Source organism: Erigeron canadensis, chromosome 1, assembly GCF_010389155.1.
Source record: "Erigeron canadensis isolate Cc75 chromosome 1, C_canadensis_v1, whole genome shotgun sequence".
NCBI classification, from domain to species: Eukaryota; Viridiplantae; Streptophyta; class Magnoliopsida; order Asterales; family Asteraceae; genus Erigeron; species Erigeron canadensis.
The window spans coordinates 18,782,698-18,926,876 of NC_057761.1; the positions used below are offsets into that span (position 1 = coordinate 18,782,698).

The 144,179-nt window shown below is 33.5% G+C and overlaps 6 protein-coding genes and 1 long non-coding RNA gene across 14 annotated transcripts in view; 1 reads left to right on the forward strand and 6 right to left on the reverse strand.

Moving 5' to 3' along the window:
* LOC122605878 overlaps nt 1-833 on the reverse strand; it is an 866-nt gene extending 33 nt beyond the window's left edge. Inside the window, exons 1-2 of the long non-coding RNA XR_006324741.1 lie at nt 572-833; nt 1-477 (exon numbers count right to left, since the gene is read on the reverse strand). The exon at nt 1-477 is cut by the window's left edge and continues 33 nt beyond it. This is a non-coding gene — a long non-coding RNA (uncharacterized LOC122605878). The remainder of the gene's footprint in view (nt 478-571) is intronic.
* Nucleotides 1-11,934, reverse strand: part of LOC122605858 — a 13,108-nt gene extending 1,174 nt beyond the window's left edge. Inside the window, exons 1-10 of one of the 3 annotated variants that reach the window (XR_006324738.1) lie at nt 11,633-11,934; nt 11,469-11,546; nt 6,375-6,669; nt 6,056-6,282; nt 5,841-5,943; nt 4,277-4,377; nt 3,686-3,860; nt 2,281-2,451; nt 1,447-2,017; nt 843-1,352 (exon numbers count right to left, since the gene is read on the reverse strand). Coding sequence is in view for 2 of the 3 variants with exons in the window: in XM_043778827.1 (XP_043634762.1) it covers nt 2,135-2,172; nt 2,281-2,451; nt 3,686-3,860; nt 4,277-4,377; nt 5,841-5,943; nt 6,056-6,282; nt 6,375-6,669; nt 11,469-11,546; nt 11,633-11,887 (1,443 nt within the window). In the remaining variant the exon portion in view is untranslated. The other 2 variants (XM_043778827.1, XM_043778820.1) reach the window with 2 other exon arrangements.
* A 5,199-nt stretch (nt 11,935-17,133) lies between these two features.
* LOC122610932 (UPF0235 protein Helmi_20270) lies at nt 17,134-22,480 on the reverse strand. 5 transcript variants are annotated; one of them, XM_043783909.1, is made up of 5 exons: nt 22,231-22,480; nt 21,351-21,431; nt 20,071-20,237; nt 19,894-19,982; nt 17,134-17,429 (listed from the first exon to the last, which is right to left on the reverse strand). In XM_043783909.1, exons 3-5 carry the CDS (start codon nt 20,231-20,233, stop codon nt 17,298-17,300), a joined length of 384 nt encoding a protein of 127 aa, XP_043639844.1. In that variant the 5' UTR covers nt 20,234-20,237; nt 21,351-21,431; nt 22,231-22,480; the 3' UTR covers nt 17,134-17,297. The 5 variants fall into 5 exon arrangements, with proteins under 5 accessions (XP_043639844.1, XP_043639819.1, XP_043639827.1 ...); XM_043783884.1 differs by having other exon boundaries at nt 20,071-20,245; XM_043783892.1 differs by lacking the exon at nt 21,351-21,431.
* A 9,183-nt stretch (nt 22,481-31,663) lies between these two features.
* On the reverse strand, nt 31,664-45,449 carry LOC122600609. The gene is made up of 36 exons (XM_043773357.1): nt 45,331-45,449; nt 44,854-44,991; nt 44,357-44,438; nt 44,095-44,173; nt 43,980-44,020; nt 43,679-43,873; nt 43,483-43,558; nt 43,021-43,101; nt 42,877-42,957; nt 42,478-42,554; nt 42,302-42,356; nt 42,174-42,222; nt 41,837-41,974; nt 41,424-41,505; nt 41,241-41,319; nt 39,703-39,749; nt 39,225-39,433; nt 38,742-38,829; nt 38,497-38,616; nt 38,096-38,214; nt 37,941-38,013; nt 37,741-37,860; nt 37,342-37,410; nt 37,085-37,255; nt 36,921-36,968; nt 36,237-36,378; nt 36,042-36,139; nt 35,195-35,339; nt 35,017-35,102; nt 34,826-34,936; nt 33,766-33,840; nt 33,502-33,567; nt 33,215-33,403; nt 33,007-33,117; nt 32,847-32,927; nt 31,664-32,086 (listed from the first exon to the last, which is right to left on the reverse strand). The coding sequence occupies exons 1-36, from the start codon at nt 45,375-45,377 to the stop codon at nt 31,904-31,906; spliced, it is 3,651 nt and encodes a 1,216-aa protein (XP_043629292.1). The 5' UTR covers nt 45,378-45,449; the 3' UTR covers nt 31,664-31,903.
* A 6,390-nt stretch (nt 45,450-51,839) lies between these two features.
* On the forward strand, nt 51,840-84,749 carry LOC122579274 (delta-aminolevulinic acid dehydratase, chloroplastic-like). Of its 2 annotated transcripts, none has more exons than XM_043752496.1 (13): nt 51,840-51,968; nt 52,061-52,359; nt 79,318-79,429; nt 79,515-79,588; nt 80,743-80,811; nt 80,882-80,965; nt 81,451-81,520; nt 81,615-81,670; nt 82,449-82,570; nt 82,997-83,068; nt 83,155-83,236; nt 83,607-83,684; nt 84,393-84,749. In XM_043752496.1, the coding sequence occupies exons 2-13, from the start codon at nt 52,066-52,068 to the stop codon at nt 84,555-84,557; spliced, it is 1,278 nt and encodes a 425-aa protein (XP_043608431.1). In that variant the 5' UTR covers nt 51,840-51,968; nt 52,061-52,065; the 3' UTR covers nt 84,558-84,749. The 2 variants fall into 2 exon arrangements, with proteins under 2 accessions (XP_043608431.1, XP_043607704.1); XM_043751769.1 differs by lacking the exons at nt 51,840-51,968; nt 52,061-52,359 and adding exons at nt 78,184-78,317; nt 78,412-78,710.
* An 8,248-nt stretch (nt 84,750-92,997) lies between these two features.
* On the reverse strand, nt 92,998-95,960 carry LOC122585935 (reticulon-like protein B9). Its single transcript, XM_043758054.1, has 5 exons — nt 95,855-95,960; nt 94,552-94,732; nt 94,148-94,280; nt 93,774-93,843; nt 92,998-93,164 (listed from the first exon to the last, which is right to left on the reverse strand). The coding sequence occupies exons 1-5, from the start codon at nt 95,958-95,960 to the stop codon at nt 92,998-93,000; spliced, it is 657 nt and encodes a 218-aa protein (XP_043613989.1).
* A 15,070-nt stretch (nt 95,961-111,030) lies between these two features.
* Nucleotides 111,031-111,644, reverse strand: LOC122584513 (non-specific lipid-transfer protein 2-like). The gene has a single exon (XM_043756642.1). It carries the CDS (start codon nt 111,541-111,543, stop codon nt 111,244-111,246), a length of 300 nt encoding a protein of 99 aa, XP_043612577.1. The 5' UTR covers nt 111,544-111,644; the 3' UTR covers nt 111,031-111,243.
* Nucleotides 111,645-144,179: the final 32,535 nt, after the last annotated feature.

The following is a 144,179-nucleotide window of genomic DNA, read 5'->3' on the forward strand; positions in this document are numbered from 1 at the left end:
TCAAATTGATTTATCAAAAATTGGAAAAACGTTGTAAATTGTAATAAATAAAGTTTATCAAATCATATCCAACACATAGATTATCTATAATAATCACACAAATTCTCTCTCCTCTATGCGGAGATTTTGCATCCTTGAAACTCGCTTTCATCTCGCTACCGAGCTACTTAGCAAATCTGTCTAAATCAAAGGATTTCGTTTGAAGTTGTTGATTCATAACAGAGTTTGTTAACAGGTCAAGATTCCAAATTATTGTGAAAAACGACCTTTGTTCTGCAGATGATCTTGCTAGGGGTGATAAGAACTCTACTAATGTACTAATGGAGGCTGTAAATGCTTTTGAGAACATGTTGGGTCTCAAGTTTTCCTAAACGTACAGTGTTCTTTTGTAACGTTTCGGAGCAGGTGAAATAGCTATCTTGGATATACTACCACTCGAAGAAGGTAAACTTCCTGTTTGTTAATATGGAGTTCCCTCTAATCATCCAAATTATCATACAGGGATTGCAAAGTATTAGTGGAAAGCATGGAAAAATAAATTTCATAATGGAAGAATAAATCAATATCTTACACAGGGAGACTCCAGCTTATCAACTCTATGCTGTTCTCTATGCATCACTAGTGGGCGTCAGCATTCTTTCTTCCAGCAAGTATCATTTATAGTCTTGAAAAGAAGATACATGGATTTCTTTGGTGACAAGGGAAGATGAAAAAAGGGAAGGCTAAAGCCTCATGGAAGATGACTTGCCTCTTTACGTTTGAAGGTGGTCAAGGTATTGGGTGGGTTTCTTAAGCAAATAAGGCGTTGATGAAAGTTCATATTTTGGAGTATCTTTACCAGGTAAAGTTTAAAACTTAGTGATGCATTTAACATATCAAATTGATTTATCAAAAATTGGAAAAACGTTGTAAATTGTAATAAATAAAGTTTATCAAATCATATCCAACACATAGATTATCTATAATAATCACACAAATTCTCTCTCCTCTATGCGGAGATTTTGCATCCTTGAAACTCGCTTTCATCTCGCTACCGAGCTACTTAGCAAATCTGTCTAAATCAAAGGATTTCGTTTGAAGTTGTTGATTCATAACAGAGTTTGTTAACAGGTCAAGATTCCAAATTATTGTGAAAAACGACCTTTGTTCTGCAGATGATCTTGCTAGGGGTGATAAGAACTCTACTAATGTACTAATGGAGGCTGTAAATGCTTTTGAGAACATGTTGGGTCTCAAGTTTTCCTAAACGTACAGTGTTCTTTTGTAACGTTTCGGAGCAGGTGAAATAGCTATCTTGGATATACTACCACTCGAAGAAGGTAAACTTCCTGTTTGTTAATATGGAGTTCCCTCTAATCATCCAAATTATCATACAGGGATTGCAAAGTATTAGTGGAAAGCATGGAAAAATAAATTTCATAATGGAAGAATAAATCAATATCTTACACAGGGAGACTCCAGCTTATCAACTCTATGCTGTTCTCTATGCATCACTAGTGGGCGTCAGCATTCTTTCTTCCAGCAAGTATCATTTATAGTCTTGAAAAGAAGATACATGGATTTCTTTGGTGACAAGGGAAGATGAAAAAAGGGAAGGCTAAAGCCTCATGGAAGATGACTTGCCTCTTTACGTTTGAAGGTGGTCAAGGTATTGGGTGGGTTTCTTAAGCAAATAAGGCGTTGATGAAAGTTCATATTTTGGAGTATCTTTACCAACCGTAACTCGCTTTGGGTACAATGGATTCACTCTTATAAACTTATAGGCCAGAGGAAGTTGTTGCAACTTAGAGAAACTATCCGACCTCATGTTCGATCTCTAATAGGGAATGGCCAACTGACCTCTGTTGGTTCGATTCTTGGAGCGATTATGGACCTATATGTTCTGTTACAACTCCAAGAGATATTAAAATGGCTGGCAACTCATAAACTGATACAGTTTCTGATCTAGAAGATGGAATCTGGAAGTGGCCAACAGCTTGGTATCACCCCTATCCTGTTCTTGTAGATATTTACCCTCCTAACAGTTTGGAATGAAAGGAAACTTCGGCCTCAGTTGTTTGGGATACGATACAATATAGGCAAGACGTTGTTCCGTGGGTATACATTGTGTGGTTCTCCAGTTTATTATATTTGTTTAGAACAATGGACACAGATCATACCAGGTCAATTTAACTGTCATGAAGAAAACAATACTCATTATTACCCAACCTTGTTTTGACCCTCCCCTTATGCTACCGCTACGAACTAGAAAAGAAATTTTTATGTATAAACGTAATATACCATATACAGCTTCAGGTGGACAAATGAGATCAAGGTCACCAGCAATGGCTAAGACAGGAACATCAATATTCTTGAGATGATCTTTGTAGAAGAAAGTTCCACTTCTGTCACGTAATCCACCTTCTTGAAAGGCTGTTGTTAGCTGCAAAAGTAGTTTAGCAGGCACGGTACCTACTCAGAGAAACAAGCAGATGGAAATAGAATGTAACTAGGGAAGTGATTTAAAAGGTTGGAAAAGACTTATCGAACACATAGCAAGAAGGAAGTGAGGAACATATACAATAAGTAGTAATTATTTAAGATAAGCCTGCCTATATCTCGAGGAATAACATTTGGGGGCTCACAAATTCTATGGAGACGAGCAGACATATGATCTACTACTCGTAACGTTAGTAATACGGCACTCTCAAGTGAGGGCCAAGTTGGTTATTGACCAGGATACCTTCACCAGGGATTGGGAGCTCAATCCTACGGTGTGGCCATTCCTTCTGAGGCGGCGCCAATTTCCAATAAACTTTTCCCAGATTGAGTTTGCGTAGTGAACTTAAACTCCATAAATTTAGTTGGTTAAAGGTCATACACTCATACACCACAATAACGAAAAACTACAAAATAAGGCTACTTATGCCATTCTCAATCTCGATTGAACGATTAGAGTTTCTTTCAAGATTACTACGTAATTGTCCTGCCAACTATTAAGCTACTTTTTTTTATAGTTATAGAGCTACAGTTTATCACATTTTAATCCCTCATATCCAACATACTTGCACACTTTACTTCCTTTGAAGCATCAAATAGTCAACTCTCATGATACTTCTATAAGTAGCACTGTACAATCTATTGATTGACTTTTGAAAATTTAATAAACAACAATCATATGTGCAAACTAAAAATTTCAGCTTATATCTTTTTCAAGTCTACTTTTTTAGCTTTTTATTGGAAAACTCAATACGTACTCACTACCATCTTCCTACAGATGTGGCTTTCTGGGAACTTATACCAGAATTCATCTCTCTTTTTGGCCTATTCCCATAGTTACAACAAGATAGAATTTCAAGGAACAACCTGGCCTGATCAAAACCTGGAAGAATATCCCTTTCCAATCACATCAGAAACAATCTCCAAATTTGATATCTAATTTTAAAGTGTCAATGGTTGATAAGTTAGCTCATCGGTAATCTACAAAATTAACCGGAGAGCAGTTCTAGTCAAGTAGTGCATCAGAACGACAGAGAAATATTAAGTACAGTAACAAATCACTGTAGCATTTTGTCAAAATATCAATCTAACAAACTAACAAAGCAGATATAGATAGAAAGGATGGAGAGCTGAAGATGATTCATGCCATTGGAAGATTAAAGGGCATATATCAAATTTTAATATGAAAAGAGAACTGCGAACTTACAGAAGTTGTTCATAATGAACTTCTCCATGAGATCCGGATGCACCATATCCTGTGCAGTGATGAGACGGTTTAACCAGGACATAACATATGGAGGGCGAGATGCAAGAGGGTAAGCTGCTGCAAGCAATGCACCTAGAGGAACAGCTGGAACACTTAAGGCGTGAGCCGGATCTGCCTGTGCCTCGCAAACAACATCACATCATACTTTGATTACAAGTGCAATGACAGAAACAAAAGTAAAAAATGTATCCATCTTAATTTGCGTAGCCAACTATTTTTACCCCCAAAAAAATCCATCAGACTTTCAAAAAGTTCCATTTAAGGCAATTTACAGCCTTGACGGCTGGTAACTGATATGTAATCGACTAGCTGCATCTAATTGCTCCATAAGCACAAAAGTTTAGAGGGTTGATGATATATAATTTTAAACGTTTGAAAGTTTTAACATAATTTTGAAAGTTTGAGGGGTTTTTTACAGGAAGAAAAAGTCTGGTCAGCATAAATAAAACTTTGACCCAAGTTTTGCTTTATGCAAGTAGTAGCTTGATCCAAAACTACCACATGGAATAAATCCAAAGTGTATGTGTTTACCAAGGGTGTAAGTAATTTCAGTGATGATTTTGATGTGGTGTAATCAAGTGAAGCCCCCAAAGTAACAATTGCAGCCAACCTGGAGTCTCTTCCATCACAAACTTGTAAAAGAATCATATATCAGAACCTAGATGTTGATGAAATATAACGTGACCCATTCCCAAATGCAAACCAACTGATTTTTCCAGATAATTGACAGTTTCATTATCCTCATATAAAACATTGCATATAATAATCGAAGCACCACTTAAGCAAACATTATAAATACATGGAACAAGAAAGATTTGTGTGCCGGGGTTGTTACGCCACGTCTCCATTTCTTTAACAATATAATCTATATTAATGAAAAAATGACTTGTCGTAGATCTTCTGTATTGTCTTCAGAACTTAAATTTTTTTATAAATAGATAGGTTATTTAGTTGTTACGCCACGTCTCCATTTCTTTAACAATATAATCTATATTAATGTAAAAGTGAACTTTTTTCTGCTCCCTATGCAAACGAAAGAGCTTTCCCTGTTCAGGCACTCCGGAGATGGCGAGCCATTTTTTACTCAAATGTAGAGGTCTAACTAGGTTTTTTGTTTCCTGTGGCCGGTTCAAGCCATTTCCCTATCCACCCCAAAGATATTCGCCTAGGACAGGATTCGAACCTAAGACCTTTTATAAGTAAACAGGAATCCTTGCCACTAGAGCACTTGGTGATAGTTTCTGCTCCCTATTTCAAGTATCTTTAAGGCATGCATGCATATATTACTACAGCGATTCCTAACAAGATGTAAAGTTGATCTTTTAAATTTGGTAGTAACCATCTACTAAAAAACGGAAGGTAGAGCCGTTAAGGTAGCCATTTCGAACATTTTATTCATGAAAAGGTTTGTGGGTTGTTTGATCTCTAACGAGTGAGATGGGACAACTAAACAAATTAGTTAAGAAGTAATGGGTCAAATCGGTCGAAAGTCCCCCGGGTATTTTAAAGCATGTTTCCTATGTCACTCCATGAAAGAATAACATTTATAATTGTAATTGTAGTTAATGTAATCATATCACATATATTAATAAACTGGTGTTTGGATCAATGCAGCCTGAATTAAAACTTACGCACTGTGACCCGTTACCCAACTTACCAACTTTTCCAAATTTGAACACATTCAGCTCCCCGCTAATGCAAGTAGATAGAACTATAATTAAAATTAGGGTTGATAGTTTTCAATTATATCAATTAAAAAAATTTACTTTTATGCCCTAGTTCACAGATCACTCACATGTCCCATCTTGTACATTCTGTATTCAGAGCATTTCTTTAGCAAAATTCATTATTCTTAACCTTAAAATAACTACATGGTATGATTTTGATTGAATACTAAGTTTGCATGTTTTATATGTTCAATTCCATTCCGTCTGCTTAGTTCTGCTAGTGGCCAGTTAAGTAATCCAGTTACTTCAATTTATCTAGTTTACACTTCCATACTACACTCCATTGAAAAAAGCCATAACTTCAATGAAGGAGATGAGAGTAACTCTGACACCCAGAGAAGCAAATGAAAACTATGTATATATCATACCATTTCGAGCGAGCATTGAGTAGAGCAAGATACCACCCATAGAATGGCCAATTGCAAGTAACTTGCCATCTTTTGGATTGCATTGTCTTTGTATGTATTCCATCTGTTTTACAGAGAACAATATAAGAAGATTTATCTTCTCCATTTAGCTGTTCGCAATAGATGAATAGATTTCACAGTAAAAATAGTGTAAAAAAACTAGTTTGTGACATCACCGCAGCAGGAACATCCTCTTCAAGGTAGTGGTCAAAGTCCCAATTATACTTCCCAAGGAGGTTAATCTGGGTTTGGAGGCTTTCAATTGTGGAAGAAAAGCGATCTAACAAATCAGTGAATGGTGGAGACACTGATCGTTGACCTTCTTCGATAATATCTGCAAGACTTTGACTTATATCTCTTATTTGGATAGCAAGAGTGGAATTTTGTAAATTTTCCGGAGAACCTGAAAAATATGCAGAAAAATAGTATAAGTTTATTGGAAGTAATACTTGTTAAAAACTTCACAACCAAATATAATAATTATCTTTTATCAACCTTCCTTAATCAGGTTCGATAATCTCTCTGAAAAACGCTTAAAAGTTTCGCTGAATGTCATCAATAACTGTGATTGATCAGATTCAACAGTCTTTTTATCTTCTTTAGTAGAAGAAACTTTACTTTGTGCAGAAGAATCAGAATTGAGGCTGTTTGGTGAATTCATCCGCTCAGAAGGAAGGCTTATTGGCTCCTTGACATCCTTAGAGGCCACCTCTGAACTCAATCCGGCTCCTCGAAATTCTAGGATCCATGTATCGAATCCTTGGCTAGCCATGTGACGTGCGAATGAAGACTGCAAAAAATTCAATGTCAAAAATAGAAACTAAATACTGCAGGTGACAAAAAAACAGAAAATTAATTCAAAAGCCTTATAAGCAAGTAAGCAACACATTGTGGTAATTAGAAACTAAATGCTAGTTACAGATGCAGCATATCCTTCCCTTTTTATAAACACTAATATACCATATTTACCATAATGACTAATGTACTCTCTAGGTCTGAGTGTTATGAAGTGGGACCACAGCTAACTGATCATAGATTTTACAACCAGCCCGGGGAAATCTGAATTTCATTCTTAGAATCCCCCTTTTTTGCTTCTATAGTGCCGTTTAGAGTTACTTGATTTTAAAGTGACTATTTGCTTTGAAAATAATCATGTATGACCCTGCTTGTTTACTCCAGATTCTAGAATAAGCATGTATCTTATGAGCATTAAGAACTACTTATCTGCTTTTGAAAAGCACAATAAGCAAGTGAATAAGCAAGGGCACCCTCATATAATATCAACCAAACACAACACCATACTTCACTTCTTATACAAACATATAATGCACTCTTTCTTCAGACTCATTTACATTGTGATCAACCACTAAACCAACCTGACATAATATGTTTTTTCTTAAACTGAGATTTGGAGGTTTGATTTAATGGCAGGTGCTGTTAAGACATTTTAAAATGCAAGTAAAACTATCAGTCTACAATGACAGATTAAGGTTGTGGATAGTTTAGAGACCATCCATGTAGTTCACTACACAGTTAAATTTGGCAAATTACATCACGATAAGGAGCATTCAGAATTTGTAAACTAAATTTTACAATGTATCGCACATAAAATTTCTTTTAATTGTACTGCATCTATTAACAAACCTCCATATGGAACAAATATATTAGAAATTATATATGCACACACACACAATAATGAGAGTATTGAAGAGAATGAACACGAAGTATTAACGTGGAATCTCACACTTAACTGTGTGAACTAATCCACGGGGGGGCAAAGAGGTTTTCTTATTGATTTTCCACACAAAACATGTACAAGATATGATAGAATATATACGCTACAATTAGGGTTTAGCAAAACTAGCTCTCCAAGTTTAGACAGAACAGAACCGAGTCTAAGTAATGAGGCCGGCTGCCCAGCCTAAATAAATAAGGCCTTCTGCATTTAGATTATGCTAAAAGTCTGTAGCATTTTAGTGGGTCGTAGACAACAATACGCCAACAATCTCCCCCTTGGTATCTTCAAACCTCAAACTGCACCATCTTTAATATCTTCTGTACATCTGTATTAACAACCCATCAATTCTTCAATGCGCCTAATTTACCCCCGTATCTTCTCATCAGTTCACCTAGAGATGAGAAAAAAAACCGAAACCCGTGACCCAACCCGGAACCGGCCCCAACCGACCCGCCTGAAGGGCTAACGGGTCACGGGTCAAGCTTTTGTTGCATTTTTGGGTCACGGGTTGCGGATCGGGCTAACGAGCTGGGGTCGGGCCGGGCCGTGTTTTCGCGGGTCGGGCCATTTGCACATCCCTAAGTTCACCTGTGTTGGAGTCAATCAGTTCATAAAGAAGATTTGAAAATGACAAACAGATTCAGAAATACTTAAGTCTTTGGTTCTGGAGTTGAGTCAACTTGGGCTAATCGAAGCTGAGTCAGCATGAAGATCTTCAGTGTATTTTATAAGATGGTATCATTCAAGTTGCATCAATTAAAATATTTGCACTTGGTCTGAAGTCGAAGATAAAGATCAACGATAGAAGGCCAAGCTCATAGGTGGAAATCAGCTTGGTTCTTAAAGTCAGCTTGGATGGTATGGATACAACTTAGAATATTGCAAGTGCTTTAATGTTGTTATACAACTTTGGATAACTATCACTTGACTGGATAAGCATCGGGAAGGACAATCTAGAGTGCCAATTGGTGATTGTAATCATTCCATGAGGTGTCTATTATCATTTGGCTGTACGATCGTATTGGAAAGCATCTGGGGAACAAAAAGGACAATGTCACTATCATCCGGTACTGATCTTGCAGAAGCCATTGGATCAAAACGCATGGAAGACAATGGACGATATCTAAGGCATGGTTGATGCCTATATAAACCAGCCTTAGAGTCTCAAAGATGTGTGCATCCATTACGTATTAACTCTCATAACGATTAGAGCAATCAACTTTGGATCTGTGTTGTGCTGATATACTCAAGTTAGGCTAGTAGAGTTAATATACAGAGTTGTAACTTGCTATTCAACCATGTAGTTAGATTTCAAAGGTATTTATGTTCCACAACTACTTGTAAATCTTTTATTCATCAATAAAAGAATTAGTTGAAAATAATTTATACTTTGTTCTTGGACTGCATTTTACTTTATTGTCTTTTATATTTAATTTATATTTTCATTGGTGCATCTTTAATGAACTCAGATTGATTATTAACAAAGATTGTTAAAAGACTTAATATTCCGTACTAAAGTTTAAAAGTTGTATTCAACCCCCCCCCCCCTTTTTTTCTACAACTCATCCTGTTATCCCCCTTTCGGGACCTATCAACCTGAAGGCCTGTTAAATCTTGAGATTCAACTCATCAATCACAGCTATCTCTGCCCCTGACTCGTCCTCTGTCTCTACTATGCCACTGAAACGAATTACCAGAAATCTTGAGAAGAAACACTCTCCTTTATAAGCAATTAATAATCTGTCAGTTGAGTTCCTAGTTTTCAAAACCCACTGTCGTCCGGAAGCTGTAATTGAAGCTTTGACCAATCTTCCCACTGAAACGATGTCCCCTGACTGGTATAACCTTTCAAACTTGTTCATCTTGAATCTTTACATTAGCTCTAGGTTTCTTTCTTGCAAAGCGCACCTTCTGACGAGATTCTATGAACCAGGCGTCCTTCTTCTTCAAAATAATCTATGATGATCTTCTAATGCCAAGGTAACAAAATATAAAAAGCCTTTCTTGTGTCCTCGTGCTACCACGAGATTACCTTTAACAACTTTCAACTGTTTATTCTTCAACTTAACCTCGTGCCCCGGGTCATAACGCAGAACTGAACTGAAATTAAACTCTTCTTCAAGGATTAACCCTCCCTCGCGTATTTCAAAGACAAGTAATATAAAAATTGTCTATTCTTCAACTTAACCTCGTGCCCCAGGTCATACCGCAGAACTGAACTGAAATTAAACTCTTCTTCAAGGATTAACCCTCCCTCACGTATTTCAAAGACCAAGTAGTACCTGCTAAAGTTGTCAAATCAACATCTCCTATGCCCGTAACATCAAGTATATCATTATTCGCCAGCTTAACTTTTCCAAAGTCCCATACTTTAAGCTTCTTCAACGTCTAACTGTCGTGGGTAGCATGAAACGAAGCACCAAAATCCATTACCCACCGAAATTTTTCCGTCTATTGCCATTACAGTGACTAAGCGAACAATCTGATCACGAAAGAAACGTCTAACAACGGAAAAATCGTAATTCTACTGCTGATTAATGCCGAATACCCAAGTCTACTGCTGATTAAAACTGTATACCCAAGAAGCGACTGCTGATTACTGCAACATACCCAAAATCAAAGCTTACTGACCTTGTATCCCAAAATCAGCTGCTAATCATGAACTAAAAAAATCCTAATTTGCCAAATCCAGCTCTAATCTACCCCATTTGAACCCTAATCTCCAAAATCATACCTAATTGAGGCTGTTCTGGCTTATGATGGCGGCTGTGGTGGCTGGTTAAGTTGTTTGAACTTTAAAGAAAGGGGGACCTTTTTTCTTAACATCCACATGAATTTCACGTTACTTGTGGATAAATGGATGAATAAGTGCAAAATTTGCCACATGAATTTGCCACGTTACTTGTTTGAACTTTAAAGAAAGGGGGACCTTTTATCTAATATATCCTTTTGTTTTACCTTAAAGACTCCTCCCAATTCTAGTAGTAAATTGTATTAGTCAAATGAAACAACAACAGCAACAACCGTACCAACTCCCACTATAAGTGAGGTATCGACGAGATGTAGACAGTTTTATCCCTACCTGGAGGTAGAGAGACTGCTATCAAAAGGTGCCAACGAAAGCATGTGAGGGCAAATGATGTGTATGTGCAGAGGTGGTCGTGTGGGTGGGTAAGAAAGGGAGGGTGTCGTGTTTAGTGTAATTATTAAGAGCAAAGTCAAGTATCTATCCAAGGAGACCCAAGTCTCCAAGGAAGTCTACTAGGAAACTACCCTACCTAAGGAGAAATAGTGCACCCATCCTATTTATCTACCCTATTTCTAATCCTTTAAGTATTCTATCAGTGGTCACATCCCCGGATAGGCCGATCTTAAGTCTATCATCCCACCTAAGCTTAGACCTACCCAGACTCCTCAAGCCGTCAACGGCAACTGATTCCACTCTCCTAACTGGAGGTGTTTAATCTCTCTGCTTGACATGCCTAAACATAGTCAAAGAAACCCATACTAGAGACATAAGAAAAACTCCAAAACTGATGGTTAGAATTTACAACTTGATCTGTTAGGGAAAATAGTTTGGTCCATCTTATTTTAGGTTAGTGAAACATGCAGAATAATTCCTTGGTTATGGAGACGGAGAGTCTTCCGGAAAATATTTTGGGGCTAACCCAAATATATTACGATCTCGCTGCATTGATGAGGTAATGTGACCCAAAAGGGTGATCCTAGATTAGGCCGTTGTGTGAGTTCATTGATATATTGTTAAGTTGCCAACAATAATACACTTGGTAAGGTAGAAATATCAACTAATGTTATGTATTTCAAAGCTGAAACATAAAGTTTAGACTCACCCCAGGAGCAAGATCATATCCAATTGCATTTGTGCCAACTCCACTCAAAAGCAGTAACGGATGATTCCTTGGAGGTGCCTAAATTCATTCAATCGTTCATGATATATATACATACATATATTATATATATGAAGAAAAAGTCAAAAAGGGAGGGGAGTGCTGACCTGAGGAGGAGGTTTGTAACGCCAAAGTGCGAGACGCCAATCGGAATTATGAATGGAAACGTAATGAAGTTCATCGGCAGTACATATCGGAGGCTTATCAGATACTTCTATTTTCAACGCCGCCGTACGCACCGGTGTACGCACAGAAACACGTCTATACGGTGGCGTTTCGTAACGATTTGGACGAGGATTGATATAGCAAAACGTGGCTGCAATTTGAATAGCAGAACGAAGATCTGACTGTAGCATCATCATTTTCTTTTCTTGTTCCTTCTTTTTAATCTGTCAGATTATTACTTATCTATAACATACTGATTTTTAACCTAAGCAACATGGTTTGGATGGTAAACATCCCTGGCGACGGAGGTCAATCTTCGTCCAATGCAAAGGTTGGAGGGCTTAGCTACCCTTTAGACAGAAAGCTACATCTTAACTTCCTCATATACCGTCGAGGTATTAAGGCTCAAAAACCGTAAAAGACGGCAGTTACTTTATACTCTCATTTTTAACCTCGTTTTGATTGTTATCTTTTTCTTTTTTTTTAAGAAAATGAGACCTCGGCTCCAAACCCGTAAATGAAAACATCGTTTTTTTTTTACCATCGTAGAAAAAAACAAGGTTAAAAGAGCAATTTTGCCACTTAAAATATGTTAAAAGAGCAAATTTGCCATTAATTTTTTGAAAGGCCTAAATTTGCCACTAAATAGCTATAATAAGACCAAATTTGTCACTTTCTACAAGAATTTTTTTTTTATTTAGATTTCCTACATTGACAATAAACATTGCAATTATTCTCTTATGTTCTAAATGACGTTTTAAAATATAGTTTAAAGAACGTGGAACTTTGAACTCTTTTATAAAAATACATACACATACACACACAAAAACTCTAAATGAATACACCTTAGATTCATGTTTGATTAATATGAACAATATTTCAAGTAACCAACTTTATCTTTTTAGTTGGTCATGTTGATAACTGAATATTTTATTAAATCGTGGGCATAATATGTATTGTTTCATATGAGTCTCACGTATTAGAGAAAGTGTACATACATGTATGTACGAGATTTCAAATATGCGATAATAGTTTGAAATAATTGGAGCATTAGGTGAAAAATTGTTGGTGACAAATTTACCTATTGTTATATATATTTTTTTATAGCAATTTACATTTGTAACTTTGTTTAGTGGTAAATAAGGGTATTTCAAAAAAACCAATGGTAAATTATAGTCATTCATATATTTTGAGTATCAAATTTAATCTTTTTAAGGTTATGCAGTGGCAAATTTGAGCCTTTTAAAAAGTTAGTGGCAAATTTGCTCCTTTCACATATTTTAAATGGCAAATTTGGTCTTTTATCAAAAAACAAAAACAAAAAGTATGGTTTTCTTTTGACTTTTTGTTCTTGACCATCCACAACCGAAAAAGATGGCAAGCATTTTTGATTTTTTTTATTTTTTATTTAAAAACAAAAAAGTTAATTGCAAGATTGGTTATATGGTTTGTACAGTTTAAAGGGTCCATATTTTGAGAGGTTGTTTCCATTGTCTATTTAAATAGTAAAAAAGCTCTCCAACCTTTGCATGGAATAAGGATCGGACCTATAACATCTGTCTCCAAAGGTTAAGGTTTTTACCACTGATCCAATCATGCTACTTATTTTTCTTAATTTTTATCTATAAGTTAATTAATTATTTTACATTGTATTCTCGAGTTTATCTTATAACAAGAATAATAATAAGATTAAATAGGGGAGGAGAATAAAAGAAGCTATATACATATAATGCATTCTCAAGTTTAAAAAAAAAAAAAGTATAAGAAATGATAAGAAAAGAAATAATTGATTACATTCTTGATTTTAAATGAAAGGAAAGAAAAAGAAACTTTTTTTTTTAAATAGTTTTACACATATAGCCTTTATAAAATGAGTATTAGATATAGCTTGAAGGGTGGAGTGGTAATTTCATACTTTCATACATTTATCTTTTTTAGGCCAAACCCATAAGTTTTCATATCATTTCCTATCTTTTCTTTTATAAAAAAAAAAAAATAGGTCAATGAGTGAAAATTTAAAAAAAAAAATTATCATTTTTTTTCTTATCTTATAAAAAAAAAATAACTCAAAAATAGTTTTTAGATTGCTCCATTTTTCATAATTTTAATCTATAAGCTAACATTGTTGGATGAAGCTCAACCATGTAATTAAAGATGTTTTTATTTGTTGCCTACATCAAAAGCTATAATGAATTATTAGGTATGTATTACTGTATTGTTTAGTTAACTTAAAATGAATTATTAGTTATGTATATATTGTTTAGTTAACTTAAGGATGAAAAGGAAATGAAGTGAGAGAGGAAGTTTTCCTCTCAATGAGAGGAAAAGTTTTGAAACAAAATAACCCCAACTTTTTCCACTTATCCTCTCTTCCCATTTCTATGCCATTTTTTACTTCTCAATAATTTCCTCCGTTTCTTAAAAAAAACTTAACAATAGAGTTTATTTTTTTCCTCTCTTGTACTTTCCTTTCCCTTTAATAAAAATTTTAACAATACAACTTAGTGTTTTGAGTTTATTCATTTTATTTCAAGAATCATTTCTTATGGTCGTGAAAATGCAAGTTATATCAAGTTTATTTGAAAATTTTAAATTCAATCTTAAGCATTCAGAATAGTTAATAAATAATTTTGGATAGTTTTATATATATATATATATATATAAAAAGATTGTATAAAAATTTTTTATTTAATTGTTTTGACGGTCTCACATTTGTAGAGCATACATTATAAGCATTAGTGTATACTTTACTTGATTATACTTTGACATACTTATCCTAAATATTAATAATATATTGTACATAACTACATATATCATTGGATAACACGTTACCAAATAAATGTCTATCCAGGTGTAGGTTGGTGCCTTAATAAATGTCTTAATTCGAATCAATTGAACATAAAGGACCACCCATCCGACCTTATTCAAACTGTAAATGAGATTCTCAATCTCAACAATGTTGCTATTGAAGCTCATACATGTAGAAAAGTTACTTATAATAAGTTGTATAATGGATTATTGGTAAGGTCTTACTGCTTTTTTTTCTCCGTAATTTGGTTTGAAAATCATTCTCTATAATTGTGGACGTAAGGTTGTTTAAAGTTTATTTGAAAGTTTTGGTTTCAGCCTTAAAAATTGAGGGTAGTTTAGAATCAAGTATGAGATAGTTTCCGTGTTAAATATTGTTTAATTTGAATGGCGCTTCGATTGTGATCATTTTTATTTCATTTTTTAAGGAAATGAAACCTCCAAATAAATCGACAAATGATATACAAGGCGTCATTGTAGAAAGCGTAAAATTTGCACATCCAAAACCTCTTCCTTTTGAAAAGACCATTATTAAGGGTAAAATTTGCACATTTTGGACCTATTAAGATTTATATTCATCATTGTATGTCCAATATATATAATCTTACCTATGAAAAATTATTCTTCGTCTTCAGCTTCTCAAGTAGTTTTAATTCATGGACTCATAGTGTTCAAATGCATTTCTAAACGAAACTCTACCACATTTCTTGTTTCAGTACTTGTCGCATGTGTTTGTACAATCTAAGGGGGTGTTTGGCCTAGCTTTTTTTTTTTGATGCTTTTAGCTTATTTCGCTTAACAAAAGCCGATTTAATGTTTGGTTCTTATGACTTTTGGGCTTATATAAGCCATATTATAGAAGCGAATACGACAATGGTTTTAAAACAAAAGTCAAAAGTCTTTTTTTTACAAAAACTTTATACAAAAGCTATAATACTCATTTATCCTTCCTTTTTTTACAAATCTTGTTTACAGTCTATCTTATCATCTTCTTAACACCACCCACTGCACTATCCTCTCAGCATCTATATCTCTTTGCCTCCAATGGTGGTTTGAAACTCCACCTCAATAGTCAAGTCCATAGGCTAGGTTATTAATATTCAATTCAACTACAAGATGATTATTATTAGTCTATAAATCTAGATTTATATATGTACTCACAACAAACAAATATCTGTTTTATATATACACACTGTATTATATACACACTGCACATGTTAATTAATGGTCTCCCTCAAGAAGCTAAAACTTACATCTTGTTCATATGACTTAACCCTTTTCTACTAATACCTACTTTATTAATAATCAACTTGTTTTCCAACTCTATCTGGAATTTGAACAATATTCATCATATGATATGATTATAATTATTATTAGGCACAGTAGTTAAAACTTAAAAAAAACATATATACATATAAAGTAGGAATAACTGCAGAAAATAAAAAGTACTTTTCGACCAATTCACGAAAATAACAGTGACCTTTAAAAGTTTAACATTTTAGAAATGAACTTTCATTTATTCCCAAAAATAGTAACATTTGACACACGTACATGATGACATGGACATTTTTCGATTACGTGGCATTTTCTGATGACGTGGCATACGTTATAACTACAGAATATAGAAAGGACATTTCGACCAATTTACGAAAATAGCAGTGACCTTTAAAAGTTTTACTTTCTAGTAATAAACTCATTTATTGTCGGATTACTCCAACACCGACGACAGCAATGTTGGAGGTCGTTTCTTCTCGATTTTTTCAACTAATTTTAGAAGTCGTTAGCCATCTGTTTGAGTTCGAGCTAACCACTGGATCTGCGCTATTTGGATCTATGTCATCTGTCGACGAACTATTCTTAAACGGTCCAGATCCGGCTTATGAAACTCTCGTTTCACCTTGAACATCCTCAGGATCTTCCTCTGGCTAAAACGATGACGTTTTGGCATCTAATTTCAAAGATTTTTAATCTCGAGATAGATGAAGTAGAACCAGATCTATGTCTTCTTTAAAATCTTCATACACAGCTTTTCAGCTTTTGATTGCTTGAAATAGGAAGAGACTCAACGAAAATCTATAAAATCAAAATTTAGGTTCAGGAGAAAATGACGAGAAGAAATACCTTGCTAAAACCGAAACTGAAACAGAGCCATGTCATTTTTGGGGGGAAATGACACGGCTAATAAAAGTTACATAGCAGTGACCAATTCATGAAATTCCAGAAAATAGAAAGTAAAAAATGCCACCTAATCGAAAAATGTCCATGTCATCATGTACATGTGTCAAATGTTACTATTTTCGAGAATAAATGAAAGTTCATTTCTAAAAAGTAAAACTTTTAAAGGTTACTGCTATTTTCATGAATTGATCGAAAGGTATTTTCTATTTTCTACAGTTATCTCTATAAAGTAAGACTACAAGTTATGTAATAATATATAATCATTGTCCTTTTAGGTCATTTTGCCAACATATATATATATATATATATATAACGCTAACATAAACACTTGAAAAAGCTTATTAACTTATAAAATATAAGCCAAGCCAAACACTAAAAAATAGCTTATAAACTTATAGAAGATAAGCAATAAGCTAATAAGCACAAGCCAAAAGAAAAAAGCTAGGCCAACACCCCCTAAATGAAAATGTACACACGTGCATATTTCAAGCAATATATCCTAATTAAATTCGGCAAACGTTATCCAGCACCAGCTTTTTTTATCTTAGAACTGGGAATAACAATCATAATTCAGGAAGTTGATAAGCATCCTAAGATACATTCCAAAGCAGCCTGCATTCATCAGGAATTGTGTAATCTTGTATCCAAAGCATTGTATACGGTCTCTAGTGATACACCCTCGACTATGAGAACCTTGTCCCTTGATTTTGAGCCAGAACCCAATGAAACTTGTCTCTTTTTGACCCCTATAACCTATATTTTGGAGGGAAAAAAACACATTGAGAACTGGATGAGAAACAAGAAATATAGTAAAAAGAAAAGAATTTTCTCAAAGCAAACTTCAACTTTTCAATGTCACAAAGTAAGGTAATATCAAGAAAGTTGCTAAAGTAAATGCAATTTATATATTTTTAAATAAACCATCTTTCAGTAATTTTCTATTGGGAAAATTTCATAAAAAGAGAACCTATTTACTCTAAATTCCTAATAAGAGGAATCTATTTACTTTCCGTCTATTAAAAGGATTTCGTTTTTAAAATTTTCTCAATAAAGGTAATATCGTTAATTTTTAACACTAGACTTCCGTTAATTAATAACGGGGCATCATCACCTTCACCAATTTTTTTGCCGCGAACATTCCCGTTACGGACCATGTTTAGAAAATTTTTGCAGGACATTGCAATACATATGACACATAATGAAACCAATACACAAATCAAAAATCAAAATCCCACCTATGCCAACCATGTCATCACCGCCAGACTCCTAAATCGTCGTAACCATAAGTGTGGCCTTCACCCGTTCACCAACATATCATCACATATATTTGTATATACATATGAAAATAAATCTATATCTATGTTTAAAGCATAAGCACCTTCATCGATGTAATCTCAACTCAAAATCACCGATCTTTGACATTTTTCTCTTAGAAATTGTTTTTACAGAAAAACACAAATCCTTATACTCAAACAACAAAACCCACAAATTCATCATTTTTCCCGTCGATTAAGAATCAATCAAAATTGAATTACAAGTGATGATGACTTACACTCACCGAAACTATGTAGATCTTCACTGTTTTCGGGTCTACAGTGGCTGTAAACGACTTTAAGCAGTGGTGGTGACGATCGTTCAGTGGAGAGAGAAAGACGGTGTTTTGGGGTTTTTAAAAGATGGTTACTGATGGTGGTGACTGGTGGCGGGGCTGAGATAATTCAGGTGGTGCAATGAGAGGGCAACGGCAGCGGCGGTGGAGAAAGGGTGTTGTTCTTTAGGGTTTTCAGAGGGAGGGAGGGAGGGTCGCTGTGGTGGTGGGTCGCCCGAGGAAAAGACTGCCATGGTGGTGGCAGGTGGTGGCTAAGGTGTAGGAGGGTTGGTTGTTGCTTTCTAGTCAGAGCAAAGGTGATAGAGTGGAATAAGGTGGAGATGGTGATAGAGTGGTGGCTGCCGGCAATTTTCCGGTGATGATCTGACGACAGCAGGCGGCGGCCGACAGGCATCGGTGGTGACCGGGTTCTTCAAAGGGAGAGAGAGGTAATGTGTCTTGTTTGTATTGAGAAGGGTAGTGAAAAAGAAATAAGGGGACATCATTTAGTCAGAGGTACATGTGGTTTTTTTTAATGACATGGCATGGTTATGTGATATTTTAACGTGACTAACGATGAAAATTAACGATATTACCTTTATTGAGAAAATTTTAGAAATTAAATCCTTTTAATAGACGAAACCTAAACAGTGTTGTAAATAACGGCCTTAACGGCCGTTATAACGGTAACGGAGGTCCAGCGTTACGTTAAGGTGGTTGGAGGGTAAATTTAAAGGTCTGAGGATTTAACGGCCGTTATAACGGATTTAACGGCCTTTATAACGGGATTTAAAGGTCAAATAACGGAATTTAACGGTCAAATAACGGATTTAACGGAGCTTAACGGTCAAAAGACATTTTTTTGACTAATTTTGTTAGGATATTGCTAATATATATTTTTTTTTATATAAATTCCTTTATATTTTATAGTCTCCGTTATAACGCCGTTATAACTCCCCGAAATGAGATTTAACCTTAAAGGTGGTCGACCGCCGCGAGCGTTATTTACAACCTTGAACCTAAATAGGTTCCCCTTATTAGGAATTTTGAGTAAAAAGATTACCTTTTATGTATTTTTCCCTTTTCTATTAGTGACATATCGTATTCATCACTACATGATTTTGGGTCTATAAGACGAAGTCTTTAGATGCGACGGGTTGTCACCTCATATACCCCACAACAGGACAAAAAGTATCACTATTTGACTTTGATTTTTAATTTGACAGCCAAAGTCTCGAAAGAAATTTGATAATATCTAACTCAGATGTATGGGGCCTTACAAGGGTATCATTGTGTCCTTTTCCAAACACTTTCTTAGCCACCACCTAGATGTTACCTACAATGGTTCAAACCTAAGACCTCTTTTGAGGACATTAGAGAAAAATACTGTAATGAAGCCTATTCATGTTACATAAACAGCAAAGAGAAGCGTACCAAAAATCTAAACTTGAGTGTTTTATGGGTTCCTTTATAAATCACTTTCCTAAAGTCATTAGCCAGAGCAAATTTCAAGGCTCTTTAAATCCAAAGACCAATAACAAGTTCATGGCTTTCCTTACTTCTTCAAAACAGACACGGTTTTAGCAGTGCTGCAGTATCTAAATTCCAGATTTGAGGCAAAAGGCTTACCGAGCTTATGTAATCAAGAAGTGCAGCGTTAGCTTCACCGTCCTTTGCTGGAGCATCAATTTGCACTCCTAAAGCATCGTCGTCGAAATCTAACTTTGCAATAGAATTTGAACTCAGGTAAAAATAACAGTGGACAGGGAAATGAACAGTTTGTTTAGCAATGGAAAAAAAAGTTACTTGTGATGGTGGCAACTTTTGAACCAGGCTTGGCATGTATGGTGACAGCGACAGATGATGGAGGAATGAAGCGCATACATGCAGGAAACTTGGTATTACTAGGTGCAGGAGATTGTAAATCTGTTGATTTGGTTTTAGCTTTGCCTTTTTTTGCTGGAGCCATTTTCCTGAAGAACTAGAAAAATGCTTCACCTGTGTTCGATTTATAGCAACAGATTATTTAACCTCACCTTTTTCAGATTAGCACACATTTTGGAGCCATGTTATTCATTTTACATATGAATTTTTTTATTAAAATAGATAATACCCAATAAAGATCCCATGTTATCATTTTTTTTATCCTGAAAAAGAGTAGGTTAAAAATTCACAAGACTATGAATGAGTTGTTTCTAAGTCCATGCCCCCAACTATTTTCACATATAAATGAGGATTCATTTGATTAACTAGCTCTTAAAGCAAAATAGCTAAAAATGAAAGACTATGTTTCTTCTAGATAGTAAACTGTATTTTTACGTGGACATGGAGACTGAAGACCAATTGTAAATTTAGGATTTCAGGTGGTTTGGTACAAAATTGTAATTATGGTGTGCCACTCACTTCGCTACCAATTCTGTCAGTTAGCAAGACAAGTGCATAACTAGATTTCAAACATAAAGTCAAGAGTTACTTGCAGAAGAGAAATCCTTCCAACATAATGTTCCTTGTACAGATTTTTGATTATAACTAGACAATCAGTAGTCAGTATACTCATACGAATATAATCACCTATGCAAGTCAATATTTTTAAATGGAAGTTTCTACATTTAGCAATTATAACAATTAGAAATCATATATGTGCATATATAAATGATAACAATGGAGGATTCAACATACTGCATACCTTATATGAATGTGAATGTAGAAGAACTTTTTCTGAAGAGTAAAAAGGGTGGAGATCCTAACTTGAGGGGTCAAGTTAGAGGTATCTTGGCCATTAGATTAAAATCAAGGGCCAAAATTCAAAGATGAGCTTTGAATCTTGACCCTTGATTTTCATCTAAGGGCCAAGATTTCCCCAACTTGACTCAAGTTGGGGAATTAACTTGAGGGAATCCTCACCCAAGTAAAAAACCCTTCTAAGAATAGACCAACATTAGAGCCCATGAAGATATAATTGCTAAAACTTATTTGTTAGATCTTGCAATACAAGAAAAGCATCTATTGTGTTGGATGGGGAAACTAGTCAAATAAGAAAGTGATAATGTGCAAAGTTCCTATACAGCATATAATATTTCTAATACCATTGTGGCACTGTGTGCAGTATCCCTGGCTCATGGATATCTCTATGCTTCCTCTTTCTATTTTCATTGATTGTGGTCAACCTTCAATTAGGATTAAATATTAAGTTTCATCCATGGCTGTGTTGCTATCTGATGTTTAATAATTTGCAATAAGATAATTACAAGAATGTCATCCCATCAAAATATTAACACTTTTCAAAAGTTTCGACCATTAGGTACAAAGAGGACCAAATTTCTTTTTCATACAGTATAAGCTGCCAAAAACTGCCAGTTATAAAGAACAAATTGCAACGACGCAACAAAGTGAACAGCTTCAAGTACGAACCATTTAATACCATATCCCAAACGGCCTAAAATACTTGCACCAAAGGACTGTAAGTTTGCAGCTATCAACGGATATCAACAATGACATACATACCACAGATCAAACTGCAGTCATATATATCGATTGCTTCTAAGTTATAACCAAATGTATCACAATCAATATATAATTCCTTCCATTGAACTAATTCAATTAATAATGTATGCAACACACATCAATAGTTACAATATTTCGGCAATTATATAATAATATGAAACATATGACTTTCTATCTTCATTATTAAAATTCTAAGAACGGCGATTTCACTAAAGTATCCAACTTGATCAATAATTTCCATCTTTAACAATCAACCAACAAAAAACAAACACAATTCTTATATACCCTCGTGTTAGACAATCCGAAACCGGCAGTAAACTTAGAGTTTATTTTAAAATTTTGATTTACACCAGAATTTAATAATGTTTCTGAAAATACGATTCCAGTGATAATTATATAACTAAAATAACGGAGATATATAATGGAAAATATATAAATAGAATGAAAGAGCTAGTTAGTTACCAGGGGAAGTGTAGAGCTTCGATTTCAGTTGAATAAATTTTTTTTGATAATCCTAATTTTGGATCCTTCTTTTTATTATTATATTATTGTGAAGGGTTACTTGGTATATTGGGGTTTGGTTGGAGAATCAGATTAATTTGATATCTGTTATCAGATATTTAATTTATATGAGAATGATCCCAGCTCCGTCACCTACCAGGTGGTAATGTGGTATGCGTTATGCCCATTAACTTTACGAAGGAATTTCTTTGGAGGCTTATTAAGAGTGCTATTTATTTGTATACAACTCTACTATACAGTTATAAAAACTTGACAGAATGACGCAATACGGTTTTGGTTTGATGACGGGTTGCTCATACCTAAAGGTACAAGAACACAAGAATAAAATTTAAAAAAAAAGAACACAAGAATAAAAAAAAAAAAAAAACTGTAAACTTTACTTAAGTTTAGGTACTGTCACTTTAAAAAAAAGTTACAAATTAAACCATTGAATTTGATAAACATACATAGCCCCCTGCATTTCACATAACCTCCCCTTGAATTTTAGATAATCCCACCAGCTTTACCTAAGATAGGTACTGCATGTTTTACCTAACATTTCCCCATAAAAAAATATATAATTTTTTGAAAAAACTACGAATAAAACTATACCAATAATTGAAAAATAGAGGGTGCCCGGGCCCCTTAAAAGATCCGTCCTTGTGAGTGACCGGGAATGTATATTTCTCCTAAAGGACCTAAACATCATAGTAAACTTTGTATAAAAATTTGATTTACCGGGTCTTTCGACTTCATGACACAATTCGGTATATATTTGTATATGTGTATGAGTTATGGAAGTTTTGCACGTATTGATCTGTTTTTGCCAATTTATATATACAAACAAAATTGCTAGAAACTCTTTCATACAAAAATGATATTGCAAATATGTCTTGTGTCTTGTCTTGGCAATTTCTCCATGAATAATTCTTTGTTCGTGACACACCGCTACCAACAATGTCGTGACACAACCGTTGGGAGTAATAATTTTGACTTTTTTTTGTCTTTTTACAAACTAGTTCTTTTAATTAATACAATCTTAGACCATTGTTAAGAAAGGGTGAATTGGATAGGTGAAAAGAAGTGATGAGAAAATGAATTGATTAAGGTAGGTGAAAGAAAATGGTGAAAGGTAAGTGAAAGGCAGGAGGGGATTCTTTCAAGTTAAGGTAACCTGCCTAGCCATGTTAGGGTAATCTTGACTCTTAGATGAAAAGTAAGGGCCAAGATTCAAAGATGATCTTTAAATCTTGGCCCTTGATCATCATTTAAGAGTCAAGCTATCACTAACTCTCACTCAAGTTGGGAAATTAACTTGTGGAAATTCTCTCCCAAAAAGGAGATAGGATAAACGGTTTACCTAAAGTGAAAGAATAAGTATGAGTCCATTTTGGTTTGTTTTATCTTTTATGTTTTATTTTGATTGATATGTTGTGGGTATTATGGTGTATAGTTATTAAATTTGAATGTGAAAGGTTAAGGTGGAAAATAAATAATAATGTGAGAAAGTGACAAGAAAAAATATAGGTAAAATAGGTTAACATTTACGAATGGGATTCTAAAAACAATTTCTTAAATTCTAAAATTTTATGAAAGTGAAGTTATGATAAGTTTCATCAATGTACAACTAATGAACATTATTTTATTAACAAAAAATATATTAATTAGTCAAATTTGTAGTTACGAAGTTCTTTCATATCAAATCCAGGGCACTTTCAATGTTAGTCATCTTAATTCATTGAAATCTATATTTATTCTCATATAAAATCAAAATACTTATATTCTATTATGTTAGACGACTCAATAACAACGGCGGGTAAAGCCCTTCATCGACTACACCACTTATTTTATGTACTAATTATACTTTCATAAAATTTTAGAATCTGAAAGTGAAGTTATGATAAGTTCATCAATGTACAACTAATTAACATTAAATATTTTATTAACAAAAATTATAATAATTAGTCAAATTTGTAGTTACGAAGTTCTTTGATATCAAAACCAAGGCACTTTCAATGTTAGTCGTCCTAATCCATTGAAATCTATATTTATTCTCGTATAAAATCATAACCTATATTCTAGTATGCTAGACGACCCAATAACAACGGCGGGTGAAACCCTCCATTGACCACACCAACTTGTTAGAAAGTCACCCTAAAGACAGCTACTCTCGCCACTTATTTCATGTACTAATTATACTTTTCAACTTTATTATTGACTTTGATGTTGAAAGTTTTAACAAATTTAAAATTTCATCCCCATCTCACAATATGCGATGTGCGGGTATGCTTCAAGTATTCTCGAGCAAATGAGAAACAAGCGGTTAAAGTGATGATACAATAAAAGTTTAGTATAGATAAAAAAGGGTTAAGTGCACGGAAATGTAATCAACTAAGGCCGAAAAGTTACTATGTGCATGAACTTACAGAACGTTTATTGTATACATGAACCCTGCTATTTTTTTATTGTATAACGAAACCGGCTAAAGGCTTGATGTGGGCCGGTTAAGTGCATGAAAATGTAATAAACTATGCCCAAAAAGTTATTGTGTGCATGAACTTACAAAACCTTTATTATATGTAAGGAACTATGATAAATATTTATTGTATCAAGATTTTTACCATTTCCACTTTTTTCTTTTTTATAATCTCCCACATATAGATAAGATAAATAAAATCGAAGAGAAGAAGAAAAAGCAAAAGATAGTAACAGTGGGCGACCAACATCTCCCACAACATCTTTCGGCGGCGGGGTGTAAAAGGAATTACTTGTTTGTCGGTTTCATGATGAAATACAGAAAAAGGAATATGTGCGGTGGTTTGACATCGTTTTTCATTAGTGATTGTGTTTGTTATTCATTTATTTGACATCATCATCAAGATACAGAGATCCGATTTTTTTAAAAAATTCTTATGGTTCTAAATTCGGATGAATGTGTGTAGTTAGAACTAGTTTTTTGACCCCAGGGGGACATTGCCCGGGATCGACACTGTGCAAGCATTTATACATACAACGGTACCTAAAAGTTTGGACACTTAAAAATTAACTATAGTTTAGTTAGAAATCTTAAAATAAGAGATAGAAAGTAAAGAAAAAAAAAAGATTTGATGATTAAAGTTAGAAACCCAAAGTTAACTGATAAAAATTAAAAACTTTAAAACTAAACTATAATTAAGTTTGTATACAAAAAGTTAGACTAAAGTTAAAAAAACCAATAAGTTAAGTGGTACAAATAAGTTAAAAGCGTTAAAATAAGAGAAAGAAAGTAGAAAAAAAATCGATGATTAAAGTTAAAATCCAAAGTTAATTGATAAAAATTAAAAACTTTAAAAGTAAATTATACTTATATATAAAAAATTAGACCAAGGTGATAAAACCTAAAAGTTAAGGGGTAAAAAAATAAGAAACTATAAAAATATACAATCGTAAAAAAAAATGCAGAAAATGACAAAATAAGAATGAGACAAAATTGCTGACATCAGCAGGTAGCTAAGGGTTACTGGCTAAGGGAATAGCAGGTCAATCGTGTATTATATAACGTTTCCGATTTTGTTCATGCATACAATAAACGTTCTGTAAGTTCATGCACACTATAACTTTTCGACCTTAGTTGGTTACATTTCTGTGCACTTAACCTGATAAAAAAAAAGTTTTTTTTATCTAGACTTAAAAAAAAAGTTTTAATTGGTATTGTATCTCTCGTCGATGATATTGGCCGTTATTTACTAAGGCGAGGCAATGGAAATTAGAAAGAATGACCGTTTTTGGCTTGTCCTAGGTCCATGGTTCATTTCAATCAAACCATATTTTGGTATTATTGAATAAAAAATCACAAACTTAGACGGAATTGTTACACTTTGATACCCTCTATTATAAAATACTTACAACAACAACAACAACAGGACCCAATCCTTGCGCGGGGTATGGGGGAGGTAAGCTGTAGACAGTCTTACCTCTACACAAAGTTAGAGAGACGACTTCCATAGGGACCTCCGGCCACAAAGGAGTGCAAGACGGAAAATGAGAAATTTTTAGAAAATCATACCTGTCTGCCGAGAATTTGAAAAGAAGAAATACCTGTCTGCTGTGTCCGGCTACTATGCGGGTCGAACGTTTATCAATCATGTGTCCTACCGATATCTTAGAAACATGTTTGACAATACAAATACAAATACAAATACGAAAGCAACCATATTGGGCATATTTAACAACATAAAAGTAGCAAATTAATACGTAACTCGAACAAGTAGTGGGAAACAACCAAGACAAACATACATATAAATAAGAAATGACAAAACCTGAAACGATCCCGATTGAGCCAAGACAGTAACTACTTCTAAACAACCTATGTAAAAAAAGGACCTTACGCCGCCTAGCTATCCTAATCCTAATCCTCTCACTTGCTCTTCCAAACCAACAAACTAGTCCTAAACCCCTAGTCCTCTAGATAAACTCTCATTGGTCATGTCCTCCGACAGCCATTTTGGGGGAAACAAACACAAGAGTAACCTCCCCCCTCGGTTTAGGCCTCTCGAGACTCAAGGCCAAAAACCCCTACGAAAGGTCACAGAGAACCAAAGTCTAAATAAAAAGTCTACTTAATCTAAGACCCATATGCCTTACCCTCGCATTCCACTACCTCTACCTGGAAGCTCCTCTAACGCATTCGGAATTCCGTACTTCCACCTCCATCTACCTACCACTCTTCCTGTCACGTCAAAGTCCTCTGTAGCGTAGCTAAGCCACTTCTCTAGGCCAAACCCTCACAAACCTCCTTTGACAAGGCAATATAGGAAAAGAAGACTATCTAGGTCGCCCAAAAGTCCTACCCTAACCTACTATTTTACTCTAATCCTAGTTCTCCATGCCGTCCTATTCGACGTCATGTCCTCTGACAGGCCAAGTTCTATTAGATCCTTCGCTAATCGATCCTCCCACCTCATCTTTGGTCGTCCCCTTCTTCGTATGCCGTCCACGTGAATAGACTCCGCTCTCCTTAGTGGTGCAGTTTCATCCCTTCTCCTAACATGGCCAAACCATCTCAAGCGCTCTTCCCTTAGCTTGTTAATGATGGTCCCTACTTCAAGTTCTGCTCTAAAAACTCCCGTCGGGATCCTGTCTGCTAAGGTCTTCCCGCAAGTTCACCTTAACATCCTCATCTTAGCCACCTCTACTCGAGCCACTCGGGCTTTCGTCATCGCCCAACATTCTGACCCGTATAGCATAGCCGGTCTAATAGCCACTTTATAGAACTTCCCTTTCAGCTTTAGCGGGATCCTAGTCACACCCCGTTGTAGCGTAAATACAGGGTTAACAAATAATTGCGTACTAACCATAGGCTAATAGAAATTACATCCATTTAATACTAAATACAAGTTTAATACAAGTACAATCGTTCAAATGTGGACCCCAGAATACGGATACAAGTCATTCGTATATGGAAATGGGCCCACTTAATACAAGATAAATATTTGGACCGTCTAGTACAATTAGAACTAAGAACATAATAGTCCTCCAATGTCTAACGATAATTATACGTCCAAAGTCAAAAGAATGGCCCTATAATGCCAAGATGATCTAAGACTTACTGTTGGTTACCTGAAAAGCATGAAATTTGAGAGGATCAACTATCGAAATAGTTGGTGAGTTTACAGTGTGTTTGACCAAAGTTTAGTCGTCATTGAGAATACACAATGACATGTAGTTATTTAAGACAAGACTGTACAGACCGAAGTCCGACAAGGATATAATGACGGTACAGACCGAGGTCTGACAAAGATATAATGACTGTACAGACCGAAGTCTGACAAATGTATAATGACTGTACAGACCGAAGTCTGACAATATGACTAATATGCCTCGCACAGGATTTCCCGTCTAAAGTGGGGTGCGGACAAGAACTATGACAGTCAGATACAAAAGCTGACAAGACAATCATTAGGATCTCATAATGGTAATAACTACATAAGGAGAACATTTTAGTCTGTCAAACACATAAACATTTAGTCAGCCGACAACATGGCAAGTCTAAGTTACATAGAACAAAATTTCATAAGACATGTATACACATTTTCAGACAGCCGTCAACATGGCAAACATAAGGCAAATGATTTAAGTAGCCAAATCACATGACATAGACAAAGACAAATCATTTATAGAGTAGTCGTGTATACAACAATACATGCTTTTCAGGCCCAAAGTAAAAAGGAAAAATGGGCGCCATAAACTCACCTTAGCGATCAAAGAGCTAAAAGTATGAGTAGTCCGAGAAAATGAGCAGTCTAGTCTCCATGTCTATCCAAAACCTAGGATATGAGTACTAATGGCGAGGATCAAATCTCACGACGACAAATATCCTAAGTACAACTACTTAACTATAGACCCTAGAATGCCATGACCAAGAATGTGATTTAATGTTCAATATATATTTGACTCAAGTTACTAACGTCATTGACATTGTCATTACCAAATGTCCATAATATACACCTTACTAGTTAGTCTATATCATAACTCAAGTTCATCTTTTGTCACTAGATTTGGATGGAAAATCAAAGTGTTCAAATGTGTGTTTTAACAAGTTTGATACTCTTTTTATGATGATATAAGACTAGTAAATAAGTTTTGGATCATTAGAAGTCGACGGCTAAGCAAACGGAAAATTTACAAAAATTCCAGGAGGTGGACGGCCTTTGCTGATGAGGACGGCTCTTGTCAAAGGTCGTGCTCCCAACAAGGGCCGTATACAAGGGCCGTGCTCTGAAAAAGGACGGCCTCTATAAAAGGCCGTGCTTTGGCACAAAGGTCGTGCTCTTGCTGTTCGTGAAAATGGGTTTTAAGTGCAGTGTTTGACCATTTTCCGTAACCAAATCGTTTTCAACTCAATTCCTTTCATTATAACAAGTATAAACATGTTCAATAGACCTGGGAACAACCCATATCGCTAACCATTTCAGCCATTCAACCATTTTGATTTCAAGACCCATTTCAAACCAAATTTCCATTTATCATCAAAACCCTAAATTTACATTTAATTTAATGGCTTCTAATTCCATTAACAAAACTGAAACAAACCCTTAATCGAATTTAAATCAAATCAAAAGTTTGAAGAAATAAGTCAACTTACCAAAAATTGAAGTTCTTGAAGATATAAATGAAGAAAATGAAGAAGAAGATGATGATGATGATGCCAAAACCTTAATTATTATTGAAAGATGATTATTTCCTTTGAATTTCTGTTTTGATTTCCTTGTCAAAGACTGAATTTAGTGTCAACAGTGTTTTGTGTGTGTGTTTTCTTGTGGGTGTGATCGACCAGACAAAAGGAAGAAAAGGGGGAAAGTGTTTGGTGTCTCTTTTCTCTCCACATAGTCTAAGACTGACCCAAGTGGCTATTTTTGAGATATTTTGTACCCTTTATTCGGTAAAATGCTTACGATTAATTACCGTATGACTAAATGGTTATAATTTAAAGTAAAGGTATTTTCCCCCATCTCATTTAGTTAAGACAAGCCAATAAAACTTCATCAAACTAAACTAAAAAAATATTAAGTCTAGACAGTCTATTTATTTTGTATAAGGCATAACCTTTAAATATTTATTTAAAGTTATATTTAAGACTCGGCATTCGTCTAGATAGCTAATAGTCTACGTCATCAGGATACGTCTAATTTGACTAAGTCTAAAGTCCAAAAGTCTAATAATTTTCACGTCAAAGACCGTCTAAATTAGACGAGATTATGATAAGGACTAATCTTAAACAAGATTAAGACTAACTCGTTGCTAATTAATTACGAGTTGTCACAGCCCTCTTATCGCACATGACTCCAGTAGCTGCTCTCCACTTCATCCATCCGGCTTGGATTCGATGTGTCACGTCTTCGTCTATCCCCCCCCCCCCCCCGATTTGTGTATCACTGATCCCAGGTATCTAAAAGACTTCTCCGGACGCAATATGCTGCCCCCAATGCTAATAACCTCATCCCCCATTTTGTCTTATCTTCTGGTTATGGAAGTCACATCTAAGGTATTCTGTCTTCTCCCGGCTCACGCACAAACCATGGTCTTCAAGGGCTTCTCTCCATTTCTCTAGCCTCTGGTTTAGTTCCTCCGTCGATCTCGCTATCAGCGGAATGTCATCGGCAAAAATCATACACCACGGTAGTTCCTCCTGTAGTCCCCTGGACAGTTCGTCTAGGATCAACGTGAAAAGGTATGGGCTAAGTGTCGAACCCTGGTGTAGGCCCATATCTACCGAGAAAAGTTCCGTGTTCCCCACAGGGGTTCGAACACCGGTCCTCGCCCTATCGTACATATCCCTAAAAACCCTAATGTATCTCCCGGTACCCCCTTTCGCTTGTAGCGTCCTCCAGATCAGCTGTCGTGGTACACTATCGTATGCCTTTTCCAAATCTAGGAAGGCACAGTGTAGCGCTTTTTGTCTTTCCCTATACTTCTCCATAAGGCTTCTGGTGATATGAATAGCCTCCATTGTCGACCTACCTGGCATAAAACCGAATTGGTTCTTTTCCACCTTTGTACTTGTCTAACATAAATATTGTCTAACTAAGTCCATAAGATTACTTCTCAAGAGTCTCTTAACCTGCAAATTCAATCAATATTTTGAACTCAAGGATTGTTGAAGGCTTATGGATGGTCTATATTGGGTGTGCCAATCAGCTCCAAGAGGGTGGCTTTGGCAAATCCACTTATCTTATACATTAATGATATGCAATGTTTATCACTCGCCAAAATTGGTTTATATGGAAGAAACCTTTAGGCTCTTTAATCTGGGACAATTGCTTTACCAACTCTCAGTGTATCACATAGCAGTCCAGGTTCTTGGCTGTGCCATTTGTGGAGTGTGACTTTACTTTTCTTTGGTGATAAATGTATTGTTCCCGGCAGCTCCCCACACAGATTTGATTTACACGGATCAGATCATGTATGCTGCAAGTAATATGCTACATCCTCATGAAGACCATTTGGAGTCTCAGGGGCAAGGCAGTTCATGGGTGTTTAACGGGTAAAGCTTTAACGTTTTTGTATTGCACAGATTCATAGCAGTTCTGGGACAGGTGTTATCTGGCGGAAAGGATCTTGGAATTTTTAATTTTGATGTACCTTTGCTTGTCGGTATATTGCTTCCCTCTTATTTGCATATCCCAGATCTTTTAAATCTAGCAGGTTTCCTTCTTGGAGATGCCTGGTTTGTTTTAAAGTTATTTGGCTTTCTAACTGGGAGTAATGAGTAATGCTGATAGCTAAAAAGATAGAAATTTCCTGCAATGATCACACCTATGACCACTTGTCCAATATCTGCATTGTTGTACATGATAGACAGCAATCTAATTCCAGTATAAACTCATACAGAGTTTTATTAGTGGCGAACAAAACATATGAAATACTTTTCCTATCATTCCAGAAGAGGGCAAACACATAACATCTAAAACTCAAGGATAGATCGGTACATTATTGGAATTCCATGTTCAACCTCCAACCCTTATTCATTATGTTTCGGGTTTTCATATTGCTATTTAAATATACTATAATTTCCTAATATTATTGAATCATAACGAATAAATGTTGATCCGCAGAACAATTGGTAGTAGTTGTGTAAAGACTAAAGATGCTTTAATTAGCTTGCTTTTCCTGATGAGCCAAATAAAAGCATCTTCTCTGCAACTACAGCTTTCATGGCTTCCCTAGCAGCAGCCATGACGTGGACTAGGTCTGTCTGAGGGGTTTTCAAGGTGTCCATGTAAGCCTTTCGTACTTCCGTGTTCACATTAAATTTCCTAACTCCTCGATTTATGCATTCCTGTAAATCATGATGACATAATTGCATAATGCCAATAGGTTTGATGTAAATAAATCAAAACAGTAAACTATTATCAACTCTCTATGGCATCCTTAATTACACCTAATAAGGAATCTTGTGCATCCTTAATGTCAAATGGGTTGAACAAATCAAAAGTTTCTTGAAATGTATTGTAAGCATAAATCCTTTTATAATTTTATTCAAAAACCCGTATTTGTTTTGAAGAACTGGATACAAAAGGGTTTCTGACCGGCCCGGCTCTTAAGTCCCCATTGTCCTGTACCCAACCTTCCCAGTCCACCCATTTTGCCACCTCCGTTAAATATGCATTTTTAGCTGAGAATTTGGATTCTAATCAGAAAAACGATTGGTTGCAACTGACATGCTACATCCAAATATAAGTGCATTACATTGTGAGAATGACAATGGTCAACTAGGCATTTGTACCAAATTTTGACCAGCCAATTAAACTTTTACTCCCTCCATCCCAAAATAGTGTTCGTTCCAATTTGGCTTGTCCCAAACTGATGTCAACTTCCAAAATATAAAAGTAAACTTTACCATTTTTCCTTGACACATCTTTTCAAAAAAACCGACTTTCAGGAGCCTGGGCAAAAACTAAGTGCATTATTGTAATTGTGCCACTACACTACACTGCAATGGTTTTGTGTTTTTTTTCGAGCGCACAATTATATTGAGGTGGGGGAAGTAATTAAAAAGCTACATTTGAAACTAAGCATTGTTTTGCAATGATGTGTACCTGTACGAGTTCTTTAGGCAATCCCGAGGCGCCATGAAGAACGATAAACACTCCATTCCTTGAAGCCAAGTTATAAAGGCTCTGATAAAGAAAAAAAAGAAACAATGTCAAGAAAATAGAAAGCTGGGATCATCAAGCTGCTTGAAGATTGACACCCAACCTTAAGCAACTCGAGCCGAAGCTTTGGCCCATTTGGAGGGTACTTCCCGTGAACGTTACCAATACACACGGCCAGAGCATCAACACCAGTCTCATCAATGAATTCTTGAGCCTGAAATTCATATGGATCAGAGTTAAAGATCATACTTTGGCTCCTATTATATTGCACCAAAATTAACCAACAAAAAAGAGCAATTGGACAGAATTACCTGGTTTACATCAGTCAACTTGGCTTCGTAGTCTTCTACAGTCAAATCATCTTCTGTTCCTGATAGTCTACCTAATTCAGCTTCCACCATCATACTTTTTGCATGCGCCAATGTTGAAATGTATTTTGTGTAAGAGATATTCTCCTTAAAGGGTAGGTGTGAACCATCTACCATGACCGAGTTAACTCCCTGTGTATGAATTCAGAATTCAAATAAATAAACAGAAAGTCTTTATATAACGATTATATTATATCTCTAACAAACTAGTGGTTAAGGATCAGACTTACTAGCTCAAGAACTTCCATTAGTTCTTGCTTGGAACTACCATGATCAAAATGCACAGTAATTGGCACCTGCAATATATATGATAATATTTATTGGCAACCAGTGTATACACAACTTGACGCTTAAGGAAAAGTGAGTAGTGTTTACACTATTTCAAACAAGGTACAGTTCGAAGTATCACGTTTATCTTTTCTTACTTAAATCAAATCCCCTCCCTCTCCCACTGGGATAGTCGGAGAGGAAACATTTTCATTCAGAACACTTACAGTTGCTTGTTCAGCAGCAGAGATGCAACATGCCACCAATGGTGTTCCCCCTTGCTTCAAAGCACCAGGATGGATCTGTAGAAAATCAATGCCATAGTTTTATGCATGGTATCAATACCAAAAACAAAGAGAATATGAAAATCTGCAATAATGCAACTCTTACATGATTTTTCAACTAAGCTTTCATATATTTTTGTATTAAAAACAGATATAGCAAGTAGAAGCTTATACAGTATCTGCTTTTGTACAGTTGATTCTTGTGTTCTAAATGCTCGGGCAGCTTAGGGCGTTTTAAGACAAAAATGAGAAATCCAATACTTGGAACCTTACATATTCAGTTATATAGAGCACTACACTACTTAGGTATATTTGTGCTAAGAGATGTTAGACAAAATATGTGTTATATTGAAAATCAGAGGCAGAAAAAGGGATTGGGTGCAAGAAGTCAAAACAGGTAAATATTGTACATTTCCAATAAGTCTGGCTGAGTTGACCCCAATGTGTACAACATTTTAACTACATAGAAATTTTCTTCCAAGAATTATCATTCTTCAGTCAAATGATTTGGAGTTGTAAGCATTAAAAAAATGAAAGAAAATATAAGCTACAACTTTTTTTTTGTAGCTATGGTGGTTACCAATCCATATAAAAAAGATTAAAAAGGTAATTAATTGGATTTTCTGATTAGAGAAAAGAGAATTTAAAAATAAAAATAAAAATTTGTCAGAGGGATAGTAGCTACCTACAATGGGTTAGTAACCAAATTATGCCCCAAAAAAATACCCTTTAAAATTTCAGCCCACTTGCTATCAACCTAATCTTATAAATCTTACCCATTAAAGATTAAAAAAAAAAAAATTTAACATAGCCCAGATCAACCAATTCTAAAAACTAGGTTGAACCTTACACCTATATATACAATACAATGTATGACATTGATGAACACTGATGGGAGAAACCAAAGATATATCGGAAGTATTTGCTCAGTTTAAATAAATCAACTTCCCTGAAAGTTATCTACATTGAAGTAAGTAAAGCTGTGAGAAAGATTATCCAAAACCTGCAAAATAGCAGGACTCTTTTGCTCTTCAGCAGCAGCAATTACTGCTTCAACCCCTTCAAGGTTATACACATTGAATGCTCCAACAGCATATCCTCTCCTTTCTGCATCCTACACATCAAATACAGACACGCCCAAATGAAGAAAAGTCACTAACATAGAACCTTGTGCTGATGCGTAAAAAGTCTTACAGTAAGCAACTCCTTAGTTGAAAGTCTGACGGGACGAGCCCAACATCTGACCACTTCAGCTAGAGCCTTGTTGTCACCAACGTTTCCTAAGTAGCATCCATTTGAGTAGTATGATATCCAAGTCAAGACTCAATATTCCAACAAAGTTGATGCAGAAGATCTAAAAGATTTAGCATACCTGGAAAGACAATGTAGGGAACTCCTGGGTGCCTACTTTCAGGGCCCAACTGCCACAAAGGAACACCAGCCAATGCTTGCCCAAGTATTTTGGCACGTTTTGCTTCTAGAGCTTTTGTAGCAATATCCGAAGAGGTAATTCCACCCTATGAATAGAAAAACTGGCTGATATAAGGCGCGTAATAGACTTTGATCCTCGGTCACTTTCAGGTGCTTATTAAAATTCTCAAGTTTCAGAGAGGTCCATTTCATATAGCAATTAACTGTTTCGATACAGAAACAAACACCCACAATGCACAGCACTTTATGAAAGAGTAACAATATAATTCACATATCCATATCAAAGTAATGGCCATATCCCCATTTTAGTAAAAGGGCTCGCTATCTTTGGAGGCTCAAGCAGAGGCACATTTACTTAAGTTTCATCATATTGCGTCTAACTATAGGACATCACATTTCTGCACCATTCAAGATATGCTTGGTGGACTCTATGTATCAAACCAGCGGGAATCGTCGGGGAATTTGTGTAAATAATTGTAACGTGATAGACGAAACTGCCTGTATTAAATAAACTGCTAGACATGCATGGTCCAGTTTTCCTTTATCTACTTAAAATAATAAGATTTGATCTCTTGTTTCACATACAATGGGATGATATGTAAAAGGTAATCATGTTCCTAGCAGTCGAATTGAATCTTATTCAGTCAATCATGTGGTAAGTTACTCTAATTAACTGATCTGTGCATGTATCCCTATAAATCGTACGATCTCGAAATCAAAAGGTTCTGAGCTTAACTGCCACTTTTAACTAAAATTCACTTTTAAAGCTAAACTGCTTTCAGACATACCTTTGCAAGAATATAGCGTGGACTTGTCTTTATCCTCCTAACTATTTCCACCAGCCCGGAGCTCACTTTGAAGTTAATATCCAGACTCTCAGAAGGAGCTGTTTTAGGGATGATAGTCAGCACTTGTTCTACTCTTTGATGGTCCAAAACATGCTTCACCCAGAATAACAAAATTACAAAACGTATGCTACTCACTCTTCCCAGTGATAAGCTCCCGACTGGACATAACAAGGGTGTCATTACAAGTCCTGAGGTAAATATCTGCCATCTCAGCTGCACGACTGATTTCTTGCTCTCTCTCTTCCGCTGATTTCATTGCAAGTTTCTCAACAGATACCTATATATAATATTTACCCAAATAAAAACAGATACCTATATAATTACAAAAAGACGCAAATTAAGGATCTTTATACAGATTGCACAAAAAGCAGGGTATTTGTATTTTTAATTCTTTTAAGACTCGGGTTCATGGAATGGTAATTAAAGAAAGAGAGACGGAAGTGTCGTTTCACTTAGCACTCCACAACCGTCACTCTGATTCAGCCACCACACAAGCAAACGGACACGAAAATTCAACAAGACATGACGATTCATGAAACAATATGATGGTTCTGAATTAGCCTACAAGGAAGAGTAATTTTGCAGTTTTTTGTATACTGGATCTAGGAAAAGATTACAGTGATTGTAATACTTTTGCTCTTGATGAATAAAGAGATGTTTTATACAAATCGAGTTTGTGTGTTTGATTATGATTATTGGCAACAATATATGCTCTCTACCAAAACTCTGAAACCTACTTCACAATGTATACATATTTTATCATATATAGTACAATACGTGTATAATACAGAATAGAAAAAAATGTAGCTTCTGAAATACCTCAATGGTTCTCAGATTATCATCACAATGTAATTTCAGCACTTCAACCTGTGGACTTCATATATCAGTAATTGATAATAACAATATCATAATACATATATATGTCAAATGACAATTAAATCTTTACGTGGAAAAAGATCATTAATCAATCTCAAGACTAAGACCTGCTTGGTGGTCTTTGGGACATATGACCCCACAATTATGAGTCCCCCACTCCCTCCTTTACTGATTCCAAGATCACTGGGCAAGATTGGAGCTTTTGGGATAATTCCAATCCGAGCAGAAACAAAACTAGCAGCAGTTCGACACAGGAAACGTTTTCCTGTCAATTCTGCCTGGGAGTGAAGCACAAACCAAAAGATGAGCTATTCGACATTAACAGACTTCCAGCTATAAATACTCGTGGTGGAGTTTCACGTACCTGGATCATACCGGCTGCAAAGACGGCCATGTCTCTATCACTAGCTGCATTGACTATACATGTAGAACCCTGTTTCACCAGTCATAAGATCACATCAGCATTCCCAACTCAAAGTTCATGTAGAAACTAACAGAAAATCCTACATATCTGTAAGTACCAAAAGTACAGATCATAAACATGACTAGAAAAAACATTGTTTGTCATCTGATTAGACTCCACTTTTATGATATACTCTTGACCCTAGAACATTCCTGGTTTATGTTTGCATTCATGTTTTAGTTCATATAATTTGATAATTTCATATATTCTAATGTAATACATTAACAATTATAAAAATTAACGTCGTCAAATTTCTTTATCGATTGGAAATAATTTTCGCTAAAAGGTAGTGCACAATACCTTCTGCAAACTGCAAAGATGCTCAAAGACAGCTTTTGGTCCTCCAGTACGTAACAATTGAATAGATACTGATGAAACACTGTTAGCTGGTATACGTCCACTAGTTTTCTCCTCAACCCACTGGGATCCAAATACAAGTACAAAGTTTAAATAATGATATGCCCATACTATCAGCAATTAAGTATTTTGAGCAGCTAGACCTCACGCAGGTTTGAAGATTTATAACCAAACGAAGCATCTTTAGCAAACTCAGTTTCTCCAGCAGGAATAAGCCTATATGTGGTAGGATTTGTACACTATAAGTACTCTCAATCGACTAATATTGTGTGGTTAGACAGAAGAGATTTTAAAGTACCGATCAGAATCTGCAACGTAATGTATATCTTCGATGGTGAAACGACCTCCTTGAAAGAAAAATGGGCAAATGATCCAAGCATCCATCTCACCGAGTACTGAATTGGCTGCATCTGGTTCCTGTAAGATTCAAATAAGATGTCAAGATAAAGGTCAAATGTGACAAATGAGATTCTGAGATTATATTCCCATATTTGAGCCCCTAGGGTACTCATTCATGTCATCAGCATTTTTAGCCTACAAAACACAGACAGTTTGAGTGACAAATGGACAGGGTCTTGTGAACATATGAATTAATAGGCTTTCAACCAATTTGACCTATTTGCGCATTTGACCTGTTTCCTATTTTGCTGAACAATAACCCGAATCCAGTCGTTATATATAGAAATGGTTCATCCTCACCTCAGGAAAATGACCCCTTAATGTTGAATCACCACGTAATACCACTGTGTAATCATTATTTCCCACTGATTTCGCTGCAGCAGATAGGTTTTGGCAAATATCTGTTATCAACGCACTAGCCTACATGCAGAATTTGAACTCAATATACTAAAGCAAGGACGCACAAAATCAAATGCACGTTTCAATATCCAAAGCTAAACAAACAAAAGAATACATGCTTATAAGGTTTAATAGGTGTTCTATACCTTATCAGAGGTCAGAGCCCGAGAGTTTGTTAAAATGAAAAAGCATTTAGGCCTACTTTTCAGCTGTTCAGCAAGTGACTCAACATTCCTGGAAAAGAAATGACACAATAGATATGGTTCATAGAGGTAAGTCGGTAACGAATAAGCGTTAGCGTAATGGGCATAAACAGGTTCAGATCACAACATTTAGTTTTCAGTGTCACTAAAATTGGGTCAGGTTGGGCCGACAAGCAAACTATCTTATGATTAATTGTTTGAAATTTATAAATAAGTAGGGTGCTATATATGGTTCCAAACTCTAGTCTACAGGGTGCCATTTATGGTTTCAAAAAATAGTCTACAATATATCTAAGGAAGTTTGCATTTTGAACACATCAGACAACTTTCGACCCATTTCTCTTTGCTGAACTTATTGTAGCTTCCCATTTGCCCGTTAATAGAAGGAAACCCAAATTAACCTTAGAACGAAATGACCAAACTCACCATTCTGTCAACACATCAACATCATGGACAGTTTGGGTCCCAGTTGGATCATCATCCAAAACAACCAGCGTCTTTAAATTGTTATCTTCTCTTCGTATGTCATCCAGTGGATCCAATGCCCATTCAGATGGAAGAGACTCCAAGACAGTTTCTCTACTAATGACAGGAAGTGTTCCCTCGACTCTAACACCTGTTAGTGTCTCATAAACCTATTCAAAAAAATGGAAACACACACTTATGTTTGTCAGCACAGTATCAATTGCTTGCTTCTGAAATAACTTTCTAACATCAAGCACAATCCATCATTTCTGTATGCCATGGATCTTTTGAAGATCAAACCAATTAATTGTACCGCAATGGTATTAATGCATGATAGTAAAAGGTCGGACGTTGGTTCTTATTGTGATGATCAGATCCAACACATTCTATGAATGGACAACTACACTTAGCCTCCAAAAATATGCCTCATGTAGCTTACCTTAACAACAGCTGAGTCATCTAAGCGTCCCCACCCAGAAGCGGAACCTAGAAATGAGAGACCGGAATATATAATAGACGAAAACTGAAATATAACATCTTCGATCAATCTTATATTAACTTTAGAGCAATAGCCCAATACTGAAATAAACAAATAGATAGAGAAGAATGCAAATTGACATCACGAAATTGGCTACCATACATGTTTATATCATTTCATGGTATCTAAATGTAATACTTGAGTCTGGCTGAGATGGAATGGAAATGGGGCTTTTTTAAAAGGGCCTAAAACTGCACACGTTTCTTTATCTTTTAAACTATTTTATTAAATCTCTGTTTAAAGTTATCCAGAATCCATAGTCTACCTTTACAGTTTACCCTTATATATACAGTTTTTTAGGATGGCGTGCATTGGATAAACCATCAAAACAAAAAAAAAACCATCTTATATGTAATTTGTAGAGTAAGATAAGTGTGTCTTATGTACTGTTGTTGTGTATTTCCTGACTTGTAACAATTCAATTTTAGTAGGATTTTGTACTAATCACCGCCACATCATCCTAGGACCCTCCACATCCAGGTTATTAATAGGTCAGATACACAATAGAAAAATATATAACACATCAAAGACCATTTGGAGTATACTACATACAATGACAATAAATGATAACTTGAAAGGATTTACGAGTTTACGTGCAATTTTAAACGACTAGTGGTCTCTCTGTGGCCAAACTATCCAGACATGTAGTACTGACTGCAAAATAAGGAAGCTTCAGCTCCTTGAGTTAACAGTAGTAAGCCTCATCTATAACGGGCCCAAAGACCATGGATTGAGAACTTATACTTAAATATAACACACACACACACATCATTGGACGAGCACAATTCGGAGGCAGAGAACTTCCAGATGACTTATCACCTTTTTGGCGGCTATGGACAATTTTAGTAATTTCTGGGGTTGTGCGTGATGTGTGTGTTAAAGCATTATATTAATAGATCTTTTGTAAAAATGATTGAATGGTTAAAATTGATTAATAATGGAAGGGGATATTGGCCTCTTAAGTTCTAGCGAGCACAAACACATTGATGTTATATATATATAGATAGAACATCACTCCAATGAGAATGGCTAAATCCATTTTTAAATTATATTTGTTAGTTCTCACTGTTCTCAAGACATTTTGTGTTCTTACATTATGGCTACCCTACATATATATGTGTCTGTGTGTGTGTATATATATATATATGTTGGTAATAATGAAATAACGGTTTACAGTATTAAGGGTAGTACGTGAAGCTCTAGCTTTTTACATTTCATTATTAATGTACTCAAATATATGACTATGGTACTACATGAATATGTTTTGTAAAATGAATCTCAAGGCCGTGACTCGTTTTATTCAATCATACAATTACTGTAATAGTGACTAATATGGCAAATCCAACTGTTATGTCTCATTCTATAAAATATAGCACATCTAAGTTATTTAATAGATATTAAAAAGTTTATGAATGATAGTTGCTCATTCAACCACCTACCTGACAAGAACAACTGGAGGGCAACAGTAGAAATGTGAAGTGGAACTCTGCGAGATGCGCATTCACGAGCCACAATACCCTGAAATAATAGAGGTAGATAAATGTCAAGTAATTAGAAAAAACGTAGTATCCTATGGTCTCTCTAAAGTAAAACAAGATCCCATAATTTAATATAAATCAGACCAGATCCTTCACGAAGATATCAAGTGCAGATAAGGGTGTATAATCGTTGTACACCATGTGCGGACCACGGTTCTCAAACATCCTGCAACAACGAGAAAATACATTCATAATAGCAAGATCATTTTAGGTAGTAAAACTGAAAAATATCTTTTCAACATCTGAATATATGGTGTTGAAGCTAGTCAGGAATATTTAGGCTTTGTGTACGTAAGGCAATTTACTTTCTCTTTGGTTGGTGCATAAGATTGCCTCCGAATACCCATGTGCTAGTGGGGTCGAGCATAAGGAAGTGATGAAGCTAGACGCATAGAAATGGACGATAATAGTAAGGCACGCCCTCTACTAGCTTAACCTTAAAGCTTACTCAGTACTTTATAAGATAATAACTATTAAAGCAGGATAAATGTCCATACCAAGATGTTCCCTCACTCTCTTTAATGGCATCAAACAAGATTCTTGTATCTAAACCTAATCGTGCTCCAAAGGCCATTGCTTCAGCTGTTGATGCTATATGCACCCCGGCTAGCAATTGATTAACCATCTTTACACCACTACATAGCAAAACGATAACCGATCACATTCCCTTACAATGTAATTTCAGCTACGACATATGTTGCAAAATGACAACCATTTCAAATAAACATATGACCATATGTATATAATGAGCACCATGGATGCATTAAGAAGTGATTAATGGAAAAGTTGAAGACAATATGATGTAGTGGAAATCAACGTTCTTCCAAGAAGTACCTTCCAGCTCCACAACCCCCTTTTATCACATATAGCTTCTCACTCAATGCTAGTAAATGAAATGGCATAAAAAAAATATTTGATTAGTCATTACATTTATAAGATTGAGAAATAGAAAGTGTTCATACCTGAAAGAACTGAACCAGCATGCTCAAGAGCTTCATCTGCACCTGATGCCATAATCTGGACAATACATGTACAACTCAGCAAACCTCACCCAAAAAGCATAAATGTTTTAAACCAAAATGCTAATGATATGTTCTTAGAAGTTAGATGCATTCACTAAAAGGACCAACATACACACCGTAAGTGTTCCTTCAGAAGCCCTTTTGACACCACCGGATACAGGAGCGTCTATCAATTTCAAACCTTTATTCTCATCTACATTATATAGCAGTAAGATCAACATACAAACAAAAAGGAAGATTGAAAAACATGACACAATTTCCAAAAGAACGTATGTGGTGTCAAAATTATCAATGGAGATTACAGAAACTAGATATCCTGCTACTTTTTTGCGTTTTGGACCAACATCACCATCTTAAATGCACATAATGTCTCATTTTGAGACTTGAACCCACAACCTCTAGTTAGTTAAGTCACCTTTATACCACTGGCCACTGGGCCTCTACTATTAACTGCAAAATGACACTTATCCTTGATTAGTGAAATAAATAATAAAACAGCAGATGTAAGAACCTACTATGTAAGCGCAGCTCAAGCCGACTGACAAAGGCAGGAGAGACAGTGGATGAAAGGACAATAGATGCTCCAGGTGGAAGAACTACAGAACAGAAAGAAACAAGATTAGGTCAGCTTACAAACTGTAGATTATGTCCATTTGTACCTGACACAGCCCCATCAACACCATATAAAACACTTTCAGCTTGAATTTCATTTGTGACCATGACAATGAGAACATCTACATCTGAAATCAAAAAATACCACAAAACTTGACTGTTAGGCACTTAACATATCATGTAAATACAAGGAGGTACTGTGTTATTATCATAAACATACAAAATGGCAGTGCAATGTTAACAGGCAACTATGTAAGTAACATTATTGACTTTAAAAACACATACTTGCAATATTAAAAGCAACATAATAAAAAAAAGGAAGAAAAAAAAAGACCCTTCATCTACTAATGCAAATTGAGTGCAAGTCCTTAGTTGGGAAAGAAATAAACTTATTCTATATTTCACAATGTAACCACACAAAAAAATATATAGATGGAACTAAGGGACAGCACAAGAAACTTCTACAGGCTTTTAAAATAAAAACTTCACCACTGAATGTCTCATGTTACCTTTAGAAACTTCTGCAGGAGAGCTTCCAATCAGGCCACCAGCGTTTGTAAATCTAGATAGAGTTGGTTTATATACCTATCAAAGAGAAATTATGGATCAAGATCACATACATATTCATCTACTTTCAAAACTCGATTTAAACTATATAGATGGAACTGAGGGACGGCACAAGAAAGGATGGGGCTGAAGTGTTACATCATATCCTTGGACACAGAACTTGGATCTCAGTAGATGAGTTGCCATGCCGAATCCCATTGCTCCTAAACCAATAAAACCAATTTTATTAGGTGGTTTTGACTTTGCACTAAACTTATTTGCCAAAAGTTCAGGATTATAAGTTTCTTCATTTGCCGCATCCATAATTTGCACCCCAAGTACTCTTTCCCAAACCTGCACAGCAGAAATGATGAAATGCCAATGTCATTCTTGAGGGGCATGAGGTACATTGGAACAAGTGGCAATAGCGATGGGATATAGATGTCAGCAAGATTTTAACCTTCAAACCATCAAGACCATCAACATCTGCATGTCTAGAGCCTGTAGGATAGGCAAACAAGCAACCATCACTAACTGTTCATTTGGTTTGAGCATCTATATGATGTAGAGCGTACCTGCTAATAATTGTTGATGAGCAGCAGCCAGGAGTGGTAGCGGAAATGTAAGTGACTTGGCGGTGTCTAACACAGTCTCCTGTTGAGGTACACCGGAATTAATATCGAAACAACAAATATAAAAGGTAAACCTTAGGCAATAGACCCATTCGCCACCCCAACATGGTCAAAGGAAACAAAGTAATTAAAATGGATAGAAAAAGGTCAAGTGGAGAGGAGAGAGGGACCAGGTACTTTTTTGGAAAATGTTAAGTAAGTTTACCATATTTTGAGCGAAAGCATTGAGGATAAAGTCCTTGATTTGCTCCCCTCGTAACAGATTCGGGATGTAATTCTTGAAAATCCTGCCAATTGAAAAATGAAAGAAAGCTGCATAAGGGTTAAAAAAAAAAAAAGCAAGATTATGGAATAGTGCAGCAGCATGCTATGTGCTAATTAAGAATAGAGTGCAAGAAATCACAATATAAACATGAAACCACACATATCTCTACGATGCCATCAGAAGAACTAAAACTCTTTAGTGAAAATTAGATATTGGATTTGTAGGGAGCCAAAATGAAAGAATGTAGACAGTAAACCTCTCATAAATTACTGTATCTAATATATGCACCAATCTAACATAACCATGAATGGCATCACCACGATCAAAACGTCACAAGGATATACTTTGCCAGATCAAACAACAATTAGATGGAAATGTATTACTGTAGTAAAGAGAATGATAAGAAAATACTAAGCAGCATTTGGGTGAAAGCTTACCATGAGTTACCAGCGGCATTCGATATAATATCGTATAAAATCCACGGATGAATCCCAGCTTGAACACCAAGAGAAATGGCCTCCACAGAAGTAACAAAATGGATGCCTTTTAGTAAATCAACTACCAGCTTTGTTTTTCTGAAAATGAACAAACAAAATAAAATAAAATTAGCTTTGTGCGTATATGTTTCTGAATTCTTCTTTTTAATTTATTTCAATGGCAAACTATCATAGTCCAACTTGTAAACAGAATTTGTAATTTCAATGCCTACATTGAAACGACGACTTCCGAATAGTGCTAATCATTATAAGTAATTTCAATAACAGAATTTGTTTCTAAACAAGCAACTGATCATTCTTTTTCCACTTACAATTAAGTTGAATCCGAAGCGGTTTCACTGTTTTCGTAACGGATTTTGAATTTATATATACATATCTATATCTATATATTTAAAAAAAAAAAAGAAATAAGAGGACCTGGAGTGATCATCGGAAGTGGTGGTGAGTTGAGCGACCGGATCCATTTCTTAAAGAGATTGAAGTTTAGGAGAATGTGGATATAAAAAAAAAAGAAAAGATTGTTTTGTTTGAAGTTTGAAGGTGTTGTGACTGTGTAAGCAATATACATAAATACATGTCTTGGCTGACTAGGATTAACAACATGTGTTGGAATCTCGATCTTCTAACGAGTAAATTGCATGAATGTTCCCTTTGGTTTGCAATTTTGCACTCTCCGTCATTCACAATGATTTTTTCGGTATCTTTTATCTTTATCTTTATATATACTAAAAGACAATTGACCTAATAGCTTATTAACCAATCATAAATCTCAATTTTTTTTAATTAAACATTAATGATGTCATAAATAAATTAAAATATAAAATATCTGTCGAGTCAAACATTTCATTGTTTCATTTAATCTAAATAAATGAAATTCAATTCTATATAGATGTTCTATATCATTGCTCCTATTAATTGGATGTCTTATAATAGAATCATGTATTGTTTTAATTATATTTTTTTACGGATAGTCTCTTGATTAACCTGATGTATTTCCTCTTTGAGGGATTTTGAGTATAAGACCATAATTAATTCAAAGTCTTACAAATCTCTAGTTTTTATTGGCAATAATGTCTTTCTTTAATTTGACGTAGACAATCATAAAGATTGAATTAGTCATGTATGTGGTGAACCACATATTCAATTTCAGACATAAAGTCATATTATGAATAATTAGATTACTATTCTTGTGGGTAACCCTTTTTAATTCTTGGCCTAGCCAATTTATGAGTTGATAATTCAACATGGACATGGTTGTCTGCATATCAATTTGAATATAACTAATCAAAAAGAATTAGTTTATTCAAATATAACTAATCCAAATTACATTTATGTTAAAGGAAAAATCTTTTTAAAAGGATATAAAACAATTACATTACATTGTTATGTAGATGCAGGAGCGAGTCTCTGTTTGGCAAGCAAACATGTTATTCCAGAAAATCTATGGGAAAATAATCCTAAAGAGATTAAAGTAACAATTGCAAACCAAGAATCCATTAAAATAGATAAAGTTTGTAGAAATTTAGTTGTCTATTTATCAGGGGAACTATTTCCTATTCCTACAATTTATCAACAGGAATCCGGTATGGATTTACTCTTAGGAAACAATTTCTGTCAACTATATGGTCCATTTACCCAATGGCTTGATAGAATATCTTTTCATCTTAATCAAGAAATGATTTTAATAAAGAAGATAACAAAGGCTTTCCAAGTTGGAAAACCAGATTTTCTTGAATCCATGAAAAAGAATACAAAAATCAAACAAATTCCCGGAACTAATATAGCTCAGGAAATTATAAAATCTGAAATGTTTCTTATTAGACATACAAAGATATCATATGATAGAAAATTTACTTGAAAAAGTATGTTCTGAAAATCCAATAGATCTTGAAAAATCAAAAAATTGGATGAAAGTATCTATTAAATTAATAGATCCAAAAACTATCATTAGGGTAAAACCTATGAAGTATAGTCCTCAGGACAGAGAAGAATTTAGTAAACAAATCAAAGAACTTTTTGATTTAAAACTAATCAAACCAAGTAAATCTCCTCATATGTATCCTGCATTTTTAGTTGAAAATGAAGCAGAAAAGAGAAGAGGTAAAAAACGAATGGTTGTTAACTATAAGTCAGTTAATAACGTCACCATTGGTGATAATCATAATCTTCCTTGCATGCAAGAATTACTAACTCTTTTAAGAGAAAAAACAATATTTTCTACTTTCGATTGCAAAAGTGGATTTTGGCAGGTACTACTAGATGAAGAATCTCAGTTATTGACTGCATTCACATATCTTGATGGTCATTATCAATGGAAGGTAGTTCCTTTTGGATTAAAACAAGCACCTAGCATATTCCAAAGACATATGCAAAATGCTTTAAGAGGATTAGAAAATTATTGCACCATCTATGTAGACGATATTACAATTTTCTCGAATTCTGAAGAAAAACATTATATTCATGTTTTATCAGTTTTAAAAACATTTTAAAAATATGGAATCATTCTTTCAAAAAAGAAACCAAATCTTTTTAAAACAAAGATAAACTTTTTAGGTCTTGAAATTGACCAAGGGACCCATTGTCCACAAAAACATATCCTAGAAAATTTACATAAATTTTCGGATACTATTGAAGATAAAAAACATCTTCAAAGATTTTTAGACGTATTAACATATGCTAAAGGATATATTCCTAAGGATATTACAGTTATGAGTAACGTACCTTTTCTTTATATCTTCTTATTCTTCTTAATTCTGCTTCTGCTAGTAACCAAACCCAACCAATATTTCCCTAACGGCCTCCTGCCTAAACGGTACTTCATCATGGCTCTAGGGTCTCCAAGTTTAACAATAACAAATATTTAGAGAAAAAGATAGATAATTAGAAAAGATAGTTTTATTTCATAACTGTCCCTTATCCGAAGATAAGAAACTTCTTGATAATTTACATTATTTCTCCTTAATGGAGAAACTACTCACTAACACTCATGATATTATACAATGAGAGAATTGTGTGATAGGTGGTATGCAGGATAATAGAAAATAAGATATGACTATGGGATAAGATGTCCTAAACTAAATGATCCATCTTCCTTATATAATGGAAGTGGTTTATTACAAGACAAATAAAAAGTCGTCATCCTTGACGTTTTTTGCTCGACAACCGCATGTGTTGAGTTTATCTTTCTTCTTTTGTCATCCATGACGTTTCTTGATTGACAGCTACATGTGTTGGGTTTATCTTTCTTTGTCCGTATAAAGAGATTCTTTACTAGTGGAGGGACCACTTGAATTATTTTCTTCTGTTGAAGATTCTTTGCAGTAATCGCAGTTATGACCTTTGGTTATGGTCTTTAACTTTGCAAAGTTTTTATTTAGTGATTGGACTTGCTTCAATTATATTGAAGGCAATTTGTTGCTCCATTTTCTCTAAAGCTTCTTTTTCGTGCATTGGTAGTGGGGTTCCACAATAACTAGTGATAATGTAATGGTTACTGCAATAATTCACTTTGTTAAAGCTACCTGCTTTTAATCCTTGTAGATTATTTAGGATTTTTATAAATCCTCTAGCTCTAATATCAACCCAGTTTTCTGGGTCATTGTAGTCTTCATCCATTACTTTGGAAGGATCAACTTTTCTTGCTTGGGCGATGCCAATTTCTAGGTGATGGTCACTCTGGAAGGATTCTCCATGTGACCAATCTGGTAGTGTAGAATTACACTTGATAAAGATGTTTGCATCTTTTGCAGTTGCAATCTTTTTTCGAAAGTTTTTAATGGCTTTCTTCATTCCTTCTGGTAGTAAGCTAATTTCTAGCAAGTTAGGAGAAGGATATATGAACTTTATTAATCCAGCTGAAAATGCTAGAGAAACAAGCTCTGGGCTGGGCACCTGGACAAAAGATAATTAAACTTTTAGTAGCTTTATCTTCTGAGTAGATATGTTCAACCTCAAAGTCTTTTTGACTTAGCGATCTGGCTTTGGACCACATCATTCTAACTTCGTCTAGAGAGATTAAATCTCTTTCTTCTTTTTCTTCAATAACTGTTGGTTTTGAGAAAGGTTGCTTGAATTCGATGATTCTTTCCTTTTTCTTGCTCTTCAATGGCTCTGTAAAAAAGGTTACCTTTAAAGGTATTTCTTTCTTTCCAACTTGTGCTGAATAATGAGAAGCTTCTTTTTGTGCTTGTGAAGCGTTTTATATTTTTTATATGGAAATGGGTTTCCAGTAACATATTTGGAGACAATTCCCCAATCTTAGTAAATTCCTCTGTTTTCGCCTTCGAAAATGACAAAATATTTGGAGTTTGTGTTTATGGGCTCATGTATGACTTGAGCGTAACTTGGTCTGAGAGAGACCGTTTCAGTTTTGGGCAAACTGTTAGCCATCAACGGATTTAATGTGTCTTTACCAGAGCCGTTTGCTGCTGGACTAGATGAAGATTGTAGTTCTTCATTAACTTTCTTTTTGCTTTTTTCCAAAGCAACAGGAGTCAACGGATTTAATTTTTCTTTACCCTTTACCGTTTGAGGGGGAATAGACTCAGATTTTATCCTTGCGGATTCCTGTTCTGAATTAACAGTTGTTAGACTTTCGTCATAAAGAGCTATTTTTTCTTGAATAGCTTTTAATTCGATCAAAAGAATTTTTTCTTTTAGGCCTTAAGTTTTTCCATTATTCCCCGTTCTTTAAAATGGAAAATAGATGTCTTTTTCTTTTTCAAAGACTCTTTGAATGCTATTATTATAGCAAAATTTTGATTGTGTCATTGCTTTCGTTTATGAAAATAGTGGGTCAAGCAATCACAAGTATCATTTAATGGAATATCTTGAAATCTGCATCTGTCTTTTGTCAAGATGTTTTAATGAAATATTTATAAGTTGTTGACTTCAGTCTAGATCTTTTAGGAGAAGTGTCTTACCAAATCAAACAATAGAACAATCACCCGCACAAAGTTATTACAACATTTTACATTGATTAGAAGAATGCATTTTCCATTTACATAACTTATACCCATATAATACTTTATCGCGATGTAAAGTATATTTGTGTGTAGATATGATTAAATATACGGTGAAATTTCAGGGAATTACTTATAAATATAATATTTTGCACTTCATTAAAAATGGCTTGAAGTATTAAAAGGTTTGAAACATTTGGTACCCACATGATGCGTGGAATTGTATAGTTTCAACTTAAAGATAAATTACTGCAACATATTTGACTATAAAAAAAAGTTACTGTGGTGTTGTATTTGATGATCGTGTAATGTAAAATAAGTCTTTAACTTTAAATTTGACTATAAAAAAAAGTTACTGCAACATATTTTATTGTTGACAATTTGACTAATATTGAATATTGGATTTATTGTGTGGTAAAATTAATGATTAACCATATTCGAGAATTAATTTTTAAAACTTAAAACATAGCGTAAATGATTTATTTATGGGTTAGTATAGATAATTATTACTCCTATTACAAATCTCGTCCCCGTGGTGTTGTATTTGATTTGACAAAGATTTAGGTGAAGAATATGTTTTAAAATAACCAAAATACATGTATAGAAAGATTTAACAAAACATATTTAATAGACTTTATTCGAAATAATGATGTTCAATGATCCAAATGAAACTTATGGGATACTTGTCGAGAAGAGAAAGACACCGACACAAATTCAAATTTTACAAATCACGTGAGCAATTTATGAAAATAATTGAAGGTTAGGTGCAAAATTTTGACGCGAAAGGAAATATTAAAAAAAAAAAAGAAAAAAAAAGGAGAAAGATAAAAACAAAATCTAATCTATAACACTATATTCTCAAGTTTAAAATACAAGAAAAAAATGATAGGAATTGATAAGAGAGGAAAAGAAAAAAAAATTAAATCTAAAAAAACATTCTTGAGTTACAATGAACATATAAGAAAAGAAAAGATAAAAAAAAAATACTAAATTTACAATTATATTCTTATTTTGCCAACTAAAATAATGATATGCCAATTAAAATAAAGATGTGGCAGAAAGTGAGCATCATAATATGCCAAAGGGAAATAAAACTCTACTTGTATTCATAATTGTTAGACTTTTACAAGTCACGAGTCACGAGTTGACTCTTACGAGTCGAGTTGGTTTATAAAAAAAATAAGGTGAATCGCTGAGGGACTCTTTTTTCTCCTGACTCTTACGAGTCGCGATGTGAATTGGAATGAGTCAATACGAGTCGTAAGCTTATGATTGTTGTAGTTTGATAATATGATTATATATCATATATCACATTTATATTCATATTATTTTGTATGTTATATATGTATTTTTGATCATTTTTGTACGAATTTGGAGATAAACTTTAAGATTATGACTCAAAAGTATCGAATATATAATATTTTGGTAATATCTTAAGATAATCGACTTATGTTCTGTTTATAAATATATCACACATATATAATTATACAATATTATTTAGTATATAAAAATATCCTGACTCTTATAAGTCGAGTCACGTTTTAAGTCATGAGTTAAAATTCAGATTTTCGAATCGAGTCAAAATTACTACCGATGCTTATCTATCTTTCTTTCTTGTTAAACTCACTGCTACCGCCTCCACTAAATCCTTTTTTTTAAAGGGGATAACTTGGATGAAGTTAACATTATTTTAGTTGGATGATGTTACTCTCATTAAAATCATAAAAGGTCTTTTAATATGTGTAGAAATTGGTTTAAGGAAGTTGTAAGAACAACGTCATCCGATAAGATATCATAAATCATCTTCCCGTTTCTAAATCCTTCTTTTCATTGTTCATCTTTTTCATACATTCCCTACAATATGGCTGGAAAACTTTCATTTCTTCTTAAAAAAACTAAGAATGAAAAAACTTTCTTTATCTTTTCTTTTCTTATCCTCCTAAAAAAACTCAAGTGTAGTGTAAAAGTAAAACTAGGATTACGAATTTACGATTACACATAGAATTAATTCATCAATCTTTCTCCCATTTTTTCCTTTTTCACTCCTAACAAAATCATTCATTCCAATCCGCTCCCCATCTGCTGCCTATTCAGGTAGATATATATACATACAAATACAATTTTTACTTGTATTATAATATTCTATTCATACATATAATTGTTTTTTTTTTTTTTTGATCTTTCAGAAATTATGGCTGCTTGTAGTACTAGTATAGTGAATATGCCCCCAGTGAATGTTGGAACTTTGAAGGGTGGTAGTAAGAACTATGCAATTCTGAAGCCCAATTCCTTTCCAACACGCCCTTGTTGGTATAAGCAGCAGCATTCTATGTTGGTAGTGAAGGCGAGTGAGGGGCCCATTAAGAAGTTGGGTTTGAGCGATGCGGAATGTGAGGCTGCTGTTGTTGCTGGAAATGTCCCCGAAGCGCCCCCCGTGCCCCCTGTCCCTGCTTCTCCCCCTGGAACTCCCCTCATTTCTTCATTTGTAAGTGTATATTGTTCCCACCTCCTTTTTATTATTCCTTACATTTTTTAACTTATATAAAAGGGTACTCGTCCGGAATCAGATACACTGATATCTGAGATATCGGTTATCGCGGTGAGATAGCGTTAATCTTAATGTTATGCAATATCTATATACACTACTACAAGGCAAGCCTAAGGCAACACTCATAAAGTGTCACATTAAGCCTTAAAAGCGTCACTTTAGGTTTAATGCAACACTTTAACAAGTGCTAGATTAGCTAACATTGCCTTAGGCCAATAGCAACATTTTTACGAGAATATGCAACACTGTTTCAAAGTGTTGCTAGTGTTTGGGAAAATGCAAACATTGCTCTGGCCAAGAAATTTACAAGAAATTTCAAAAATTTTTGATTTCTTCAGAGGAGCTCATATTGAATAAAAACAAACATCGCGGAAGATTGTACGTGGATATTGTGTGTATAAAAGTTTTATTGTATGTGATAAAAGGGGATGGATTGCTGTATCATGGTTAGAAATGGAAAAAAAAAGTAAGTAGTTTAGATGTTGTGGTTTAAAAGTTAGTAGAAAGTAAACTGATGGTATATATACTGTTAGAATGCTTTCTTGATGACCCTTAGGGCCTCTTGGGCATTTCTTCGGCATAACAAAATTTTGGAAAGAAAAAAAGAAAAAGGAACATGAAATGACAACAAGTTAGTTAATTAGTATGATTTTAACATACTGCTGATTAGTATCATACGAAATGTTAGCTATAGATTTGTAAGATAAATCCATACATACAAAAGTATATGTTTCATCATTAGCCTTGGTTTAGTAGTTACTATTCTAGATATGAAGAAGTTCAAATGTTATCACAATTCACATCTACTCAAAGTCAAGAAAGACCACACATTTGAAAGCTGAATGAATTTTCTTTCAAATTCCCAAGTCGATAGAACCCTTGTAGTTTTAGTTAGATATGTATTTGATTTAATTTTTTGAATTGTAAGTGGATTTAGTGAATTCAAATGATGGTATTGACAAGTATAGGTTCTTACAGACAGTATCTCTTTAAAGTGTTATCTGGCTGGATTGCTTTAACCTATTCCAAAAAGTTATATTACTTTTTTTGCTTGGTCATCATTGTATCACACATCATATGCATAGCAGATTCAATATTTCATGTTTTAGTTGCTTTTCTTGTTTAGTGGCAGGATTTCTCAATCCTGAAACGAGACCAACAGTGTTACACTGAAAGCACATGGACCACGATGGCCTTTTATATATTTAGTTTGCACATTCCTCTTAGCTTTGGAGGTCTGTCTTTCATTGCAAAAGTATTGCATCAGAATGTTATTGAGCCTGAGATTCAGGTGATTCGAGTATTTAATCTTCTTGTTACCACATGATTTGCTTTAAAATTTATAACAGTATCAGGTGAAGCTTTCTTTCTTCCTATTAATCTTATTTTTTATTTATATATTGGCATATTTGCTATCTAAAACTACCAGTCATTTGATTGATACAAACACTTTAGGTTCATTATGTAGACTTGAACTTTCCTGGTTCCATGAGGTGGCTGTCCTTAGCAAGCTTTTTCTTTAATTTGAAACAGAGGTGGTAATATGTGTGGTTCGGGTAGGTCAAAGAGGAACATTTTGTATGGGCTGGGTCTGGTCAGATTTACCCTGATTAGCTTTTGTCTTTTCTATAACATTTTTTAGTATGCCAAACATGATAGCATAATTATATTATTTAACCATGTTTTTTTCTGATGCAAATATAACGAGCTGTTAGGCATTAAAAGTATGCGTTGGAAAATTTGTGTCCCGTTTAGCCCGTTGTTACTTTGAGCTAATATTTTTTTATTCGTTTAGCCCATTACAGAGAAAATATTGTCCTAATCCACCCATAAGTTTATGGATTGAAATTTTCACCTCTAGTTTGAACTATTAATATCATTGAAATTTGATAACATTTTCTCTGTTTTAACAGGGGATCTCATTGCTTGTATTACAAACTCTAGAATTCGTTGCATTTATTTTGCTTCTATGTTTCTCTGAAAAGTCATTTAAAATCCGTAGCTTCTTTGAAGCTAGAGTGTTGCCCAAGGAAAGGAATTGGTTACTGGCATCAGTACTTGGTCTGGTTTTTCTCCTTGCAGTTGTCTTCCTTACATCCCTTGTCGCTGACAAGTTGATTGGACCCAAGGTTAGTCATAAAACCATCATTTCTTATTGGTCTGATATCTTAAGGCAAGTATCTACACACATAATTCAAGAAGAATAAATGGTTTCCAAATGGAAGTTATCTGGCACACAAGTTTCTGATAATGTTACATATCTAGAATAAATACCAAATGTGAGCCATGGGGAGAGTTAGATTGATAACTAGAAGGAATATCCCAAATAAAGAGCCCAGATACAAGTAATTTAGGAGAACGGGAAGGGATGATATTTGCTCAATATCAATCATAATTCACTACAGCCTTCAAAAACTGTTTTATACAAGGTTCAAATTATTGTTGTTCTAATACTTTGTTTGTAATCATGTAATCCACATTTATAATGTATCAAACTTTTTATAGAATATGATTTTGACCCATGAGTTTAATCCCCTGTTTTGTCATTTCTAATATGTGGCCACACAAGTACGACCGTATATGAACATAAACATGTAATGTTCCCCATTGATTGTTTAAGATATCCATCCATTGATTATCTGACGGATTGAGATTTATGACAACTAAGCTGGAATGGTTATCATTGTTCGAGGTTATCCTTGATCAAGAATCATGATAGTTCTAGCAAAGACAAGCATCACTCCCCTCCTTCACCCAATAATATAGTATCGTTCTGATGATGCAGGATGTTAACAACCCTATTTTGAAGGAAATTATTTCGGGTGGCCCCTCCTCAATTATCGGGCTGACTCTTGTTTATTGTGTCGTCACTCCGCTTCTAGAGGAAACTGTTTACAGAGGGTTTCTGTTGACATCTCTTGCCTTAAAAATGGAATGGCAGAAAGCAGTTGTGATAAGTTCTGTTACTTTCAGTGCAACTCACTTATCTATTGATAATTTTTTACAACTATGTGTTATTGGGACTGTCCTTGGATGCTCTTATTGTTGGACTGGCACATTGATCTCTCCTTTTGTTATTCACTCACTGTATAATGCCTTTATCTTAGTTATCACCTTTATATCTTAATGTTACTATTATATGTTTTAGGCATATGTATTTTCCTCTTTTAAATTGTATGCTCACATACATGTTCCAACACGTAATTTCTTTAACATTATTTTTAGAACAGAAATTTTTTTTACATTTAACCAATGTTTTACAAGTCACATCCAATCTGTATATCGCTTTGACATGATTTATCACATACAGTAAGGAACATATCAAATGCACGTTCATGCGGTATGACATGATTTTTACATATTTTGATCAAATGCCATCCACCAAGTACTGTTGCTAATGAAATAATTGGTTCACATTGCTTGACCTGATTATAAAGTCCATCCTTCTAAATCAACTTGTTACATCTTTAATCGTCCCTGAAAGTATTGTCATCTTGTCAGACTCACAGCCTTATGAACCCTTTGACCTGACATTATCAATCCCATTTTATGGTTACCAAATGTGATAAACTACAGAGACTATTTATTGTGGAGCATTTGCAGGTAGCACACTATTACCAACCTATGTATCGCACACTTGTTTTAGCTCCACGATATCCCCTTTTCGTGCAAGCTCCTTTACATGTGTCATGAGCGACTGATACTCGCTATAACGTGATTTCTAGATCAAGCAATCACAAGTTAAGCGTCACCTAAGTGATAACCAAGAACCATTGGGTAATAGACCTATGGCCACCGGCCACTTCCCATGGGATCCTGGGTTTGAGTCTTGTTAAAGACAAACTTGAGATGATCAGTAGATTATTAAGCGGTTGAGATTCACTTGGACATTAGTCTGGCTGGAGGATTAATGAGTATTAACTGATACATGAGATTAAGGGGTTCTCAGCCAATTACTTTTTTTATAAGGAATAACAAGTGTTTTTTTGTTTCCAAAAATAAAAAAGTATTTAAAGTTATACCAATTCTTTCCTTTGATCTCCAACCTCGTTGGCACGTTCATAAGCCTCGAGTCTCTTTGTGTTAATAATTTCAAGATTTGTCATTAGAATTACAATTTTCTTTCTCGCAAATTCAAAATCCGCTTTAAACCTTGCAACTTTTGCTTTACGTCCCCTTTGAGTCATCATTATTTTTTCAATGTTGTCTAACCGAATCTAAGAGCAAAAGAAGTTTAATTATATCAAAATCAGCACCACAAAAGAGAATAAGAAAAACCAAACAGAAAATTCGATTACATTTATGGTATGTTGTATAGATCGTGATCTTTATCTCACCTTGCCCAATGTTTGCCCAAGTCCTAGTGAGTATGACGGTCGGGTTCTGGTGTATTATAATTATCTTTCGTCCCTTTCAATTTGATTACTTCTTTATATAATGTAATTACAAACCATAAGACCATTTAATATAATTGTAGTCTTTTATTTATAGTTAATCAATCAAGTAATGAAGTACAAAGTTTTATTGCCGTTTTAAAAAGAGTTACAAAATTTTATTTCTTTCCACGTATCATATGAGCAGGTATAAACCAAATATAAACTTGTTTGGATGCTTTCTAGTGTTCGGGCAGCAAAAATATATATAGTATTTCGGCTTCTAATGAATTAATATTTAGAGATATTAGGTGTTTAGTCTTTTATTGATTTATTGTAATCATTCGTGATTTATGTAGGTTATTGGGAATACATAGCAAGTTTGGTAAACTATTATTATTGTGGTTTGTGAAACACAAATGTAAGAAAACTTATTTTAGATAATTAAACCCCCATTTTATATTGCTTAAATATCTCATGCATATATTGGGTGTGAGATATATGTAGGAAGTTGATTGCGGTATTGTTTATGCATGTTTGTGTAGAAATGATATGTTTATTATATGATTCGCTTATGTAGTTGTTGTTTGAGTTGTGATTGTTTTGTATAGACTTGTTGACATAGAACACTAGACATGATTTAAGTTGTCATGTCACATGCACGTTAAGGGCCCTAGTGTTGATGAGTAGATTTGGTTGCAACCTATTTGTGTAGATACGTCTTGAGGATTGTGTTAAAAGAGTTAACCTTAACCCACAGTCAGCCTATTTAGGCTAGTTGTGCTGCGTTGATCACTCGGGGGCACTGCACAAATTTCCCGTTTGACCCAATTAACGTTAATAGAGTAATTCCGGTGAAGTTATTGACCAGTGTAGTAACGGGTTATTCATGGATTTGGTTATGTCTATCCATAACGACAATGATGGATCCCGTAAGGTCTACCCATCTAGAAAGGTGTGAGGTTTCCTATTTAGTCATGTGGCCGCCTCACACAACTTATTTGTGTAGTTTTATTTGGCATAACCTTGAATTATCTTTTATAATAACATCACAATTACAAGATCACAATTATATTTATATTTTAAGTCTTAATTATCATTCATAATAATATCATATTATTAGTACAACTATTATATGGAGAATAATTGTGCAGTTCCAATGGTATCAGAGCCATTTTGTTTAAGGCCTATCACCTAAAAGAAAAAATTCTTTTGATCGAATTAAAAGCTATTTAAGAAAAAATAGCTCTTTATGACGAAAGTCTAACAACTGTTAATTCAGAACAGGAATCCGCAAGGATAAAATCTGAGTCTATTCCCTCTCAAACGGTAAAGGGTAAAGAAAAATTAAATCCGTTGACTCTTGTTGCTTTGGAAAAAAGCAAAAAGAAAGTTAATGAAGAACTACAATCTTCATCTAGTCCAGCAACAAACGGCTCTGGTAAAGACACATTAAATCCGTTGATGGCTTACAGTTTCCCCAAAACTGAAATGGTCTCTCTCAGACCATGTTACGCTCAAGTCATACATGAGCCCATAAACACAAACTCCAAATATTTTGTCATTTTCGAAGGCGAAAATAGAGGAATTTACGAAGATTAGGGAATTGTCTCCAAATATGTTACTGGAAACCCATTTCCATACAAAAAATATAAAACACTGTTACAAGTACAACAAGAAGCTTCTCATTATTCAGCACAAGTTGGAAAGAAAGAAATACCTTTAAAGGTAACCTTTTTTACTGAGCCATTGAAGAGCAAGAAAAAAGAAAGAATCATCGAATTCAAGCAACCTTTATCAAAACCAACAGTTATTGAAGAAAAAGAAGAAAGAGATTTAATTTCTCTAGACGAATTTAGAATGATGTGGTCCAAAGCCAGATCGCTAAGTTAAAAAGACTTTAAGGTTGAACATATCTACTCAGAAGATAAAGCTACAAAAAGTTTAATTATCTTTTGTCCAGGTGCCAGCCCAGAGCTTGTTTATCTAGCATTTTCAGCTGGATTAATAAAGTTCATATATCCTTCTCCTAACTTGCTAGAAATTAGCTTACTAACAGAAGGAATGAAGAATCCTTCCAGAGTTACCATCACCTAGAAATTGGCATCGCCCAAGCAAGAAAAGTTGATCCTTCCAAAGTAATGGATGAAGACTACAATGACCCAGAAAACTAGGTTGATATTAGAGCTAGAGGATTTATAAAAATCCTAAATAATCTACAAGGATTAAAAGCAGGTAGGTTTAACAAAGTGAATTATTGCAGTAACCATTGCATTATCACTAGTTATTGTAGAACCCCACTACCAATGCACGAAAAAGAAGCTTTAGAGAAAATGGAGCAACAAATTGCCTTCAATATAATTGAAGCAAGTCCAATCACTAAATAAAAACTTTGCAAAAAGTTAAAGACCATAATCAAAGGTCATAACTGCGATTACTGCAAAGAATCTTCAACAGAAGAAAATAATTCAAGTGGTCCCTCCACTAGCAAAGAATCTCTTTATACGAACGAAGAAAGATAAACCCTGCACATGTAGCTGTCGATCAAGAAACGTCATGGATGACGAAAGAAGAAAAATAAACTTAACACATGCGGTTGTCGAGCAAAAAACGTCAGGTATGACGACTTTTTATTTGTCTTGTAATAAACCACTTCCATTATATAAGGAAGATGGATCATTTAATTTAGGACATCTTATCCCATAGATGATTGTTTACGTCAAATTAAAGAAAGACATTATTGCCAATAAAAACTAGAGATTTGTAAGACTTCAATTTAATTATGGTCTTATACTTAAAATTGCTCAAAGAGGAAATACATCGAGTTAATCAAGAGATTATCCGAAAGAAAAATATGATTCGAATGCTATATGATTCTATTCATAAACAACCAATTGGCAGACATGTAGATATATGTCAAATAACTAATTTAAAACTCCATGTAGTTTTATTAAATGAAGAAATGAGACGCTTGTCTCTACAAATATTTCAAGTTTCTCTTTATAATTTAATCAATTATAATGAGTCCATACCATATCTTTTAATTAAGACCATTCCGCACTTCCAGTGGTATCAGAGCCATTTTGTTTTTTAAAATAAGGGGGAGATGGAGAATAAATCCATTTTAATAAACGATTCTAAAGAATCTAAAGAAAACATGACTGAAAATTTAAATTTCAATGAAAATGAAAAAGGTTTTGTATCAGATTACATGATTAATTCTGATCAACTTACAAAAATTAATAAGCTTAAATTCAAGCTTGATTGAAGACAGGTTTTTAATCAGTCTGGATATTTACAGAGTTTAGTTTCAAAAGCTTTTACTCGAAAAAATAAAATCTTTTACTGTTTTAATACTGAAGAAATTTTAGTAGATATAAAAGATACTTCCGTAGAAGTTTATTTGCCACTTTTAAACAAAGGTGAAATAGCAAAAAGACTATTAAGTGTTAGACCAGATTTAAGAAAGTCTCTTAATATGGTTCATATAAGAGCTGTAAAAATTCTCCTAAAAGCAAAATTTAGAGATGGAATTAACTTTCCAATAAAAATGACACTCGTTGACAATAGAATTGTTAACAGACAAAATGCTCTATTAGGCGTTGTACAAGAAGATTTAGCATATGGTAAATTCATGTTTACTGTTTATCCTAAATTCGCATTACATAGAGAGTCTAGAGATTTTGATAAGTCTTTAAGCTTTATACACCAATGTGAAAGAACTGACCTTATGGAACCAGGTAATAAAGTATTTACGGTTAATTATCTAATCGCATATGCTATTAGAAATAGTACTCATTCAATAGAGTATAAAGAAAAAGAGAATATCACAATGGAAGATATATTCTCAGAAATTGGAACTGTAGAAGGCAGTAAATTTACTGAACCATCACAGTTACAAGAAAATTGGGCAATGAATATTGCACGAAATAAAAAGGTTTTACACCAAAGGCCTAGATATAGTCTTTCTAATTCGTTAAGATTAAGTGAACCTAGTTCAACATAAATTTCTTCTCATTTAAAGAGATCAATGTCTGAAAGAATAGATAAATATGGAGAAATCCTCAAAGAGGTAGTAGGAATTTAAAATGTCCTTACAACCAATTATTGAAGTCTTGTCTATGATAGACGAAGAAATTAATCAAGAAGAAGCTAGGATATTAATTTATCTTACTAGAATAGACCAGCTTAAAATCAATTTTATGCTGAATACAAAAAATAAGGCTTTTGCCATAAACAATCTTAGAACAAGAATCTCATCTTCTAAAGAAAAAATTATTGATTTAAAAACAAGAAGAACTGTTATTTTTACAATATGAGTTCTCTAGCCAAAATCGAAGAATTAATCAAAGGATTAATTAAAAAAGTAGATAATTTATCTACAAATAAAAATTTAGAAGCAATTGCTGCTAAAATCATCAAAGATTTATCAGAAAGAATTGATAAAGTTGAAAAAACAAAAATTCTAGTTGAAACTCACAAACTAGAAGAAACACAAAAACTAGATATTGTAAAAGAATCTAGTCAAAATAGTTTTTCTAAAAGAAGATGTCAAAAATATACATTTCCTAACTTTAATGTTGAAAATTCTTCATTAGGAGACTCTACGAATCCTAATGCATTAACATGACCTTTTGGGTCAACTTCTAAAAAGTAAGGATATCATTAAAAGATAACCAACAATAATGAGTTCTATTACTAAAAAGTTAGAACAAATCCTTATTAAATGAACACTACATTTAAATGGGAGGATGATAAAGAAATTCATTCTTATGGAAATCTCCAAAAAGAATTAGTTTATTCAAATATAACTAATCCAAATTCCATTTATGTTAAAGGAAAAATCTTTTTAAAGGGATATAAAACAATTACATTACATTGTTATGTACATACATGAGCGAGTCTCTGTTTGGCAAGCAAACATGTTATTCCAGAAAATCTATGGGAAAATACTCCTAAAGAGATTAAAGTAACAATTGCAAACCAAGAATCCATTAAACTAGACAAAGTTTGTAGAAATTTAGATGTCTATTTATCAGGAGAACCATTTCCTATTCCTACAATTTATCAACAGGATTCTGATATGGATTTACTCTTAGGAAACAATTTTGTGTCAACTATATGATCCATTTACCCAATGGCTTGATAGAATATCTTTTCATCTTAATCAAGAAATGATTTTAATAAAGAAGATAACAAAGGCTTTCCAAGTTGGAAAACCATATTTTCTTGAATCCATGAAAAAGAATACAAAAATCAAACAAATTCCCAGAACTAATATAGCTCAGGAAATTATAAAATCTGAAGAAAAATGTTTCTTATTAGACATACAAAGATATCATATGATAGAAAATTTACTTGAAAAAGTATTGTTCTGCCTGGAAAATTTCAGGTACCAATAACTTGAAAACCAAGATCTTGACATCTCATGATCTTGACACAGCGGAACATCAGGAAGATTACTAACGTATTGTTACATATGTTATTATTCTTTTCTCTTGAGTTATACATATAGGGTTGATATTATTCAATATCTCACGTAGAGAAATACCTCTAACGGTTTGAAATCAAGAATACACGTGAAGAATCTCTTCAACATGCAAAGAAGACTTAGTGTGACAACCGTCATCTGAGCGTACTTCCCGAAACACTTTCCGGTCACTTTAGTTCATTGGTTTATGTACGTCATTAGCCTTTAAGATTTTATAATGGAATAAGTGAATTTATGTTTGATTTGGGTTTTATGAGCACCTAGACTTTAGAAAAATTGTACGTGGACTCGAGAACAGGAGGAATACTAGTTGTCTTGTGGAAATGCCAAATTAAACAAAATACTTTAAATTTAGTTAAATAAAGATTAAATAAACAAAAATAGACATGTTTATATTCGTTAGGAAGCTATTAAAAAGTTACGTTTAAATATAACGACAAAATAAATTTACGAGTCATGAGTCTTCTTGATTGTCGAGTCAAACGAGACTTTTAAAGGGTCAAATGTTGGTCAAAATCGGTCAAGGGGTGGAAGGGTGAACAAAACCCTAACCTAACTCCCCTCCCCCTCATTTCTCTCAAAAACCTCCACACCTCTCCCTCTTCTCTTTTTCTCTCTTGACCGTCTCCTCCCCCTCTTTACTCTCTCTCTTTTGGCAGCCACGAACCACAAACCACACGAACCACCATCATGAATCACACGAAACACCACCACGAATCACACGAACCACCACCACGAACCACCACGAATCACCACGAACTACCACCCAATCTCATAAATTTTCATCATCTTCACTTCAAGACTTGGTAAGGATTAAATGGGTCTAGTCTAAATCCGTTTTGCTTGTTATACATACATATATACACACAAATTGGTTTGAATATATATATCTATACCCGAAAATCTTTAGAAACCGAAAATAAAGTGAGTTTGAACATAAATCGACCTAATCTAGATTGGATTTGTGTGATAATTGAAGTTATGGTCTTGAAATCGTGTGCTTTTCTTCCTGACCGAGATCTGGCCATATTCATGACCTAGGGTTTTGGTCAAATCTGGTCAAACTCGTTGTTCATCTTCTTCCTAATTTAGAGCCGATTTAGGGTTGCTTGTTTTGGCCAAACTCGGTGAAAGCGTTTCAGTTAACTCTGTTCTTTTGACTTTCACGCCGGTCAACGTCGGTCAACGCAGTCAACCCTTGGTCAAACCGGCCGTTTTGGCTCAAAAAGGGAATTAGGGTTTGGGTATTACTTTGGTGTATTTTAGACAAAATGTAAAGTTTTAAATAATTTCCATAAATAATTAAATATATATATATATATATATAAAGACTAAATTAATTAGTTATATATATATACTAAGAATTAATTTAATATGTACAAATTATATATATATATTTAAGGATTAAAACTTAATGTGGGCATATGATTAAATATATATATTAAAAAGACTTGTAAGACTATATAAACTATACATTCATATAACAATAGTTAATGATTTATCGGATCTCATATACTTATTAATGACTATATATAAATGCAAAGAATAAAAGACGTTGTAAAGACGATGTACAAATTATATGACCTTTCCGACTTAATATATTTTATAATGACGCTGTTACGAAGACTTGAAGATATATAAACAGTGAAATGTGACATCATTTAACGAACTAATTATTTGGACAAGACATAATGGCATTTCCTAAGACATTAGTATAGGACATACACGAGTACAATTAAATCCAAGTTCTTATTGGGTGACTTGTGGACAATGTAGGACTTTTGGACAGATAGTGAGCTTGTTTCAATGTTTCTGACAGTTCGTGTTCCTTTTCGTTGATATAGGATATTTATACTTGTATTGCTTTTAGGTGAGTTTCGTAGCCCTCTTTTTACAAGTTTTGGGGTGGAAAGTATACTTATTTTCAAACAGTTTGTCGGTTTCTGTTTTATATTCAATATTGAGCCTGTGCGTATAGAGTTATTTGTGCCATTTGACGTGCTTTGATCTTGTTGTAATGTGTGTGATTATGTGTTTGTTTGTCGTGCTTTGGACGTACTTATTATATGAGTTGAGACTTGAGACTTTGGACTAAGGCAGGTACCAAAGGCCAGACTTTGAGACATTGAGACTTTTGGACTTATTATGGCGTAACTCTGCTCGTTATATATTGAACTATTACTGGTTTAGACTTAAAACAATAGACAAAAAACTTATTTCTTTGACTAGACTTTTGACTAAAACCTACGAACTCACCAACCTTTGTGTTGACACGTTTTAGTATACTTTTCAGGTGCTCAGGCTAATCAGGGATAAGGATTGCTATGCTAGATTAGACTTCGGAGATTAGTGCTCCCTATTTATTGTCAGACTTTAAGGCTACATGCCTTGGATTATTTCTTTATGGACTTGGTTGTAATAAGCTATTTTAGCATTTAGCACTGTTATGACTTTGAACTCATGTTTTGGGAATATATTTATTATATTCTATTTCATTTAACAGTATCTATGTAATTCCATGTCATGCTGTACTTTTCATGACACCTCATGTTTCCGCCAACGGTGGGGTGTTACACTTAGTCCCCAACATAATCGGACTTCAAGTTGAATTCAGCATGAGGCAATATACACTAACGGTCACTTGACCAGTCAAGATCTTCACCAACGTTCAAGAACTGAAGACGTGGAAGATCCCTACAATATCGGATAGTTAGTTTATCTCAAACGTTATAAATAGAAGAGGCTTGATCGATCCTAGGCACTTACTTTTCACCTGCTATCACTCACTTGTATTCACACACATTGCATTTTACTCTTTCCGCTACTCACACACTTAGAAAGATCGATCAACCTGCTTTCACCAATTGTATTCATTTCAACGATAATTAAAAAAAGAACAAGGCAGGAATGATTGTTTCCTCCCGGGGTTTTTATGTCGGCGATCTTCTAATGATTAAGGGCTTTTCCTCGTCATCAAATATCGGTGTTCTTGCTCTTTACTCTTTACTTTACGCATTATTTATTTGATTCTTGCTCAATATCTTGTTTATCTTAACATATCTTGCATTATTTACATTAGTTTGCGATTACATTGACCTTCTTTATTGTTTAGTCGACAAAATCTGTTTTCAAAAGTCTTTTTATCAACGCATCTTTGTAACTCAACATATTTTACAAGCACACAGCCTCACGAACGAGAGTTTAGTTACTTAATTGATCTAAGTCTTCGACGTAGATTATCTTAGGTGATTTTTGACTAAAACAAGTATGTTCCGAAAATCCAATAGATCCTAAAAATCAAAAAATTGGATGAAAGCATCTATTAAATTAATAGATCCAAAAACTATCATTAGGGCAAAACCTATGAAATATAGTCCTTAGGACAGAAGAATTTAGTAAACAAATCAAAGAACATCTTGATTTAAAACTAATCAAACCAAGTAAATCTCCTCATATGTATCCTGCATTTTTAGTTGAAAATGAAGCAGAAAAGAGAAGAGGTAAAAAAGAATGGTTGTTAACTATAAGTTAGTTAATAACGTCACCATTGGTGATAGTCATAATCTTCCTTGCATGCAAGAATTACTAACTCTTTTAAGAGCAAAAACAATATTTTCTACTTTCAATTGCAAAAGTGGATTTTGACAGGTACTACTAGATGAAGAATCTCAGTTATTGACTGCATTCACATGTCTTGATGGTCATTATCAATGGAAGGTAGTTCCTTTTGGATTAAAACAAGCACCTAGCATATTCCAAAGACATATACAAAATGCTTTAAGAGGATTAGAAAATTATTGCACCGTCTATGTAGACGATATTATAGTTTTCTCAATTCTGAAGAAAAACATTATTTTCATGTTTTTACAGTTTTAAAAACAAATGAAAAATATGGAATCATTCTTTCAAAAAAGAAAGCAAATCTTTTTAAAACAAAGATAAACTTTTTGGGTCTTGAAATTGACCAAGGAACCCATTGTCCACAAAAACACATCTTAGAAAATTTGCATAAATTTTCAGATACTATTGAAGATAAAAAGCATCTTCAAAGATTCTTAGGCGTATTAACATATGCTGAAGGATATATTCCTAAGCTTGCAGAGCTTAGAAAACCATTACAAACAAAATTGAAAAAAGATTATACTTGGGATGGAAACAATCTGATACAGATTACATTAAAAAGATAAAGAAAAACTTAATCAATTTTCCAAAACTTTATCTTCCACAAAAAGAAGATTTTCTCATTATAAAAACTGATGCTTCTAATGAATTTTGGGGCGGAGTTTAAAAGGCTAAAACCGCAGAAAAAGAAGAATTATGCAAATATACTTCAGGAAGCTTCAAACAAGCAGAAAAAAATTACCACAGTAATGAAAAAGAATTACTAGCGGTAAAAAAAAAAAATACTATTTCAAAGTTTTCTATTTATTTAATGCCAATTAAATTTTTAGTAAGAACAAATAATAAAAATTTTACTTACTTCCTTAAAACAAAAATTTCTGGAGATAATAAACAAGAACGTCTTGTCAGATGGCAATTGTGGTTTTCAAGATATTCCTTTCAAATTGAACATCTTGAAAGAACAAAAAATGTACTGGCAGATTGCTTAACCCGTGACTTTCTAAATATATAAGCAATAATGCCGACACTTTTGCTATAAATAGCATTCAAAGAATCCTTGAATAAAGAAAAAGACATCTATTTTCTATTTTTAGAAAGGGGGAATAATGGATAAGCTTAAGGCATTTTGCCTAAGAGAAAAAATTCTTTTGATCGAATTAAAAGCTATTCAAGAAAAAATAGCTCTTTATGACGGAAGTCTAACAACTGTTAATTCAGAACAGGAATCCGCAAGGATAAAATCTGAGTCTATTCCCTCTCAAACGTTAAGGGGTAAAGAAAAATTAAATCCGTTGACTCCTGTTGCTTTGAAAAAAGCAAAAAGAAAGTTAATGAAGAACTACAATCTTCATCTAGTCGAGCAGCAAACGGCTCTGGTAAAGACATATTAAATCCGTTGATGGCTGACAGTTTGCCCAAAACTGAAATGGTCTCTTCCAGACCAAGTTACGCTCAAGACATACATGAGCCCATACACACAAACTCCAATTATTATGTCATTTTCGAAGGCAAATACAGAGGAATTTATGAAGATTGGGGAATTGTTTCCAAATATGTTACTGGAAATTTATTTCCATACAAAAAATATAAAACGCTGTTACAAGCTCAACAAGAAGTTACTCGCTATTCTTCACAATTTGGAAAGAAAGAAATACCTTCAAAGGTAACTACTTTTTACTGAACAATTGCATTATCATTAGTAATTGTAGATCCCCACTACCAATGCAAGAAAAAGAAGCTTTGCAAAAAGTTAAAGGCTATGACCAAAAATCATAACTGCGATTATTGCAAAGAATCTTCAACAGAAGAAAATAATTCAAATGGTCCCTCCACTAGTAAAGAATCTCTTTATACGGACGAAAAAAGATAAACCCAGCACATGTAGCTGTCGATCAAGAAACGTCATGGATGATGAAAGAAGAAGAATAAAACTCCACACATGCGGTTGTCTAGCAAAAAACGTCAGGGATGACGACTTGTTTTTTGTCTTGTAATAAACCACTTCCATTATATAAGAAAGATGGATCATTTAGTTTAGAAATCTTATCCCATAGTCATATCTTATTTTCTAATATTCTACATACCACCCATCACACAATTCTCTCATGGTATAATATCATGAGTGTTAGTGAGTAATTTCTCCATTAAGGAGAAATAATGTAAATTATCAAGAAGTTTCTTATCTTCGGATAAGAGACAGTTATGAAATAAAACTAGCTTTTCTAGTTATCTATCTTTTTCTCTAATAATTGTTATTGTTAAACCTGGAGACCCTGGAGCCATGATGAAGTACCGTTTAGGCAGGAGGCCGTTAGGGAAATATTGGTTGGGTTTGGTCACTAGCAGAAGCTGAAGCATAATTCAGAAGATATAAAGAAAAGTTACGTTACTCATAACTGTTAAAACAACTTTATATGGTAATTTACTTATTCTCCTTAAAACTAAAAACTTGATAAAAATCAAAATATATCAAATTGATATGCAGACAACCATGTCCATATTGAATTATCAACTCATAAATTGGCTAGGCCAAGAATTAAAAAGGGTTAACCACAAGAATAGTAATCTAATTATTCATAATATGACTTTACGTCTGAAATTGAATATGTGGTTCACCACATACATGACTAATTCAATCTTTATGATTGTCTATGTCAAATTAAAGAAAGGCATTAGTGCCAATAAAAACTAGAGATAGAGAATAATAAGCTTCTTTGATGGACTCATTATAATTGATTCCGAAGAATCTTTTAACTTTAAAATTTATTCCCCATATCTTCCAATGGATTTATTCTCCATCTCCGCAGATGGTATCAGAGCGGGATGGTATCAAATCCATTTTGCAGAGCCATTTTAAAAATCCATTCCGCAAGGATAAAAATTAATAAGCTTAAATTCCATCTCATTTGATCAACTTACAAAATGTCTCTACATATCTTTTAATTAAAAACTAGAGATGGAGAATAAATCTTTTAATAAATTTATTCTCCATCTTCCCCTTATTTTAAAAAACAAAATGGCTCTGATACCATCTGCGGAATGGATTTGTAAATCCATCTCCCCCTTTTAAAGGCCTTAAGACCATTAAATTATTACCTGCACTTCCAATGGTATCTGAGCCATTTTGTTTTTTAAAATAAGGGGGAGATGGAGAATAAATCCATTTTATTAAACGATTCTGAAGAATCTAAAGAAAACATGACTGAAAATTTAAATTTCAATGAAAATGAAAAAGGTTTTGTATCAGATTACATGATTAATTCTGATCAACTTACAAAAATTAATAAGCTTAAATTCAAGCTTGATTCAAGACAGGTTTTTAATCAGTCTGGATATTTACAGAGTTTAGTTTCAAAAGCTTTTACTCGAAAAAATAAAATCTTTTTACTGTTTTAATACTGAAGAAATTTCAGTAGATATAAAAGATACTTCCGTAGAAGTTTATTTGCCACTTTTAACCAAAGGTGAAATAGCAAAAAGACTATTAAGTGTTAGACCAGATTTAAGAAAGTCTCTTAATATGGTTCATATAAGAGCTGTAAAAATTCTCCTAAAAGCACAATTTAGAGATGGAATTAACTTTTCAATAAAAATGGCAATCGTTGACAATAGAATTGTTAACAGACAAGATGCTCTATTAGGGGCTGTACAAGAAAATTTAGCATATGGTAAATTCATGTTTAATGTTTATCCTAAATTCGCATTACATAGAGAGTTTAGAGATTTTGATAAGTCTTTAAGCTGTATACACCAATGTGAAAGAACTGAACTTATGGAATCAGGTAATAAAGTATTTACGGTTAATTATTTAATCGCATATGCTATTACAAATTTTACTCATTCAACAGAGTATAAAGAAAAAGAGAATATCACAATGGAAGACATATTCTCAGAAATTGAAACTGTAGAAGACAGTAAATTTACTGAACCATCACAGTTACAAGAAATTTGGGCAATGAATATTGCGCGAAATAAAAAAGTTTTACACCAAAGGCCTAGATATAGTCTTTCTAATTCGTTAAGATTAAGTGAACCTAGTTCATCTGAAATCTCTTCTGATTTAATGGGATCAATGTCTGAAAGAATATATAAATATGGAGAAATCCTCAAAGAGGTAGTAGGAATTTAATATGTCCTCACAACCAATTATTGATTAAAAGACAAGAAGAACTATTATTTCTAGAATATGAGTTCTCTAGCTAAAATCGAAGAATTAATCAAAGAATTAATTAAAAAAATAGATAATTTATCTACAAATAAAAATTTAGAAGCAATTGCTGCTAAAATCATCCAAGATTTATCAGAAAGAATTGATAAAGTTTAAAAAACACAAATTCTAGTAGAAACTCACAAACTAGAAGAAACACAAAAACTAGATATTGTAGAAGAATCTAGTCAAAATAGTCTTTCTAAAAGAAGATGTCAAAAATATACATTTCCTAACTTTAATGTTGGTAATTCTTCATTAGGAAATTCTACGAATCCTAATGCATTAACATGGCATTTTGGGTCAACTTCTAAATAGTAAGGATATCATTAAAGATAACCAACAATAATGAGTTCTATTACTGGGAAGTTAGAACAAATCTTTTTGATAATTTGGAAAAGGATGATCTAGTGCAACTTTTATCCCTAAGCGATAAAGAATGTGAACAAAGGTTTTCAGAAAATAAAGAAATGAAAAATAAATATTTTCCTTATCAAGAGAATTTTTTACTATTCAAGAACCAAAAATCGAAGAACCAGAAACCAAAGACGATTCTTTTGATGAAATGGAGGTTGAAGTAGAAGAAGAGCCAATAGAGCACAAAATAAATATGAATCAAACTCAAGCTAGTAATAACAAAAGATCTTCTTATAATATTAATAAATCGGAATTCTCTATGCCATATCACAAAGGCATACCCAATTCAAATAACAATAGAAATTCATGTGACAACCGTCATCTGAGTATTTTTCTGAGTTACTTTTCCGATCATTTTTAGTGGTTTCGTTTATGTACGTAATTAGTCTTATAAGACTTTATCACGGAATAAATGAATTTCTATTTGTTTTGGACTTTATGAGCATTTAGACGTTAGAAAAATTGTACGTGGACTCGAGAATAGGAAGAATACTAGTTGTCTTGTGGAAATGTCAAATTAAGTAAAATACTTAAAATTAAATCAATTAAAGATTTAATAAGTAAAAATAGACATGTTTATATCCGTTAGAAAGCTATTAAAAAGTTACGTTTAAATATGATGACAAAATAAATTAACGAGTCTCGGGTTTTGTGAATTGGTCGAGTCAAACGAGTTCTAGTGAGGTCAAAGGGTGGTCAAATCGGTCAAAGGGGGAGTAGGAACATCAAAACCCTAGCCTACACACCTCCCCTCCCCTCCTCATTTCTCACAAACCCTTTCACACACACTCCTCCCTCTCTTCTCTCTTTCTCTCACAACCGCGCCCTCTCCCTCTCCAAAAATTCCGGCCGACCACCTTCAACCACCAGGAACCACCATCAAAATTCATCATTTTCTTTAGTTTCTTGAAGATCTTGGTAAGATTTACTTGGGTTTACATTTGTTTCTCGTCAAAAACTCGTTTTCTTTTGTAAAAAAATATATATATATTCGGTTTATATATGTGTATATATACATAAAACCGATTTTCTTTTATATACTTGTATATTTTTGTTTAAATCTGACATTATTTACAAAAATATGTATAGATCGGGTTTCTCCTTCTTCTTCACTTCAAAAACCCGAAATCTTTTTTATTATATATATAGATCCGAAATTTTGGGCAAAACACTTATATATTTTCGGTTATATTATGTATTTATGATTTTATAAACTGAAAACCTTTAGATCCGAAAAGCTATGTACCGAAATCCTTTAAATCCGGAATGTTTAAACCCGGAATCTTCAAATCCGGAAACTATGGACCGAAAAGCTTTTAAAATCGAGAAGTTATATCAAAATCTTTATGAATCCGGAAAGAAAAGGTCCGAAATCCTCTAGATCCGGAAATCTTGGACCGAAAAATTTTAGATCCGGGAATATAATCATGTTTTGGGTCTTGAAATCGAGTTGTAATGCATCTTTGTGGCGGGATCTAGACTTATTTTGGGATTTTTCATTCGGTCAACGTCGGTCAACTACCGGTCAACGCCAGTCAAACCGGTCAGAAAATGTTTTTGGTTCGGTCAAACTTGGTCAACGATGGCTTATTGATAAGGATTAGGGTTTGGATATTATTTTGGGTATTTAGTCAAAAATTAAAGTATTTAAACAAAGTTAAATTATATCTTAATTAATTTGACCCATGTTTATAATTAAATTCCAATCTTCATAATTATGAAATTAATATGGATATATATATATATATATACATAAAGACTTATTAGACATAACTATATATATACAAGAATTAAAAAGATATGGACATATGTATATATAAAAGAATTAAAATTAATATGGACATATGACTATACATATATGTATGTATATATATATATATATCTAAAAAGACTTTATAAGGACTAAATAAATTATACATTTGTATAATAATAATCGATGACTTATCGGACTTCACATATTTTATAACGACATTCCATATAAATAGTTGGAAAGATATAAACATTACGAATGTGACATTATTAAAAGAAGCATTTTATATGGGCGATTTATAAGGACAATAAGACTATTATAAATATTATGACATTTGACGAGACATAATGGCATTTCCTAAGACACTAGTATAAGACATGGATTTGTGCAATTAATTAAGTTCTTATGGAGTGACTTGTGAACAATGTAGGACTGTTGGGTAGATAGTGAGCTTGTTTCGAGTGTATCTGACTGTTCGTGTTCTTGTTCGTTGATCTAGGGTATTTATACTTGTGTTGCTTTCAGGTGAGTTTCGTAGCCCCTCTTTTCTTTTTACATGTTTTGGGGTAAAAAGTAGACTTGTTCTTTTTAAGCAGTTTTGTCGATTTTTGTTTATGTTCAGTATCGAGCCTGTGCGTATAGAGTTACTTATGTCATTTGACGTGCTTTTGTCTTGTTGTATGTATGTGATTATGTGTTTGTTGTTGTGCTTAATGATGTGCTTAATTGACGTGCTTTTTGTGTGTATTGGAGACTTGAGACTTTGGACTAAGGCAGGTACCGTAAGGTCGGACTTTGAGACATTGAGACATTTGGATTTATTACGGCGTAACTCTACTCGTTATATATTGGACTATTACTTGTTTAGACTTAAAAGAATCGACAAAAGACTTATTTCTTTGACTAGACTTTTGACATAAAACCTACGAACTCACCAACCTTTGTGTTGACACTTTTTAGTATACTTTTCAGATGCTCAGGTTAATCAGGGATAAAGACTGCTATGCTAGACTGGACTTCGGATATTAGTGCTCATTATTTATTGTCAGACTTTAAGGCAACATGTCTTGGATTATTTCTTTATGGACTTGGTTGTAATAAGCTATTTTAGCACTGTTATGACTTTGAACTCATGTTTTTGGGAATATATTTATTATATTCTATCTCATTTAGCAGTATCTATGTAATTCCATGTCGTGCTGTACTTTTCATGACACCTCATGTTTTCGCCAACGGTGGGGTGTTACAATTCACAACCCATTGACACTATAAAAATTGATTGCATCTTTGACTTCCAAAGAAGAAAAGAAATAATTGATAAATGAAATACTGAAATAAGTTTAATTATTCAGTCAAATCATAATGAGTTTTCTAATGTAAGAACTGTTTTACTTTTGGTAGAACATAAATCTTCCGGTATAATTCAAAATATGATCAAAGGAACTAATTGGAACACGGATCTACATGGGGGAGATTTATATTATCAAATTATTGGTGCCATATACATGATGTTCTTAGGGCTTGATTTCGTTACCAATAGAGATCAAGAAAATGGCAGAATACAAGAAAAGACAAGACAAACCTTAACAAAAGCTCAAATTTGCGATATATGTCTTTTAGAAGACTTCACTTGTTTATTTGAACAAAATCTATACAAATTATCCACCAGTGAATATCACAATTGGATAGAAATATATTTAATGAAAATTCCTATCGTTGGAGTAAAAGCGAAAGAAAGATGGAATAAAGAAAAAAATGATTTAACAAAGCATTCCCTTGGATTTGCTACAAAAATTGTTAAAGAAGAAATTGCAATTATTTGTGATCTTGCAAATACACAAAAACAATTAAAAAGGTTTAATAAAAATTGTTGTACAAATTTAACTGATATACCACCATTATCATACGGTTGTAACACAGTTAAAGATAAGAAATATTTCAAAAATAAATATAAAAAGAAATATAATAAACCTACCAATAATAGAAGGTTTTGGAAGCCTAAAAAGAAAACATTTATCCCAGGTAAATACTTTTCAAAAGAAAAACCTAAGGTATGTCCTAAAGGTAAAAAAGACTGTCGGTGCTAGATATGCTCCGAAGAAGGACATTATGCAAATGAATGTCCAAACAGGCAAAAATTTCCTAATAAAATAAAGCTTATTTTAGAAGTAGAAAAAGATGGATATTTTCCCTCAGAAGACAATTTTGAAGGAGTAACTAAGGTATACTCATTAAAAATTGAATACTCTTCGTCAGAAGAATCTAGTGAAGAATAAATATAAATTTTTCTTAAAGAGATGCTTCTAATAAATTTTAAAGCGCATGTTCAGAAGATAAAAACTGCAGGAAAAGAAGAAATTACCAAAGAAAATTACTCGTGGTAAAAAAGATTATCTATCTATAAAGATAACAAGTAATGTCTTGTCAAAAGACAAATGCAGATTTCAAGATATTCCATTAAAACATCTTGACAAAAATGATAATGGTAATTGCTTGACCCACTATTTTCATCAACGAAAGCAATGACACAATCAAAATTTTGCTATAAATAGCATTCAAAGAGTGTTTGAAAAAGAAAAAAAGACATCTATTTTCCATTTTAAAGAAAGGGGAATAATGGATGAACTTGATGCCTTTTTCCTAAAAGAAAAAATTCTTTTGATCGAATTAAAAGCTATTTAAGAAAAAATAGCTTTTTATGACGAAAGTCTAACAACTGTTAATTCAGAACAGGAATCCGCAAGGATAAAATCTGAGTCTATTCCCTCTCAAACGGTAAAGGGTAAAGAAAAATTAAATCCGTTGACTCCTGTTATTTTGGAAAAAAGCAAAAAGAAAGTTAATGAAGAACTACAATCTTCATCTAGTCCAGCAGCAAACGGCTCTGGTAAAGACACATTAAATCCGTTGATGGCTAACAGTTTGCCCAAAATTGAAACGGTCTCTCTTAGACCAAGTTACGCTCAAGTCATACATGAGCCCACAAACACAAACTCCAAATATTTTTTCATTTTCGAAGGCGAAAACAGAGGAATTTAAGAAGATTGGGGAATTGTCTCCAAATATGTTACTGGAAACCCGTTTCCATATAAAAAATATAAAACGTTGTTACAAGCACAACAAGAAGCTTCTCATTATTCAGCACAAGTTGGAAAGAAAGAAATACCTTTAAAGGTAACCTTTTTTACTGAGCCATTGAAGAGCAAGAAAAAAGAAAGAATCATCGAATTCAAGCAACCTTTCTCAAAACCAACAGTTATTGAAGAAAGAGATTTAATCTCTCTAGACGAATTTAGAATGATGTGGTCCAAAGCCAGATCGCTAAGTCAAAAAGACTTTGAGGTTGAACATATCTACTCAGAAGATAAAGCTACTAAAAGTTTAATCATCTTTTGTCCAGGTCCCAGCCCAGAGCTTGTTTCTCTAAGCATTTTCAGCTGAATTAATAAAGTTCATATATCATTCTCCTAACTTGCTAGAAATTAGCTTACTACCAGAAGAAATGAAGAAAGCCATTAAAAACTTTCGAAAAAAGATTGCAACTGCAAAAATGCAAATATCTTTATCAAGTGTAATTCTACACTACCAGATTGGTCACACGGAGAATCCTTCCAGAGTTACCATCACCTAGAAATTGGCATCGCCCAAGCAAGAAAAGTTGATCCTTCCAAAGTAATGGATGAAGACTACAATGACCCAGAAAACTGGGTTGATATTAGAGCTAGAGGATTTATAAAATTCCTAAATAATCTACAAGGATTAAAAGCATGTAGCTTTAACAAAGTGAATTATTGCAGTAACCATTACATTATCACTAGTTATTGTGGAACCCCACTACCAATGCACGAAAAAGAAGCTTTAGAGAAAATGGAGCAACAAATTGCCTTCAATATAATTGAAGCAAGTCCAATCACTAAAGAAAAACTTTGCAAAGTTAAAGACCATAACCAAAGGTCATAACTGCGATTATTGCAAAGAATCTTCAATAGAAGAAAATAATTCAAGTGGTCCCTCCACTAGTAAAGAATCTCTTTATACGGACAAAGAAAGATAAACCCAACACATGTAGCTGTCAATCAAGAAACGTCATGGATGACGAAAGAAGAAAGATAAACTCAACACATGCGGTTGTCAAGCAAAAAACGTCAGGGATGACGACTTTTTATTTGTCTTGTAATAATCCACTTCCATTATATAAGGAAGATGGATCATTTAGTTTAGGACATCTTATCCCATAGTCATATCTTATTTTCTCTTATCTTATGCTGTAATCTTCTCTTGCACCTAGTATCCTGCATACCACCCATCACACAATTCTCTCATTGTATAATATCATGAGTGTTAGTGAGTAGTTTCTCTATTAAGGAGAAATAATGTAAATTATCAAGAAGTTTCTTATCTTCGGATAAGAGACGGTTATGAAATAAAACTATCTTTTCTAGTTATCTATCTTTTTCTCTGAATAATTGTTATTGTTAAACCTGGAGACCCTGGAGCCATGATGAAGTACCGTTCAGGCAAGAGGCCATTAGGGAAATATTGGTTGGGTTTGGTCACTAGCAGAAGCAGAATTTAGAAGAATCAGAAGATATAAAGAAAAGGTACGTTACTCATAACTGTTGAAACAACTTTATATGGTAATTTACTTATTCTCCTTAAAACTAAAAATTTGATAAAAATCAAAATATATCAATTTAAAATGCAGACAACCATGTCCATATTGAATTATCAACTCATAAATTGGCTAGGCCAAGAACTAAAAAGGGTTAACTACAAGAATAGTAATGTAATTATCTATAATATGACTTTACGTCTGAAATTGAATATGTGGTTCACCACATACATGACTAATTCAATCTTATGATTGTCTACGTCAAATTAAAGAAAGACATTATTGCCAATAAATTCTAGAGATTTGTAAGACTTTGATTTAATTATGGTCTTATACTCAAAATGAAACAATGAAATGTTTGACTCGGCATATATTTTAAATATGAGTCCATATCATAATTTCTTGAAACAAGAAATTTAAAGAATTAATCAAGAGATTATTCTTAATAAACAACTAATCCAGTTGTTATCAGATTCGGTTATCCGACATCCAGCCTACCGGTAAAGAGATATAACTCAAATAATTGAGTCAAAACTCTATCTAGTTGAACTAGAACAAGAACTGAGATTGTTGTCTTTACATATCTTTTAATTAAGACCATATTGCACTTCCAATGGTATCAGAGCCATTTTAGGCTTCCAAAACCTTCAGAAGGTTTTGTTGGTAGAATAAATCCAATGGTATCAGAGCCAACAGTCTCAGTTCTTGTTACAACCGCACTTCCAATGGTATCAGAGCCAACAATCTCAGTTCTTGTTACAATCGCACTTCCCATGATATTATCATAACTATTATAATAATATCACAATTACAAGATCACAATTATATTTATATTTTAAGTCTTAATTATCTTTTATAATAATCTCATATTATGAGTACAACCGATTTCCAAAGTTTCTATAATAGAGGAATTTGTAGTATGTGCCTTATAAAATGACTACGGCAAATAATTCCATCAATATGTCTCAGCTAAAAATGAGAGTGATGAACCTGTGATTATTTGCAAAATATAACACCTAGAACCGTATATCTTCAAAATTATAAGCTTTTATTAGTTAAATATATAAAGATCTATTATTAATAATATTATATGTCTCATGTCCAGTATTGTCTATGAGTCAAAAATTTAGGAAACCTTTATATAACACGAAGAAAAATAAAACACCTATGTTTAGTGTGAAAAATGAAAATGTCAAGATAGTGGTTATATTATTCAAAAAATAATTGAAGGTTAGGTGCAAAATTTTGACGTGAAAGGAAATACTAAAAAAAAAATAGAAGAGAAAGATAGAAACAAAATCTGATCTAAAACTAAAACCAGGATTACGATTACACATAGAATCAATCCATCAATCTTTGTCCCATTTTAAAATTCTTCTTCTAATTCTAACAAAATCATTCATTCTTATCCGCTGCCTATTCAGGTAGATATATATACATACAAATACAATTTTTACTTGTATTATAATATTCTATTCATACATATAATTGTTTTTTTTTTTTTTTTTGATCTTTCAGAAATTATGGCTGCTTGTAGTACTAGTATAGTGAATATGCCCCCAGTGAATGTTGGAACTTTTAAGGGTGGTAGTAAGAACTATGCAATTCTGAAGCCCAATTCTTTTCCAACTCGACCTTGTTGGTATAAGCAGCAGCATTCTATGTTGGTAGTGAAGGCGAGTGAGGGGCCCATTAAGAAGTTGGGTTTGAGTGATGCGGAATGTGAGGCTGCTGTTGTTGCCGGAAATGTCCCCGAAGCGCCCCCCGTGCCCCCTGTCCCTGCTTCTCCCCCTGGAACTCCCCTCATTTCTCCATTTGTAAGTGTATATTGTTCCCACCTCACTTTTTTAACTTATGTAAAAGGGTACTCGTCCAGAATCAAATATCGGTCAACTACTGATATCTGAGATATCAGTTATCGCGGTAATATTAATGTTATGCAGTATTTATGTACATGTATTAGTACTTAATAGCTAATAGAAATATCAGAACTCAAGCTTAAAAGCGTCAATATTTGAAACATTATTGTTAATACCTGCAAAGATTAGTGTTTCTTTAAGTTGGGGCCCAAACAAGAAGGGACTTTAGTAACACTATTTTACCAATTTTTGGACCGCTATAGTACCGATATCGGTAAAACAGCGCCGACAATAGCAGGTCCGCCGCTATTGATAACATAAGTATTAGAACATTGTTTTTCTACTCCAATATAGTTTGAATAATCATATCAAATACCATAAAGTAATTAACGAAAGTTAAAATAATAATAAAACACAAAGTTAATCCAATTCGAACAGTATGGCTGAGATTTTGACTTGTTACTCAACCTGTGCATTTGCGATCACTACTTGTGTTGTCAAAATGTGTGAATATGAGTATTTCTTACTGATCTGTACATTATTTTTGCCTTCCCAATATATGAAGGATATATCTAGACGGCCTCGTCGGAATCGCAGGTCACCGGTTTTGAGATCTGCATTCCAGGAAACAAGCTTGTCTCCTGCAAATTTTGTATACCCGCTTTTTATTCATGAAGGTCGAAATCTATTCTAAAGATTCGTTTCTGTCTTCAATCTTATTGTTTTTATTACACGGTTTTCTCATTCTCTTTCGATTTGCAGGTGAAGAAGACGTACCTATTGGTGCCATGCCTGGTTGCTATAGGCTTGGATGGAGACATGGGCTTCTTGAAGAGGTTTGTTAGCTGTTTTCATCTTTTCTATGCTCTTTTATTGGAAATTAGAAGTGGCCTCTGATGATGTTTGCTGTATATTGTGTGTCTGTGACTACAAGACTAAGGTTAGAGTGATCATATAATCACTAACATACAACACAGTAATTAAACTCATATGCGGGCTTAGTGTTTGGACATGATTAATAAATCTATGATGTTGAAAGTGTACGGAAACATGAAAGTTAATGCATATAGGAAAACCTCACCATCCAGCACATAAAAATATACTGAAAGTACTGTTTGCGTCATTTGGTAAAAGGTTGCCTTTGACTGAGTTATCTTGTATGATGTTAGTTTGCCACATCTGGACAGTGTTTTACATTGAACCAAATAGTTCATTAGTATTAGCGGCAATTGATATTAAGATATTAAGGAAAATAATAGGAGTAATAGCTTTTGCTGTTAAGCAGCCAACTACAAATCTCATATACCTATAGGCTGAGCATTCAGCTGATTTGTTATCAAATTTTTTTAATCAATATATGAATGCAACCTAGGTTCCATAATCAAAGGGGATGTATGGTTTTCTAATTTGATTGTGTTCAGTTATGTCATGCTACTAGAGAATGTCATAACATAACACTGTGAGTTCATTATTATTTGTAGTTTATATGTTCCTAAAAGTTAAACATAATGTGGAATGTGCTTTTCTTATTTGTAAAGCATCCTTAAATGACGCAATGACGGTGGAGTTGACTCACACAGTGACTTGGTGAAGCAGATGAGTTGGGGTCATCTACAACTACTTAATTATTACAAAGGCATCTTGTGTCTTAAAATTATTAACATTTATGAAGTAATTTGAGAAAAAAACTTGTGTTCTGTCTTCTGTATAATTTTTACTTTGAATAAGGTCTTTTTCAAACTTATTCATTTATAATATTGATTCTAATAGGAGTATCAGTATTTTCAGGTTACTTTCTCTTTTCATTTATCAATTCAAGTGAATTTAGTTTGATATGTTTGCGTTTGAGCATAGAGTCTTTTTGGATTATCAGGAATTTGTGTTTCATGTTTGTAATATATGGAGTGTGCTACTTAAATCAGAAAACTGTGAGTTATGATATGCAATTTGACATCATTGAAATGATATTTGTATTTTAAATTCGGTGCAGGTTGCAAAGGCTCGTGATGTTGGAGTCAATAGTATCGTGCTCTTTCCAAAAGTTCCAGACGCATTAAAGGTTGCCATTAATATTTATAAATTTTGGAGCTCTCACAAAAATGTTAAATAATTAGGTTTTTTCACTTTAGACTCCCACAGGTGATGAAGCCTATAATGATGCTGGATTAGTACCTCGAACAATTCGATTGCTCAAAGACAAGTACCCCGATCTTGTAAGAATTTAAATACTCTTATAATACACAAGCTGATAAATGTGACAGTATGTTTCCTTTTATATATCAATGGGTTAGTTGATATGGGTTTTGTCTGATGGTCGTGTGTCAAATGTAGATTTTAGAATATTAGCTTAGATAGTTAGATGGAAAAGAGTTGAACATGCTATAACTTGCCCGTAATGTATTCATAATGTGTGTACTTCCTATATCATTATTTTAGAAAGTTAGATTAGATTTATATGTCAAATGATAGGCTTCATAATCATGGTTAACACACTCGTTTTTAAAACAAAAATAAGTGTGTGGGCCAGAGAAGGCTACTTGTTTTGAGTTTTGACCAACACAAAGCTACTCGTTTCGACTTATTTCTGAACCCACCTTCTTGCCCACCCCATTTTGCCAATTTTACTACCTGAGGTACTTTTGCTGTTTGCCAGAGTATTGTTGGTGAGACATTAACGGTTTAATGTATATATGCACAGATTATCTACACTGATGTTGCACTAGACCCATATTCTTCAGATGGGCATGATGGTATTGTCAGAGAAGATGGTAATACTACCGACACGGAATTTAATCATTTTAGATTACTACTCATGTTCTGGGATAGCTCTCGCATCCAAATTTAATGTGTTGCATTTTACAGGAGTAATAATGAATGATGAGACTGTGCATCAATTATGTAAACAGGCTGTTTCACAGGTATTCATCCATATTTTAACAATGTTTAACTTATCTCTTCAATTTTTCTGGTGGATTATGTGAATGGAGCTTTTGAAATGATTACTTAGATTAGGTTGATTTGGGTCGCGTTTTATTTCAAATAAGTCTAGTAAAAGTAGTTGCTTACAAGGGGAACAGGTCTATATCATTGAGAAAAGAAACGAGACATATGTTTTAATACTTTTGTAAGTTACAAATGTTAGGACTTTTGTAATAATTATATACAGTAGTTTTGTAATCATAGTCAATACATATACTATTAATAAATGACAACAGTAAAATCACGCAACGCATGCTGCTGGTGTTATTACAGCTCACGAGGCAAAAAAGAAAGTGTTTGTGGGGCGACTCAATTCTGTTCTGGTTTGACTCCTAATAAAACCTGACCTGTTCTAACCCATATCCAACGCTGACCTATCCTTTTTGTTACTTCTAGCCATTAGTAACAATGTTACAGTGGTTTTAAACCGAAACTGAACCAAATTCTAATTTGGTTTTCGGTTTGGTTTTTTTTTTATTTTGAATTAGGTTTTGGTTGAGAAATAAAAATTAAAAACCGAAAAACCTGAACCAAATAGCCCGAATCACCGAAAACCGAACCGATGAATACCCCTAGCTAGTATTAAGCTGTGTTCATGTTCTGTTGTCAGATTTGTGTTGGTAACTTATTTAAGCATATTTATGTGTCTTTTTGTTTTTGATATAAGTTACCAAGTATGTTTAGTTTTAATTTTGATAATGTATGTATCTGTTGTAGGCCCGTGCTGGTGCTGATGTTGTAAGCCCCAGTGATATGATGGATGGCCGGGTAGGGGCAATTCGGTCAGCACTTGATGCTGAAGGTTTTCAGCATGTATCTATCATGTCCTATACTGCAAAGTAAGTTTCTGATCTATATCAAAAATGGAATATGGTTTCCACCAATTATTTCTGAATGTATCCCTATATAATCAGCCTTATCAGTTGTAGTGTTGGGGAAACAGACTAAATGAGTCGAAAGTGGCCTGAAGTGTAACTTTATCTAATAAACCTCTAAATAGTTCTATCCAAATAGTTTATTATTAAGTAAAATGAATGTTTTTGGGACTGTACCAAACACACTAATTACATATAATTTATGGACAAGTAGTGCTCCAGGCCACACAATCCAGATCCAACTAGTCCGACCCTCGCATTTTGCCCCTACCAGTGAGTTGCAATGGATATTTATAAAGCATAGATTATGTACGTGCTTGTATCCTTGTACCACTATGTAGCCCACATCACCCTGTTTTCTCAATACATGTTTGTTTTGGTTCTGTGTAGGTATGCAAGCTCCTTTTATGGCCCTTTTCGAGAAGCTTTGGATTCGAATCCCCGCTTTGGAGACAAAAAAACGTATGGTAGCTCATTAACTATGATCTTGTATCTGTTTAGTTTTTTCTGTGTAATTTCTGAATTTTTTTGTTGCTTTTATGTAAAAGGTACCAAATGAACCCGGCTAATTATAGAGAAGCCCTGATTGAATTGCGTGCTGATGAGTCTGAAGGAGCTGACATCCTTCTGGTTAGTATATTTTGTTGGTGCAATTTCGACTATGTACTTAAATATTGGTTGAAGTGTGTTATATTGTACGCGCACGGGTGAAGTCGAGATTTAGCTGACTTGAAGATGAAAGTGGAATCAATGGGTTGATAGTTGACCAAAATACATATTGCTCTAATGATATTTAAGTAAATATTTATCTTAAGTTCTTGAAAAAGGGATAAAGTATTTGGGAGTAAACGAGTAACCAACTTGAGTAACCTACACGTTTTACTTTCTACGTAACCTGTACGCCATATTTTTGCCGATTCTAATCTGTCATTTCTATCGAAGTTTTATTGCTTTATTAGCTCCTCTTTAACATGATATTGATCACTCTAATTGATTACAGGTCAAGCCAGGGTTGCCTTACTTAGATGTCATAAGGTTGCTCCGAGATAATTCTCCATTGCCAATTGCTGCATATCAGGTAATCTTAGTTCTGATCTCAATTTTAGCTAATACTTTTAAGCACGTATACAACCCCTCAAAGGGGTTTACCTTCAGGATAAAGTTTGGGACTTATGTGTTATCACTATCACTCTTAGATTTAAATCTTAGAATTGTATATAACTTCTAAATAACATCTATTGGTCGGAATGCTTAAAGTTTGTTTGTGAACTAGCTGGGTCGAAGAGCCATATATCAGATACCGTGGCTACTTTTTAATCAAAATTTACTTTATAAATATAAAAATTTATCACTTTTTATGCATCTTCAGCATGCTTTTCTTAATGTTAAGTCTCTAGTTCTGGCAATTGGCTAAGATACCAATTACGAAGACAATGAAAAAACCATTTTGAACGTATTTTTTTTTTCTTTCAAGAAGCGTTCTGAAGGGAAATTGAACCTTAGTTTGAGATATTATAAAATAAACTCTTGCAATTTGTATGAGCGCTTGGAGTAATGAAATTTTTTTGCCTATACTTTTGTGTGATGTGGATATGTGGGCGGTGGGCCAGTGGCTACTTTTAGTTACTGGCCAAATCTGCTGTGGCCAGGTCTATGTTTAACACTCTTAAAGTAGTTAATGTTTGAAATGTACAAAAAGAATTTGGTTATGGCCACCTATACATTTGTTCATAGATTTGTTATGGTGTGTCCCCTTTTGTTTTTCATATGTTTTGGTATACTTTAGGTCTCCGGAGAGTATTCAATGATAAAAGCAGGTGGCGTTCTGAAAATGATTGATGAACAAAAAGTAATGCTAGAATCATTAATGTGTCTGAGGCGTGCTGGAGCGGATATCATTCTCACTTATTTCGCATTACAAGCAGCCAGATGTTTGTGTGGTGAAAACTAGGACGATGTAAGCCATACCTGAGTTTCTTGACAGAAGGGAATTTTTTTTTTTTAAATTGTATTTATTGTAATATATTAATAAAAGTAGAAGAAACGTAAAACAATTTTCTTGGAAAACCCTTTTTATAATTGTTACTTGTGATAAATTTCTGTGGAGAGTTTGAAATAACGTTTGCAGAATTATATTATGCAAGAATTGATGTTGCTTCTTTATTGGTTATAACTAGGGATGAGAACTGTTCAAGTACTGTCCTCAATCAGAGTACCATACTGGTTACTGAACATGAACAATAACCGAATCTAAAATGTAAAATTTCGGTCTGCACTGATTTTTCCTTATGTACAGGTTGATTATTGAAATTTAATTAAAAGAGATCGTCTATGTTTGCCCCAGATTCTATACCCAAAGCTAATCCAGAACCTAGAGGTAACCGGGTTCTACCGAACCCGAACCCGAACCCAATAGTTTCATTCAGGTATACCCAAATGCCCGATTAAAACCAGTTAACTCAAATCCAAATAACCAAAATGCAATTAGATTGGATGGTTACGTGGGTAGAATCAGAAAGACCTTGGGTTGAATTTTAAGGTGTCTTAAAATCTCACTAGAAAGTCTTGAATTTGTTTAAATTACTGTTTCTTGAAATATCAATCTCAACTTCTGGTAAAATAAGGTGTTGATGTAATCGGTCGGTGGAGGTTTGGTGCGGTGCGGTGCAGTACACTACCACTAACAATTCGATACTATATACTCACCCATAGTTACAAGTGAGTCTAGTGTAACGAAGAAAGAGGGACAACACTAAGAAGATAGGTGAATTTTATTGTGTATGTTCATTGATCAAATTCATGTAAGAACCAAACTCATTAAACTAAAAACCAAATTTTTTTATTTTTTTTTTTTGGGCCGTAAATTTATGGTCTAGGACCGTAAATTTACGGCTCAATTACAACTAGACGTAAAATTTGCACCGTAATTTGCTCTTAGATTTTTTTTTGTCCCTGTTTGAAAACAACTCAAAATTGCAAGGACCGTAAATTTACGGCCCAAATTGTTGAGTAACTACTCTTTTCAGCGTGATAAAAAATCGGGACATCACTAAAAAATCGATTTCAAATTTGTGCACAAAGTAACGTTTAAAAAAAAAACTTGTGCACAAAGTACTTTGAGCCTGATGAACTAAATCATGCATCCCACACAATATAGACCGAAGGTTGATATGGAAAGCTCTTTAAGCATATTGCAAAGTGATGAGCGCATGGAGATAAAAGACAAACGCACGTGATCCAAACTCTTTTCTTGGAATAGTTCATCTGTATCTTAAGGCACATGTTTTGTCGATCGGATTCATGGAATTAAAAGTTCCGTTGCTCAAGTAAAGTGATGGTACATCTCAAGAAGAAAGAAGAATCTAGGTTAAAAATCCATTAAGTCATAATAACAATATTGGTAACCTCAAACTTCTTTTTTGCTTTGACTAAAGATAGTATATATCTTTTTGCTTCAAATATCAAAAGAAGAAAATAAGTTTTAAATGAAATGGAATATCCTGATATAAAATTTAAAGTTAAGTAATGAGTTTATAGAGTATTGATTTAAGGTTATTTTCAACGCCTTCTTTCTCAAATGTTTCCTCAACCATTTTTGAGATCTAAGGTCATTCTCAATGACTTCTTTCTCAAATGTTTTCTCAAACCATTCTTGAGACAAAACAGTTGGCGTAAAAAATATTTCAATTTTTTCACAACAAAAGATCCAATTTGTTGTTGTAAAGAAAATGAAAAAAAAATAAAAATAGTGGGGGTGTAAGTTACTTTCAACCTGTAAATAATAATAATAATAATAATAATAATAATAATAATAAATATTTATTTATTTTAAGGATATAATAAAAGATTGAGAAAGAAGTGAGAAAAAAAAAAATAATGATAATGATATATTTTAAAATATGAAATGAAAAAAACTAATGTAGCACCTATGAGAAAATAGTTTGGGTTAGGTATTAGTGCAAAGTGTTTTGAAGACTGATGCCTAATTTGTAGCAATGAAAGTTGAGGTCGTGTAGCAATAATTTCATAGCAAGACTCGTAATTATTTCTCAAGTTAGAAAAAAAATAATAGAGGAACAAAAAGTATTTTTGAGTTTTTTTTTTAAATAAAGGAAATGAAATATAATTAATTATATACTTTTCTTTCTTGAGATTTTTTTTTGTCTTTTCCTATGATGTCCTTTTAAATTGAGAATTTAATTTTTAAATTTGAAAACACTTTCTTTTTAACTCAACTATGTTTTTTTTATATATAAGTTATTTCTTTCCTTCTAGGACAATTACTTTCTTTTCTATTTCTTTTATATATTAAATTCAAAATGTAAATGTATTATCTATAAGTTGTTTTCAAAGCTAAAAGTAATGAAAGAAAATAAAATACAAGGAAAAACAATAATCTAAGTATTTTTTCTAGAGAAAGAAAATACATTTAGCTATGTAAATCCTTTTCTTGATTTTTTTTCTTAATTTTATTTTGTGACTCAAGAATGTAATTTTGATTTTACCCTGTATCTTTAATTTTTATTTTAATTGAAGAATGCCTTTTATAAATATAATTTATTTTATTTTCCTTCTTTATCCATTCATTTCCTTCTTATTATGGATATAATTTATTTTCTTGTCTATAATAAAATATTCACATTAATTTATCTGCATCTTCCATCAAGATAATGGTTAATAAATGCAACATCGTGTTATTGTCTAAGTCTACAAGGTCTCTTAAACTTGTCTTGAGTTTTTACATATCATAAGTTAGACCATATATTTGATAGTGACGGTAAGAGTTGCAACCTAAAATATGGATTGTTTATTTTCATTAACGTATAACACTATATCTCAACGAGGAATTTCAACTACGAATGTACTGTTTCCATGCTCTGTAGCTAAAAAAGTACTCAATGCTTTAGAATAACTTCTACTTGTAGCAATCAAAGTTAAGGTCGGGTCAGGTTACAACCTCACATCAACAACTTTAGATCAAGGCCGAATTTTGATTTCTTGTAACAAGAACTTTTAAGATGACGCTGATGTTGTGAACCTTCTACTTTGAAAACTAGGATTTTCAACCAAAACTTTAAGCGTACTCCGTTTGGAGAACTCATTCTTAGGATATTGTTGGTCCTCGAGAATTTTCACAACAATATCTACAAAGTATACAATAGTTATAAACTTAGAATGATAAGAGATTATATGGTGTCTACAAAAAGAGATACCAAATTGATTTATATGTGACAAATCAAAGGAATATATGGGGAGCCTTGGACCGAACATTTCGTTACTATCTTTCACTATTAACAAGGTTTTTTTAATAGTCAAATATTTTAGATTATCCAATATCTATATCCGAAATTTCTATTTTTTGAATTTGCGCATATTCTAAATTCCCAAGTAACAAAAACTCATATATCCAGTCTTGTTTTGAATATACATTTATCAGTATCATGGAATAATATACAATTATCAATATCACGAAATAAAAGTTGTGACAATTACCTACCAGGATACTTAACAAAAAGTTGATGAGTCTGAACACATGATGATAGATATAATGTGACCTAGAAGTACGATGTTGCCTTACGATGATTACAAGTATCGGGTCATATCACAATATCCAAAATATGCGGCAATAGAGAATGACATCATTCCTTTACTACACTGAGTAACATCATTTCTTTTTTACAAGAATGTCTGTTATTTCAACGTCACCAACTTCAGCAGTTATACATAAAGTAGTGTTCGCCTTGAAGTTAATATATAGTCCTTGGCTGACACGCAGGTCACAAAAACGTCATCTTCACAAATGTTAAATACACAAACGTGAAGCAATTTGGTTGATGCTTGTCTTTACTAGCTCTCGTCATGGGTGTAAAATGCATTTGGAAACATTATAAGAATCTGTCTTTACTCGATATTTGCTTTTAAGGAGATCCCAGAACCGAAGGTAGTCTTGTCTTGCATCATCTAAATTGTTTACAATATAAAGTTACTACTCAATTTCTATGTATCATCCTAATAAAACAATGCTACTTAAGTTAATTAAGCACTCAAGACTATATATGAACATGACCATATTTCAACATTATCTAGGTCGGTGTTCAAGTAAACAAGGCCTCCACTTTTGGAGGACGCCAAATTCTAAAACTAAACGAAGAGTATAACGTACAGTTGATTTTTTGATAGGTTAATCCACTAGCCAAATCGGATAAAAGAAAGAAAGTTTTAGTTTGTTTCAATGGAAGGCATACAGGTAATCAGACATAAAAAAATATCCTTTAAAGCAAATCTATTATACTTGATGCTTAAAATGGTACTATTTGTTACCTTCACGTACACTCTGTTCTCGAGTTATTTTCTGAATGAAAAGAAAAAGAAAAAAAAGGCAAAAAAATAATCTTGAGTACGTTTCGTTGTAAAGGAAATGTAATTAGTTATTTATTCTATTTCTTGATTTTTTTTAAAAGAATTTTGTATGTGCCCTTTTTTGTTTAATTTTAAACTAATTCGAGAATATAATTTACAGTTTATTTTTTTTCTTTCAATTTAAAAATGTCTTTTATCAATATAATTTCTTTTCATTTCATTCTTCATCTCTCTTAAAATGATAGGCTTAAATTATTATAAGAGAAAATTTCTTGGATCGTCCCTGTGGTTTACCCTAAACACCACGTTTCGTCCTTTAGTTTTCAAAATGACACTGGTAATCCTTTATAGGTGGATAAGGTTCTGATTCAGTCCTTTAGTTTAACGTCCGTTTACTAGCCTCCGTTTTCTCCCTCACGTGCATCCCACGTGAGGGTATTTTCGTCCGTGCAGCCACCACAGTATTCTCTTTCCCCCCTTTATATATACTTTTTCTCTTTTTCTTACCCTTTTTCAGTCTACTAGGTAAAAAAAAACACAGTAAAGGCAAAAGAATCAGAACAGAGGAAAGAGAATACTGTGGTGGCTGCACGGACGAAAATACCCTCACGTGGGATGCACGTGAGGGAGAAAACGGAGGCTAGTAAACGGACGTTAAACTAAAGGATTGAATCAGAACCTTATCCACCTATAAAGGATTACCAGTGTCATTTTGAAAACTAAAGGACGAAACGTGATGTTTAAGGTAAACCACAGGGATGATCCGAGAAATTTTCTCTTATTATAATATCATTATGGAATTGGCGAATATAGAAATAATGTATATGAGATACATTGTGGTCTATCAGATGCATAACGTAAAGTCGTAAACCATGCACGACTAATTTATTTGAACATCAAATTTTGGCCCGAATTATACAACTCAAGCTGCTAATTGTAATAAGTGTATACAAAATATAAGAACACTTGTTTCACATAATTTACAAATGATATGCAACATGGCCGAAAAGTAAATTTTGAGGTTCATGTGCAAGATAAAGAAAAAGGCACGTATAACGAAAAATATATATTACGATAATTATTATAAGTGTAAAAAAAGGATAATAATTGCGTATAAATAACCATTAAACAAAAAAAAATGTTATTATGATAGAAATAGTTATAACTTCTTTGTTTTTTCATTATTCGTTGAATATTACTCTAGTCATTTTTTAAAAGAAATTACATTTAAACTTATTCCTAATATCCATTAATCCCTAAAATAGTGATTCTATAATAAATATTTAAATTAAATCAATATATAACTAAAAAATTTTTAAAATTAGGGGCCCGTTTTAGGATTTAGACTTTGTACGCTGCACTATATAGCATTTGTGAAGATTCTCTACTGATACGCAATTTAAAATACAATATTATTGTTAGATCTATAGAACCAAAACTTTGATAAAATTTCAAAGCTAGTTTAAAGAAAAATTTTGCTGATTATATAGCCCCCAATGCTATAGTTAAAATTGTCATTTTTGAAAACATTCTCTATTTAATTATTTAAATATTCACTTTGATAGGAATAAAAATATGCTAATTATGGCCTTGGAAGCTATCACTTGTATATATTATGCTATAGTTATTAGTAAACTCAAAAATAATTTCAGTTATTAATAACAAACTAAACATGGTAGCTAAAGTTAATGTTAAATAATAATTTTAAGATGAAAATCTTAACTATAGCCAATTAGCAAAACCCAAATTTTATATATAAAGCTTTTTTTTTTTTTTCCAACTTTGATTATATATGTTGTTTAATAAGTGTTTTTTTTTAGAAAGAAAAGGTTAATATAAATCTTTCCTGAATTAGACACTTCCAATTGCTATAAAAGTTTCAAAAAAAAAAAAAAAACTAAATAAGAAAAGTTTCTGGATAAATAATATCGATTCTACAAACATTTTAGATGATTTTCGATCACCGGCATTGGGAGATCTCTGTCAATCAATCAGATTGACAAAAATCAGCTAGCCACCACAAGCTGCACCACATCCTGCAACACATGCAGTACCGCTACAAACTGTCGTGTCAGCTGCAGCATCGGATTTGTCTCTGGCTTCTACTCCTTGAGCACAAGAAAACATTATGATGCCAAACACGACGAGTGCAAACATCATTACACTTGCCCAAAAACCAAGTATCGTGTCAAGTCTATGATCTCCATAATACATTACATGACTCCAACGTTCCCTAGCCATATATATATTTGTATTCTATTCAAATCTCGAGCTTATGTAATTAATTAGTACATGAATGGCTTGCAACTGCGGATTGAAGCTTTTATAACTCCAAAGGCCAATTTGATTACCTACCTTTTTGGATACCAAGGGCCAAACTGACTTCAAAGTTCTCTTCAAAGGTTATGAGATCCTTTTGTAGATTGCTTTCTAATCTATAGGTTATATAATTTGGAGACAATGGATAATGTTACCTTTTTCCTTATGAGGTAATTGTAGTCACATATCATTTTCATTGATAAAATATTAAATACTGTATTTAAGAAGGATTTTGGATATACACTACTACAACAACGCAGTATCCAATTCTTACGAAATAATGTAAAATGTAGACAATCATGTCATTATCCAAAAGTAAAGATCTTTGATGGGGTATTTGTAGACTTTTTTTTTTTGGAAGCACAGTGATATATGATAGTAGAAGTCGCATCATTTTGCAACAAATAGAGATGGTGGCTTATATATCATGGCCACTAATTTACCTTTTTATATTTCTCAAATAAAATTGTATCATTTTCTTTGCTAACTAATGTCGTTACTAGAGCATTGTTTATTAGAGATTTAATGAACATTTAATTTTCTAAAAACCTAATGGATATAACTAATACTCCTTAAATCAATCTAAATGTAATCATTAAACCAAGTTAATTCGAAGTTAATTTTAACTGTTGATCCTGATTGATTAGTAAACAATTAAAACACTAAACAACAACGTAATGAAATTTAAAGACACAAAGCTAATTTCCAATAAATAATAATCAAAAAGTTTACAAAGAATAATGACGAATAAAATGATTAAAGAACAAACTTTAATCCTAAATTACTATTCACTATATATACAGATTTTGTTTGCTAATAACAAAATTTAACAATCTCTATGAACTGCTCACAAACACTGTTCTTAGGAATAATATTGAAAACACAAATTTGCAAAAATACTATACTATGAGTAAACGAACTGAACGAACATGAACGGAACGTTGTTTATGTTCGTTCGTTTGACTTAACGAACGGTTCACGAACTATTAAACGAACATAATGACTTGTTTATGTTCGTTCGTTTGTGATGTTCACGAACACAAACGAACGAACACAAAAAAACGAAATACTTATAAATTAAGTATTTTTATTTAAACATTTTATTAGATAGTTAGGTATTAATTATATATATATATATATATTATATAAAAAATATTTATATTTAAATTATTTTTATAGTATAGTTGATTATGTGTGTATATATATATATAAACGAACATAACGAACAAATGTTCATGATCATAAACAAATTATTTTTCACGAACGACGGTTCACGAATATAAACGAACGAACGTTCACGAATAGATTATCGAATGTTCATGAACGTAAACGAACGAATGAGAGCTTTGTTCATTATCGTTCATTTAACTAAACGAACGAACACGGACGAACTTCCTGCCGAACGGTTCATGAACTGTTCGGTTCGTTTACAGCCCTCTATGCGTGGAACAATTGGACGGACACTTTTCTTCAATGATTTGTTTTCCTTTTATAGATAAAGATTCACTTCAAGATGAGTTTTTATCTATGTAAATTAACACAATTTATATAACTATAAAAAAAACAGTAATGATAAGATTATATGAATTTTTATTCATTCACAAAAATCATTGCATCATTTCATCGTATAATACAACTATATATGATACTATATAGTAACTATACTGACAATTTATCATGCACGAATAAAATATCAAAAAATGCACGTACTATCAATTGAATTTCTTCTCTTTGAGGGGCCATGTTGGTATCAAAACAACATTTTGATATAGCATTCCGTACCCCTTGGAAACCAGCCCACTCATCACGTCGAAAATGTAATCAACCTCCTCTTCATTATTCTCATACAAGCAAGGTAGCATACCTATTCCTAAAAACACTGTGAGACAAATAAAACAACAAAATGATAAGTGTTAATCATTTGAATGCAAATTGTTGGAATGTTACTCGGAGAAATCGTTTTTTCCTTCCTTCCATATATAGGTTATGGAAATTAATAACTTGTATGCATCTTATAAGACTAGCACGGTATACGCGCAATGCTGAGGGTGGTCGTGGCAGCGATTGTGTGGTGATGGAAGCGACTGTTGGTGGTGGAGGCGATGTCAAGTGATGTAGATAATAGACGTAAAGGTATAGATAATAGATGTAAAAGTAATTGATTTGAAAAGTCAATGAGATAATTTAAAAGATAAAAGAATGATAGTGTAATTTCCTCATGTAACATTTAAAGAGAGAGTTGTTTTTTTTATTAGATAGTATAAAAATATAGATTAAGTGTATAGGGGAATTAAGATTAATAAATAATGGTATTTTAGGTATAAAAAAGTGTCGAATTTCCTAGAATGAAAACCTCAATATATTTTATAAGGGTTTATACGTAAAATATAAAGTATATACATTAGAAATTTCAAGATAAGTAACAAAATAAGAAAAACAGTAGTAGATTCCTTCACTTATAATAAAAACATTAATGAAAAAGGTGTACCGATAAAAAGAAGATTCATTGTAGTGATGTAGTTCCCAATTGTCGATAGTATCGAAATAGTGACAATCGCCTGATCAAAACATGCAAAATAATTGAATAGTCGAGCCCTTTCAAAGTAATATAACATGCAAATGAATATAGATCAACTCATATAGGATTGCCAAAAAGTAGCTCGATCGACATATATATAATTATTTTAGTTTTGTTATAAGTTGTTAATGTAAAAAGGAAAGGAGGTTTTTATCTGCGGTTAAAAAATAAAAGAATGAGATAGAGGTACGTTCCCCTATGTCAACACGATCTAACTCAAGTTGTATGCATTTTTTTTTATAATTTTATACTAAAATGAGTAGTTTAGGGATAACAGATATTACCAAACAAAAGAGCCTAAGTTCATGTCCGTAAGCAATGTAGATGAGCCTGGACAAAAAGTAGTTTAACTTTTGGCAGAAATTTGTGATCAACGTCGATTCCTCCAATAGAATATTGGGAATATGAGGAGGATTCCTGTAGCAAATAGATTAAACTCTTTATAATATACTTTGAATCTCATCCTGATGAAGTGATCCGTTACCAATGCAGCTTGAGTGCAAACGTAAAGTTGAAAGATGCAGGTTCGATTCATAAGGCAAGTGAAGGTATATCACCAATTAATATCAAAAACCTTACAATGAGGTTATGATGGAAATCTTATGTGGTTTTTAAGACAGGATGTACCGTGCCCTATGAAATCCTAATCATCTAGGATGGAATAGATGTAGTACTCGGAATTACATACCATTCGAAGGCTCTTGCTCCATTTGACCAAATAAATACAATGAGCATGGCAGTGATGGTGGAGTGACAAACAAATGTCACAAATGTATATTCCGCAACGTCAAAGAGAAACCACATTGCCATAACACTAATAAAAATCACACCTGATATCCTTTTATCCCTCCATAACAAAATATTTGCTACTGAAAATATTCAAATCTCGTATGTTAGATTGTTGCGTGCAAATCAAACCTTTTTTTTTTCTTTTTTTTTTTAACAGCAGAAGCACAAATTAAACTTTTAATAACATTGCATGACTGGATATAGGTTCTCTCTGAAGGTATAGAACTACAACTTTAAGTTGAATGAAGTAGGAAATAAATCTACTATTATTGAATAAGTAATGAAGAAAGGAAATGGGTTGTACTTTGATTGAATATGAAATTGAGGTACATAGAACATGAGATTAAATAGTGAAAATAAAATAACTAACTAGCAAGAAATCTGCCACTATCCCACTAACTAATTAGACTTATTCTTAAAAACTGAAACCATAAAACTAGGAAAGAAATGCAACGTGTACTATGACCCATTCCCAAAATAACCGTTGGTTCCATTAGCCACTTTCCATTGAGTTTGAAGTATTTTCATCACTCTCAAGTTAAAAGTAACTTAAGAGGTAAAGTCGATAATGAATAAGATTCAATAATAATCTATGAATCTTAACCCTGAATTTAATCGAAAGTTCAAGATTCTCTTAACTTTACCTATCAATTTAGATAATTAGAAAGAATCTCAATCCTCCGCATGACTATATTTTCATTTTTTTTATTCAATTCTCTAGTGAACAAAGAATATATTTTATTTTACCATCTTATATTACTGTTAGGCGTATGTTGATATGTTAAACTCCATCCATCCTAGTAATTTACATTTTTGGTTTTTTTGGATATATTTTTTTTAAACTTTGACCGTATAGAATGTTTTTTTTTTTTTGTTTTGTTTTATATAATTAATAATTGATAGTTGTTGTAAAATATATCGATGGCATATCGAAGATATTCTCATTATCAGCAAACATGCATGCCGATGCTATAGGCCTAAAACTAAAGCCAAAGACAAATGATCGATGCTAAGGGTACCATGAGAAAAATAATAAAATTTAAATAACAATAACTGTTATAACCGCGATATATTTTCGAAGTACAATCAAATACAAAAATAGTAAAATCTCAATGCTGTACAATGTTTATTTATTTAACCACATATATATGACGATAACTTGATCATTTAATTTTTTTCAAACAAATTAGTTAAGATCATACCTTCTCCGCCTCCTAGTATCTCGTGGATAGCCCTTTCACGTCCAAATAACCTCTTTACTTGTGTTGCATTGTCATTGAAATTTGATTCAAATGTTGACATTTCCATGTCGCTATTATTTATTTTCTTGCTAGCTAGAAAAATAAAGTAAAAATAGAAAGAAACTTGTGAAGATGTTTATAAATACTGCTTTCGAAAATAAGAATATAGAGGTTTTGGGGCTCCAATAAAGCATAGAGATGATATGATAGGAATATCATATCCCCCCAACGGGTTTACTTTGATTTATATATATAAAAACTATATTGACTCGGATTTTATTGATGTACTTAATTCATAATCGTAGTATTATTGATTTTTCAAAAGGCTATTATTAGTTATAAAATATTTGGAACATGTTTGCCATTAAATTTATCGATCGATCGGATTGGAATCTAGAATCTAGTCCTTTTTCTTTATGGGCTTTACACACAAACACACGTGATAGCAATTTATTGTTTTCGTTAGATTTTTTATGATAATATGCTGCATATGGTGATTTATTTCCGATGCGGTGATGCATTAATAAAAATAAAAACCATTAGAAGGATGATAATACAGTAAAACCTTTATAAATTAATAATGTTGGGACCGAAATATTTTGTTAAATTGTCGAGATATTATTATATCAATAAATTAATAAATTATTAATTTAAAGAGGTTCATGTATCACTTTCAAAATTTTCATATCCAATGTACATTCACACATTAAATGAAACATGAGTCCAAAGCAAATTGCTTTCGACACGATAAAATTCGATTAATGAATTCAATTGGCTCAAGTAGTTTAAACGATGTAAACTATAGAGAAGACATTCGTGAACTTGAGAGCTTGATTACGAGTATGTATTACTAGCACAATATAGATGTGAATGAATGAGTTGCAGGATTATCCTGGTGATAATAATGAATGTTAGTGAGGTTCAAAGCATTTAAGAAATTGTGATGGAAACTGTTCAAAATCTAGTTGAGGATGATACAGTAGTTTTGAAATTGATCACTGTGAAAGAAGCATTGCAAGCGGCAAACAACTTACAACTTTTTGTTGCGACAATGTCTTAACTCATAAATGCAATGTAAAAATATAAAGATATATTCAACATAGATTTAAAGTGACTATAGATTTATTTTTTACTAAACCATATTAAAATTTTAGAATATTTAAGGAATTATTAATTTATAATTTTGATGAGACTTATATATTTACCTTGAGGTTTCAAAAAAATTATTATCTTATTATTTTATTGATTGGTGTCCAATTTTGTACTGGTCACAAGTTGGGACCGGACATATTATTAGTTTTATCGATATTATTAATTTATCGACTATTAATTTATAGAGTTTCTACTGTATATGTAAGAAATGTCCAATCATATGAATACACGCAATAAGCCGGGTTCCATAAGGATACTAGGAAACCCCCCGAACCTGAGCTAGAGGCTAGAGCCGGGATAATGGATCCAAAGGGATAAATTATGGATCCACCTGGGCCGAATTAGAGAAAAGCTGGATCAGATTAGCCTATTGGGCAATGGGCATTACTTTTCACGCCGGTCGTATTGGATCAAAGAAAAATTGTATGTTGTTTGTACCGGATCAAAAGTTTAAAATGAAATAAGAATAAAGAGCAAAAGTTAACAAAGCAGCTAGTTTTTTTTAAATATAAATAAATAGATATAGCTTTCCCGTCACAAAAAAAATATTTATTTTACAAAATATTTAATTTTATTAAATTTTTAATAAGTGACTAGATTTTAGACCCGTGTCAAATAAGGTTTTATAATATTATCAATATAAGAATCCTTATATGGGAAAAAAATTATACGTTAAATATAAATATAATATACTTAAAAAAGAACTGAGATATTCAAATGTTATACTGAATTATAAATCCTATCAGGCTAGATGATGTAGCACAGTCTCTTTTATACAAATTCTTCTAGAGAAACAGTATGTTAACTTTGATTACATAATTGACCGAGTTTTTATTCATGTCTTACAAAAACGTAATTTTATTTTCGTTAACCATGATTGTTAAGAACAATAAAAGTAGCGGCTTGTTCGTGAGATTTTCAAAGATTTCGTGTGTTGTGATTTCATTTTTAGGGTTCAGTTTATATAAGAAGAAAATTTATCATAAGTATAGTTTGATTCTAATTATTAATAAAAAAAATGATTATCATAATTATAGTATGATTATATTTGATTACAATTAATAATATAAAATAAAATATTGATATAAATATCAATTCGTATCAATCCAAATGTTGTAACCTCTATAACGTTTAGCTATATTTTGTTATTAGATATATATTATGCAATAAATTATTAATTATTTATAAATTGGGTTAAAGTGTAAATTGGTGATGAAAAACCAAAAAATGTAAATTAATTTAGACATGGATTGATTTAACTAATTTTAAGATATTAAGGGTTGTGATTCGTCAATTGAGTTTAGTTCAGTTGCCTTTTAGTATACATTAAGACTAAGATTAAGACACCGTCAATATTGTTAACTATTTTTGAACTATTACTCATAATAAAATATGATAAGATAGTGTCAAAGTGAGATGGCTTATTAGTTACTAGATCAAACCCGCACGTTGTGTGTGACTGACTGAGAACGTAAACTAAAATTAACTGATAATTACATTATTATTCATAGTTTATAATAATTGATATGTCCATTTATATGCATATTTCCATATCGTTTCTAAGTCGTTTTAAGCTTAATTATGTGCAAATTATATGTATATTCGATGCTTTGATGGTATTGTTAGTGATTTCAGGCTTACAACAGGAACATTGGTTAGAAATAGCATTTAGAAGGTTAAAAGATGCATTAGGATGATTCTTGGATGAGTACGAGTGAAGACGAGTTGAAAAATACAAGTTTTGCGAAATCTGGAAGCTTGTGCGACGCATGGATGTGGTATGCGGCGCACAGAATGGTGAGATTTTGGACAGGGAATTTGGCCATTGTGCCTGTGCGGCGCACACATAGGGCATGCGGTGCATATTGGGTTAAGGAAAGTCTGAAATATGGAAATTTGATGGTTTGTGCGGCGCATGGTGGCTTTGTGCGGCGCATAAAATAGGTCGGCTGAAGGGTTTTTGATTTTTCACTATAAATACAAGACCATAACCCTCCCATTCGATATACAATCACCTCTAGTCGATTTTAGGGTTCTTTGGGGCTATTCTCAGCAGCTTTTTCGTCCATCAAGGTCTAAGGGTTGTTCGTGAGCTTCAAGGCATTCGGTTATCGATTTTCTTAGCGTTTACTTGTTTTCTACACATTGGTACAATATGTTCTTCTATATTTTTACTCTTTGTGCTTTGTTTATGATTATGAGTAGCTAAATAATTCGTCATCTGCTGAGATGAAGTGATACATTGAATAATGGTTGCATAATCTTTTGAATTCAAGTTGATTTGATTTAACGTTGTGTCGTAATTTTAGCTTATTAATTCTTTGTTATTTAACTCTTAATTGCGGATAGTTTTTGCATGATCTCAGTGGTAACTTAGGTTGTGTAGAAGTTATTTTGATTGCTTGGTTAGAAGCAATTGTTTCTATGACGGGTACGGTAGAAAGTAATTAATAGTTAATAAGGGTTAACGAGTTAATGGTTGGGTACAATCAATAGACACAATTGTTATCTAAATAACCAAAACAATTAGTTGGCTAGGAAAGTTATAAAAGGCATCTTGGGGTACCGGTCATAGTAATGGAACTAGTTAATTAAGGGAATTGAATAAAGTAACGAACTTGACGGGTATGGGGTGAGTCTTTGTTTAGTTCTCGGTTATAAATTGTAACACCCGTCGTTTAAAAATAAGGATTTTCAAAAACTTTTGCCTAACGGCGTTAAAAGAAGCGGAATTAACTTTAAAAGTCCAAACCCGTAAAATCTGTTTGGTTTATTCATTAAATGGTGTTTCTAGCCATATCATCAAAATAAGTCTAAATGGAAATCCATTGGTTGCCCAACATTAAACAACCGAGTACATTATCAATACAAGTCATTAATATTTAAACATAAAGCAAATGTCTAAAGCGAGCAGCCACTATGGGTAAACTATAGCTAGCTTCAAGATCATCTACCCATGTCTCACATCTTCTCACATCTACCTGCTCACTATTGTTGGACCTGAGGGCACAACACATTTAAAAGAGCAAGTGTTAGCTAACGAATTAGCTAAGTAAGATAACACATAAGTTATAAAACGTTTGTCCATTTAAACATTATATAAAAATCATATTAAGTCGTTAAGGCACATATCCTCAAACATATCATCACACTTACATACCATATCATCAACATCTTTCATATTAGGATGGGTCATCCTAAATGTGCCTAGTCATCTTTTGCATCATCACATATCACATTTGAACATCTTTATAATTGTGACAAAAGTCACGCATCTCATATAACATATGCATCTCGTTAAGTGTGACATAAGTCGCACCCGACTAGATGAACCACCATTCAGTAGTACATCAATGTCGTTAAGGAATGGCAAGCCAATCCAGGAGTAATCCGTATGTTCAATGACAATGGGGCTGGTAAGACCTCCCGTATCACTCTTCATGTTGTACCATGTTGCAAGGAGCCACCCAAGCAACCACATCAACGCACTTAACCGGGCTAGGGCAAGTACGGGTTAAGCTTAACACTTTCACATCAAATTTACGAGCTTGATTTCACATCACATATAGTTTAGGTGTTTACACAACCTAAACAATCATCATATATACATCTTTTACGTTTGGGCCCTTAAACGTGCACGTGTCATGGCAACTTAATAAGTCTAGTGAACTAGATGAACAAGCCATGTAATCATGCATATTTCACATATCATCATCATACATCACATTTCATAGCATTCCATTTCATATCATCACATCGCATACATTGTTACATCACGTACATCGTCATATATCATTGCATATCGTATATCATTACAACATTGCATAACATTTATCATCTTAGATTCTACATCATTTCATATCATATCATCTATTAAGCATACATAACATCTCATAGCAATACGTATCATTGGGGTAGCATTTCAGGCTTTTATATACATCTACATAGCCCATATCACCTCTTGTATAATCCCAAATACCCATAAGCAAACAAGATACCATTTGGGATGTTATTATATGAAAACTATGTTTATGTTGAACCCTCAGTGTGTCAAAGTAGTGTATCTTACCTCAATAGAGTGCACAAGAAATGATAACGTAAGTTACCGAGCTTTGCAAGTATTCCGACTACCTATAATCATTAAACGACATAATGAGCTAATAAAATACCCACTTACTTATGGTCATAACTCAGGTCTCGATACCTATAAACATGACCCACGACAAGACTTGATGCATTGGAGGTTCGATTAATGCTTTAGAACTTACATAACTCGACGGAACTCAACATTCACTCACTAATTTAACCTTTTTGAACACTTGAAATCATCATCATCTTTTAAAAGCATAACCATTAGAAAGTAGACTCTCTCACGGTTCCGTGGACAACTTATCTGTCAAAATCGGAGTTACGGTTCAAAAGTTATGGTCGTTTATAAATGTTAACAAAATCAGTCCCTAACGGGAGTTACGAAAATTTGTAACGGGAGTTACAGTGGGGGTGTTATCGGAGTTACCCAGCTAACGGGAGTTACACAACTGTAACGGGAGTTACGGCGACCAGTCGTGAAAAACAACCCCAAAACCTAACCAGACACATCTTAAACGACTTTAACACATCTCCAGGTCTTATGAACATCAAATACAATTAAAATAAGACCAATATCACTCATTGAAAACACCAACTAATCCTTTAATCCTTTACAACATGAATCAATCATTCAATCACCCGAATACATGAAATCGATAACCGTTTAATCAATTAACCCAACCCAAACCCCATGGCTTGGATTGAATACTCATCTATGACTCATAAGATCATATTTCAAAGAGAATATTACCTATATCACCTGTAGATGACTTAGGGGATTCAAGATCTTAACCAAACTTGATCAATACGGCACGAAATAGTGAAATCTTGGAGGGAACTTGCTAGGGAAAGGAGGGAGATCGGATGGAGGGTTTCCTCACGTATGAGAGCAAGTTTTTGTGACAATTAGGGCTGCCTAATTGCCCCTTCACCCCTGGTCATCTACTCCAAAACTTACACTTAAGCCCCTTGACTTCTAAACGTTACTTTATTAGCTTAACTTTTCTACCGGGAGTCTTAACGATCTAACGAGCACTTAACTTACATACTTTACTTTTAATTACTTCCATTAAACATCACATTTACATATTCATATTAATTACATAAGCATTTAATCATATAATTACATATAAGTTACATTTACTTATCGAACCTAACGTTGACTAACGGTCAAGCCAATAAGTCAAACTCGAAAAGTTTGGGATGTTACAAATCAACATATTTGAATTGGTTTTTGCAATTATATGCAACCTAAATAATGTGTATCATGGAGTCGAAGTGGATGATCTTCCCATCCTATTTGATTTAAAACAATTTTCTTTTTGATAAATTCTTAGAAATTTCTAACTCTTTCAATCAACTAACGTTTTAATATAAAAACCAAGATGACGTGGTGTCTTTAAAAAAACAAACTCTTTTTAACTACTTAAAACTCGCTAGCTCTTTGTAGTCTCCGTGGAACGAACCTTTACTTGCTTTAATCTATATTGCATACGAACGGGTCCACTGCCCGATTGTGTGTGGTATTTGATTCGGAGTATTTTTAAGGATTTTAATTTAACTAGATTTTCACACATCAATAATATAAAAAGTAGTCAATTTACAACTGATGCAAAAAATAAAAAATTATAATTTATAAATACATATAATACTTGATGAATGTTATATAAATCAATTGTGTTTTAAACCTGTTTTCATTGGTATAACTTTAATCAAGTTTTATATAACAAAAAAACATATATATATTTAAAGGTCAAAATTTATAAATAAAGACTTTAAAAATTCAAACGAAGTCACTTTTAATAGGACGGAAGGAGTATCAAATATGTTAAAGCATGACTAATAAAACGTAAATATTTATAAATCATAAAATTCTTTTTCTATGATCTATATATATTAAATAAAATACTATAAACAATCTCACTAAAAACAATGATAATTATCATTGAATTAATAAAAAGACGCGGTCTAAAGAATATATAAACATCTTTGCGCCCATATATTATCAAAATACGAAATTTTAGTTATATAGAGATAAGTTACAAATATAGATTAAAATATCAGAAATATATGTGTGAAATTGATAAAGTAAATATCTAATTTAATATTGATAATATAATTGGTTAGTAAAATATTAGATGTAATTATCAATATAATCTAGTTATATTATATTGAAGTAAATTATATTCCACGTATAAAGATGATTAAATGCAAAGGAAAATAGAAAGAGATAAGTTACAAAGATCGACAATATATTATCAATGTATTTTAATTAGTTTTAATATTCAATGAATATCTACCGTAGTTTGCAAAATATAAACAAATATTAAGTTAGATTGAGTGGTATGTGTATAATATTAAAGGCTAGAGGTCATCGGTTCTAATCTTGTATTTGGCTTTTTTATTTGCGATTTAAAATTGATTTAAAAAAAACAAATGGCCATGTAGGCAAATGATGACATGGCAAATGAAGTGCCACATGAGCATTAAAAAACAAAAATTTAAATGTCAATATATCTAAAAAAAATATTAAAATTATCAGAAAATGACACCTAAGAAAAAAGCCTAGTTGACCCGAAAAGAGAAATGCCACATATGAAAAAACTTATCCTCTCTTAGTTATATAGAGAGATTATTCATAGTAAACTTGATATTATTGCCATCTCTATTTTATAGACTCAAATACTATAACTAGAATAAATATATCATTTCCATTAATGAGATGTAATGATGTTGATAATATTTCTATCCAATTTTCATGTACAACCCGGCACCCGCTTAAGAGTTATTCTAACATCGTAATTATCGAAGTTGTGTTTTATTCTGGCCTAAGGCCAATCCTTATACTGCGTTTTGGTGGCGTCTGACGCGCGGCGGCTCCACGCCGCTTGTAGCACGGCAGCGTCCAAGGCCGCGTTCGTCTCCTTCCTTCCACTTTTAGCCTCGCGGCGTTGAGGCTTGGTGGGGCCGTTTGTACCGTTGCTTCATTAAAAAAATTTTTTTTTTTCCATGTTTAATTTTCAAAAACCAACGGCTCCTATGCCTTTTTTTAATTTTTTCTTCTTTTTCTATTTATACCCCTTCCACATTACCATTTTAAATACACAACTTCATATCCCTTCCAAACCATTTTATCTTTATCAAACCATACCATAAACCATTTTTCACAAACCATTCCATTCATAATGTCTAGAAGTGTGTGAACTCAATCTGAAATAAAGAACGGAAATAAAGAAAAACGTACAACACAACATTAAAACAACCTACTTATTTCTTTTGGGCATAAACTGCTCTGACCATGTTGATGGACTCATCCAGGGTCATGACTGCACAAGCAATTTCTTCCACAACTTCTTTAATCTTGTCAAACTTCCCCTGCAAATAAGTAAAGTATTGACACTCAAGCTCAGTGCAATGCCCTGTTTGTATATACTTGATTTGTTTTGCACACCATTTCTTTTTCGCTTGAAGTTTTAGACCAATTTCAATAAGGTTGTCCTTGCACATTTCGTGGTCGAGGATATCAGCCATGATACTGTCATTCACTTGGTCGACAGTCATTTGTGGTTTTAGGTTAGGGGCATTTGATGAAGAAACTATTGCAGATGTATTAAAGTGTGAGTTTTGAAATGAACTATCTGGTAGTGAGACAATATTATAGCTGAAGTCACAAACGCTCCTCCAACGTTCAAAATTCAAAATATTTACATTTACAGTCCCTCCAACGGCCAAAAATATATTTACATTTATAGACCTTCAAAAATTCAAAAATTTTCGTTTAAAGTCCCTTAACGGCTACCTACTTGATTCATGTATAAATACCAACCCAAAAGGCTTCATCAGATTATCACATTATCAATCTTCAAACTTGTTTCATCTGCTAACTCACTTACCATTCCAAATGGCTTCATCATCATCATCAACATCAAAAAAGAACATTCACCGACCTCGTTTCACTGAAGAGGAGATGAAAGCACAAATCTTGGAACATGTCAAAGAGGACACACTCCTTCAAAATGAACTCTCTGGGGAACTGCTTTATCGACGGAAGAAGAGACACCTATGCGACCAACAAGTTCAGGAAATAGAAGCACCGGTCGCACGGTCTCGAAACACGAAGAGACATTCGTATTATCTGCAGGCGCAGAGCAAAATTGTGAAGAGGGCAATCAATCATGTTTTTAAGGCCGGTCACACATTGACCAATGCACTTGGGCAGAATCGTTCCACGACAACTGCGGTGAATGCAAATCAACATGGGAAGTGAAATGTCCAGAACACGACAAGTGGTGGGCCAATGAAACGGTCCACCGTGGAATTGGAAAAATGTCAATCAAAGACGACGAAGAGTAACCGTATCATTATTATGTATTTCTTGTTTTTTTCCAGTACTGTTTTTTTTATTATTGTAGTATCTTTTATTTTTAATTAATGTAATGTGTTTTAATTATAATAAAATGTGTTTTAATTATAAATATGTGTAAATAAAAAAAGAAATAATAAATAGTGAATGAATAGTGAAGAAGTGGTGAAGAAGTGGGTAGTATAAGGAGAGGGTGTTTTTGGAGAGAGAAAACTGATGAATAGTGGAAGAAGTGGGTAAAAAGTCGGAAAGAAGCAACTCCTATAAGGAGAGGCCTACTAAACTCAATTGCTATGAGTATGTCATTCCTCTTTCTTGACCTTGGTTTTTCGAAATCTGCATTAAGAAAAGCTAGGCGAAGTTTGCTATAGATCTAATACTAATGATATATGCAAACGAACTTTAATTGAATTGTTATTTTTACAAACGATATACCCAAAAAAATCATGAGTTTTGTTAATTACAACCCTTAGGGATGTCAGTATAAATTATTTGGGTGAATTAAAATTTGTATTTTGTCATGCGAAAATTCAGGGGGTGGTTTTTAAAACACTATTTTCCATGCGTGTAATAACCTACTAATGACAACCCTTAGGACTGTTATTATTATTTTTCCAATAACCATTCATATAAATCAACTCTTGTTTATTGTACTAAGTATTTTTGAATGTTCAAATAATCAGAGTCTGTTCGTTCCACTAATCGGTGCATACGTTTTTCGGGCAAAATGTAAAATTTTCAGGGAACCACAGAGAGAAGAAAAACTTTCTATTAATAAGAGTGTACCTTGTCTTCTTAGGATTTGAATCTAAGTCTCCTAGACCCAAAACTCTCACGGGACAACTGAGATACCATTAATATTTTACCTCAATGAATCAAATCTCATTTGATTTGATTTCTAATAATGGTAATTTTGTTGTTTTATTTTGTTAAAATAAATGAAATTAATCTATATGAATGGTAACTTTGGTAGAACATATCTACAAATATAAATTCAACTACAATACATATTTATTTTATGGATTTATCCTTTTATTTTCAACCGCTACTTCAATTAAGTAAAGTAGCCGGCAGCTAGCAAAACCAAACTACATGAACAAACAATTTAAAAATAATTCACACCATTGCAACCACTCTATGCTTTTAAATTTCTATCTATATCTATTTTAATTAAAAGGAATACCTTGATATCATTACATAAGCGTTAGAAAGAAATCCTCTTTTTAGGTATAACTTATGCGGTGTTGTAACTTTCACCTAGAGAAATCTAAGCAATTATTGGACGGTGGGCTTTTTGAAAAAAGTTTAGCATGCTTACAATATCATATAATGATGTTATTCTGCAAGATATCATAAGACTTCGCAACAAGATAAGTGGAACACCCATGGGACCCGATATAAGCATATTTTTGTCATTATTTCTTTTTTCATTTGTCCAACCATTCAATTTATGAGCAAATGTAATCATTACTCACGGATTTCTCCATTGGTAAGTGAGCAAGACTAGAGCCGTTGCGAAACGTTCCTGATATAGATGATACCGGTTTCAAAAATCATCAAATAGTAGTACCGGTCTTAATTAACGGGTATTGGTACCGGTTTTTGTCCTGTAACCACCAAAAATAGTATCGGTTCACTTGAAATTGGAAAGCATTTTCGGGTACTGGAATCGCAACGATCCAATACGGGATTCGAACTTGAGAAATCTTGCTTATCGCTAACTAACATGATTATTATTACTCCACATATCAATTGTAAGTTACTTTGAAAGGGACAAACTATATTTTAACTTGATAAAAGTAGTTTATAAATAATTAAAATAGAATTTTGAGGATATCTGTTAGAATATGATCACGTAAAATGAACGTATGTCCGGGAAATATTTAAGCCTACGGGGTCACACCTCAACATGAATGTAATTTATATTATTAAAATATATTAAAGTAATATATTAATTAGTTTGATCACTAAATGATTAATTTAAATAAGTTAAAGGGTTAATTGTATTTAATTAATTAAAGAGGAGGATTAAATGTGAAATTAGGAAATTAGTGTTGGACTCTAATTCCCTAAAAGGGGGCCGGTTTTTACAAGGTTTTTAAGACCTTGATTAACTTGGTCACCAAGTCATTAAACCCTAAATATATCCCTATATATAGAAGGGTTAATTCAAAGGGTTTAAACATACAATTACACAAAGACAATTAGATTTGTAAAATCTAAATATATCTTCTCTTTTCCTCCTCTTTCTGCTCGACCGAATCCCTTCGAAGGGATGTTTGGTTTGTCTCATTCGTAAATCCATACAAAGCATACACATAATTAATGCATTGAATTAATTATCGTGATTTGGTTTCTTTAGTCGATTACTATAGGTTTTCGATTCATAAGGTTTTCGAGTGGAGAAAGATACACAACGGGTTTGTAAGTTCGTGATCAAGTACTAGCATACATACATTCCAGCGTTGAGTGTGCAATCGTAGAGAGGTTTTATTTAAACCTTATTATAAAGGTTTCTTGCTTTATTCTCTCCAATTTAAGGTATACGTATTCTCTCTTGGTTAATTAATAAACTACATAGATTTTATATTTCGCTGCATGCTTTGTGATTTGATTTGATAATAGTTATATATCCCAACAGTGGTATCACGAGCCTACTATGTATGTTTCTTGATTACCAATGAAATCAACACTTGAAGGAGGGTTAGGATTCTTGATCTTCAAATTTTCGAATATATATATATGGTTCGAAATTATTCAGAAAATAAAATTTTTTTTTGTTTTTTTAGGGTTCCTAATCTAAGTTTTGATTAATTGCATGTAAATATATGTGTACCTTTATTTTTAACGGTTAAAAAGAAGTAAAAATCATAACTTTTTCATGCAAATCATTCATGATTCTTACTTAGATATATTGATATGAAATCTTGATCATTAGGGTTAATTATGCTAGATAATTGAAGAATTAATTGTGTGACAATGTGATTATGATTTGTGAAAATTTCCTGTTTGACACCAGTTCACTAAAAATATTATAACTAATCAACCGTAAGGAGTTGGAAGCTCAAATTTTTACAGTACATGCTTGACTCATAGGGCTACAACTTTCGTGTTTTGTGCTAAGCCCAGTTCGGCCTTTTGAAAGGGCCAGAATTGGTTGTCAAGCTGCTGGATTTTCCAGATCAGCATCTTGTAATTATGGTAGATAAATTTGTTATTATATTTTTGGCTTACGCAATCAAGGAAACTTGATGTATGTGGTCTCTTTCCTTATGAAAGAGGAGCCAAATCTTATACCATAGTGACCAAAATTAGGTTGATTACCTTAATTGTTAAGTTGTAAATTTAGTAAGTTACCTTAAATCGTTAAGTTGTATATTTAGTAACTTACCTTAACTGGTAAGTTGTATTTTTAGTAAGTTTAATTTTGCTTATTTTATGAACATTGTATGCAAAAATAAACTTGACTAACTAATATCGAAATAATGATTTTGTTTATAAAATTGGTGCCCTAAAATCAAAAGATACATCAGCTCACCCATTTGAACGAACTCTAAGAGAGGTATAAGTCGGAGTGCGCTAGCCTTCTAAAAGGAAGGGTATTTAATTGCGTCCATCGCAAACCTTTGCCCTTGCGCCTCTTTGTGAGTTCAAATGGAGCTACCGAGCTCTTTTGTATTTAAAGGCAATAAAAATGAGTTTTATAAACATATTATGTTTAGAAGATATGCATGAATCTTCAAAACATAACCCTTTGATCACACATCAAATTGAATGACCCAATAAACTTAAGTCATTTGCCATCCAATTTGTCAATGACACATGTGGCTGTTGTTTTACTCACTGGTACACAGTGGCGAAATGGCAGTTGCATGGCAAAACCCATTCACTGGTACACAATGGTTGACAATTTTGCGCGTTCTTAGTTGGACGACTTAAAGCGAGTTAAGTAGTGAGACCTTGACCCGTGGCAAAAGATGGGACAAAACATGACTACAAAGGATCACTTGATGAATCAAGTGTCTTACGTAGGTCCCATACTTACTAGGAATTGCACTTGTAATGCAATTATTGCTTGTCACTTACCTTTTGAGTGCAATCATTTCTAGCAGATCAACTGATGAAATGGTTGCATGTCAATTGGATCCTAGCCTTAATGAAATTAATTGTTTATTTTATAAACATTGGGTAATTAATTTCTTAAGGATTTATTATCGAAAATATCGATAATTGAACTTGAATCTGTTTTGTAAAAGGCAACAAATCCTTCACAAAACATACACCAATCGGCTTTCAGGTCGATGCTAGAAAGAGAAAAATTTCTGAAACCAATTTCAATGACTGTTTTGTCAATAGAGAATTGTTCTAAGAGTTGAAAAGAAAACCGATGTCATTTGAAACTCAGATACCGTTATTCCTGATGCAAATGCCACTGCTTTGCAATTGGAAGCATAAAATACTCGGTACAATAGACATATTGAGGTTGCTTATTTGATGCTAGAAGCATGTCTCATAAGCTTCAAAAGGCAATTTGGATTGCAAAATCCGTGTGATATGATCAAATAACTCAAGTCTATGTACGGAAAACAAGTTGGAGTTGAATTACTTGAGTTAATTGAGTCACTCCATAACTTGAACACGAGTATGGGAAACCGGTAAGTGCTCATGTACTCAAGATGAAGAGCCACTTTGAGCAATTATGGAAAGGTTAAAACTATGCATTTCTTCAACCGTTTCATATGGGCATAAGAGACAATTACAAATTTGCATAGCATAGTTGAACTTCATATCAAGTTGATTGAGTAACTTTTACATCTGTAACATATAGTCTACACAACCATCGCTACCACCACCACTAGTCGCCGTCATCACTATCACACTACACTGCCGTCAAAGACACTACCACCATCATCTCGTATCATGCTGACACCTATCAAACCTTATAAAATAAACTTTTGAAATTTTGAATCAGAGTAAATAACGATGTTTCCTTTTGTATCGACTAGAATGATCCTTGTGTGATGCATCGGTATAATAGCGACAACGATAATAGGTGGTTCCGTGATGGCGACGTAATGGTGTAGGCCGTGGCGGCGGCATGCAACAATAGCGATGTTTGTGGCGGCGGTTGGTGGTGGCGGTGGCGGCGGTAGTCAGCGATTAGTGGTGATAGCGACGATATAATAATGTACGTTATTAATGTAAGGTGGTTTTTATGAATGATTGAAATTTAAAATTCAATATTGAAAGTAGAAAATGAAACTTGTTTTATAATATAGTAATATAAATATTTGAAATTAAATACGTTTTTTTAAAATTATTAATATCTAAAATGAAAATATGTTTTCAGAATTTTGAAGTAAATACGTTAAGCTTTTTAGTCATATATATCAAGTTGGCAAATGATTTAAATCAAAATTCAACACGCTACTAATTAAAAACAAGAAAAAGCGATTCAACACATGTCAAGACAGGATATATATATATATGAGAAAATGCTAACCAAATGAGATGGGTAATTATAAACCTTAACTTTAAGAGAACATACAATATTTATATAAAGATTACACACAAAACAAACACACCGCCACAACATAAATAGAAGTAGTAAATTAACCACGTACAAGACATTGAGGATAGCTAATTAATTAAGCACTTACATATATAGCGACTAAAGTACATGAGATTCTTGGCGGTACGTACTACAAAGGGGCAGACCAGGCCGATTAGATTTTTTGTAGACTGTCTAGCACTTGGGAGTAGGAACTCCGCAACTCTTGGCTATCTTTTTGGCATTAGGAGAGGAAACATAAGCTTTTAGACTTGGGTTCTTCATGTACTGGCATAGACATGGTCTTTGCTCTTTTATCTTTACACAACACTGCCTTGAAGGTGGTACGGATGATGAGGAGATGGCGGCTGCACATGGAGCCAGCTGTGTAACTTGACATGTCACCGCCGTCGCCACCTGCGGCTGTGTGCCCAAAATCATGATCACTAAGACCATGGCTGCAATACAGATTGTTGTGTATGAACTTGACCTCATTATTTTTCGATCTCTATGTGAATGTGTGTGTGAAACAGAGACAAAGAGAGAAGTTTCTTTTTTTTTTTTTTTTTCAATGAGAATTATGGCTGATTAGGATTGACAACTCTTACATGAATATATAGACCCAAGGATATCAAGGATACGGTCATACGGTGTATGATTAGAAAGACAAATCCTTCATATTTTGAGATTATGCAAGAGATGCGCGTAATGCGATGGTGGTCGTCATGGCGGTGATGACATGATAGTGGGGGCGACTGTTGGTGGTGGAAGCGTCATCCAGTGGTGTAAGTAGTTGATGTAAAAATAATTAGTTTAAAGGGTTAATAGAAATATTTTAAAAGATAAATAATCGATAGTGTAATTTAATCATTAAGGTTAAGGGGTAGTATATGTAAAAATATTTTAACAGATGTTAAGTGAAAATATCACATATATATTTTTCAACACTTCCAAAAATAAAGTGTTGTTTTCTTTATATATAAAGTAGTATAGATAAATTATTATATATTCTCCTAAAAAGTTAGCCTAATATATTCATACTTTTTAGACTCTTACGAGTTACGAGTTGACTCTTACAAGTCAACTCGATTTATAACAAAAAATGAAGAGTAAATTACATTTTTCGTCCCCGAAGTTGGCACGTTTTTTCACTTTTGATCCCTGAAGTAAAAAAATATCAACTTTAACCTTAAAGTTGGCAATAATTTGCAATCAAGGTCCTTCCTCTCGACGGCATTTATTTTTGGCCGTTAACATTCGCACGTGCTAAACACGTAAGGGCACTAATGTCATTTCACGTTACACCCGAGAGACGAAAAGTGAAAAACATGCCAACTTGAGGGACGAAAAATGAAAATCATACAAATAAATTTATTTTTCCATTCTTTCTTTTTCGATTATCTTCTCCGATCATCTTTCCCGATGGAATTTTCTGACTAGACATTTTTTTCCCGATGATGCCTAATAAATTCAAGAAGACAACTAATTATTGGTTAAAAATTTGGAATGTTTGTTGTCTTATTTTGAATAAATCTAAATCAATTAATGAGTTATACGAAATTAGTTAGAGATAAATTTAGTAGACTTTTGAATTCATTTTTATAGATTATTAATTTATTTATTTTGATCTTAAAAAATATATATAGCTTTTATAGTTATAATAAGGTATTATTTCAAATATTTGTAATCAAAATAGTTATACATGCAATTAATATAATTAATTAGATTTTAGGCCCGTGTATATATAAAGACAAATATAACATTTTATATTTGAAAAACATTAAGAAAGTTGATATTTTGTCACGAAGTCCATATCGATTAGATAGATGGGTCTTATAACTTGTTAAATGATCATATGTTAAAACATTATATATTTAAAGGTTTATAAATATTGTTATAGCATTTTTATTAAACATACTTATTGAACATATTAGATTTTAGTCTTATACCCGTGTCTAATACACAGGGCTTACAGCGTTAATTATATTAGATGTTAACTTATCATAGTTTAAAATTTAATATGCTATTTGGAGTAATAAAAAATTGACGTATATATCAACACTTTAGTTTTATATTGAACTATTTTTTAAAAATATATTAATCGAAGTTGTTTATTGTGACTGTGTGACATGCTTAACGATATTTAATTATTACAAAATATAATATGTTCATCAATGTTATAATTTGTGACATTATAAGTGATATTTGAATATTAAAAAAAAATCATAATATGTCGCTATCATTTTATTTGCTTTACTATTACACATGGTATATTACATTCTTACTTTACACAAAATAATATCTTTTCTTTAAATAAGATATCTTAAATATTTCAATTATAATATGACAATATTATATGTTTTTCCTATAATGAATTATATTTTATTATTTTTACATGTTTTTTTTTTATTTGCATCATGACAATTACTAATAAAACACTTTAATAAAAAATAATTGTAGAATTACTCTTAAACTTTTAATATAGTTACATTAAATTTTATTTTTAATTAATTAAACATACTATTGAATATATATTATTTATTATTCAATTGGATATATATTAGTTATTATTATATTAGATAAATATTAGATATTATTCTATTTGATATATATTAGTTATTATTATTAAATTTTATTTATTTTTACTTACTTAATTAAATATACTATTGGATATATATTAGTTATTATTCAATTGGATATATATTAGTTATTATCCTATTGGATATAAATTAGTTTAGTATTATTTATTTATTATATTAAAATTATTTGGTAAAAAATATAAATTTATGATAAAAACAAAAAAAAATTTAAATTAAAGTCAAAATTGAAAACAAAAGTCAACTTTAAGAAATCAAGAACTGTGATTGGTCGATAAGTTATTAGAGCAACTGTACTTTAGTATAATAAAATATCTTATATCTTCCAATAATTATAAAATAACCTCCTAATTTTTATTTTTTTTTAAAAACCACCTCCATTTGATGAAAAAAAAGACTAAATTATAATCATTAGATTGCTTTGATGACTTCATTTTATTTTTTTAGATTTTTACTATATTAATAAATTTATAATTAATTAATTAAAATAAATCAATCCTTAAATAAAGTAATTAATACTATAGTTGCTCCAAATTACGAGTAGTGCCTAATGACAAATGTTGATTTATGTACTTTTCCTTTTTCTTTTCTTTTTCAAAATTTATTATTATTGTATTTTTAAATTTATTATAAATTATATTGGTTTTAATTGATTTTTAACTTCTTTTTTTATTAGTTTTTTGCGTTGTTATGTTTTCAAAGTTTAAATGATTTAAACTTGCATTTTTAAGTATATTTGTATTTCTTCACTCTTATTTGGTTAACTTTTATTTAATTTTTTCGTATTAGTTTAAACAAATTACTTTTTATTTACGGTTTGTTATATGTTAAGCTTTATTTCAATTTACTATTTATATTTTATTTTTGTTAGAAATACGGATTTTCTTCATAGCTATTTAGGGTTTTAAATTGATAAGTGTATGAATTTAATTTACAGTTTATATCAACATGAATTTAAATTTAACTTTTTTTTTTTTTATCAATTCTTCCAAAGAAGAGTTGGTAAAAGTTATGGTCACAAGTTTAAAGCTTCTTACAGCATTTGATAGTTTACAATTTATAAATTTGACATGATACTCACGCAATATATTGGGATAGATTATATTATGACATAAAAAATCAAAAATCATTAATATTGGTTGACAAATACATCGTGATATGTGATACTATGATGCGTTTTGTTAGATTGATATTGTGCTAAAACCCTTTTTCTTTTATAACTTAAACAAAACATTATTTAATTTCAAATATATGTTGGATTTTAAATTGATAAATGTATTCATTTAATTTTATAATTTTTAATAACATGCATGAATGTCAAATTTAACCTTTTTTTTTTATCATCTCCTCCAAAGAAGAGTTAGTAAAACCCATGGTCACAAGTTCGATCTTCTTACCACACCTAAAAGTTTACAACTTTTAATACTAACATGATACTCACGCAATATATTGGGATGGATATATTATGTCATATAAAATCGTAAATATTGGTTGAAAAATACGTATTGATATGTGATACTATGATGATTAGTTTTTACTTTTATTATTATTATTTTTTTAAGATTGATATTGTGCTAAAAGTCTTTTTGTTTTATAATTTACACAAAACATTATTTAATTTCAATATCTTGGATTTTAAATTAATAAGTGTATAAATTTAAGTTTTAATAATTTAAATTAACATGAATTTCAAATTTAACTTTTTTTTACCAACACCTCCAAAGAAAAGTTGGCAAACACGTTGTCTATAAAAGTCATGGTCACAAGTTCGAATCTTCTTACCGTATAAGAAAGTTTATAACTTTTAAACTAACATGATTAAGACATTTCTATCATCAGTGTTTTTATCTTTGATTCAAAATTCATTAGTCCTTAATGAAAAAAAGATTTACAAATTAATTCATTTTAATCTGATATTAATTAACTCAAATACTAAATATATACTTGGAAAATGATTTGGAAAATGATGGATAAATCTTAAAATTTCTGGTAAATTAAGAACAAGAATAAAATTTATAAAGTGGTGTAACGATTTCAGAGGCTGTTAACTTAGGATTATTTAGTGTACCAAAATATAAAATTGTGATATTTGACAAGTTTTGAAAATGAAATAATTAGGCTACACAAAATTATAAAATGTATAAAAATTTATGTCTGTAAATTCATTTCATAATGTAGTATAACTTCCTATGATATTATGTAAAAAGTTTAATATCATACTTTAGGAAAAGTTCGCTTCCAGTATTTTACTTTAGTTAAGATAATATTAATTTATTTTGATATTAAAATTTTTATATAGCTTTCATAGTTATAGTAGTTTTCTAAGGTTAACGAATGTAATCAAATTAATTACACATATTATGAAGACAACGTATGTCGGATCTCTAGATATTTACGAGTAATTCACACGTTTCTTACAAAAAGTATAAGTTTATGTTACTAAACAAGTTTAAGATATAAATTTAGTTTTGTTACAAATTAAAATTTAAAAACTTTATAACTAAAATCGTGATTTTTTTATAGAACATTTATGATATCATAATATATATTTGTTGTATGCATTTTGTTATATACCGTTAATATGTTAAGATATTTAATAAATAAGACTAAACATTTGTATATAGTAGATACAATAATTTTTAAAATAACTAGTATGGTGTCCGTCCGTTGCGATGGATACAATTAGTGGCTTGCAAATGAAAGAAAGAGAGGTAGATATTGAGAGAAGGTTGTGTGTTTGAATGACTGTAAATGAAAATGGAGTTGTTTTTTATGGAGAGGGGTATTTTAGACAATTTCCTCTCTGCAACTTTTTAACCAGCTGAAGTGAAGTTCGAGCCTACTTTTACAAACCAATTGTTAAGCTTGACTCAAAGTCAATGATTTTTTCAAGGGAGTAACCAGCCACAAGATAAAGAAGATGGTGAAGATAACGAAGATAATGAAGACAATGACGATGATGAAGACAATGACAATGAAGATGATGAACATGTTGAAGATGATGAAATTGAACCAATGGGGGATGGATAAGGTGATGAGGCACCTTATACAAGCGATGATACCATCGACAGATATAGCATTGATGGGGATGTATCTGGAGATGAAGATGAAGAAGGGGGCCATGCACAAGGTCCTTTGGAGCCACAACAACATCTTAATCTTGTCGATGATGATGAGGATCGTCTAATGCCATTCAATGAAGTTCAAGAAGATGTGGTATTTTGGTCGAAAGAAAGAAATGTGATAGAAAAAGGAATGATTTTTCAAAGCAACGTGAAACTTGTATACGCTGTTAGGCTTTGGAACATAAGAGAAAACAGAGAACTTGTTGTTCAAGATACGAGGCCACAGTTTTGGAAAGCACAGTGCATGACCAGGGGGAAGAATTATCGTGGTGTTATGGACCAGGTCCCGTGTAAGTGGGTTGTAGTTGGATCTAGCAGAAACAGTTTAGGACTGTTTCAGATCACAAAGTGGATGGAGAATCATAATAACTATGGAGAAGTGATATTTAACAACAATCAATGTATGACGGCAAGTATGACAACTTATGAAATTTTGTCGCAGGTGCGAGAGGATTTAACTTATAAAGTCAGACACATCCAGGCGCAAGTAAAAACAAATTTCAATATCGATGTGAGCTACGCCAAGGCGTGGAATGCAAGTGGGTTAACAGTTGAAAGGTTGTATGGAACTTGGCCGAGTAACTTTGATGCATTGCCCAAGTATATTGCTGAATTACAACGTGCAAATCCAGACACTGTTGTGGAATGACTCCATTCTCCAACCAGTTTAAGCCATATACAAACATTCAAGTTTGTATTTTGGGCATTTGGACCGGCAATTAGGGCATTCCAATATTGTATTCCAGTGATCTTTGTCGATGGCACTCATTTGAAAGGCAGCTTGATGAGCGTCCATTTTGTGATAAAAAGCCCTAAGGAAAGACTTCAATTCTATGCTTAAATAAGTTATTATTCGGGAACTATTGGTACTTAATGAATAATGTGTTTATGCAGGTTCACGGAAGATGCGAGAGAGGGCAAATGACATCAACTGACTCAATAAGAAAACCTATGAAGATACAAGACACAAGGAAGTGATTCGGGAGCCAAACGAAGACGCAAGAAGAAGAACAGCAGCCACCAGCGCTGCTGGCTACTTTGCCAGCGCCGCTGGTCAGCCCAGATCAGAAACCGACTTTTACCACTATTTAAGTAGAACTAACCCTCAAAACCATAAGAGAGAGCCGATTCAACAACCCTAGTCACCCAGCAACAACCCTAGTTCGATCTTGCAGATTCCAAGAAGGTTTTGGAGCTTCTAACACCTTCCGATCTTCATCCTCGCTCTAGATTTATCTCTTTTATTTACTTTTCTTATTGAACAATGTCTTTCATCTTTTCAAACTTTGTTATTCCTTTAATATTGCTAGGTTAGTAGGCTGAAAACTTGTTTGGATCGATGTGTTCATGTAGACGCTTATTGTTTTAATGTGTTTGTTTAGATTCTGTTGGAGTGTGTTTTACTGTTTATCGTAGATCTATGTTTATTAGTAATTCATGTTGCTATTAGTTTTATATCTGAACTTATTAGTTTAATTCTGATGGTTGTCTATGATCATACACTAGGACTAATATGCTAGGACATAAAACGACTAGTCGGTCTATAATTAGAAGTAAAAAGTGATTCACTTGTAACCGAGGGATCCAAAACCATAGTAACTAGGATGAATTAAACATGAAGCTTAACAATGCCAGACGCGATCCTTTGACTTGTAACCGAGTATTGTCATCACCGGAGGGAATTATATCAGGTCATGGCTTAAGAGCCGGGTAATTAGAAGATGAATTAGTAACACAAACTTTAGGTCATTAATGCTTAAACAATGAATCTAGCGAGAATTTGTTTATAGGGTAGTGTGAGTCTAGCGACAACACTACTAATTAGGCAAAGTGAATCTTACGAGAATCTGAGCCATGATGAAGTTTCCAATAGACTAGCAAAACAGTAGGATAGTATTTGGTCGTACCATGAGATCGGAGATGCCAAACAAGTATTTTAATTTAAATACTGTTATTAGCTTTTCTCAAATATTTTCAGGTTATCCTCTCGCTGAAAAGCGGTTGCGGCTAGATTTTTAATTTACTGTTAAAAGTATTAGTTTATTAGGAGTTAGTCACAAACCCCAAAAACAAACTAGAATTACACGTACTACTAGATTAGGTAACGCAACGCGTCCCTGCGAACGATCCTGTAACTTACCACTAGGCTATATTACATTGACTAAGTTTTCTGCTCGTTAAGTATGTTTGGCTTAGATATTTACTTGTACAACATAAATTTAAAGACAAGAAATAAAAACGCACATCAGGTCTTTTGGGATGTGATGCATTCTTAGTTTAGTAGTGTAGTTCGACCCTGCTTTGTGTTTCGGCACAAAGTAGTTACTTTCCAGTATTTCATTTTAGGACAAATTAGGTTAAGAATTAAATTAGGTTAAATTTAGGTTTAGCTCAATTAGGTCGTATTTTCATTTTTCTTTTAAAATCAAAAATCCAAAAATATTTTTCTTTTTATTGTTTTCTAGAAGTAAGTTTAGATTGTTTGCATTTATGTTAATTTAGATTTCATTTTTGTATTAGAAAGTTACTAATCGTGTTCGTGTTTGTTTTCATTCTAGTTTTCTTTTCCTTTAGTTTTGTTTTAGTTTGTTTCTACTAGGGCAGGTACCTCGCTCTTAATTTAAGTTGAAACCGCTGCTTGGGTGATGGAAAGAAGCATCCTAAACGCAAAGATGCCATCTGAATTCAAATCAGGTCACACCAGCGCCGCTGGGAGCTTCCTAGCGCCGCTGGGAACACAAGCCAGCGCCGCTGGAAGGACCAGGACAACGATCGGATTTTCTCCAACAAGCTTCGTCATCCAGCAAACCGATCATTAGTGGAAATGGAATGGATTTGCATTTAACTGAGAAGGAATATGAGCTTACTGTATTATACAACCCTTGCGAGATAATGAATAAGATAGGAAATTTCCGTCAAGAAAGTTATAGTACGCACGTGGAAGCTCTAAAAGAATTGACAAATTTGGCAGATCAACTTGGACAACATGTGCTTCTGTTGTGGAAATATAGGGAGATGGACGATCCCACAAAACGAATAGCTAAATCTTGTTTGCCACTGGAATATAGAATAAAGGAGGCATGTGGCATCTTGGAAGGACAGAAGCAGGATATCTTAAAGAAGATTACAGAACAGGAAAGGAAGCAAGCCGTAAGGACAAAAATGGTCGCAAGGATTCAAGCTAGAATTTTGAGTAGGAAGGTTAGATTTGAAGAACCGACATTAAAGCTAGAAAAGCAAGATCAAGCTAAGAAAATTCCAGGAACAAGTAAAAGTGATTTTTTGACATCGAATCAGTTGAAAGAAGGTGTAATAAGGAATAAAGGATCAGGGAAATAAGAAATAGCCGAGTCTTATGATCCAAGGTCATTGCCTAGTAAGAAAGAGGAGAAACCTGGAAATAAAAGAGAACGAGAAAACAATGCATGCAAGGGATCTCCGGAGGAGAAGGCATTAGTGGCTATAAAGATGTTTAAACAAGCCAAAAGCGAGCCTTGGGTAAAGACCTGGCTAAGAATGAAAAGACTACTAGATTCCGTACCCCCCGAGAAGAAAAACACCAAAAATCAGGTGAAGGCATTCTACAATGGATAAACGTGGGAACAAATAGGATGTTCAATGAAGGACTAGTGAAAAGTATCATACTATCAGAACCAGAAAGGGTAGTGAGATACTTAGAAGCCGAATCGTGCAAAAAGGCGAAAACTGAATCTGCACCTGAGCAGCCAGCGCCGCTGGGCACACAAACTAGTGCCGCTGGGCACCCACCTGGAGACAAACATCACCGCTCGACACCACCCAGCACCGCTGGGGCCCCTTCAGGTGATAACCAGCGCCGCTGGTACCCTTCAGAATGACAACCAGTGACGCTTGGCTTCCACCAGCGCTGCTGGTACCCCCTGCAGCTCCGATTTTTGCGAAATTGAACCCGTTTCCGACCTAACCTGCCCTGGTCATCAAACACCGATCGAAGTGGAAATGGTTGAAACTACTGAAGCACAAAGGAACTCAGAAAGCTCGAAAGAAAAGAAAGGAATCAACGTCAAGGAAGCTATAAATCACTTCGAACGTTCACCGACGGGTGTCGGCCCTAGGCCAAACCCGTACTCCTCAACCAAGTTCCTAAGCGAGTCAGCAGCCCTAGTCGCCCAACAACAACCCTAGTCGCCCAGCAACAACCCTAGTTCGATCTTGCAGATTCCAAGAAGGTTTTGGAGCTTCAACACCTTCCGATCTTCATCCTCGGTCTACATTTATCTCTTTTATTTACTTTTCTTATTGAACAATGTCTTTCATCTTTTCAGAATTTGTTATTCCTTTAATATTGCTAGGCTAGTAGGCTGAAAACTTGTTTGGATCGATGTGTTCTTGTAGACGCTTATTGTTTTAATGTGTTTGTTTAGATTCTGTTGGAGTGTGTTTTACTGTTTATCGTAGATCCATGTTTATTAGTAATTCATGTTGCTATTGGTTTTATATCTGAACATATTAGTCGATCTATAACTAGAAGTAAAAAGTGGTTCACCTGTAACCGAGGGATCCAAAACCATAGTAACTAGGATGAATTGAACATGAAGCTTAACAATGCCAGACGCGATCCTTTGACTTGTGACTGAGCATTGTGGTCACCGGAGGGAATTATATCTGGTCATGGCTTAAGAGCCGGGTAACTAAAAGATGAATTAGTAACACAAACTTTAGGTCATTAATGCTTAAACAATTAATCTAGTGAGAATTTGTTTATAGGATAGTGTGAGTCTAGAGACAGCACTACTAATTAGGCAAAGTGAATCTAACGAGAATCTGAGCCATGATGAAGTTTCCAATAGACTAGCAAACCAGTAGGATAGTATTTGGTCGTATCATGAGATCGGAGATGCCAAACAAGTATTTTAATTTAATTACTGTTATTAGCTTTTCTCAAATATTTTCAGGTTAGCCTCTCGTTGAAAGGAGATCGTGGCTAGATTTTTAATTTACTGTTAAAAGTCTTAGTTTATTAGGAGTTAGTTACAAACCCCCAAAACAAACTAGAATTACATGTACTACTAGATTAGGTAACACAATGCGTCCCTATGAACGATCTTGTAACTTACCACTAGGCTATATTACACTGACCGGGTTTTCTGCTTGTTAACTGTGTTTAGGTTAGATAGTTACTTGTACAACATAAATTTAAAGACAAGAAATAAAAACGCACATCAGGTCTTTTAGCGCCGCTGCCGGGGACGCGACACATTCTTAGTTTAGTAGTGTAGTTCGACCCTGCTTTGTGTTTCGGCATGAAGTAGTTACTTTTCAGTATTTCATTTTAGGAAAAATTAGGTTAAGTAGTAAATTAGGTTAAAATTGGGTTTAGCTCAATTAGGTCGTATTCTCATTTTTCTTTTAAAATCAAAAATCCAAAAATATTTTTCTTTTTATCGTTTTCTAGAAGTAAGTTTAGATTGTTTTCATTTAGGTTAATTTAGATTTCAAAAATTTGGCTTCGGTTATCGGTTCCACATCCCAACAATCCAAGTATTCTTGGGCGGTGGATCAAGTCAGAGGTGAAGAAGAGGGGGTTTGGCTGTATTTGAGAAACATTGGTTTGGATAAGTGGACTCTAAAGCACGACCCGGGACTTCGTTGTTGGGGTAAATTAACGATAAACATTGTTGAATGCCAAAACAATATCCTTGGAAAGGCTCGTATGCTACCTATTGGAGCATTAATTGAGGGGACTTTTACTTGGATAAGAGACCATTTTGTCAAGCAATACCGGAAGGCCACCAATTGGAACCTACCACTAGCTCGCAAAATATGGGAGGTTTATCAGATGCGTGAAAGAGCCTCAACAAGCCATAGGGTGGAAGTGTGTGATGAACGAAAAGGAAATTACACGGTCAGAACAAACCAAAGAAATGCAAAAGGGGAGTACACATACAATGTTGTCATGACGGAGAATAGGAAAAAATGCTCTTGTGGTCCTTGTGGAGCTTGGCAGCATCAAAGGTTTCCATGTTCTCATGCCATTGTTGTTTGCGGATATAGAAACGAGAGAGCTGCTAATCTTCCTAGTAAGAGGTACACAACTAGGACGTGGATAAATCAGTATAATGTTGCACATGCTCCCATCCGAGATGTGCATTACTGGGCAGAGGTACATTGGACGATCCAAGGAGACCCGGAAAAACTGGTCACACATTGGGGTAGGAAACGCACTAGACGGTACCAGAACGAGATGGATGAGAGTTCTACCAGCATATCTTCAACCTCAAGAGAACAAGCTAGATGTGACATTTGCAACAAATTGGGTCATAATAGGAAAACATGCCCTGAACTTTGAATATGGCAATAATCTTGTCGCTTATCTAATTCCGTATTTGTGTGTTGTTTTATCCATTTTTTCTGAATTCCTAGGCGTTTTCTTGTAACACTCTCTTGTGCTCCAAACCGTGTGAGATTTGGGACACCACCAGAAGATGATTGACCTGCCATTTCTTTAGTTATGTTTTTTTAGGGGATAATATATATGTTTTTGAATGTTTTTGGAGGGTATTTTTAGTTGGGATGATAACATGTTCGTGTATATATGTATATCAATGTTTGTGTTTCATTATTGACGCCTGCTACCTCTTTGTCGTGACCCACGAACCCGGTTTTTCCATTACCGGGTTCGCAGCCTTTAGTCACATCAACACTAAGTCACTGCAAGTTAGACTGTAGCCCGTCACATCACGTCTGAAATCGGTAATTGAAATATCGGGTTCAAATTGCTTTTTCTGAAACCGGTAATGCAAATACCGGTTTCGAGCCAAAAAATCGAAACCGGTATTTGCACTACCGGTTTACCTGGTTTTATAAAAAAAAAATTCAAAAACTTGTTTGATAAAACACCCTTAAAAAACGACCGTTTCAAAAAAAAATTCGAAATTTCTATATATGAGCGGGATATGAGTAATCCCACTTGCCCCCAAAATCGAGAAGGCATGTTCTCAACACGTATCCTCAATTGTTTGAATGGTACATTTGCTATGACCCTTTGTTTGTGGTGGTATCTCGTACTCAAGTTTATCTCGTACGATTTCTTTGATATAGAGTCTCGTGTAGTCGTGTTACATCTTGTAGTCTTCGCAAAAGGCTAAAAAGTGGGTTGCTTTAGTATGTCTTCCTACAATAACCAATACGACGTTATGACCACTACTTATCCTTGACAACTTGATTACGAAATCCATTGACAAAAAAAAACCACTTCCATTTAAGAATCTCTAACTACTTCAACAAACCAGGTAACTTCCGATGCTCCGCTATCTCATGCATATATGTTAGCCATTTACATCTCGGAAGTAATTTAACCGAGAAAAACTAATGACATTTAGCTATAAAAAATTTTTTAATATAAAAGTGATAAAAAAAATGACATATCGATATTATTATTATTATATAAAAATTATACATGTTGAAAGTTAAGAAAAATTGAACACACGAATTGACTAAATATATCTTAATGATTAAAATCATTATAAACCCTTAATATTAAATTACATTATCACTTTTTTATATTACAAAATATCTTCTAACCCCTCTAAATTTAACACATTTATATCAATTAATTACACCATGTGACGTCACAACCACCATCACCATCCATCGCCGTCATCACACACTACAAGAAAAATGTCGATTAGTGACCATTTTGATTAGTGATAACTAAAATTTTGTCACTAATAACCTTATTTAGTTACTATTAAATGGTCACTAAACAAAATTAGTGGCCAAAAAATGTTATTTTTTGATCTCTAAACAAAATTAGTGACGGACCTTTAGTGACGAAAAGTGAGCACTCAAAATTTGGTGACTAACCACAATAGTAACCAAATTTTGATTATTGGTTACGAAATTGGTCACCAAGATATTAGTGACCAAATGTTTTTCGTCATTAATTAACACCATGGTCGATATCATGCTAGTTTATTTATAATAATTTATATTTATATTTACGTTGTGAAGTGATTTAACCAAAAGAGAAGTACAACTAATGATTGAGAAATCTTTCTTAGATATGCATGCGTTAGTAGACAAAGTGTGCAAATGGTGTCAAAAAGGAAAAGATAAAGGATGGGAAAAAAGATCGTAAGAATATATTACCTATGTAATCGCTTTAATTTTAATGATTAATAACAGGGATTATTACATTGAAATTGAAATATAAAATAGAGTTTTGTTAATGACAGACATAAATATCAATTAATTTGATTCATTAAAATTTATATTTTGTCTTGTGAAAATTCAAATGGGCGGTTATTGATATATAAAGTACTACTTTTTATGCATGTAATAAGTTGTTAATGACAACCGTTAGTGTTGTTATTATCATTTTCCTATATAATAGATTTTCTAGCTTTAATCGTCATTGTATATGATAAACCTTAAAATGTTTAATGTCGCAAAGTTTTCCTTTGGTACCTTAATGAAAAATAAAACTTGAATTCAAATTAAGTTTCGCTGAGTTAGCTGTTTTACCATGGTCGATCGGGCCACGATAATGATATTGCTTACCTTTGTATTGTTAATCACCATAAGTTATTATTAACTAGAGTTATGTCCACACGATACCGCGGTGTAGTGGCGACGGCAGTAGTGGCGGCGACAGGTTGTGGTGGCGTGTGGTGGTGGCGGCGATAGCGGTGGTGGTGGTGATGTAATTGCGACGGCGGTGGTGGCAATGATGGGTGGTGGTAGCGCAAGGCGGTAGCAGTTGTGGTGGCGGCAGTGATTGGTAGTAGTTGCGGTGGCGACGGTTGCGGCTGCGATTGGTGTGGTGGCGGCGGTTGGCGAGTTGTGTAGGTTATTGGTGCAATGTAGTTTTGATTAAATGTTGAAACTTAAAATCAAAAGTCCAATAATAAATCTCAAAAGAAGATTTGCTTTATAATATACGAGAGAAATGTAATCGCGCGTTGTGGCGGTGATGGAGGTGACGACGATGGTGGTGATGTAATAGCAGCGTCGGTAGCGGCAGTGGTGGCGGTGGAGATTGGTGGTGGTGGCGGTGACGCCGGTGAGTAGTGAAAATTATTGATGTAATGTGACTATGATGTATGGTACATCATGCGTTAGAATGTGTACATTGTTGGAACTTAAAATCTAATATTGAAATTTTAACTTGAATGTTGAAAATCAAAATTAAATTTGCTTTATAATATAGTATAGACGAGCATAGTACTCGCGCGTTGCAGCGGCTAAAAGGTGATGAAAATATAATAGGAAGCCGGTGGTGGAGATCGAGGGAGGCGGTGGAGAAGGAAGGCGACAGCGGAGGATGATAAAAGGTCGATGAGAGCGTGTAATGATTAAAGACAATGTGAGAAATGATGATATATAAGGGTTTTATGTATAAATAAAGATATTTTAGGAAGAAAAAAAATGCTTAATTTTAAGAACTTCAATACTTTTTATAAGGGAGTATAGATATTAGATAATTAATTCGTTTGTATACTTGTTATTTAAATCATTTATAAACAAAATAATATTTTTTTTAACCAACTAAAACTAAAAGACAATATTTTTCTGTATTACTGGAGGAAAATAAAAATGAAAGAATTCGTATGGTCTTAGACAATGATGAAAATCAACAAAAATCGATTACTAGTACAGCTCTTTTTTTTTTTAACATTATTTTTAAAATTAATTACATACAATGAAAAAACGGGATAGATGCATTTGGGGTTTTATGTAAGTTATTACGAGCATGGTACCTGCGCAATGCGGTGACGATGACATTAATAATGTGGTGGCGTCGGCGTAAGTGGTGTTGATAATTGATACAAAGATATTTGATTTTTAGGGATGGTGAATATCTTTTAAAAGATTATGGAATCGTTGTGTAAGTTAATTAATTAAAGGTAAAATGGTAATTTTGCATGTCACAAAATTGTAAACTTTTCAACATAAGGGTATAGTTTTTATAAAGTAGTATGGAAGTATAGATGTATGGTGGATTTGTTTTTAGTATTTTTTTTTTGAATGTGCCTAAATAGCCTAATTAATAATATATTGCCACATGTTAATCTTATTATTATAACTAAAAAATCTTACTCGTAATTAATTGTGTTCCGATTTCACCCACAATTAATCTACGGAAAGTTGTTCCTTATATTTCTTTCATTATTTATTAGATTTTCGACTCGTATCAAATATACGGGTTTTACAACATTATTAATATAAGAATTATTATATGGAGCAAAAAAAAATTTATACGTTAAATGTAAAAATATACTTTAAAAAATTTAAGATATTCAAATGTTAATACTGAATGATAAATCATATCAAAGCTAACTAGTGTAGCAAAGTTTCTTTCATACAAACTCTTATAGAAAAGCAATATCTTAACTTTGATTACTCTATTGACCGAGTTTTCATTGATGTCTTGCAAGAAAGTCATTTTATTTTCGTTAGACAAGATTGTTAAGAACAATAAAAGTAGCGGCTGGTTCGTACGGTTTATAAAGATTTTGTTTATTGTGATTTATTTGTATGTTCAATTTATATAAGAAGAATTTGTATCCTAAATATAGTTTGATTCCAAATACTAATAACAACAATGATTATCCTAATTATAATCTAATTATAATTACTAATAACAACAATTTAATTTCATTATACTTAATAATATAAAATAAAATATTGATATTAATATAACCTTCCTAACTTTTAGCTATATTTTGTTATTAGATAGACATTATAAAATAAAGTATTAATTATTTTTAAATTGGGTTAAATGTGTAAATTGGTGATTGAAAACCAAAAAGTGTAAATTAATTTAGACATGTGTTGATTTAATTAATTTTGAGAAATTGAGAATTATGATTGGTCAATTAAAGTTAGGTCAGTTGCCTTTTAGTATATATTAAGAAGAGATTTTAGACCCGTGTCCAACACTGGACACGGGGTTTACGATATTATCAATATTAGATTTTCATACATTTAAGTCATAAAAAGTTATAAATTTAAAAATATACAGTTCCAAGTGTTATACTTTGCAAGTTGTAGTACCATAATAATAAGTGCGTTACTGTCATTATTAGCTGAGACATATTGATAGAATTGTTTGTCGTAGTCATTCCACAAGGCACATGTAATAATAATTTCTCTATCATAGAATTTTTTGAAAACAGTTTTTACTTATAATGTGATATTATTATGAAAGATAATTAAAAATTAAAATATAAACATACTTGTGATATTGTAGTTGATATTCAATTATATGTATTTGATCATGATGTGGACCCATCACCCATAACACGAATATGTTTATTTCCAATCACCTCTTCTATGATAATTAGATAACAATTATGATTGTTTTCATATTTTTTTGATAACAATTAGGATTTTTGATTTGAGTGACAATTGTAACTTTAAAAACTAATACATAAAGCTAATATATAGTTAAAAAGGAGAAAATTATGTACCTTTTTTATTGAGAGATTATGTTGAAATTTTTTTAGTTAATTAAATTATTGTAAATTTAAAAAAGTCTCTCAAGTTGATGACTAAAAATAAATATAAATTAAGTATTCAGAGCTAAAAAGTGTAAATTATTGATGGAAAAAAATAGTGTAAGTTAATGAGAGTTTTTCTATAAACTAATATAAATATTAATATAATAATATATTTAGATAATCATTATAAAGATTTTTCATTTATAGTTTATCTACATGATGATATAAGCGAGAGTGAATTTGATAAAATCGAACGATTTGATTGGTTAATAACTCATTAGTTCAACTGTCTTATAGTATATATTAAGATTAAGATTACCCGTTCCATTAGAAGTGTCTTGTTTTGAATATTTAAAGTCTTTATATATCAACTTTGACCTTAATTATTTTTGTTTGTGTTGTATAATAATTGATGAAAGTTATATGAATTGATTGAGTTTAGATATATTTTCATTTGATACAAATTTCATCCACAATTATATAACAAAAAAAAAATATATTTAAGGTCAAATTTATTTAACAAAGACTTTGAATATTTAAATTGTGACACTTGACAGAGATTTCATAGGATAAGCATTAATGCAGGAGTTATATAAACTGTACAAAATAAAATGCATGAGTTACATGTACAAAATAAAATGCATGAGTTACATTTAGTTATATGTTGACTTCTTTTTCACTTTGAAATAGCTTCATGATATGCGATTACTTAGATATGTAATCACATACATGAATACATGATATTAGACATAGCAATATAGCATTCAGGAGTTACAGTAGATATTACCATATTGGTCTAAAACAATAAAATCAATAAATGATGGGTAACAAAATCAATATAAACGGATTTGGTCTGAAACATTGAGTCGTAAAATCAATAAAACTATAATAGGCCATGTAACCTAAACAAAAGATGAATACAACTAATCTGGCCTCATCATATCCAATTAACATATTATTACACGACATCAAATTGATTTCAAATTAGAAAACAATAATCACATTCAAAAATTAAGTTTAAATCATAAACAAACGAACAAATCAATACGACAACTACTATACTAGCTTGATTATATATTTTTTGAAATCAATTAGGGTTAGAAGAAAGCTTACATAGACGATAAAATATACACATAACATGGAGGCAAGATTATTAGTATATATCTTTTATTATAATAAAGCATAGTTGCTCTAATAACTTATCGACCAATCATAGCTTTTGATTTCTTAATGTTGACCTTTTTTTCAATTTTGACTTTAATTTACACTTTTTTCTTTTCCATCACAAATTTATACTTTTTACCCAATAATTTTAAGATAATATATAATAATAACTAATATATATCTAATAGAATAAAAACTAATATATATCCAATTAAATAATAACTAATATATATCCAATAGTATGTTGTATCATGTAAAATTAATTAATTAAAAATAAATTAAGTTTGTAAGTCCCAACTATTACTAGATGGATCTTGAAGACACCTCTATGTCAATGGTGAGAGTAATTTGTAACACTATCACTTAATCTGGACATGACCAGTTTAGAGTGAGTAGTGTACCAGGTTAACTGGAATGTTAATTATTAAGGTGACAAGCTGAATTAGTAAATACAATGCAATAATGTAAATGACACGTAAATAAATATGGTGAGACAATATGTATTTTTCAAGTGTATTTTATTTATTGATTGTTAAATAAAATACAAGGTTGTTGCGGAACCAAGATAATACAAAGATGTAAATATCCTAACAACCTATGAAATACAATTGATCTATACTTGGAAATTCTCCTAACAATTGAAACACTTAAAGTTGTGAAATGTTCCTTTTTACGATTGAGAGAATATTGCAAAAGTTCACTAATATTGCAGAATGTATGTGTTTGCAAAGTTGTTGAAATGCTTGGGCAAGGACCTCTATTTATAGTCGAAGTATGAGCATTGGGATCTCAACTTCGACGTACAAATATGGTTGATAGCACACGAAAGTATTAGTAAATAATCCTTTGTGTGTGCTAAATAATGTAAGACAAAAGGTTACTTTATTCAACCACTCTACATCTTTGCACTTTTATCCACACACAAGATTATTGTCCGGTTAAAAGGATGTAGTGTAAAGGGTCCTTCTCGTAATCAGTGTAAAGCTTTGTAAAGTCATTTACATTGGAGGATTCTCCAGTTGATTGATCTGGTTGAATGTCAACTAGGCTTCGCTGCCATTGTCATTCCCTTTCTTCCACTTGTTGTCTTCGAATTCAATTGGAATGTCTTCAGGTATATGTCTTCAGATCTCAACTGGAGGAAGTCATCAGTTGCATAAATTGTACATTACAACTGGACTTCAAATATTTCGGACAATTCTTCATGCTCTCCAGATGTAACTGGAGAGATCCAGTTTTTAGCAAAACTGGACCTAACAAATTTCCCCTAATTGTCCTGAAATATTGCCAAGTATTTTCAAACTTGTTTCTATACAAGTGTAAGTTTGAAATACTTGAGTTTGATAAAACCTATTAATTTTTCAAGGCATTTTTATAGATCATCAAATGCCTTGGGTTTAATTTTAATTATTTGTAGATCTTATCAGTTATCTAACTTGTGAATTACAATCTGGCAACTTGTATATACACAATTTTACAATGAAGTTACAAGAAAGTAAATAAAATTACAAGCAGATAGATAGAAGGAAAACTTAAATAGATGGCCCTTCGCCAATTTTCCTTCTCTTGGCAACAGATGAAATTGGATGTTTGTCTTCAAGATCAAGGCCTAATCTTTCTTCAATATTTTCCTTGAACTTGATCAGGTTTTGCAATACATACTCCCAGCCTTTTTCAACCTTGTTCTTTCGCTGCCTACTGATGTGTCATATTTTATACCATTTCCCACGTGACTTTAGGACCAATTATTCGTTATATTTATAGTTTTATATCCAATTTTCGATGCTTTAAGGGTTTGTTAAGTGTTTTCAGGTTGGAAATTGATTAGACGAGTGAATTGGTTGATTTTGATGACTTATGGAAGAAGCGGGAGAAGGATTCGGTCGAAATCGAGTGAAAGACCAAGAAAATGAATTTTGGAGTGTGTAACTCCCGTTACTCAACTAACGCCGTTACTTAGGAAGTTTCTGAAATCTCTGTAACGCCCAGTTAAGGAACTAACAACCGTGAGTTTCCTGAAGGCGTGTAACGCCCGTTACAAGTCAAGCACAAAACTAACGGCCAATTATCCCACTAACGGCCGTTACACGCGGATTTTATATAGATAGTGTGTTTTGATGCTGCAGTGGGAGTTTTTTGAAGGGAGAGTTAAAAAGACGAATTTTGCTAGGGTTATTCATACCAACATTCTTGGTTTCTGCATTTTTAAGGCAAACAAATTGTTAGGATTGTTATCTTTTCAGTCTTGGATCAGAAACATTATTGCTACCGAATTTTCCTCAATCTATTAGTATAAAATGATTTCTTCCATTCTTGTTTGTTTTATTTATTTCAATATGAGTAGCTAAATTCTTTATCATCCGTTTTGATGTAGCAATACAAAATGTAGGATTGCACTAATTTAATAATTCAAAGTTGATTTTAATTATCGTTGTGTCGAGATCTTGATGATTTAACTCCTTATTAATTATTATTTTGATATTGGTGGCATACGTGTTTTTCGTTAGTGGTACTAGTTGAATACGTATGTGATTTTCAATTAATTGTTTGCCTATAAACAGTTATCACTAGTTCATGGTATGATAGTGAATGTCATTTAATAAAAGGAGTTATTTTGTCAACGTGTTGTGTAACGGTTGGTGGTACCACGTTATCTTCACATAGGTACAATTGTTAATTTGATAATCAAATAAACTAGTTGGTTAGGGAAATTGTTTTAAGCATTGGTGGTACCGGCTTTTACAAAGGAACTGATTAATTAGGTTATTTAAATGACTTTACAAACGTTGGTGGTACCAGTTTGTGTCTTTGTTTTGTCACGATTATCTTTATCAACTTAAATTAAACTTGAACTTCATTAATGTGCAATCCAAACATGTTGTTGAGCGAGATCAAGACGGATGACTTTTAAATCTCTTGAATTATAAATTTCAACCACAAATATTCTTTTGCGATTAATCCTACGGGATTACTGACTTTTCTTACTAACTTTTGCAACGTGACAATTCGGTCACGAAACCTCCCTTTTAATCTGAATCACTTTACTGTAACATTTGCTTAATAAGTCCTTGTGTTAGATCTAGGTTTACCAAGTCAACTATATTGCATATGAACGGGTTCACTGCCCGCAAGTGTGTATTAGTCAGTAGCTAGATATTTCGTGTTTATAAATTTAAGACTAGAAAATACACATCACCTACTCTCCAGCAAATTTAGCATCTCCACATGCTCTGAATGACCATACTGGTGGACATCAGGGTTCTCAGTTGTTCTTTTGGGTCCACCAAAGTATTGAACCTCAACCACAAAATGTTTGGCACCAGGTTTGATCGTCACTTTCACATCGGTGATCTTACCTTTATTGTGCCTTCGATGCTGTACATCAGATAAGTAAGTGCGAGCCTCTGATTCATTTGTCAGTTTGATCTTGCTCATGCTCAGTTTGTGAGTAGCAGCTCAAATATCATCAGTTGTGGGTTCAGATGGTTCTACCCAAGTCCTCAGGTTTGCATCTCTTGATAAGGCTTTTTGTTTTCTTCCCTTGGACTTGGGTGGAGTTAATAGTTTTTTGACCACCTTCTTTACTTGTTCAATCCGTTTGAGAATCCCTTCTGACCTTATCTCTTTAGCCTTTTCCACTGATACATTCAAACACTTGGCATCAAGACCAGCTTTATCATCTTGGTAGTGTTTGTCCAGTTCAACTTCCAACATTTCCTTCAGGGCATTGACAATCCTTGGATCTTCTTTTATTTTCTTGTATTCCAACAGTTGCAAGCCAAGGAGTTGTGCGTCAGTTACATCACCAAGAGTGGTTGGAAGACTTTTCCTAGATTCAAACTGATTGGCCCTTAATTGTTTCTTCCTTTGCTTGACCAGATACCCAACCTTTGCTAATTTCTGACTTTCGCTTTCAGTAACTGGAGGCAATTGATCAACATTGCCAGTCTCCAACATAGGTGCATCAGTGGCTGGCTTCTTAGAGTCATCAGTTGCAATGGCCTTTCCTTTGTCCACATTCCCCCTATCAACCACATCGTCAAATGTTTCAAAAACCTGTTCACCAGCATCAGTACTGGCAGCAACGACCATCTCCTTTCCCGAACCTGAAGCTTCAACAAGAGTGCGAGGGATACGAACAGACCTTTCCCCCTTGGCAGCATCTAGTCCTTGCCTAATTTCTTCAAAATCGGCATGACTGGAGGGCAAGCGATCTAGAGGCTACCATGATTGCATGTTCTTGCACTCTTTGAAGACTCCACATAAGATGCGAATTGTCCTCCATAGATGATTAATTTCTTGAGATTGAGTCATGACATTTCCACAAGTGGTGTCTTGACTCTTTTGAATTGCTTGAAGTACATTTAAATCATCTGGAGAGAGACCAGTTGCCGACACCTCCTTTACAACTTCTTTTTCCTTTTCTTTGCCAGCTTCAGTGGTTAGTTTTTCAATAGCGGTTGTGTGATCAGATACCTTGCTGGCTAATGTATCTAGACTGCACCTCAACTGATTGATCTCAGATGTTATGGGGGTGAGATCAACCTGGGGCGCTGCAGTCTTGGTGATCTCCGATATCACCCTTTCTATCAGATTATTTTCCCTTTCAGCCAAGGTATTTTCAATTTTCTGACCAACTGAAGTGGCCAACTGGTTGCCAAGCTCAACAACATCCAGACCAGGTTTTTCAACAATCAATTTGACCTGTCTTTCTAACTCTTTCAACTCAACCTCTGATGATCTGATAGTATTATTCAGTAGGTTGGTGATGGATGTGTGTACCTTTGATTGAGTTAAGTTAAAAGCTTCCTTTAAAGAAGTAGCCAGTGAATTGCAGCTGATGACCAACTCGTTGAGCTTCTTGAATACCAAGTCCTCATTGCCAGAGAACTTGTTAATCCCCAAATCAACCACCCTTACATTGGTTATATGATCCTTTTGGTATTTGGAGAGGGACTTGGTATTCTTGTCCAGTGTCTTCTGAATATCCTCCACCCTTGTTAAAAGGTTTGAGATATCGTTCTGGAAAGACACGAACTGGCTGTCCAGTGACGGAGGGGAAGGTGCCACTGGACCTGCTCGGAATGCAACAGATACAACTGGAGGAGGTACATTAATTGAAGGTTCTCAAGTTGTTGTTGCACCAGTTGAAGGAATAGATCTTGTTGAAGAAGGAAGGGGATGAGATTCAATGTGACGTTCATGCTGAGAATGCTCAGGTGTGAACGTCGACGACGGTGGTGTAAGAATGTGTCTATTTCTAGGCACATTCATGGATGAAAGTAATTGTCGAGAGGAGAATGTTGGAATTTCTTGTAAGGTGGAGAAGTCACGTGGTGAAACTGAAACTTGTGGTTCTCGGGGCTGACCAAGGAGAGAAGGGAGCTGATCAAGTACAGTTGCATCAGCCATCTCCTGGTCAGATTCAGTCTCAGATGAATCCGAAGATTCAAGCTGAAACTCACCCTCATTTATGCCAAGATCTATAAATGTTGGGGGTGGCTGAACAAGTTGTCCAGGCTCCTGATGACCAGTTTGAGTTTCCTCAAGGGTTTCATTAGTTAAAGGATTCGTTGCCGAAGCATCTTCTCCCTGGAAAGAGGTAACTGGAGCCTCAACTACAACTGCTCTTTCCTCAGTTGCAATATCATGGGCTAGTGATTCAGAAACCACAATCACTGGTTGTGACTGGTCAGATGTAGCAAGTTCTGATCTAGATCTTCTTCGACTTTTGGTAGATCTTCTTGCCTTTGGAACCGCCTGGACACCTGAGGGGAGATCTCTAGGTTCTGCAACAGTCACAACACCTGCAGACAAACTGGTGGGTCCCTCATTATTTTGAGGCCCGCCCAGTTGTCTTTCTGACTCACCTGATGGTGGTGCATCAGTTTTAGAGAATGCCAGCAACATTCTCGGAGAAATCTGGACCTCATCAGTTGTGGACACAAGGTTGTCCAGATTTCTTAATAATTCTGGCACAGAGTATAAGGATTGTGTGTTGTTGTATTCTTCTTTGCCCAGAATTAATTTGAAACAAAGAGATAGAAATCGCGAAAATGGGATACAGGGACCCCTGTTACCTTTTAATTTAAACACCAAGCTTCTGAACAAGATGTTTGCGAAGTCTACCCTTAGTTCATTCCACAGGTAGTATGCCATTTCTGCCTGGAAGGAGTTTATCTGGTCTAAACCACCAGAACTCCCACCTAAACTTTCTACCAAATGAACCATGAAGTACTTCCAGGATGGTGAAAGCCCTCTCATAGTAATTGATCCCTTGGTCTTTAGTACACCACCCTCCAGGACTTCTTTATTGCCCATGTCAAGGAAGACCCGACAGAAGTTGATATTAGGAGAAATTACCACTGGTACGCTCATCTTGTCTCAAGTAATTGAGGTTAAGGGTATCCCTCAATGTCTCAATAATGATGGTGCACGGGACTGACCCATCCTTTAAAGTGAAGGAGATGGATGAGCAGTCATCAGAATTTGATGCCGTGTACCAGAACTCGCACAAGTAGTCGTGAAACAACTTGTTTAGGTTTAAAGAAAAGGCATCGCTGAGGGGGAATTCTGAAAGAAAGATTGGATTTTCCCAATGAGAGAGTCAGCGGCCTGATGCCCTTGAAGAGATGCCATTGGATTGTTTGGATTTAATTTAATTAATTTGGAATTTATCGGGGCACCAACAACATTAGAAACATTCTCGGATGGAACATACTCGACAGTGAGTAGATTCACATCACGAGAGCGAGATGAAGAGGATGAAGATTTATGAGCCATTTGAGATTTTGGATTTAGGGTTTTGGATTTAAAGAAGAAAGAGAGAAAGGGATCTCGAATTGTGAATGATTGGAAGAATAAATGAAAGGAATTTTGTTGGAAGTAAATGAGAAAAATGATTTAGTAGGGGTATATATAGGTAATAAAATATTACCAATATATATATACGAAAAGATATTTTAATCCCCAAATTTTGAGAATTCAAAAACATTTAATACCTTCCATCAAGCATTTAATGCTATGACAGCTGGTATTCCCACTCACCCATTAACTTCAACAATTCCCATAAAAAGTGCATTATTATTCAGCAAAAAGTCTTGACACGTAAGATATGTCAGGTGACGGTTGTGAGTGCGATACAAAACACTCGAGTAGCATCACATGTCACAGGTATTGACCAAGTAAAACATAACGTTATGAAATCTGGTTGTCTACTAGTTTAAGACAAGACCAAACTAGCGTACTAGAGAGATTTTCCAGATGCTAGTTTCAACTGAGAAATTCACCAGTTGCATTTTTCAAAATAAAACGAATTTTAATTGGAAAAATATTTTGAGTCTTTCCCCTTAAAAATGTGATCCATTTGATCAAGGACTGTTCTTTGAGTACATCAAGGCGTTCAATCTCCAACCAATCAAGGATCACCGGGACTCTCCAGTTTAATGAGGATTTAACATACCCAGTTCACTAATGAGATGTTTAAAAGTTTTCTCATCAAGAGGTTTTGTAAAAACATCAGCTAACTGTTTATCATTGGGGATGAAATGTATTTCAATGTCCGCTTTCATAACGTGATCACGAATGAAGTGATACCTGATGTCAATATGCTTTGTCTTTGAGTGCATCACTGGGGTTGTGAGATATAGCAATTGCACTGGTGTTGTCACAAAAGATTGGGGTTCTAGTGTATTTCATACCATAATCAAGTAACTGGTTTTTGATCCAAAGAATCTGGGCACAACAACTGGCCGCGGAAATGTACTCTGCCTCAGAAAGTTGACATTGAAACCGAAGTCTGCTTCTTACTGGTCCAACTCACCAGTTTTCCCCCTAGGAAGTGACAACCACCAGTTGTAGACTTTCTATCACTCTTACAACCTACATGATCTGAATCTGAATAACCCATTAGATCTAACCCTGAGCTTTTGGGATACCAAAGACTAAGGTTAGGGCACCCTTTCAGGTACCTGAAAATGCGCTTAACAGCATGCAAATGTGATTCTTTTGGGTTAGCTTGAAATCTGGCACATAGACATGTTGCAAACATTATATCTGGTCAACTGGCAGTTAAATACATCAGTGAACCAACCATTCCACGATATTCTTTTTGGTCCACTGGTTTGCCATTTGGGTCAGAATCCAAATTTAATGGAGCTGAAATAGGTGTGGTTTTCGATGGGATAGAATCATATTTGTATTTTCTTAACAAATCTCTGACATATTTTTCTTGGTTATAAAAATACCATCCATGGTTTGTTTAATTTGTAAACCTAAGAAAATGTTAATTCACCCATTAAACTCATCTCATATTCTTGAGACATGATTTTTGAAAACCTTTTACACATTCCATCATCAGTTAACCCAAATATAATGTCATCAACATAAATTTGTACCAATAAGATATTACTTTTTTCTCTTTCAAGATAAACAAGGTATTATCTATTGCACCTCTTTGAAAACCATTATTAAGAAGATGTTTAGTTAGAGTGTCATACCAGGCTCTTGGGGCTTGACGAAGACCATACAAAGCTTTGTTCAGTCTATATACCCAGTGAGGATGCTTCTCGTTCAAGAAACCTGGAGTCTGCTTAATATACACTTCTTCTTCCAATTTTCCATTCAGGAACGCACTTTTGACATCCATCTGGAAGACTTTGAAGTGCAAATGAGCAATAAGCCAAGAAAGTTCTAATGGATTCAAGTCTTGCAACTGGAGCAAAAGTTTCATCGAAATCAACACCTTCTGCTTGACAATAACCCTTGGCAACCAATCTAGCTTTGTTCCTGACAACATTCCCTCTTCATCCATCTTGTTTCGGTAGACCCACCTCGTTCCAATGGGTTCTTTCTTTAACCCTGAGGACAAGGAACAAGTTCCCAAACATTGTTCCTTTCGAACTGGTTAAGTTCTTCTTACATAGCCACAACCCAGCTTGGATCTACCATAGCCTCGTCAATCTTCTTCGGTTCAATCAGTGATAAGAAGGTGACGTTCAAGCATTGTTCACTTGTGGCTCTTCTAGTCTCAACCCCACTATCTGGATTTCCAATAATTTGCTCAATGGGATGAACAGCTGTCCATTTAGTGTATTGACTAGGTTGATATAGCACAACATCAGTGCAAGACACCTGACGATCTTCAACAGTTGAGGCAACTAGAGAAGGATCAACCCAAACTACTTCAAATTCATCATCAGTGTCAACTGGCGTGTTGACATGATTATCTTCAAACAAAGGCATATTTTGAAGAACTGGAGAAGTCTGGACTGGTTCTGATGTTGTTGTGGCACGAACATCTGATCCAATCACCAGTTTCCGTGGTAAATTGAAACTGATGGAGGGGTAAAATGGAGTGTCACTGGAGATTTTCTTCTATGCAACTGGTTCCAGTCTTGATGACTGGAACATCTTCTGTGTAGAACTGATTGATGAACTTGATCAGATACACCAAAATCAACTGGGACAACTGGAGATAAATCAAGGCTTGGTCTTTTATTGATTGCCTCATTTGATTCATCGAATGTGACATGAATTGTCTCATGTACCTTTTGGAGTCTATAATTGTAAACTCTATAGGCCTTTCTTATATCTGAATAGCCTACGAAAACACCTTCGTCAGCTTTTGCATCAAATTTTCCCAACTGACTAGAATCGTTTAAATATAAACTGGACAACCAAATACATGAAAATATCCAATGTTTGGTTTACGATTCCTGAGGACTTCGTAGGCAGTCTTCCTATGTCTCTTGACATAAACTGACCGATTTTGGTATGACAAGCTGTAGACACTGCTTCTGCCTAAAACTGGTGGAAGACCTGATTCAGATAACATACTTCTTGCAGCTTCAATCATGTGCGATTTTTCCTTTCAACCACACCATTTTGCTCTAGAGAACGAGCTGAAGAGAAGTTTTGAGAAATGCCCAATCAGTGCAAAATGACTCTAATTCTTTATTGATGAATTCAATACCATTATCACTTCGCAACTGACACACTTTCTTGGTATATTTGAGTTCAATTCTTTTGATGAGTGAGATGATTCACCAGGTGCATCACTTTTTGATCTGATGAATACCACCCAACAATACCTGGTGTATTCATCAACAACAACTAAAGTGTATCGTTTACCAGCTTTAATTTGAACATTCACTGGACCAAAGAGGTCCATATGAAGCATGTGAAGAGGTTTAGTGATACTGAAGTTTTGCCTGGTCTTGAAACTGGCCCTTTTCTTTTTGCCCATCTCACACCCTAGATGGCTTTTCCTTTTAAAGGAAATAAAGGAATCCCTTCCACCAGTTGTTTTCTTGACAACTTTTAATATTCTTGAAATTAAGATGGGATAACCTTTTATGCCACAACCAGTTGGTGTCCTCATCAGCCTTGGCATAGAAACAATGCTCTTTTGGAGCTGGTTCCATGTCCATTATGTCCACATTCCCTTTCCTTGGTGCAATCATCACCACCTTCCAATCCTTGTTAAATATGGTACCTTGAGCAATATCGAACAACACCTTATACCATCATCACAAAGTAGACTGACACTTATCAGGTATATTTCAAACCATTAACAAATGCAACTTTTGTGAACTGGACCTGTCCATTGTCAATGACACCATATCCTTCAGTTTCCCACTTCCATCATTACAAAACGTCACTGCCGGTCCATCTTGGACAGTGAACTCTTCTAGCAGGGGCTTACATCCGGTCATTGTCCGTCCAGCAGCGCTGTCCAGATACCAGATATTCTTTTTTCGATCGCCCTGCACACCCAAGTAGATGATTAGTTATTTTTGTGAACCCATCTTTTCTTGATGGGTCCACCAGACTTCTCTTGAGAAGTCTCAGCAGATTTGCTTGAAATAGAATTGGAGGCTGAAACTGGAGAATTATTTCCAGCTTCAGGAGTAAAAATAATTGGTTTGATTGGAGCGATAACCTCCTTTTTCTTTTCAGATTTTGCTCCTTTCTGAGCTGATTGTTTTTTTTTTGCGTTTGTTTCAAAGGAGGAGTTTTAACAATTTGTTTTTCAACTGAAGAAGACGAAGCTCCTTCCAGATTTTTGATTCTGGCAGTACAACTTTGTACCTGCCTTGACAAATTTTGGAGTTGACTTTCCAGTTTCAATAAAAAATTGTTTTCTTCAGGCTGCTGAACCTTGGACTTTGGTTCAGCGGACTTCTTAGTCTTAGGTGTCTTGGGCTCCTTGGACTTCTGAGGTAAAGGATTATCATCAGCTTCCTTTTTAACTGGAGCTTTAGCCTTTTTGGCTCCAGTTTTGACCTCAACATGGGTGGTCTCAATGGATTCAGATTTGGCAATGTTAGAGGAGTCATATGGAGTCTCAACTTTAACTGATTCAGGCATCTGGTGAATCGAGGGTAAAACAGCTGCCATCTGGAGATCACCAGATTTCCAACCAGTTTTTTGAGCATCAATGGTTTTTGAAAAAGCGTCATAATTTTTGCCAGATGCTTGTACCCAAGATTTGATAACCATGTGTTCCTTTTCAAGATCAAATTTCAATTTTTGGTTATCTCTTTCCAGTGCCTCATTTTTCAAATCAGATTCTTTGAAAGCCAACTGGACACTTTGCAAATCATTAATTTGACTTTTTATGTTATTAAACTCGATTAAAACTGTTTCCAAGTATATTTCATAGTCAGTTCTCATAGTTTCAACAAATAATAGGTCATCATTTAATGATTCAGCAATGTCCAATTTCAGTTCTGTATCCAACTCAACATCATAATCTCTTACCTTCTTTAAAATGAAGTCCACCCATCTTCAAGAAACAACATCATCTTTTACCACTGGTTGTTGATTTTCTAATGCCATGAAACACACATCTCTAATCTTTTCATCATCATCAGATGAGTCATCAGAGAGTTCCCATTTCCCTTCAGTTTGAGCCATCATGCACTTGTTCTTTTCTTTCTCTTTTTCTTGTTCAAGAGTGTAATCAGCACGATTTTATCAACCGAATTCACATCAACAATGGCATTTGGTTAGTGTGTGTGTTCTTGGTGTTTGTGTGTGTGTTGAGAGAGAATCTGGATCAAGAGTGTGTTTTTCAGGTGTAATTTTATATGTGTTATGCAAAAGTCATGACTTCTAAGGAATTGAGGGCTATCTATAGTCTATTCTATCCAACTATGCTAATTAACACTATTAGCCCCTCAACCTTAGAAATCATCAACTCATGACTTAACAACAAGTATGTCTATAACTTAAATTACAATGTATCACTATTTTTGGATTTCTAACATTCTACCCCTTAGTGATATATTGTTCGGTCTGAAGTACGTGTTGTTTTGTCTTGTAGGTATAAATTTGATGAGCTCGGTGATGAAGACAATTGGTGTGTTGAAACAAGTCTTCAAAGCTTTCTCATTGTCTTTGGAGAACTTGATTCAGTCTAGGTCTTGGACTTCTTGAAGTTAAATCATTTGTTGATTCTCAATGTTCTTATATAACAGAGAATGATGAGTGTGTGTATGTATTGAATCTTTGAAGATTGTTGAATCATGAATCAGAGTTGTCTTTTGAGGTGCGGAAGGTATGAAATTGTCTTGAATTCTTCAATCTTTGAATCTTGAAGTCTTTTCTTTGAAATCTTGGAATGAATTTTTCAGAAACATGTACTCTCCACCTTGATGTGTGCAATGTAGCTTTAGGTAAAGTGATTGTTGTATGATGTGAAGATTCTTTTTGAAGCTTTTCTTCTTTTTCACATTATCTTAAGCACTTTTGAGAGTAAATATTTGAATGAGGATTTGACAAGTTTCTAATGAATTAATCATGCTTCCCCTTAATCCATGAGTAATCACAGTCTCTTCGATTTTTGAAACTGAATGATAGTATCTCTGAAAGCATTTGAAACAACCAAACACAAACTTTTCTCCTTGTCCTAATCAATCATTCTAATTTCTTTTCCTAATCAATAATCAATCATACTATTTTCTCCCCCTCATAATGACAAAGTTGGGAACCAATGTCATTATGCAAACACTGATTGATTTGATTGTTTAAAAGAAATAATCATGACTTGAAAAAGTATCATATGCTCATGGAGATTATCACCATCAAAACATCAATCTAATCCATAACCAACTCAATTGTTCCTATGGATGACTAAAATATAAGATTGACGTTGTTGGGATAAACATTGTAACATGGTGTTGGTGTGTTCTGTGTTCGGGTAATGAGAAAAGAAACCGGATAAGAATGATCCGTTTGCACTCAAAAATCAAAAGGATTAATGAAATGACCGAAAGAAATGTATACCATTTATCGGATTTCCTATGTATCATTGAGAAATGCACAAAGCAAACCTCTAACATAGTTTGGTCTTTTGGCTTTCAACCTCAATTGCTTTAAAGAATGTAAACCATGGTCAGTGTCACCTAAGCGTTCGATAACCTTGTTCTACTATCCTTAATCTTTTGAAAAAAAAATCCAAGGTCACGATAGACTTCTTGTTAACTCATAATTACACAAATGCAATTATGAGACCTACGTTCAAAGCTGGAAATGATGTTAGCAATGGTAGGATTTCCATTTGATCATCGTGAAATATCAATTAAGATATCACTATAAATGTTCCAGCTATATCACAAAGATAAGCGTGTATATCACAAAGATATGATGCAAATGTGTCCTAAAGAATGATTAACGATCAAATTAATGATCAATTATGAGAGCTCTAGACACAAAGTGATCAAATGAAGTCGGGGACTGGAGCAGAGTGTCACCCTTTTTCAATATCAACGTCTTCCAAATGAAGAGTCAATAGAAATGAGAAAATCTCCGTGAGAAGTAAAACAAGCATTTGTTAAGAAACACTTGAGTGGTTAGGTAAAGATGTGCATCGCTTCATTGGTCCATGAAGCTTCTTCAATACCGAGATATCAACAATGATATCCGATAGAAATTTGTTTTACCCTCGATTTGAGAATTTTAGGGAAGGGTATCAATTCTTTTACCCTTTTCTCAAACATTATCACCATAACCTCTCTCTTTTCGACTTTACTCCCTCCAACTAGTTGCACAATTCATCATCACTCAAAAATACCTCACTATCTAATGAAAGAAGTGAATACTTCGGGGTTAGAACTCATCGGCGTTGATGAAATTCATGGAGTAGAATTTTTTGAGAAAAACCTAGTCGCTCATGTGCAAACTAAACACCGACTTCCTTTGAAGCAATGTTTTGGAAAAAACATCAAATGAAAAAAAATGTTTAAACACATTTGAAGTTTGAAAGAGATTTGAAATCACAAACTCCCCTTAATCTATGCAAAGATAGATCAAAAGATTTTCATAGAAAAGGTGGAGCAAAAAATGATTTGTGTGAAATCAAAACAGTTTTATGAAAAGTGAACTCAATCAATTGTTCAAGATGAGACAACTCAGGAGTACACAAAGGCGTTCAATCCTTTGCTTCTCATATCAACAATTGAGAGTTTTTGAAAAGGTGCAACAAAATGCAATCAACATCTTGTTTACTCATGTATCATATGAAAATCCATATATTACACATATACATTCATATAGACCCTTGGAAGTACACAAAGGCGTTCAATTCTGCGTTTCTTATATCAATTTATATGTATAACAACATGAATTAATTCCAACTTTGAAACATAATAATTTTTCTTATTAAAACCGGGTTGCATACAGAGTATATGCAAGCCATTATGAAATAAATAACACAATAAGCACGGTTTACACTGAGTGTGCATAAGTCACGAAGTAAT

Coding starts and splice junctions, on each gene's coding strand:
- LOC122610932 (XM_043783884.1), bottom strand. Junction 19,983..20,070: donor AAAAGTTGCCACCATCACAA/GTAACTTTTTTT, acceptor TTGCAAAGTTAG/ATTTCGACGACGATGCTTTA. Junction 17,430..19,893: donor TTCTTGATTACATAAGCTCG/GTAAGCCTTTTG, acceptor TCCAAAATATAG/GTTATAGGGGTCAAAAAGAG.
- LOC122600609 (XM_043773357.1), bottom strand. CDS start 45,377: ATGGATCCGGTCGCTCAACTCACCACCACTTCCGATGATCACTCCAG. Junction 43,559..43,678: donor TCTGTGTCCAAGGATATGAT/GTAACACTTCAG, acceptor TCTCTTTGATAG/GTATATAAACCAACTCTATC. Junction 33,841..34,825: donor AGAGTCCTGCTATTTTGCAG/GTTTTGGATAAT, acceptor GATTTTCTACAG/ATCCATCCTGGTGCTTTGAA.
- LOC122579274 (XM_043752496.1), top strand. CDS start 52,066: ATGGCTGCTTGTAGTACTAGTATAGTGAATATGCCCCCAGTGAATGTT. Junction 79,589..80,742: donor GACATGGGCTTCTTGAAGAG/GTTTGTTAGCTG, acceptor AATTCGGTGCAG/GTTGCAAAGGCTCGTGATGT. Junction 82,571..82,996: donor ATCATGTCCTATACTGCAAA/GTAAGTTTCTGA, acceptor GGTTCTGTGTAG/GTATGCAAGCTCCTTTTATG.
- LOC122585935 (XM_043758054.1), bottom strand. CDS start 95,960: ATGGAAATGTCAACATTTGAATCAAATTTCAATGACAATGCAACACAA. Junction 94,733..95,854: donor GATACTAGGAGGCGGAGAAG/GTATGATCTTAA, acceptor GAATATTTTCAG/TAGCAAATATTTTGTTATGG. Junction 93,165..93,773: donor AATGAATCTTCTTTTTATCG/GTACACCTTTTT, acceptor TTTGTCTCACAG/TGTTTTTAGGAATAGGTATG.
- LOC122584513 (XM_043756642.1), bottom strand. CDS start 111,543: ATGAGGTCAAGTTCATACACAACAATCTGTATTGCAGCCATGGTCTTA.